At 36.6% G+C, this 144,179-nt stretch overlaps 4 protein-coding genes across 5 annotated transcripts; 1 reads left to right on the top strand and 3 right to left on the bottom strand.

Annotated features, from left to right (window-relative positions):
- Positions 1 to 12,162: 12,162 nt before the first annotated feature.
- Positions 12,163 to 14,846, bottom strand: LOC121318326. Its single transcript, XM_041254854.1, has 3 exons — positions 14,731 to 14,846; positions 13,321 to 13,974; positions 12,163 to 13,186 (listed from the first exon to the last, which is right to left on the bottom strand). The coding sequence occupies exons 2-3, from the start codon at positions 13,739 to 13,741 to the stop codon at positions 12,702 to 12,704; spliced, it is 906 nt and encodes a 301-aa protein (XP_041110788.1). The 5' UTR covers positions 13,742 to 13,974; positions 14,731 to 14,846; the 3' UTR covers positions 12,163 to 12,701.
- A 52-nt stretch (positions 14,847 to 14,898) lies between these two features.
- LOC121318328 (dihydrolipoyl dehydrogenase, mitochondrial-like) lies at positions 14,899 to 23,134 on the top strand. Of its 2 annotated transcripts, none has more exons than XM_041254856.1 (14): positions 14,899 to 15,019; positions 15,600 to 15,681; positions 15,904 to 15,983; positions 16,275 to 16,343; positions 16,460 to 16,529; positions 16,790 to 16,890; positions 17,293 to 17,436; positions 17,552 to 17,653; positions 20,022 to 20,212; positions 20,451 to 20,621; positions 20,928 to 21,117; positions 21,487 to 21,624; positions 21,817 to 21,906; positions 21,999 to 23,134. In XM_041254856.1, exons 1-14 carry the CDS (start codon positions 14,981 to 14,983, stop codon positions 22,062 to 22,064), a joined length of 1,533 nt encoding a protein of 510 aa, XP_041110790.1. In that variant the 5' UTR covers positions 14,899 to 14,980; the 3' UTR covers positions 22,065 to 23,134. The 2 variants fall into 2 exon arrangements, with proteins under 2 accessions (XP_041110790.1, XP_041110791.1); XM_041254857.1 differs by having other exon boundaries at positions 15,603 to 15,681.
- Positions 23,135 to 23,817: 683 nt separating this feature from the next.
- On the bottom strand, positions 23,818 to 49,587 carry LOC121318327 (laminin subunit beta-1-like). Its single transcript, XM_041254855.1, has 34 exons — positions 49,502 to 49,587; positions 49,319 to 49,406; positions 48,516 to 48,688; positions 47,366 to 47,504; positions 45,883 to 45,956; positions 45,110 to 45,298; positions 44,111 to 44,174; positions 43,084 to 43,286; positions 42,338 to 42,458; positions 42,056 to 42,244; positions 41,526 to 41,702; positions 41,178 to 41,290; positions 40,749 to 40,828; positions 40,496 to 40,631; positions 40,244 to 40,402; positions 40,033 to 40,160; positions 39,787 to 39,907; positions 39,425 to 39,626; positions 38,965 to 39,108; positions 38,502 to 38,733; positions 37,982 to 38,145; positions 35,788 to 36,012; positions 34,957 to 35,174; positions 34,593 to 34,689; positions 29,184 to 29,553; positions 28,831 to 29,015; positions 28,256 to 28,497; positions 27,544 to 27,747; positions 27,262 to 27,406; positions 26,229 to 26,436; positions 25,782 to 25,923; positions 25,272 to 25,448; positions 24,873 to 25,032; positions 23,818 to 24,424 (listed from the first exon to the last, which is right to left on the bottom strand). Exons 2-34 carry the CDS (start codon positions 49,347 to 49,349, stop codon positions 24,288 to 24,290), a joined length of 5,349 nt encoding a protein of 1,782 aa, XP_041110789.1. The 5' UTR covers positions 49,350 to 49,406; positions 49,502 to 49,587; the 3' UTR covers positions 23,818 to 24,287.
- Positions 49,588 to 71,262: 21,675 nt separating this feature from the next.
- LOC121319034 (mucin-19-like) lies at positions 71,263 to 110,544 on the bottom strand. The gene is made up of 47 exons (XM_041256261.1): positions 110,448 to 110,544; positions 110,078 to 110,107; positions 109,869 to 109,916; positions 105,857 to 106,060; positions 105,417 to 105,565; positions 103,579 to 103,630; positions 103,381 to 103,460; positions 102,963 to 103,155; positions 101,992 to 102,111; positions 101,595 to 101,715; positions 101,344 to 101,482; positions 100,744 to 100,836; positions 99,547 to 99,619; positions 99,297 to 99,434; positions 98,961 to 99,110; positions 98,538 to 98,626; positions 98,035 to 98,161; positions 97,546 to 97,786; positions 96,811 to 96,851; positions 96,217 to 96,302; positions 95,833 to 95,984; positions 95,607 to 95,745; positions 95,371 to 95,472; positions 95,101 to 95,283; positions 94,694 to 94,936; positions 94,050 to 94,206; positions 92,509 to 92,631; positions 91,440 to 91,581; positions 90,925 to 90,956; positions 89,776 to 89,848; positions 88,707 to 89,692; positions 88,091 to 88,138; positions 87,903 to 87,920; positions 82,772 to 83,374; positions 82,425 to 82,660; positions 81,611 to 81,797; positions 81,306 to 81,522; positions 79,818 to 79,996; positions 78,923 to 78,992; positions 77,843 to 77,952; positions 77,091 to 77,122; positions 76,542 to 76,701; positions 75,805 to 75,842; positions 74,669 to 74,776; positions 74,431 to 74,470; positions 72,047 to 72,155; positions 71,263 to 71,590 (listed from the first exon to the last, which is right to left on the bottom strand). The coding sequence occupies exons 1-47, from the start codon at positions 110,494 to 110,496 to the stop codon at positions 71,416 to 71,418; spliced, it is 6,885 nt and encodes a 2,294-aa protein (XP_041112195.1). The 5' UTR covers positions 110,497 to 110,544; the 3' UTR covers positions 71,263 to 71,415.
- Positions 110,545 to 144,179: the final 33,635 nt, after the last annotated feature.

Consider the following 144,179-nt stretch of genomic DNA (forward strand, 5'->3'; position numbering starts at 1 on the left):
CTTGGGCACAGTGTTGGCCCAGGAGTTCAACGGGGAGAAGCATCATATCAACTTTATGAGCCGAAAGCTCCTCCCTAGAGAACTAAACAATGCCACAGTCAAGAAGGAATGTCTGGGAATTAGATGGGCAGTTGAGGATTGTAGACCAATCCTCCCTCAGGTGGCTTTACAGCTAAAAAGACAGCAACCCGCAAATTAGCCGATGGTTCTTGACTTTCCAGCCCTGCTGCTTTGTCATCAATATGTCAATAATGGTGGGCTGGGATCAAGCTTGCAGTAGAATCAAGTGATAACCAAGAGACCTGTGGTGGCTGTGGAACCAGCTCTCCATGACATCAAGGAACTAATTGGGCAACAGGCAGCAAGTGCAGCTAGTTAGGGGTTAATCTTTGAAGATAATTAAGCCTAATCAGGCCAGATTTGCCCCACACCTGTAGAAACTAATTGCCTGGTTAGTTAGCTCCCTATAAAATACTCCCTATAAAATGACTCCAGTCATTCAGTTTGGTTCTCTAACCTGAAGGCCTGACTGTAGTTTTTCTATGCCCTGTCCTCTGTGTTTTCATCCTATGGGGAGACTGTGTGGATTCTTCAGCTCATCTGTGCTGGATCTACAGTCTCCTACCTATGGTTTGACACCATCATGACAATTTCATCATGTTTTCTTTATCCTGGAACTGTATGGGGCAGCCTACTGTGAACTGTATTTTGTGTACTGGAATATATATATATATATATATATATATATATATATATATATATATATATATATATATATATATATATATATATATATATATACCAGGTGATTAGAAAGGTTACCACATCAGTGATATTGTGAGTTGATGTGGTAAACTTACTTTGTAATCACCCTGTATATATACGAGGAGTACAGGAATCAGCAGTGTGCAAGCATATTTTGCACAAATGTATCCAGACAACAAAACTGGCAGTATAATAACATGAGACAACACTCCAAGGATCCCACAGATTATTAAGAGTATAGAGCTAGCTGCTACTTAGCATTAGCTTTAGTACCATGACAACAGATTCAATTAATTACAGTAAACCTTGCTGGTTACTTTCCATTTTTTGTAATGATACAATTTGAATATTAATTTAAACATCTATATCAACATTATACAGTTTTACAAAAAAAAAACAGTTTTACACTTTAGACTTTATAATAGAAACGGTTCCAGGATGAACTGAACTGTACAAATACAAGCTATCCCAGCCTTTTATACAATAAACAAATCATGTTCAGAAATAAATGACTTTGTATTCTGATTTTCTGATCTTAAATACAAGTAAATCCTATATTGTGTATACAGCTTATTAAATTATAAGCACATGAACTTGATGTTTTTTTTAATGTCTGCTAATTACTTTTTTTCACAAGTACCCTTGGTTACAATTAATACATATTTACTCTGATACTTAGGTAACCAGAATGCATTCAAGAAACTGTGAATTGATGTACCCAAGGCTGTATACTGTAACAATCCTCTATATTATATCCTTGTTGATTAACATTTTATATTACTTTAAGGCTTTTGTGAGATTACCCCTGCAACTGTAAAAAAAAAAAAAAATGAAACTGTCAGAAAAGTGGTAATTTTGGGAACCTGCTAGTTGCATTGCAGGTGTAACTTTACAATACATGATGACTTTGTTTTAGGTTATGAATAGTTCCTGTGTTCCTATTACTATGCTTTTCTAAGTATGTTTTAAGCAGTATCATCAATGTTAGTACAGAAAATATTACAATCTAATTAAAACATGCATATTGACTGTTTCTCTGTTTCTCATTAAGTTGAATTATATGGCGTAGAAGGTTGGAAGAGCTTACAATGCCTGTAAACTTGCATTTAGATTCACGATTCTGTCCACTGAATAGGTTTACTGTTTAATTTATGAGATGACCCTCATTAAGAGAAATGTAGCATTCAAGATTACGGTGAACGAAGCGCGGTGTAGCACATAAAAAATGTTCCTGTGTTGCTTAGCAACTGACAGAGTGTAGGCATATCACTGTGGTAGAGCTAACTGCTGCACATGGCTATAAAATTAACCTAAGTTGATCCCATTTATTACACAAGTTGCTGTTGATTCAAAAATACCTTAATTGTGGTAGTGCTTCCAAGTTGAAATCCTACAAATTGTGAAAGTGCAGAAACTCTTGATTCTCTTTCATTGTTAGAGCTGTCCCCAACCCCCTTCCCTGGACACACACAAACACATAAGAAAGTAACCAGCTTCTGTTGATTTAGTACACATATAATAAGAAGCCAAATAGTAACCTGATAGGCATGGCGCTCTGCAGTACATCAAAAATATTCAAGGAATTAAGAGAGATACACTTTCCTATTTATGTTGGTGCTTAATAAATCTGGATAAAAATTAGTGTTGTTATTAAAAGAAAACAACACCACCTTAGCAAAACATATATTATATGATCTGATTGCCAGTTGCAAAGCTATTCCTTCTCTGAAATTTCAGTAGTAGCGACCTGAAACAACTGCACAAAATGCCTTTTCTTTGAATGTCAAAACTAACAATAGAAATCGTAAATGCTTATATAATGGACTTACAAAAAATATGTACATTTTACAGCATTTCCTATCGCAAAGTTCCCGACTATATTAAACTGTATGGTAACAAAGAGTGAAATAACTTATTAAACTGCCATAAAAGTAACACCTTCACTGTGTTCACAACATTACACTTTTTTGTTTTTATAAAATACTGAAATATTTTTTACAGGGGGTATTTAATTAATTCTGCAATTGCTAATGACTGCAGCTAAATGTGCAAATATATTCAGCTTCTGAGTGTGAAGATCCAACAGCTATAGACCATGAACAATATTAGCTCCCTTCTCACATACTCTGTCTGGTCTGCTGAGAGCTGTCCATTGTAACCTCGTACAACAGTTTCTTTGGCATCTCTGTAGCTTAACACCAAAGGAGGCCTTGCTTCAATGGAGGTTTCTTAGGGGAAAAAGGGACATTTTGTGTGTGTCATAGAAGGGACAATCTAATCCTCTTTCCTGGTACATCTGCTCTGGCAGTTTTGCTCTACAAATCAAAAGGCATCTTATTAATTAAACCTCCTTTTCTTTCATTTTTATTCAGCTTGTGAAATGTGACCAGGGTTTATAAAAAAAAAAAAACCTCTAGCCCAGTTTGAGATGCAGCTATCCACCAGATGGATACAGGTACTTTGTTTTCAGTCTAGATAGGCATTCTCACACTGGCAAGCTGAACGCCTTTGGAAACAATCCTTAAATGTCTCACGTTACTGATATTTATTTATTTATTAATTAATATTAGTTTACAACAGATAATATTGAACTGTGTTGACATGATAGGCCATTAAAACCATTAATATTTTTTCAGGAAGTGATACTTGGCTGCTTCAGCCCTGGATTTCCTGTAGTATCTTTAACAATCTTGGTCTTCTATTTGATGAGCTAATCCTTGGCCTTAACTGGGATATGCATTAGTTCGCAGTGGGTGGGCGGATTTTGACAAGTGTCTGTATTGTATTTTTGTTTATGGTACAGATAATATCTAACTAGAATGTAGTTACTAAAAAATGAATTGTATGGTTTAACTGCTGACATGTAGGGTGCATAGTACATTTTACCATACAATAGTAATGATAATTACAGTACATCAGCTCAATTTATTATATAACCCAAGAAAAGACTGCTAGAGTGCGTATAAAAATCTATTTAACTTTCATAACATATTTAACTTTGATTCACAATTTATGTTTTAAATATACATTTTCTTATGTCTTGTTAGCTTTATCAGTGGCTACTTTTGTCATGAATATCTTTTTTTTTTGTTTGTTTAATTGTGGATTTGCATATTTTTCAAGCATCACACTGTAGTAAAGGACTGTCTACACTTCATCCTTCCTGGTACCATACCGTACATCAACTCCTGCGGTCAATTGCCATGGTCTGGCCACAGACTTATCAAAATTACTAGAGACAGCCATGACCCTAATACAAAACTGAGTGCCTACCACATTCGCTGTCACACAGCTTCATCCTTAACCCACAAACAGACAACCCAACTGCAACTGACTTGTTGAGAATTCCTCACCGTGTAACTGGAACAAGTGGTTACCCATCAAAGGAAGAACAAAAAAAGAAAGCTGATGTAGATGCTTTACATCCAATGAAGTAAAGAAGGCCAGATCACAAGAGACCACTGTTAATCCAGTTCTACCATTCAGAACACAGTAGAATATAATAACAAGAGCAGGTTATATAAAATATATAATACACTGACATTACATATTGTATTTTCCAACAATACATACAATTATTTAGCAGTCAAACTGTATGATTACACCGTGTAACAAATTTTTAATTTTTTTTTGTTCCTGGGTAGTAAGTGTTATTTCATAATTGCTTATGCCTCAAAAGTATAGAAAATGGCTATTATTCCCCACAAACTTTGCTTTTGTGACCAGGACAGTGATATTTCAAAATATCACAATTTCCAATGGGAAAACGGGCAAATGTGTGTCTTTTCGTTCACATAAAGTCAGAAAACAAAACAAATATGAATCCAAATTAACATGTATTTATACTAAAGTAATACAAAAATGACTACAAAAGATTTAGAAGTGAGTAGTTTTTCGAGATTTACGATTATACTGTATTTACAGTATAATATATATAGTCACAAAAGCAAAGTTTGTAGGGAATAACAGCCATTTTCTATACTTTTGAGGCATAAGCAATTAGGAAATAACACTTACTACCCAGGAACAAAAATTGTGTTACATAGTGTTATAAATCTTATGAAGACATATCAGTTGTAAGACACAATCCTTTATATGACTGTAACAGCTATGCAGAATCCATGATGAACTCAAAACACAATTCACACACCTCAATGGAGCATTTAATCAAGTTACGTTTACCCAGCACATTTTTGAACAAGGACAAATGAATGAAATAGAAAATGTCTATTCTTTGCTTTTCAGAGCCTGCTGTTAGCAGCCTTTTATTCTCTCAAAATCGACAGCATAAAGCTCGTCACAGGTGGAAAGACACCGAGTTTTGTGATCTTTTGATATTTCCAGTAAATTTACACAGCTTTGTTCTATGAACATGAAAGAAACGTCTGTACTGCAGCAGCACTTCTGTAAGTAGGTGAAAATTATTCTGCCAAGCAAGAGAAATAATGAATCATTACAATTACAGGCACAATATATCTGCTGGTTTACTAGTATGTGATTCAATTTTCTTGGAATTGGCTGCTCTGATTTGTAAATGTATTTTTGCATGTGGTAGAGCAAGTGGCTTCAACACATATTTGAGTGGGAAGATCAAGGGAGTTCAAATCCCTTGCTTTAGGTGACATTTACTAGTTCAAAAACTATCAAAGGGAAAAGTTTGTTTTTATTTATTATACAATATCTGGAAAGTAGGCCTCCCATCACATGGTTTTAAAACTGTGCAAATTCTAAATTCATGGATTTATAAAAATATTTTAAAAAATAAAAGCATTTTTTTAAAAAAGCAACAATATATTGCAACATAAGAAATCCAGATTCTGAAATCTAGCAGATACTTATGTATAAACTAATTTAAAGTATTTGTCTGTGAGTGTACTGTAAACATATCACAACATTCAATTATAGTATAAATTGCTGTATATATTAACCCATATAAAAGCTATTGCAATTATTTAAAAAATATAGAAATACATAAATCCTTTAATTTAATCCCTTAAAATCTAATAAATGAAAAACACTGATATTGAGTATCACATATCCTATGCCCTTTGCTCTCCTTAGTTTTGTCAGAATGGACGTACTTCTTGTATTGCTCTGAGCAAACTCTTAAACTCAGGAGAAATGTTTAAGGAGATGTTTTAAACTCCTGTAATTGGATTGTTCATGCACTAGGCTTACAATATGTCCAGATAACCTTTTAATAGTAAAAAAAAATCACACAGACTCATATAATTTGAAGTTTTAATAAATCAAAGCAGTATTCATACTCCTTCGGTTTATTAAATGCTTAATAATGGATCTAGTGGTTGCAAGCCACTCCCAGATAATAAGCAATCTGGGTGTTTCCAGTGCCTTTACAGGTTTAACAGCATTAATACTTCAATGCAGCAGTACAAGTATGGTTATCATATGCTTAGCCCTTAGGCTAGCCATAGAAAAAAGCTAAAACGCCCACCGCTAAATCCTAATATATCACTCTCCAAAGCTAAACTATAATTCCTATACCTTATAGCAATGATATAAATTCAAAATTATTCTTACCTTCCACTATATGGAAGTGTAGTTGTAGAATACAATGTTAAAACAAGAGCTGTATTCAAATGCAGACTTCTGAATACGAAACAGCAACCAGCTTTTTCAAAGATCCTCAGAGCATGGACCACACAACTGTAGTTAGCAAGTCGAGTGATCCTTGATTGGGGTTTTACCTGAGCTTTTATAGAATTTCTGTTCCATTTAAAACGCTAGAAGACTAAATTAAATTATTTGTTTTGTTTTACAACCCTTATCTTTTAAGTGAATAATATTTTTAAAAAGTACTGGTGACTCCTTTTCTAAAATGAATTGGACATGATCTCCTGTTCCTTGTGTTTAACCCCTCCTTCCTCTACAAATTAGGTGAACTGGAGTTTACAGGGTCCTTGCTACCAAGTACATAATGATATATGTGTATATGTGAGAGAAACTTTTCCTTAATACATAACACCAGCTGTTACAAATATTATATATATATATATATATATATATATATATATCTATATATATATATTAATATATATATATATAGAATATATGTGTGTGTGTGTGTGTGTGTGTGTGTGTGTGTATATATATATATATATATATATATATATATATATATATATATAGTAACACGGCAGGGAGGGGGTTAATATTCTCCCTGCCAAAAACATGCATATGCACAATTTTGTTTAATTGTTGGTTAATTGTTATTGCCAGTTGGCAGTTATTGTAAATTAGAGCCAACTGGCAGGTATAAATAGTCAGCAGACAGTCTACTCGAGGCTGCTAAGTAGAAGGGAGCACAAGGTGCGCTCTGCTCCCGAGCAATAGTATACATTGTAAGTTCTGCATTAACCTGTGTTGTTTATTTGTTTTATGCCCGGTAAACTGCTTAGCCGTCCTGTGAGCTAGTCAGGGAACTGCAGAATTGTTTAGTTAGAGCTCCAGAGGAGCTAAGTGTTAGGTGTAGGTTTTGTTTATTTTAGTAATTAAAAGTGCGCGTCAGCGCTATTTCTTTCAACCCTGTGTGCTGGTCATCATTAAACCCGAGCGAGCAGTGTGATGAGTCCGGCTGTTACTATATATATATGTAAAGTTTGAGAAAAAGGAAGACTGCTGTGTACCAAAATGAAGGTACTTAAAAAGATAGAATAATTGATTACTATAAGTCCTTCATTGGCTGAATACAAAAAAAACAGTACTTTAAAAAACTAGTAGTTTTCTAAAACAAAATTCCAGAATGTTGATGATGTTGATGATCTCAGAATGGAATTAAGATATACTCAACTACTAGAGTCTTACTTATATCTATTTCTATTATTTCATATATATATATATTATATATATATATATATATATATATAGTGGTGTGTGTGTGTGTGGTGTGATGTCAATATATTAAATCCAGTTTACACTTTATTGTCTCATATGCAAACTTAACAGTTCCTCTGATATAATAAAACATTTACACTTATATTCAGTTTGAATTATTCTAGAATACCTGTGTTTAGCTTAAAGACTACTTTCAGATCAAGCTTACTTCTTTTCTAAATAAGAAAATTGATCGTTGACACATTCATGAGCCAATTAAACTAGATGCTCATTTTCTGCCTTTTCAGTCTTCCTGTAACAAGACTTTTTTTTAATTCAGTAGAACCGTAAACAAACAAAAACAAATATTGTTTCTATTTATTAAAAACATATTATTTCCCTTCAGTTTTTCATTTATTAATTTTTTATATATATATATATATATATATATATATATATATATATATATATATATATATATATATATATATATTTGGAGATTGCTTAGTTACGGTAAAAGCAAATAGGTCTTTTTAGTTTAAAACATGTTATGTCTAGAAAGGGTTACTTTTTTCTTTTGCTATATGGCAATACCTAGGCTCTGTGTTCAGTTCCTTAAAAACTATGACTTCATTTTCAAGTAAATTAAATGGGATGCCTGCTGCGGCCAAGGTTGGGCGTGCGATAGCTCACATTAATGTAAACATAGGGGAGGCCCTATGTTTTAGGTCTGACCGGCTTCCAAGAGTGTATGCACTCTAATAACAAAGGCATAAACAAGCTGAACTCTAACTATTAATCTCATCTTTCAACAATAATTATTTTATTTGTATAAGTTTAACTGTAAATGATTGTACAACACATATGTCTAATTCTTATAATCCTTATAAATTGTAATTTTATTTTACTCTGTTGGTATACACAGAAGGCAGGAGATTAATTTTAATTAGGCAACTGGTTGGCAGCAAATGCAACCCTGAATATTAACTTAGGACTGCTATACTTTGATACAGACTAACATCCTCGTGCATTTACTGAAGTTATTATATTAAGTTTCTTATTTTGAAATCTCACTGTTCTATTTATTTAAATACTTTAGTTTTTTCTTACTGTAATACAACCACAGACATTTCTTAGTTTGATTGCTTCTGGCATATTAACTCTGTCCATAGAGGAAAAATATATACCTGAGGAAAAATATCTACAAGTTAAACCACTTTTGAGTACACACAGGCTGAAACCTTTTCACTATTTTTGTGACCTTTCAAACAAATCATTTGCACCTGAGCTGATTTAGGGCTACAGTAGCAAAGTAAAAAATAATTATGCAACTGAGATTAATCTGTTTTTCTCTGTAAATCTTACTTATTTATATTCTATATGCATTTTTAACTTTATCAATGTGGAGTAGTTTGTGTAGATTCTACATGTAAAGTCTAATTTTAAAGCATTGTGGAGTACGCTCAGGTGCCAACAAAATGTGAAAACTTTAGAGAAGGGGGGTGAATACTTCTGCAAACCACTGTATCTGAAGACCAATGTCTAGAACCAGATTTTCCTAGTACATGTCCATGTGGCTCACCTGGTAATGGAATGGCTGCGTGATGTGCAGAGTGTCACAGTCAGAGTGCAGTTTTGCATCCTGCCTGTGTGACAATGCCAGAGGGAGCGTTGCATTGACTCTGGCACAGAAGATTAGATTTACAAGATGTTTGATGGTAATTGGATAATTTTTCATATAATAACGTTATGAATCAGTCTGAGAGGTAAAGTACTTTGATGGACTAGTTCATTAATTAATGTGAAGTTCGAACATAGTTGGACCTAAGTGTTTTTTTTTAAGCTGTCACCAAGCCATCACTTTCAATTTACAAATACGGTGATGGCTTAATGGTAGCTTCAAACACTAAAACACTGCGATGTAATGTCATGAACACATCCATACTGAATTGCATTTAAAGCCACATTCATTCATAAAAATCTTTTTTTTTTTTTTTTAAATACATATTGTTAATTGTGTATTATGGTAAGCAGATAAGATGCAACCCTTTCCAATGCACTGTAAACTACACAATAACCATTCAGACAGTAGATGGAAATAGATCTGTAAAAATTGCCATACATACCAGCACATTTCGCTCTACAATATTATTAATGTTAGAAAAGAATGTACATACTGTATAAGTACATACAAGTCATGCAGTATGTCAATAACGAATCATTTTCATTATGTTAACTGCTGCTCGCATCCTAAATAATTCATGGAGCTGGCAAGAAGACAAAACACACTTCAAAATTACAACGCCCGTAAAGGTAACTGGAGAAGAGAGTAAGAAAAGTAAACTAAAACAAGCCGAGAAACCTCTGCCAGTGTCTTCATCAGTGGAACAGGAGAGTAGACATTCTCACAGCTTTATAGTATATGTGTTCACACTGCATTAATGGAAGAACATCATTAATATCATATATCTTAATAAAGGGCAAGCAACATCTTAGTATGTATTATGCGTAATATATATATTATATATTATATATATATATATAATATATATAGATATATATATATATATATATATATATATATACTATACATACCCACACATGCACAGAAGTACAGTACCAGTGTACTACATTTTCTCATTTTGATCAATAAAGTTGTTTGAAATCAAATAGTGTCCCCTAGTGGTAAAATAAAACAGTGCAACAACTACTGGAACTTCAAAGTCAAAATATGGACACATGCACAGTACAGCTTAATCAAACCAGCAGAAAAAAAGTGTCTAAATGCTGTGGATCTCAGAGCACACAAGTTATATGTACTCGAAACAAACTGCTGAAAACATATTACAGTGCCCCCCCCCCCCCCCCCCCCCCCACTGTAGCTGGGAGCCATAGTTAAGAGCGTGCTAATTGCGTTCCGCTTAATAACGGCACTACTAGTGTTAGTGTAATGGCATTATGGGGCAAATGGAAGCCATGACTGTACTGCCTTATAACTTGTTCCTTAGTATAAAGGGCCGCCATATAAAGGGGAGCACAGTATCTGTACCACTTACTTGATGTGTACCTGTGATATTAAAGATGTTAGAATAATGCACACTTTACTAAGAGTTCTTTTTGTTTGTTTTGATTAACTTTTTTTAGGAGGAAGAGTATGGTAAAAATGGTGTGCTCCTTGGCAAGTGTTTTAGACCCCAGCTATCATTTCAGACCGAACAAACATTTTTATAAAGCCCAATTCCTGGTATTCAATAAGCACTGTTTTGGTCTTACACAAGGCCATAAACTTGCAGTTCCAAGGAAGCAGAATTAAAAAATTATATCAATTCTGTGCTTCCATTGAGATAGTCAGTGCCTCAATATGCACTTTCTGTAGATCCTGTTAGTGAGCTCAGGCAGAAAATGACAGATTCGTTGCAGCGCTCCAAAGAAGTGAACAGCAATGACAGAAATCACAACACCATATGGACAGATTCCAATTATGGCAAAGGCAATGGGAGAAAGAAAAAATAAAAGCTCAGTGATTATCCTTAAGCTAATTTCAACATTATTCATTGTAATAACCAAGGTCCTGCCAAACTTGCATGTCAATTCTGATATTCCAGGTAGTTCCTCAAGAACTAGGACAATACAGTTATCTGGCACAAACAGCAGCTACTCCCTTAGAGTCCATACTGAGACTTGCACATGCGGATGTCACTGACAAGTTTTTCCAGGTCATGCCACCAGGGCTTCTTGACAGAAAATATAATGACCTCCTTACACAGCCCAAAGACCCTTTTTTCCCAGCACTTCTACAGTGCTGAATAGACTTCTTATCTTAACATGCATGGTTTGTCTTAATTGCAAACACTTCAAAAACTTAAAAGCAGAAGACAAGATATCAGTTTACATTCAATGATGAAAATGCAGCAGGCAATTTAGAAATAGCGGGTAATATATATATAACAAATGTGGCTACATCATAATGTAAATCTTTTAACACAGGTACACACAAAATGTTTTTATTGTTTTTGGACTTACAACTACAAATAAAACAGTGAAAAATGTTTCACAATACAGTGAAATAGAATAGTTTGAAGCACACTAACTATAGCTAACATTGTAACAGCTGATAGGAACTTTTTGTATTTCAATATATATATAATATAATATATAATATATGTTTTTTTTCGCATCTAAGTTCTTCCATTATTTCTATAAGTTTACACAGTACCAATGTGTATGAAATCTTACACTAGTTGTACTTGTATATATATTATATATATATAGATCTATATTATCATATATATATATATTATTATATATATATATAATAGTACTTCCGTCAGTGTGCGTCACCCGTCTCCCCTCGCCGCGGCGCGTCAGAAGATAAAATATTTTCAACTTTCGCCTGCCATGTTCGGTGTGAACAGTGGTCTGCAGCGACTGCAGAGCAAAGTGCAAGGAGGCGACATGCACGCCGCGTCCGGTTCTTTTTTGTGAACACCCCCTTGGGATAGGTTCAACAGTTTGCTCAAAACGTTACCGCTGGTGGCCAATTTTGGTTTGGCTCTATTTGGATGAAACCCATCTGCTACTCTTCATCTAGAGGCTTGGGTTAGGCCTATAAAGTAGCAGTACAAAATATCTGTTAGTTTTCCTTCCCAGTCATAGGTTCCATAAAATGACTTAATACAAAAACTAAACATATTTCATCAGTGGGTTTTTTTTTTTTTTTTTTTTTTTTTCAACATGCATAAAATCAAGGTCAATGGTCAAAACATAAAGGCATTCAAAAACTCAATTTTTATTATTAATTTGTTATACATTCAAACCCTTATGCTAGGATAAAAAACGAGTCTGTTCAGGCTAGAATTGGAGAGATATGTTACCTGCTAATAAATGAATCACATTCAAATTCTCCCTCTCAACGTCCTCAATTACCTTCTCCACCTCTTCGCCCACATGCACTACCACTTTTCATGTCATCTCAACAGATGTTTATTCTTAAATGCGAGACCTTGCTCTTGACTTATTCCATAAATCACCATTTTATCATTTCCTGCCGCAGATTCTTTTTGATATGTGGATAAACTTGCATGTTATGGTAGCTCAGTTCGCTATGTCTGAGTTGCTTTGTTTGTCGATATACTGCGTTTGTCCATGATATCTGCAATTCTGGTTAACTGGCAAGCTATTATTTCCAGATGTGCATTTTGTGCTGAGGAATGTACAGTTATGAGCTCTTTAACATCTTGTATTTCTTTAATTAAACCAGCCTGCATTGATGCAATTTTTTCAGTAGGATTTGATAATTGGTCTGATGTAATTTCCCCAAATGCTTCTAGATTTGGTTTATTTTCATGTGTAGACAGATCCCATTCAGAGCTCTCGGTCATTGACGTGGTTTGTTCCTGATTTAGCAGCTCATCATCCTCTTTGTCTTTTCTGGGCATTGTAGTCTCACTGTCAGTTTGTACATATTCAACATGTAAGTCTGTGGTGCAGGCTGCAAAAGATTCATTGCTGTCATCAGACTGGTTCTTAACTGTCTCTTCATTTTCACGCAAGGACAAGTGAGATGATGGAATAAATATTTTTTTTGCTGAAAGTCAGAATAATATTTGTTTAGTTATAACGAATCCTAATTAGAATGCACAGATAACTTCTACGTGTGCCAGAAGTTAGATCACAGTTGACTATAAAAAAAAAAAAAAAAAAAAAAAAAAAAAAAAGTACCTTTTTTAGGTTCAGCTACGCCTACCCCTCTGGAGATTTCTTCCCCACGGATATCAAAGGTTGAGCATATGGCTTTTTCAATAGAGGTTAATGGTGAGCAAGCAGCTTCTCCAGCATTTTTAAGTCTCAAGTTGAATGAAAAATGTTTATTTTTAATCGCTGTACGTATATCATACCAGCGTTTTTGGCACTCTCTACTTTGCCTTTTGTGAAACCCTAATGCAGAAACATCATTACTTATTTTCTGCCAGAGTTTTTTCTTTTTGGCTGCAGCACCATGGCCTGATTTAAACAATATTTGTTTGTATTGCAAACATAGTTGAATTAACAGATTGTTTTCTGTCTGTTTAAATCGAGGATTTTTAATCCTAGACTCCCTTTTACTGCCACATTCACCTTCAGAACTGCTTCCAGAGGCCATAACCAATTGCTACCTGCTAAACTAATTAACGTCACCAGCAGGTTATTTTAATGTATGTAAAGGCGCAATTGGATGTGTAGCATTCAGGTACTCTCAACTTTTTTTTTCTTTTATTAGATCAAAAGCAAATTTAACATTCCAACAACTAGCTAAAACATGTGATTACATAACTGTTTTTATGTTAGCAGTATTGCATTTTCACAATTCTGTGGGTGATGATATTATGTAGTTTCCTGTGAATGAAAAGGGGACAAGTTAAAAGTTATATTACTTCTAAAGTGTGGGTTTGGGTAAATTAGTTGTTCTAGTTTGACATAACAACAATTATTGGACTCTAGATCATCCCGCAAGGGGGAAAAATGGATAATCAAAATGGGCACCTGGTACTACTTCACAAACGTTCTCATTATGTGGGGTATCGGTTGCAAAGCTTTCATTTTCGCGTACGCATGACCTACCATGAAACCATTTTCTAAACCCTGATTCATTTCTATCTTGTTGTGTGAATAATCTAGTGCAACATATGCTTTAAATAAGACAGTAAGTGTGGGAATAAGCGCCATTCCAGATTTTACTATGACAAAGCATGTTTTCATAGGTTACAAATACACTTAAAAACAAACAAGTAGAAAAGCTTAGTAGTTTCACAGCATGTACTATGATACAATGGTTAAACAACTACAGCATGTACGTACTGCAATCATAATCACACCTATATTTATATTTCTCCCAGTGAACTTTTTCTTGATTTTGCAAAACTATTTAAACTGCCTATTATTATTGTGGGTGTAATGCACAGCATTAAGCATACCCTCTACAATGATGCAAAAACTGTACAGAGCTTTATGTATGACGAGTGTGAGACCTTTCTTGAAAAGCAAAGCAACAAAAAAACTGAACCTACTCTATTTGATACATGTACACACTCCGATATGTCACTGATAACTATATTGGTTTGCAGCAAATCACTTTTTAGTAAAGTACCCTACCTGAGTTCTGCAGTAGTGTATTTTAAGTCAGTCAAGGTGTAGTTTATATCAGTGATCAAAAACAAGAGGTACCAGCATTTCCTTGTCAGCAAATGTTTTCTGCTGTCAGATCGGACAGTCTGGCTACCCAATAAAAATGCGTCAAAAGTAGGCGACTGATTACAGTTCAGACGCAAGCGCAGTGTAGGGAGCCTTTGGCTGTTTTGGTAAGCTCTAGGTTACAGCGGTAAATACAGGACATACAGTCAAAATGCAGAGCTGGAACCGATTGTATTGCACGTTAGCTAAGGTAAAAATTAAAAGATTATAACATGTTGTGTTAATTCAGTGTGTAAACATTGTTTTGTGAACGCTCTAAAAACAACTTTTGAAGGTTGACAGGTATGAAACCGCTATACACAGGCCTAGTACTAGGACACTATCGCCTGGCATCAGTACGGCTCAGTTCAGTAACATTTGGTACTGTACTTATGTACTTATGTACTTACTGTTATGTTGTGTTGATGGCTGGTTTAACCTTGAAGTCGATGTATTTGAGAATATATACAGGCTCTCGGTCATAATGCCGTGTTACGATGTTGTCTACTGATGAACCTTTTTTCCTTTCCTATTATTGGCAAGTGTTAAACATTTTGTGAGTATGCCGAAAGCATGTGAAAGCAGTAGTTGTTCAGTGCACACAGCAATTGACAAGAAATGTGATTTAACACAGTCCATTGCACTGGAGAATATTACTTTGGTTGCTCCAGCCTCCCTAGACCCAAGCTCAGGGAAGCAGAATTCACAACTTGGGTAGGTTTGCTGATATCGATCTATGTGCTCTTTCATTAATGAGCTATGCATTTTTTTTTTTTAAATCCTAAATTCAGCAGGGCCATGTACACCATCTACCTCGCAGGCTCCAGGGAATCACAGCGGTGACACTGAGAACCTATGCAGACAAGACACCAAGTAAGTCACTGTTAATGTCCACCTGACTATTGTTGGGTTGAATTAGCTATTCTGATCAGATGATTAAAAATTCAGGTTAATCTGATATATTAATTTATCCCATCAAATGTTGCTACCAATTAAGGTAGAGAAACAGCTGTAAAGGGTATCTGTTTAATACTATTCAAATATGAATTCACTAAATAACAAAATTGAATAGGATTTTTTTTTCCTTCCATTTAGTTGATGCTGATGTCACTGTAATTGGCTCAGGGCCAGGAGGTTATGTGGCTGCCATTAAAGCTGCCCAGCTTGGTTTTAAGGTAGGCATAATAATATGAATAAGATTGCTGAAAGTCATATTCAAGGGTACAGAACAACCTGTAATGTTTAGAAGAAACACATTATCTTTGCAGTATCCTGTCTGTATGTCCGTTGATATGTCTTTCAACATAATCGTGAATGTTTTGATAATTTCTGTCTGGGGTCAGAAATGCGTGCATAACTGCCTTATTGTTGTATTTGTATACTCTTAGCCTCCTATAGACGCTTTTGTCTATAATCCGATAAAGTCTTGATACCTGGTTTTATATATATATTTTTTTTTTATCTAGACTGTGTGTGTGGAAAAGAATGAAACTTTGGGAGGAACATGCTTGAATGTTGGCTGCATCCCTTCAAAGGTAAAACATCATCATTGTGACAATCAGCCTTTTATCAGTGTCTTCATGTGCTATTTACAGATACCGGTTAAGGTAATGATGTAGAGTTTTTGTAAAAATCACTTTACATTTTTCAGGCTTTACTCAACAACTCTTATCTATATCACTTGGCACATGGAAAAGATTTTGCCAGCAGAGGTATTGAAAGTAAGTAATTTTATTTATTTAATTGAATTACTAATAGTCTCTAAGTTGACTTGGATAAAGGCGTCTGCTAAATAATAACATGATGATGATTGTTAAACACAGGGTTTTCAATAGCTATTTCAGACAATTGGTTATCCATTGCCCTGAGTCATTAAAAAAGACCACAAGATGACCAGACGACAAAAAAAAGCATGTTTCTCCCAGGGTTTATTGTCTTAAATAGAAAGTATTAAAGTAGTGTTCCCTTCTCTCTACCCCAGTAACAGGACTCCAGTTAAACCTGGAGAAGATGATGGAACAGAAGAGTGGGGCAGTCAAGGCCTTGACAGGTGGCATTGCTCATTTATTTAAACAGAACAAGGTGAGTTAAAGCTGTGATGGACCTATATAATTGCTTTAACCTTTTAAAATATGTGCTTGCAAATAATTCTAAATGTACCAAACGGGGGGGGGGGGATATACTCCCTGCTATTACTTTAGAGTAGATACTGCATTGATTCTTAGTTATCCTAGTATTGTATTTGCAACCCAAACACTGTGTTAGCACAGTCCTGTCAGCTGCTTTAGACAGACATCATAATGTATTTACCTGGTTTAAGGGTTGCAAACACACTATTTTTAGTATTAAACACTATAAAAAACATTAGTATTTAAACAACTATTAAAAACTCTATTAACAGTTATTGGTCTATAAAGACCTCTCAATTCTACCAATTTGTAGCCTTGTTTTGCTGAGTACTCTATCTGTGTTTAAAAAAAAAAGGTGACGCATGTTCCAGGATTAGGAAAGATTACTGGAAAGAACCAGGTTACAGCAACAGGCAGCGATGGCAGTGAGCAAGTTATCAACTCCAAGAACATCCTGATAGCTACTGGTTCAGAGGTTACACCCTTCCCTGGAATTCAGGTATTGCTGTTAGTTACACATATCAACACCACTTATCAATGTGGTATGTTTTGCTTTCTTTTCTTCTATTAAATTGTGAGCAGTGACTAACATGTTGAATCTCATATTTTGTTAGATAGATGAAGACACTGTTGTGTCTTCCACTGGTGCCCTGTCTTTGAAGAGTGTTCCTGAAAAGATGATTGTAATAGGTGCTGGAGTGATTGGTGTAGAACTGGTGAGAAACAATGGAACTTTATATCTGTGGTGGGGAGACTGGTTGTTTAGATACCCAATTAAGATAATTTAATGAGTGTAATGGTTTAATTCAGTTAGCACTCTTAGATAGAAATTTCTCCCAAATAAACTCTAGATCATGAGGAAAAAAATGTACAATAAACCACACGCAAGTGTTATATGTTTTATACATTTTATCAAAAGTGTGTAAAAAATAGGGTACAAAAATAGGAAGGAAGGTTAATATCAAAATAGCATAAATCAGCACATTAATCTCAGTAAGCAATAATGGTTAAGCTGTATCCACATTTGATACAAGCGAATAATTTAGATGTCACTGCAGTCAAATGGGAGTATCCACACCAGCAACATGCAACGTCGTTATGAGAAATTTGTGTCTCTAGAACCTGTTTCTATTTTTTTTTTCTTTTTTGGGCACACGACTAGAATGAAACTGACCAACCAGAAGCAGGTTAACAGCCTTGACACATGTCAAACACGTGCCTCAAAACATGTCACGCTTCAAAACAGAAAAGTTAATTTGAGGTGCAGCAATATCAATTATTCAACAACTACAAAGACATCCAGAAGAAAGACAATGCCTGGGTGGCTTGCAGGTGGTGCACTTAGCAGCAACAAGACATTTTCTTTCCGATTATGCAAGTTGCATAAAAATAGGTTAATAATAAGCAAAAATAAACTGGAGCATACATGCAGTCTACATATCTATCATGATAAATCTGCACTTTTGCTGGCTTTTTAAAATAACACAAAAAAGGTCTCGCATTCACACAACTTGAACATGTGATCTAATTTTAAGCTATGGTTTTTTGGTTTGTTTTTATGATAACGTTTTGTTCACTAAATTGTTCTGTGGTACAAATCCGTGACAAGAAAAAGGTCTTTACATACATAAAGTGACATTTTGTGGAGAGTCTCAAAAAAAACTGTACATTTATTACTAAGAACAATAAAACTGTTAGATAGGGATGTTCAATAACTCTGATCTTTATTTTACAACAGAGTTGTCGGAGGTCAGATGGTAACCTTTTATCAAAACAAGACCTTTTTGTAATGGGACAGCCCATCTCCAGTATGTCCAATAGGAATGCATGGATCGTTTCCAAGTCACGTGGATTGACATTCGCTGACTTTGCTCTCATCGCTCTGTCCAGTGTGGATGCAGCTTTAGACACAATCTCAGTCGGTGTAACTGTCAATTGCATTGTCCATTATTTGTGTATACTGTAATTAGATTAAGTCGGTAAATACAATATGAATATGCAAGCAGGATAATTGTTTGAGTAAGTATGAGTCAATAGATACATTAATATAAATTCAGTGAATTCTAATTTATAGGATATTAGGAAATTGTAATTAATTCTCAACCAATCTGTTAAAAATATATCCTTTAATTAGAATTATGGCACATATTTTAACGTGCATCATGTGTTCTCTATGGAAAATAAGATTCAGCATCCCTTGTTCAAGTAAATAATTGCCTTGCAATTATTCTAGCTGTAACTGTCTTTCGTGGAAGATTAAAACAAGCTTTTCATTTTGTAAGAAAATAAAATATAACGCACACCACTATTAACTTTTCTGCACCCCAAGTATAGTTTCTGTAAATCTTTCTATTCTTTAGTTTATTTGGGAATGCTCGATTTATTTTTTTTCGCAGAGTTAATACAGTGTTGATCATAGTCTTTAATCATTTAGTTTCCTAGGTGTTGTTCAGAGCTTGCAGTTTAAAAGGTTATACTGCCTTCCGTTTTCTGTAACATTTTTTATGTGGGTATTTGCTGGATGGTATTAGCAGCATTGCAGTTCAGTTGTTAATTCCTGCTCTCCATTTCTCTGACTCTGAATTCATGTTGTTTGCTAAGTGTTGGTTACAGATGTAATATGCAAGTTCCCTTTTTCTGCCTTTGCTTGCTAGATGTTGATAGCACACTCGCTCTTCTCTGACTGACTGTACAAACTCACTCTAAAGAGAGACAGCCTCTTGGTTGCCTTTTGAAGTTTTTCTAAACCTTACCATATCTCTCATTGCTCACAATAACTATATTTAATTAGTCGCAACACCTGGCACTTCCAGGGAGTCAAACTAGCTCGAGCCTGTGGGCCTTGCTTATCGGTGTAGCTATGGTTACCAAGCTAGGCTTACTCCCTTATTACAAATTTGCAGATTTAGCACAATTAAAAATAAGTTTAAAACAGAATAAAAGGCTACACTCCTTATCTTTCTGATTGTCCTAGAGACTAGGCCAGCTGCCTCCATACATACATGCTGAATCCTATTAGCCTGTTTTGTTCCTACATCTTTTATGGCAACGTTTTATTAACTTCCTGAATATGTTTGCCTGCAGGGCTCAGTGTGGCAGCGACTAGGCTCGACAGTAACGGCTGTCGAGTTCCTGGGCCACGTAGGTGGATTGGGCATTGACATGGAGATCTCAAAAAACTTCCAACGAATCCTGCAAAAACAGGGCCTCAAATTCAAACTGAGCACTAAGGTTACTGGGGCAACCAGGAGGCCAGATGGAAAGATCGATGTCTTGTAAGTCATTTACTTAGTGATACTTTAGTAGGCTTGTCTGTACAAATGTTTTAAGTCACTGAATGATATAAACAGAAGAGGACCCCTCCCTGCCAGTTTTATGTACTTTATAACAGTTGCTGAACCTTAGAGCACATCTGTTTCCGCTCCCCCGTAGAAGCCATGCTGTTAACTGAGCTAGACAACTAATCATTCATTTTTAATTTAAATTTTTTTTTTTTACCTTTCACTTGTTTAGAGTTGAAGCAGCTGCAGGTGGGAAGTCTGAAGTCCTCACTTGTGATGTGCTGTTGGTCTGCATCGGTCGTCGTCCTTTTACTCAAAGTCTTGGCTTGGAGAGCGTTGGTATTGAGCTGGATAATCGTGGCAGAATCCCAGTCAACAACAGATTCCAGACAAAGGTTCCAAGGTACCAAAACACCAAGTTTTGATATTTTGCAGGAGAGATAGAATAAGAAATCTGCTAAATAAGTGTATTGCAAGGGCACTCAGAAGGCATTCATGATGGTGTAATAAGAGCAAAGTACCTGTATAAAATGTAGTTTATAATACTATAGCTAAATGCAATTTGAAAAGCTTTTACAATGAGGAACCTACAAATAATTAAGCAGAAAATAGAGAAACTGACTTCTACAGTACATTTTAAAATAAAATAATGTGGCTCTTTAAATCATAAAGCAGTCGTGACTTAATAACAGTATGTCTTTCTTGGCAGTGTCTTTGCCATTGGGGATGTTGTTGCTGGCCCTATGCTGGCTCATAAGGCTGAAGATGAAGGTATTATCTGTGTAGAGGGAATGGCTGGAGGAGCCGTGCACATAGACTACAACTGTGTGCCGTCTGTTATCTACACTCATCCAGAGGTGGCTTGGGTTGGTAAAAACGAGGAGCAGCTGAAAGAAGAGGTGTGTGTCAACCATGAATTTACTTTGATCAACTGATTTGCTTTGCCATTAGTAAACAGTGTGTGTTTTTTTTTTTTTTTTTTTTTACTTAAAATCCAATAAAAGAAAACGAGGAGGGAGTGAACAAACATATCTTAAATTGAATTATATTGCAGGTGGGTTGGATGTTTGGAGTGTAGTAAAAAAAAAAAAAAAAAAAAAGAATGTGTGGACTACAGGTGTACCAAGAGGTCAGTGTTGAGTAAGTGATTTCATCCTTCACTGTTAAACACTTTAATAGTGCTGAATTTAGAAATACTAAAGGAGATTAAAATGTCATCCAGCAAGTGATATACATAAATAAAAATGTTGTGTTTTTATTTTACATAGGGTGTCCCCTATAAAATTGGCAAGTTCCCATTTGCTGCAAATAGCCGCGCTAAAACAAATGCAGACACAGATGGTTTGGTGAAGATCCTGAGTCACAAAGAAACGGACCGAATTCTGGGAGCACACATTCTTGGGACAGTAAGTGCAGCCTGTAGTTTATTTGGCACATGCATACTCATTGTGTGTGTCCTGCTCCCCCGAGACCTGCGTTATAGCAAGGGAGCACTGTACTTATAATGTCTAGCCACTAGATATTCTGGTACAATTAAGATGCATTATAAATACTTTTAGCCTTGAATATACATACAGCCAAATTCATATTTCTCTTAGGGTGCTGGTGAAATGATAAATGAAGCTACATTAGCAATGGAGTATGGAGCATCGTCTGAAGATGTAGCCAGAGTGTGTCATGCTCATCCAGTAAGTAAAACAGAATATATAAGATTTCAAATAATGTTCATGAATAAATGGGTTAATTCCAAAACATTTTCTACTTTTATTTCATATTTCAGACTGTTTCAGAAGCCTTCCGAGAAGCAAACTTGGCAGCATCGTTTGGCAAAGCCATCAATTTTTAATCTATACCTTTTACGTGTACAGACAACGCATTGCCTCCTGAACTGTTGGGGATTCTTGTAAACTGGTTCTCTTTTTGGAAACTGTACCATAATTCCCACTCAACAATAAAGAGGGAATGGGATATGATATTCTCATTTTAGTCATTCATAAAGGTCACCTGATCTGTCTCAAGTACATAGAACAATTATTTATATATTAATTGCAAGTTTGACTGTAAATGTTTGCCCCCTTGTCCAGTTATCCTAAATGACATTTTAGTTAGACTTAGTGCAGTACAAACAGAACCACCAGTGTTATTCAATTGTGTGTGTTCTCTTCCAAACCTGACCTGTGCATTCTTAAAACACTATTATTGTGCCTCTGAAAGTGACCCTGTGAGCGAGGCACATTCACAGTGGTATGTCTCAAAGGGTACTTACAAACTTTTAAGTTTGCTGTACATTTGCAATATTCTTTATGTACTATTTTAACAGTTGCCTGCTTAATCTGCTGTACTTCCAGTAAAACTAAACCTTCTAGTGAATATGCAGCCTCATGCAGCTGTTGAGTTTTAGTCTAGTAAAAACAGAAAATTGTATTTTCAAAGCAAGTTTTAATGGGGAGGAAGTTTGTCAGTTTGTAAAACTACCTTTTGGGAACATAAATCACATCAGACAGTAAATAAGCTTTTGATTTAGTTTTGTGCATCGTAAAGGAAGCAATTATTTACAGCTTGTGATTGTGGGACACAAAAAAACTAAAAAACATCTGGCAGTTACCCAGGTGTCTTATTTGAATTACAGTACCCAAGATGCAGTTTATACATTCATTTTCATCTGCTCCCTGCTTTCCAGATATATTTTGGTTAGTGTTGGGAGTAAGTACAGTGGTATTGGAGAATTGTAAGTAATAAACTGTGGCTTATTTAGTTTAATATGCATAACTGCTCAAGATCTAATAAATGTTTCTGCTGTCTAAATACAGTATGTTCTGTCTCTGTATATCTAAACTTGTGATGGTGAGCCTGTACTTCAAAACAACTTACAAATTAGGACAAAGCATTGCTTCAGAATAAAATTCTTAGGCACGATCTGTATTTTATTTAATTTTGTATCTATTAAATCACTATCCTGTAGTAGCCATGCTTTTTATAAGGCAGGAACTTAATTTTCAAGTTTTCTAAAATAAAGTTTAAAAAAAGCAAACCATTACTTGGTTATTACTGACAATTATTGACTGATTTAATGTAAAATAGGTATTCTCCTAATGAGGGGAGCTTAATGTACCTGTCAATCCATTATGCAAACTTCAGTCACTAAAATCTCAAACCACTGACTCTTACATATTCAGTGTTATGGCAACTCCTTGGGCAAATTCTAACATTACCCTTTACTTTGAACTATGACCCAAGGTGGCTGCCATATTGTGATCATATGACTTTTTTCCATATGACAAAGACCTAAAGCTTTGAGATATTTGCATAATACTTGTTACACACCTGTATTCTATGATTTTAAGGTCAGATTACATCGTGGGTATCGTCAACTGATTTATAAGGCTGCTGCCACAACTTCAAATTTGGGTACTGGGATGTTTTCTATGGATTGGGTTTTCCTTTCCCCATTCCATTGTCGGTGCTGTCAAATTACAACCTGCCACTTCAGTGATAAACTTGGTTGTCCAGAGATTTATGCCATAAAATTAGAGGATTTGAACAGGAACGGAAAACTAAAGTTGTTTTAACATGACACAAAGAGCTCTGAAGTGTGACTATTTTGTAATTTAAAAGTTTTATTTGAAAAAAACAAAAAAAAAAATTCATCCAGTGCATTTGCAAAATTGCTGTTCACATTAAAAGTAAATACGGAGACTGGATTTAACCTGCCTAATTTTCCACTTATATGGAAATAGTGGGGGACATTTTGTGCATTCTTTATTTGTGCATACTGTTCAAAAGTTTATTTTTTATTATGAATACAAAATGATTAAATAGAAAACCCAGCTATGGTCAATTTTCATTAAAAACTCCTTTAGTAATGACTGGACTCTTACAACATGTGTGTGCATGTTTCACAATACAATACATAGCATTTGGTTCCTTTGTACTGGTTTGTTTACAAACATTACTTGTCAAATATATTGTAAAATGCATTCTCTTTGGATTTTTTTTTTTAATTGCACATTTCATTAGTTAATGTTTTACTCTTATTATGTATATTATTCATGGAACAGCATCATGTCTGTTACAAGCAGGTGCTATAAACAGCAACTTTCTGGCTGATAATCTGCAAAAGTAAGCGTACTGCCTCCTCTAGCTCAACTAAAACCTTTGCTTTATCTTCTAAGGTTTTCTGGTTATCTTCGTATGTTTTCTCTAAATCTGAAAAACACAAAACAGTTAATTAATAAAAGTGTTGCCACATTACAAATATCAGCTGTGGGTTTTTTACAGCAACATTTTTATTTGATCACCTAAATACTACTTTTAAAGTGTTACAGATGATATCAAATTTAGTTTTCTGCACTGGTCCAGCAGGTGGCAGCGTGGTGTAGCGAGTTTTACATCCTGAAAAGACTAGAGTAAAAGTTTGCGATGTAATTGTTGTACAACCCAGAATCCTTGCAGCTGTTAATTGGGTAAAAACAGTCATAAAAAAAATACAACAAATGTATTTTGTCCAATTTCCTGCTCAGACACTGTATGCTAATGTTGTTTATGTTTAGCATATAGCAGCTGGCTGAGAACACATAAGCTAAATAAATGAACTTTAGCATTAAACAAAAGTGTGTGTGTCTCCTTATCCAACTGTTTAAGAGTTGTAGTTTACCTTTTAGCTCCTGAAGTCTGCCGCCAGCATGTGATAGCAGTTGTTTTGCTTCATTCTGTAGTGCCTCTGCCCTCTTCCTCGCATCAGCCACACCTTCTGATTTTTGGACTATTAGAACTTCCACAACATCATACTTGTTCTTCAGTTCATCATCCAATTCCTGGGAATTAAAACGTTCCTTGTGTCAGATACACATGCTACCAGTAGAGGTTACTCAAAGAAAAGGAATGTCAGTTGAATCAAAAGATGAACTGCACTAGTGAATCTCAGCTCATTTATTCTTCTATAAACAAATTACAGTAATCTGGTTTGTATACAGTCTGGAACTTCAATGCTTGATGACAAGGGCTGACATTTTTCCACAACAGTTTCTGGATTGTAAAGAATGTAAAAGCATACCCTTTTAGCTTCCTCTGCATCATGCTTAACTTTATCTGCCGATTTCTCAATCTCTTCAGCCATGTCTGTGTTGTCAGATGCCTTCTGTTTTAGATCACCAATATCCTTCTCCAGCTGAGCAAGTCTTTGGGTTGCATTGTTTAGTCTGCTCTCTGAAGCTGCAGTCTCTGATTCAATCTAGGATCAAAAGAACAATGTTGACTTTGTTAGAGTTTATTCAGTCACGCTTTTTTACAGTTATGTATGTATTCTTATCACTGTTAAGTCACTTCAGAAACAACATTTCAGTATTCACCACTACATTACAATATTTTAAAAGTTTGATTTTTTAAATGTACACCTATGACTTTAATTAGTTGCTCTAAATTCTTAAATATATACCTTACTCAGAGAAGAGGCTCATAAAAAAAGCTCAAACTAAAAGGCAGACAAGGGTACACACAGGCCATTGTATTTCAGGGTCTCACCCACCCTCTTTCTGCACCATTGCAGTCTGGACAGATGACTCACCGAGGTCAACAGGTCCTGAGTCCCTCTGATGTCAACATCAGCCTGCTTAATTGCTTTCTCTGCAGCATTCTGGGCTTTTTCAGCTTCTGAAAGGGCTTCCTTTACCATGTCAGCTGTATTCTTAAGATCTGTTGCTTCTTTACTGTAACAGACAGCCAGTTCAGATATGCTCGGTAATGATTCATGATTTAAATTAAAAAGCACGAGAAAAACACTTCGTCCACCATCCAAAATCATCAATGCTAAGAGCTTCAAAAGAATACACCTACTTCTGCTAAAATCTGTAAAGTACATGGTACAAAACAGCAATTTAATATAAATCCAAAAGTTACACTGTTCTCAATTTACAGGGGTTGAATTGAATTTTAATTTTTTTTTAAATGCACCAGACCAAAACAAAATTATTTTTGGAGCTGGAAATTCTGGTGTTGGGAGACTCTCACTCACCTTGCTTTTCTGGCTTCACCAAGCAGAGTCTCAGCTCTGTGAATATCTTCAGCACTCTGGTTCAAGATTATCTCCACATCAGACAAACTTTCCACTCGCTCCCGGATGTCATCAGTTAATTCTTGAAGCTGTTGCGGGGTTGTAGGCATCTGCATTTTCAACACTTCATTAGCAACAGCCTCAATGCTTTCGAGATCCGCACCATCCTCTGCAACATAAAATCAGATTCATTAACCAGGTGATGTCTACCAAACACCACACTGTAAATCTGTCATGGAATATATACTACATTACATATCATAACATTTGGCTTTTAAAGCTGGAGTGTAAACACAATAGGGCTATCAGTTAAGCCTACAAATAGCAATCGATTAATTGGGCAAACCACATCGAATCATTCAAATAAACAACAATGATTGTACTGCCCACATACATTTTCACATGTGCCCACATTATGTACAGGCTGTTTGCAACGAACACAAGCCTGTCGTCCTACTCTGGATTCAAGACGACATGCTTTTTTCTTTTGTTTACCTCAAATACAGAGGGGTGTACTAACAAAACTGATTCGCTGGTAGGATGGTACCTGCTTGTCTGGCAGAAATACTGTAAATAGCAAGGTGCAGTTTAGTTGATAAACTTACATAATGTTATTAACTATGCACAAAAATGAAATTATTGAAATCGATTATCCAGTATTTATATCAATGTATATAATGAGAAATGGAATTGATAGAAAAATCGATTTGCCATTTAATCGTAGCAGCCCTAAAACACAATATGCTACCAAGGGTGGCTGAGTACTGTATTTTACATATGATCAACCAAATGGGCATTGCAGGGTTTATGCTGTAACACTTCTACCTCAGAGCTTGGTCTACTAGGAGTACAAACAGGATAACTGTACTGTTCGGTGCAGGACATTTTCAGAACATTTTATGCTTGTGTGTCATCTAAAATTACTGCAAATGCATATGACTCATTTTAGCATACATTGCTTTCTGTTTGACCACTAAGCTTTGTTAATACATACGTGTCAAGAACTCGCGGATTTGCTTGATTAAATTTCTCAGGTCTTCGTTGCTTTTATCCACTTTCTGTTTGGTTGAGTTTGTTTTCTGGAGAACTCCCTGTGCATTTAGCTTGGCTTCATCAGCCTTCAGTTTCGCCTCAGAAACCTTCAATTACGAGAAAGATGTTAGAGATCTGTCAAAAGTAGCCAACAGTCATCTTTTATGGAAAAGCATTTTTCAACACATGAATTTCACATCTGGTTGCCCTCTCCTTTGAGGGCCACTTGTGATAAATGACATACTATTTTAGACAGTTGGTCCACCTCTGCCAGGGCATTGAGAATTTCTGTGTCAAAGTCCACAGCTTTCTTCCAAGCATTGTGAGACAAAGTAACAAGACCATCACAGCCCTCGCCTCCACATTTCTTGGTTCCATCTTCATCACGACAGCTTAAACCCCCACACTGTCCTTCAGTACAAGAGGCTCCAGAAGAACTTCCACAAGTCTAAGGCAAGGAAGATAAAGCCTTGCAGTTAGTATCAGATAAGGAGCGAGATGACTGTTAGAAAATGCCAGAAATAACTTCTCTTCTTATCATCAATATTGCACAATACAACACAACTGCTGTACTGACTACACACAAACACCATTCAAGACAGACTTTAAAACCAAGAACATGTCATGGACATATATTTTAACAGGTTCTTTCTCTATGTACCATACTGTTTAGAGTACTATTTAAGCCTACTGACTTGCAAGACATTGATGTGCCCCAGTTCATTCTTAAAGCAGTTCATCCAGTTCTAAAAACACGGTTTGGTGAAAGGTCTAGGGCTTCATAATAAAGCAGAGAACATACCACGCTCAAGTGTTACTTATACCTTTACAAATGTACAAGGTCTTTTTTAGCAAACAAGTGAGCAGCAGAGAACAGATCACACAAGGCTTAAAATGAAAATAGGCATCTCAATGACAACTGAGTAGTTAAAAAAAGGAATTCAAAAGTCATTTACCTTTTCATTGACTTCAGACAGGTCTAGGGTTTGCAGCTGAGCAGCAAGATCATCTAAATGTTTTGTATAATTCTCTTGGTTTTCCTCAAACTGGATACGAGACTCATTCATTAAGTCTTCCACTTGCTGGCGAATGGCAGAGGATTGTTCTACTGTGTTATCTGGGTCAGTAGTGGAAGTATTTACCCGTGATTCAGCGTCCATAGACTGCTGAAAATACTTGTTGACACTGTCTAAAGCGCCTAAAAAAAAAAATACAAAATGAAATGTACAGAAATGAAAAAAAAAATTGATAAAAGATTATTAATTCTTGAAAACCACGGCACATTAATAGATCATAGAAAGCTCTTAAACAAACCTGTTTTAAAATTAACCAATATCACATCTTACAGCTTTTATTATATATATCAAAGGCTAATACCAAAAGTCAAGATAGGACTATACTGAATAACATTGACCAACGTTACACGCTTAAATGAATGAAAGTCAGCTGTCTTGAACCTTCATTTTAGGTACTTATTCACATACTTTTAACATCCATAATATTCCATGTGTTCTTTAGGAGACACACTCACCTTGGACATCAGAATTCTTGACAAATTCCAGCTGCTCTGCCAAGTCATTAACCACTTTGTTCAAATTCTGAGATTCTTTCTGAAGGTCGTCTAGCTCAGTGTTTGCATTGCTGTTATTGGCTAATGTGGCAGCAAGTTCCAGTTCTACATTTTGTACATTTTTGTTAACCTCTGTGATCAGTTTCCTGTGAACACAAAAAAATAAACTTATTTAGTAATCATAATTCAAACTTGTTCCCATCCACAGCCGTATCAATCTCACCAACACAGAGAAAGAAAAAAAAAAAAGACCTGTATAATCTTTTTGCTGTATACAGTTAAAACGTAAATATTGATCACATTGATGTACTTACTCTGCCTCTTCCAGGAGATTCTGAATGTCACCGAGAGGCTGGGCGGCAGGATTCTGAGCTAGAAGACTTCTGATATCACTGGCCCTTTGCTCGATTGCATTTACTGTGTCTTGGTACGGTCCAGTAATGCCACTTGCTTTGATGGAGTTCACCTTCTTCACAAGGTTGCGAGTCTTATTGGTTAGGTCTCCAATAATAACATCCCACTCAGCAAAGCACTGATGGCATTGCACGCAGTCGGGGAAAACGCCAGAATAGCCTCTAGCGCATTTATCACAACGTGGACCTGCTATTCCTTCTTCGCAGATACAGTTCCCATCAGTGCGGTCACACTGGGGTGTCCGGATGCCACTGGGTTCACAGTCACAAGCTGTTTGAGGGGGTTAAACACAATACTTAAGATCAGATAGGCATCAGCGAAGTGTTGGATTTATTAATTATACTGTATTCTAAAACAATATACCCATTACTTTGCAGAATAATATACTGTATTTTACATGCAAATATGAGGTCACACATAGCATCTGTTTTTCAGACTGGGGCCCTTAGCTAGTTGATAATAGCAAATGTTAGATATATTTGGTGGAGCTTGTAGTTCCTTAGGAAAAACTGGGTTATGTTCAGTCAAAATTGGGTTCGGTGAAAATAAAACATACAAAATATTTATTTCAGGGCTCTTCAACTGCTGGCCCATGGGCCAGCGACAATCAGCAAAAATGAAAATAAATATAGAAAAGAAAAAACACTAACATCATAAATCAGTTTGCAATTAAGACGTGTGTCGTCTTGTTGTATACGGCAAAGCAGCGCATGCTTCACACCACCCCTTCCCAGTCATTAAGCCACAGCGACTCACGCAGTTCCACAGAGTTCTGCTTTGATTACTCTGTGGGCGAGTTTAGTTTTTTTTACTTGTGTTGCTATTATTGTGTTGCTTGTGTTATGCTATTATTTTTTTTTTCCATCTTATTTTGAAAGTGATATAAACATGGCTCCCACTACTCTATCTAGTAAGAGAAAACTTGATGGTGAACATCATAGATTCAGTGAGTGGACCAATAAATATTTATTTATTTTACAAACTGTATCGAACACAAAGCCAGTGTGTTTGATGTGCAATGAATGTGTGTCAGTAGTTAAGGAATACAATGTCAAAAGGCATTTTGAAACAAAATAAGGAGCTTTTGGAAATACGTATTTTGAGGGCTTAGCAGTTAGAAACTCAGAAGCAGAGGCGTTGATCTCTTCCTACCAACGTGTTTGTACAATTCCTGTGCATGTAGAATTTCTAATTAATTAAAAAGTATACAATACAAAGGAGATTAACAGTTTGGTCAGAAACATCAAATGTCATTATTTGGGAAATTAACCAAAAATGTAGAAACATGATTATACATCAATTTCCCATATGTTACTTTTAACCCATTCCTAATCTGTTTGTTTAAAAGTTTTCAATTCTGTCAGAGATGGAATAGAAGGAAAGACACAAGTTTTTGTTTTAAGCAACACACTCACATTGTGTGATGAAAGTTTTTTGGTTTGCATTTTTACAGTTTCAGTCACATCATTACCTTATTTATAACCAACTGTCGCACAGTTCTCGCTCTTAGACTATATATTAAAGTAGAACAGTTATACTATTAATATGTCAGATACATTTAAAAATGTTTGTAATGGTACTCTGTTAAATGTTCACACGCTTCTATTATTAAAGTACTATTCATATGGTAAAGTCTGTAAGTCTTGTTCAATATACTAACATTACATTATACAATATTTACTATATTGCTTAAAAATGTGCAGAATAAAATACTTTTGGCCCACCAACTCCTAACTTTTTTTTCCAATCTGGCCCCCTTAAACTAGTTGAAGAGCCTGGATGTATTTGAACAAAGTCAAAATTTGGGTTTAGGGAAAATGCAATGTAGAAGAAATGCATTTAAAAAAAGACTCAACAAACCAGGGAAGAAATTAGTCTAAAATTGTTTGTAATTCTATTGTTAGTGAAAATCTGTTGGGTATTTAAACAATGATGTCTGGATCAGCAGGTTATTAGTTTAATCTTGCCTGACATATTGCACCCATCAACTACCCAAAATACTATGTGTATGGAGGGAGAACTGTTTTAGCATTTTATCTTCAACACTTTTCCCTTTTGGGGAGACAGATTTTTTTCTTTCAATAAAAGGGAATTAGTTTAATTCACTTTGAGAAATCTATACAGTCACAGTATGTCAAACAGCTGCTGTATTGTGCAGTCATTGCATGGGAAGATGCCCAACTTATAAGGTCATTACATTTCTATTAAAGCATGGATGATTTCATTTCCATGCACTCGTTGGATCCAGCTAATCATCTGAGTTAATCAAGCTGTAGATAAATGCAGCTTTTTATTTATTTATTTTTTACAAAAGCCTATCAGCACTCCTTCACAACCTTTGTCCCTTCTGTAATGGCACGACCATTACACTATATTTCAAGTAACAAGGAGTAACAAAGGCCCACTTCAAAAATCTCTTACCCAAGGGTCAAAAGTTCTTCTTCCAAATGAGATGGAGGCTGGAACAGAGGAAACCACAGAATTCGAAAGATCTTGTTAAATTAAGGGGTTGGAGATAGAACAACAAAGGGGATCTGAACCACACAGAAGGCATTCCAAGTGTTCAAAGCCTTTCCAGACAATCTCACTTCGCTTTGACATTCCAGCCATTTAATACACAAACTTGTATCATACCCTGCTCATGAACAGTTTTCTATTGATGGATTCTAGGTTTAAGTATTATTATACAACCAAAAGATAGATAATCACTTCACTGATTAACATGCACAGATTAAATACATAGTATGCAACATTATAAAATCAAACTTTTTTCGTGCGAGTTTGATTTTAATATCCTCCAGCAAACTACCCTTTAAAGCTTTGTTTTGTATTGGCTTAATCCTACGCATTGCAGCCCACACAAAACATGCCATTATGTAAGCTGTGTGAATTGATCCTTTTTACTCCAATAATGGACAATCTAAAGCAAGTAGGAAATGCCAGCAAAATAATAATTCAATGAAAATGTCTGCATTCTTTAAATATTATAAAACGCTTGGGCACCCACACAGTAGTTTTACCAGTTTGCCAACTACATCTCTGTCCAGGCTGTAATGACAACAATTTTGGAATGGCAAAACTCAAAGTCTAGCATTACTCATGTTTGTCAACCATAACGTAGCATCTATATCAGAGCTAGCCCTGCTGGTTACAATGAATTGCATTACTGACACCCCAAATTGTTAATGTTTACTACTTCTGAATTAATCAACCTGTGGTTGAGGTGTGATTTGGCCCATGGGTTGATGTGTAAACATTGTTAGGCTTGTAAAAGTGATAGTTCAAGCCTGCAATGTCTTCATCCCTGCTGAGGCAGCCCCATGTACTGTACTGAACACTGACCAAGTGTACTGCATCCAAAAAGAATTTGAAGCTATGAGCCAATTCAGAATCCTTAATAACTCTATAACAAACCTAGACAAACATTTTGGCGAATGTACCTTCAGATGGGTGTCAAATGGTGACAGCATCTCCACGAAAACTTAACAACTTCTAATGTGTATTACCAAGTCAAGGAGTTGACTGGAATTCACCATGAAGCCAGTCTATTTAATGAGATTCATGCCTGACGTATGGGCCCCGTTCTTAAATCTCAGAACTGCTGCATTCTTGGAAACAAATTAAAAGGGCTACTTGACTGTTGCTACTTTGAGTCTATAGAAAACATGAATTACTGTTGACTGTTTGGCTTGGTTTAAAGTCTTTATTCTATGGGTTTTCAGATTTAGTGGAATTATTATTTTTACAAATCAAGAACCACAAACTTCAAGAATGTCTCTTCTCAAGCTGCCAAGGCACTTTGTCTGGGTAAAAAATATCAAAAACAAGATATGCAAAATTATATATACATATACTGCTAAATTCTTGATTCTGACCTTAAAATACATGGACAACTGCTGTAATAAAAGCAGTTACAATATAATAGCTACTTTCTAAGCAGCATTTCTTTCTTACTTTCTACACCCCCTTATCCACTACTGTTACCTTGAATGAAAGCCAAGAAGCCACCTCACACAGCTCTCTCATAAATCACAGCTGGGCCATTTCTACTTTTTACTACTTCCTCGCTCTAAACACATGCCTTAAACACAGCTTGCCCTTCATTCAGCAGTGCAAATTAAAGTGCTTCAGTCTTAGATAATTACTTAAATACCTTATACACTGTCTATGAACACCAAAGGTATCTATGCTAACATTAGGTGACATTTTTACTAACAAATTTTCTTCATCACTAAAAGGTTTGTAATATTGTATCACACTAAGCATTTTTAGCATTTGACCAGCACTTTAGTATCAGTTTAAACTTTTGTTTTCACAACTCAGTTACACAGTTTCATGTTAGACTACAGAAAAAAAGCTAAAGATGTTGGGACAAAAGGGCCCTTGTGTTAGCTGTTGAAAGTCTGTTTTCTTTTTAACATTACCCCTGTTTCCACATGACAGCAATCAAAGCATTGCTTTATAGTCACATCCACCCTTGGGTATAGACAGAGCTGGTCCAAGTTATTAGCAGAAACAGTCTTGTCAGCATCTGACCATATTTAGCCACGTGAAACACCAAGGTATGACATGTTTTACTGCACTGTAATTAAGCCACTTTCTCAGACACTTCACACTTCACTATAATTCTACATTTAGAATGCCGCTAATAAAAATGTAAACCTTAAATGGCTTCTAGATTAGATCAGGCTTTCCTTGTGTTTGTCAGATAAAAGCATATCTGGACACTCCACACATCAATACAACATTTCCTGTAACTTATATTGAGTCCCAAACATCTTTGTTGTTTAAAAAAGTAGAAAGGAAAGACATGGAAATTCTATTGTTGGTATGTTGCCAATAGTGAATGGTTTCAAGATACTACCCACCTTTTAATTTACAAAAGAAAAATTTAAAAAATTTAAAAAAACACACAAGACACTGTACAACACCCAAAAAACATCAAAGAACATGACAACATTCATTACATAAGATAATATTTTCAAAACTTGAGAGAATACGGAAGTTCTAATTCATGCTGATCCAAACAGATTTTAAACGTAAACACAAATTGAAAAAGTATTAAGATAGAAGTAAGATAATTAAAGCAAGTTATTTGTATCTAAGTAGCTTACTAATGATCACCTCGTTAGTCTCTCAGGACAATGGACACCTGCTTTAACCCTTTGTTATGACAGGAGATAGACCTGCTAAAATATACATTAGTGATTGTTAGTGCTACATTTTTCCATTGGGCCCCACTCAAACCCCAATAACAACAAACTAAAATGAGTTTGTCCCAACATTAATATGAACAGATAAATAATTACCTTTGCATTCCTCAGCAGGATCTCCCCAAAAAAGCTCCTGGCAGTTGTTGCAAGCACGACCTCCAAATCCAGGCTTGCATGCACACTGACCTGTTAACTGCAGAAAGTCAAACTCATAAGCCACTGACACTGACAAACTTTATACTGCTTTTGTACAGTTAATGAATTCTAACAAAAACTTAAACCCTTATAACACATAAACCTTTTAGAATATTTTAAAACATGCACTTTCCTGACTGATTGTGTGCTTGAACACACTTTGCCAACACGGTCTCCCATCGCCAGTAATTCTTATAAGTGTGGACATTCAATTCAATTACAGACAGAACCTGAAAAGAACAAAGAAAACTTTATCTGATGGTACCTCATTGCAAGATGATCCAAAGGAACGTGTTTCATCACAGTCACAATCCTCACACCCACTCCCACTGGCCAGATTCCAAGTGTCTGTAGCACATTGATCACAATTCTGTCCAATCACATTCGGGAGACACTGGCACTGACCATTGTTGAGGTCACAGTGGCACTCACTTGAAGAGGGGCAGGTATCATTCACTGTACCCAGGTAGTTACAAACACACTCTAATACAAGAAAAAGAGCACATAAGACAATGTTATCCAGTTCCTTGTATTTACAAATACCACACATATACGTAGCACAAGAAAAATGACCAGTGACACTTGCTAAATTTAAGTAAGAAAATATATTTTAAAACATTGGATGTTTCTTTCATTAACTGGATGGAAGTGAATACCACCACTGTTTCCACGTTTTTCATATTTATCTAAAACACAATTTTGCAAGTAAATTCTAAGAAAACCTTAAGCTGAAATGCTAACATATCATGGAAAGACATCAGTATGCAGGAAGCCCTTTCTTAAAGGAGGGCAAGTCTTCATTAAATATGTGGCACCATCTTGTCCCTTCCTGTCGTCTGTGAAAACAATGTACTTCAGACGGGTAAATGTAAACAAAGTCTGGTCCATGGGGGTGGGAGACACTTAAACACCCAGACAGCATAACATCTAATCTTCAGATAAAGGGGTGACCAAAAGCTAATCAAGGAAAACAAATCTATTTGCTGTGTTCCATCAATGCTGCCTTACATGTCAAGAAGCAATTCAAAATTCCCCTAACTACTATTGCCACAGATAATGCCTTTAGACCATTTTTACAAAAAAAGAAAATGCTTACTTCTGCAGCTTTGTGTCCGAGCATCTCCATAGTAGCCAAGCTTGCATTGCTCACAGCTTCCACCCTCAGTGTTGTAGAGGCATTTCAGACAAATTCCAGTGCGTACATCACAGGAACCCGAATCCAGCATGTCAATATTGTTGTTACATTGGCACGGCTGACACACTCCTCCTACTTCCTCTGGGTTCCCATAATAACCTGGAGCACAGTCATCACATCTGGCACCTAAAAAATACAAATTGACAAAGGTGAACTTTCTAGACCTATTTAAATAGTTTAACAGTTTCTGCAAAAATCAACTGCTACCAGTAGACCACTCTTGTGTTATAAAATTGTAGTACTCCTTAATGTTGTGATTTTCAAACAATCCTACATTAAGTATGGGGCACCAAGTGTTTAAAAAAAAAAGCACACAAATAAATTTTACTAGTACCCCCCCCCCCCAAATTTAAGTTAAATCACCCATTTGTTCCTAGATTCAAACAAAAAATTAAACAATTAAAATCTGGAAATAAATGCTTCAAACTCCACTTATTTATTTATTTTACACTTCGCGAGTCAACATTTAGTATACACGTTAAATCTGGGAATCTAAAAAATAAATCTTTATTTTACACTTGGCATCCAACAATCTAACAGATAAATCCAGAATATATGATCTTTCCGCATTTTAAAGTAAGTTCATTCTTTGTCATTAGCAATTCAATCTGGAAAAATAAATCTGGTTTTTGCAAACTAAATACTTTGCAAGCTAAATCTGAAGCTAACAGGCAAATCAGTCACAATCCATTTAAGCATTTGACAAAGGCATTCTATGCAATGAGGCGGCAGGGAAGCGGCGGACAGCAATGTTGACAATTGGGTGGCTTTTCCCTCTGTTTTGGAGAATGATGGTAGACGGGTTGTCTATTTGGGTGGTTTTAGCAAATTTATTAAATTTTGCATTTTTTTTATTTATTTTACATAAAGAAACTGTTTTGTCAAATAATTAGAACGAGGATCTCTGCCATGGTTCATACAACAGCACATCAAATCAGAATAAGACGCACACAGACACAGCTCCCTCCACCACTTAAATCATTTGCGTGTTAGCTTCAGATTTAGCTTGCAATATCATTTTTTGCAAAAAAATTCTCAGATTGAATTGCTAACAAAAGAATGAACTTACTTTAAAATGCTGAAAGATCGTGTACTTCAAACTTCTGTTAAGCTAAATGTTGGATGCCAAGTATAAAATAAAGATTTAGGTTCCATGTATTTTTTCACAGATTTATTTGTTAGATTCAGATTTAATATCTCAGCTAAATGTTGACTTGCAAAGAGTAAACAAATATATTTAAAGACTGAGTAATTTTTTTTCCCAGATTTAATTGTCACAATGACTTTAAATATTGAATTTGTGATATTTCTGAAAGTCCACATTTTAAAACATAAGTGTTTTTGTTAATATTTATGTATTAAGCTAAATCTGGGGGAAAAAAATACGTGACCAGGATTGAACCAGGTCCGACATTACAATTTTCCCTTTCCAGTCCGATGTTGGACCCTGTCCGACATCATCAAAAAGACGAAAAGCAACGGTCTCTAGTCGTTTTTTCTCTGGAAAATGCAGAGAAAACCTTTTAATGGCCTAGCGAGACCAATAGGAGCCAAATGAAGCAAAAAAAAAAAGGGGCATATTTGAGCACAGCACCACAGAGATAACACGGACATAAAGAAAGTAGACAGCTGCTTCTGCATCCAGTGCTCAAAGAATATCATGGACATTAAGAGCCTTTTGAGATGTTATAGTAATAAAATAATGACTTGCATTGCATTATTGAGGAGTTTGGTGATAAATCAAGTGACCAGGATAGGATTTAGCAGTATGCACGTCTATAAAGAGGTATGTGAAAAATACAGCAAACAAGGGGTGGGGCTTGGCAGGAGATACAGTACTGAGTGTACTTTCGCAATTCAGTGCCTTTCAAACCTGTTTTACTGTTTAAAAATCGTGTGTAAAATAAACAGCACGTGTGAAAATAAATTGTACCCGACGTGCCTGACAACCGCTGAAAAAATGGTCCGCTAAGGGTTAAGTTAAATCAGGAAAAAAAAAAACCTGGTAAAATATTTGTGATTTTATTTTTTTACACTTGGCGCCCCATATAAAAAAAAAATGCTATTGAGTGTGTTTGAATTCCCAGTGTATTACCTGCATATCCTTCGTTGCATGCACAAGAAACTTGGAGAGAATATTGGTTCTGGGAACAACTGCTAGCAAATTGGCGTCCACTGTTGGGGCCATCTGGACAAAGACAAGGCCGACAGTGATCACCCGACCCAAGAATTGGATCGCCATAGTAACCTGTTAAACACCTGTAAGACAGTGAGATTCAATATTAACAACATTCAGTATCAAACATGTAGAACCAAGAAGTAGATTCTTAGTTACTTAAACATAAGACGTTCTGAATTAATAACAGTATTCATAAATGTAGTAAGACTTAATTTTGTCCCAATTACACTACCTGAATGTACTTGAGTATATATATATATATATATATATATATAGCTATATATGATATATATATATAGATAATACAACACACACACACACACACACACACACACACATATATACATACATACACACACATATGTATTTTCTGTTAAACAAATTCAGTGCATTCTCTAATTGAGTAGTATGAATATAAACAATGTAAACTGAATACCTCTCACAGTTGCGGCCTGTGGTTTGATCCTTACAGCCCACACACTCTCCAGTCTGGGGGTCGCACTGGTCGGTATGTCCATTGCAATTGCAGGGACGACAGCTAGGAAATCCCCAGTATCCTGGCAGACACTTCTCACACTGACGTCCATAGGCTCCAGGGATACACTGGCACTGTCCAGTCTCAACATGGCAGAATGAATTATAAGAGCCCTGGGGGTTACATTCACAGGCTGCAAAGGAAAATCAAGTTATACAGAGTTTATATATGTATATATAATTACACTCACACTATACGAGAACAGCCTTTAGTTCCATTTGATTGGATCAGTAAAATCAATTTAAAAAAAAAAAATGTCTACTGCACATATTTAAATGTTTTTTTTTTTTTTTTTTTTGTTTTTTTTTTTTTTAAAGAAAAAAAAAGATACCAGGTTTCACATTTGAACTGAAAATATACTTACATCTACAGCCACTGGGTCCAAACAAGTAGGTCGCAGGAGCACATTTGTCACAGTTTCTCCCAACCACATTAGGCCTACACTGGCACTGCCCTCCACTGGGGTTGCACACTGTGCTAAGAGACCCTTGAGGATCACACTGACAGGCTACAAAGAGAAACAAAATTGATCTGCTTACATTTACAGTCAATGCATGATCAGTGTGTTACTTACAGCGTTTGGACAAAGCAAAACGGAGTGGCAAACAGCAACTAAGCACAGCGCAGGAAGATTCAGCCTGCCTTCTAAGCTCAGTCAACTTTAGCAAGCAATCAAACCCTCAACTTTGCTAACCAAATCCAGACACACAAACCACAACACTGTTTTAACTGTATATGGTTATTCGAACTAAACGTGTATTAGACCAATGGCTTTTAACCACAGAGGTTGTGCTATACAAACTAAAGCAAATCAATATACATACACAACGCTCCTTGATGAAGCAGTGCAGAAATACTAAAGATGATGTTTCTGCAGATGTCAGTCATTGGTGTTTCCACCACGCTTTGACTGTTTTCCAGGCAGCGGTATCTCTGGAAGGTTTCCCAAGCACTGTTTGTATCAACATCCTCCCTTGAACCACCGGTAAACATTTCTAACGTTTTGCAATGAGGCATGAGTACAATCTGCAAGACAATCAGAAAACACAATCTTCTTTACTAAACAGATCACAGATTGAGTTTTCTTTTTTTGCCCAGCCCAATTAATCCCAGCTAGTAATCCTGAAGCAGAAGAAATTCAGTACCAGTATATTATTTTTCGGCCCAGTAGTCTGCTGCAACTTACAGAATCAATCAACGTGTATGGGGATTGGACATCACTCAGATGGGAGTAAAGTGGCAGATGCAGGCGGACAGTATAATTCAGTCCCTGCTCAAAACACACAGGGCGTGGCAGGACTACATATCTAGAAAGGGGAAGAGAAAGTAACAGGTTATAATCATGCTAATTAAAGTGAACTAACAAGGAAGGGATGCATCACTATCTCCCAATAAGGTTATACAGTAATACTAGTGCATAGGTTTTACACACCTGGAACCTGGAGGCAGAGATACCACCTGGTTGTCATCATCAGGCACTGTATTCACACATCTGCTGCTGGTAGAAATGATGTCTGGGCGAATAACAGTTATTATGGCTTCTTCCCACTTATCTGGTAACTAAAACAGGTGTTACAAATAGAATCAAGTTTTGACAAGTTTGTACAGTATACATTTAAAAAGAAAAATCATAATAAAGTTACCTGAGGTTCATAGCGTATTAGAATATCATACTCCATTGAAGTGGGAATGTTGTCAATATAGAATTCCAGATAGGCTCCTTCTGGAACATTCACAAACCCGATTCCTGTCCAAGTTGGTGTCCGATCTTGAGGATATGTTCTCTGGACTACGCTCACTCCCTAAAAATATGGCATCAGATTAAATTGTTAAAAAGATATTCACAAGCACTGAAACTTGTTATAAATTATAATTAACTCTTTGAATTAACTTACTGGGCCAAAGTTGGCATCCTCTGCCTCGTACGTATAATGATCGAGCGCAATAAAGTAAAACCCAGATTCAACTTCAGTGCACTGGCGTCCGAACATATGTTCCCTACATTCACACTGTCCCGTTTCTGCAGAACAGCTAAAAGCAAGCAAAACAAGTTTAAGGAAAATGTAATGTAATAAAGTGTGGGATTCTAAAGTCAACAGCAGCTAAAAACAAAAATGGAAATGTGATGTTAATTAAATTTGTACTTACTTGTTGTTGAGTGCTCCACCATGGTCACAGTCACAAGACCTGCATCCATCCAGATCATTGCTCAGTCCCCAGTGTTGAGGCTGATGAACAAAAAGCCATTAATATTCTCCAAGACCTCATGACAGCAGTCATTTTTGCAGCTTTACAGAAATGTGTTGCTTTTATGCTCTTAATTGTGTGTGCAAACACGTTTACTACTGCAAAAAGTGGTTTACCAAATTGATATCGAAAGGCAACTTTGTGCTTCTAGAATTGCTATTATATTTCACTCTGCCAACCAATTTTATTACAATAAATCTGATTTATGTTTAAAGGGCAAAAAACATTAATACAGATTTGCAACTAGAGTTTCTACTCTGAACTACACAGGACAGAAAAAAAAAAATCCTGTCTGTCAGCATTCTACACAATTAAAAAAAGGTTCCCTACCAGACACTGTTCACAGTTCCTCCCAGTTACCAAGCGTTTGCAGTAACAGTTTCCTGTCTCTGCACTGCATGGATTTCCTCCAGGAAGCGTTCCCAAAGGATTGCATGTACAAGCTGGACAAATGAGAAAAAAAAATAATAATAATTTGCCGTCACACACTCAAGCAGGACTGTGCCACAAATACATTGCAGCATTCCATTATTTATGATAATAGTGGACATTTTAACTTTGGTTTCACAAAAACAGTGAATTAATTGAAAAAAAAAGAAAAATGTGTAATGATACAGAACACCCTCTAAAACCAAAATATATTACCAAAAAAGAAAAAGCCTTTAAAAATCTACTTACGCTGACACCCCAAGGGATCATCACTTAACCCATAGAACCCTTCTTTACATTGATCACAACGCTCGCCCTCAACATTTGGTTTGCAGCGGCATTGTCCCGCAATGAGACCAGTAGAGAAGTCAGTGTAGCGATCGCAGATTCCACCATTGTGGGAACCAACTGGGTCACAGTTACATTCTGGAGGATAAATGGAAAATATGTTTTTAAGAAGCATCTATTCTGTTTTTTTTTTTATGCCACTTAAACCTCACCAGTTAACAGCAACATATTAAAAAACATACATATAACAGGTAAAAATATACAGATCAACAGAAAACACAGAAGCAATCCCCTTTCCTCCTGTGGTTAAGGGTTTCTTTGAAATCTCCTCTATACTCAGAGATAGCACTTGAAAGTGCAGGTGCTACCCATCCCGTCACAGGCTTTTGAAACTGCTTACCTGACTCAGACAATGATCAAAGGGTAGACAGGCACAAACTCCACCCCTTATCTGACATCTTACATTTGAAGTGATGACACAGTAAACTTACGTTCACAGATGTTGGGGTCACGGATAGCTCTCTCTGGATGTTGGTAAAAGAAAGGCTTGCACTGTTCACAGCTGTGTCCCATAGTGTTGTGCTCACAACTGTCACATACCCCTCCGCTGACGTTTCCCGTGGACAAGTACACAGCCATATCAAAGTGACAGGTGAATGAGTGTTCATTGCAATTACATTCTGGAAAGAAGAACAAACTAAATGTTACTTTTCTAATCACATACACACAAAAAAAAAGTTAAAATCAATTCTAAATAAGCTGTACAAACTTACTTTTACAAGCATTGCTGTTGCGTCCCTCAGCTGGCCTCCAGGGTAGATCATGGTAGAAATCCTCACATTGCTCACAGTTCAAACCTTTGGTGTGGTGTCTGCACATGCAATGCCCGTGTACCTGGAAATAAAGCAACATTCAAGGAAACGTCTAATAAACATTTAGTTTTTTAAATGGAAAAAAAAGTAACTTCAGAATGTAAACAATTGAATTAAAAAAATAAATAAAAAATTGAACATTGAATGTCAAGCCAATACAGCTTCTGCACAACAGCTTTCTTACAACTATTGAAAAATCATTATTAAAGTTATGATGAAAAAAATAGTGATAACCTTTTGTAAATTACATTTTGGCCAGTACTGTATTCTGGAATAATATATGCTTCAGCTGCCGAGCAGAATGCAGTTTCCCGCCAAAAATGACAAGAGTCTATGTAAAACATTCAAACTCTCAAATGAAGGAAAAGCGCTTGAATGTTATCATCTGGATATAATTAGAACCCCGTCACAGAGTCCTGTCATAAGTACCTATATGATTCAGCACAGCTGAAAACATAAATACAATAATGAAGCCACATGTGTCTACATCACATCTGCCTTTAAAAGAATTAGTAGAGCACTCTAAAGCAGCAAATGAGCAATGGAACTTGTTCAGTTTCAACTGAATTGTGTGTGAAGAACATGAACCCTTTTAAATTGTACAATAATGCGAGTCAAATTTCAGAACATTAATTAATTCAACTTACCATTCCTTCAACATCTTCTCCAGTTCCATCTACAGGAGCACACTCACTTGCATGCCCATAACAGAAACAATTACCACGGACTACCATGTCATAGATGGCATAATAGTATTTTTCTTTGATTTCCATCCTTGAGTCCAGCAAGTTATCTCCCAGGGTGTGTAGTCTTGTAAGATTGATTCGCAGGTTAGTGATTTTTAACATATCTTAAATATTGAACAAAAAAAAAAAAAAGTTATATTCAGTAAACTATTATAAAATGTGTATTTTTATAATTGCAATATTCTTATTAAATAAAATAAGCTCAAGAGGTATATAAAGATTATTATTATATTTTCAACATTCATTCAAAAAAGTTTTACTGTACCAATTTCTTGGTTTGTTTGACGAAAGAAAACAGAGCAATCACTATATCTGCACCCACTGTTTAGATTTACATTACAAATAGGAATTTATGGTACAGTGTAATGCATCATCTGAGTGTAACTAAAATATTTATGTTGGGGGGGGGGGGGGGAGTCAAATCTGGAACTAATGGTGGAAGCTAACACAGAGATTCCCTCATTCCCACCACCACACAAGTCAGAAACATCCTACTACACGTTCTTCTCGTCAGTGAACCAAGACAAAACTACCATGAGAATTATGTCAGATGAAAGAATATTTATCCTAAATAGAATATATCTACAATCTTCTACTTTTTAAACATACTGTGTGCAGTATGACCTAAAATATATTGAAATTATTATTCTATCACAACCATGGATTGGATGAGGGGGGTTTTGTAAATGTTAAACTTATGTACAGCTGGATGATTTGAGTCAAACAGCAGTTCTGGAACTCTCGTCAATCAGAATTATTTCACAGAACTTTTTTTTTTTATTATTATTTTTTAATTACTCCATTTCAATTGATTTTAAGAAAGTGAAAACTACTGAATAGCTTGGTCTGTTTCCTCCTTCAATCTTTTTCCTATCATCAAATCAGCAATAATGTACACCAGATTAAAGAAAAGCAGCAGCAAACTTACTCTGGATACTGGGGCTGTAAGGGTCTTCAATTCTAAAAGCAGGATCCAAGACTCGAAAGATAACCTAGACAGGAGAAAATAAAAGTAACATTACAGACAAAAATATGCAGATGACTAAAATCCTGGCTTAAAATCTTCACCTTGCCAGATAAACTAAAGACAATTTCAGACAGAGGCGTGCCGAACTTAATTGAAATTAAGTACGCGTTAGAGCCGCACTTCATTAAATTCGAATACCCAATTTGTTTCACACTGGTGAAACGAAAGCATATTGCACGTATTCCAAAGACGTCTTAAATAAAATCGCACTGCAGATAAATTATGACATATTGTTATTATAAAGAAAAACTGCGTTACTTGAGAATAGTAGGCCTACACAGCACAGTTCGCTCGTGTCAAACAAATACAGCTAAACAAAATAATAATAATAATAATAATAATACTACTACTACATCTGAATTTAAAAAGTTTTCAGTCTTTAGAGACTGTTTTTACCCTTAAGATCATGATCAATCCACTGCACTACAATCTAGTCAAGGGGGTTTCTCTGTTTTCGGAAGCTCGACAAGCAGATTCCCCAGGCACGATTTGCAGCCAGTTAAGAAATAGAGCTTCATGCTGCTGCTGGGAGTTGGGCTATGATACATTTTTTTTCAGCTGCATTTCTATTAAGTCGAGTTACAAGAACACGAATCACAGCATCCCCATTTAGTTACAAAGCCTGTCACTGACAATTATTGAAATAGTCATTGTATTATTTCATTTCCATTTAGTTTTGTCCGAATGTATAAGAGAGTCAAAATAAATTGCTCAAATGAAACTAACAGAACTAACAGTGAAAGAGGAAGGTGTGCTAGCGTCAAAAGAGCATTGAGGCAAACAATTGTTTTAGGCGGCGCTCTACTCATGTACTTAATTGGGACAGTCAAAACGTTGTGCTTGAATTGAGTTTGGCATGCCTCTAGAGTATCTGTCTGAAACTGGCCTTATTCAACAAACCTCTCCTTCTGTAGATGGTTCGATGTCCGAATAGCGGGAGTCACAGATGACATCATTTACTTTCTTCATTGGCCCCACAGAAATACCGGGGAATGATGATTCGCAGTCATATGCATAATAACGGTACACCTGCCAGGCCCTCCCGAAATCAGAAGAGCGCTCAATCAACATGGCAGCTGGACGAAATGTCTAAGAAAATAAAAAAGTACAAGTAAACCAAGTATGTCTGTTACAGGCATGTTATATGTTTTAAAATACACGTTTAAGTAAGAATTATAAAACAGCTCAGTTAATCTGAATCCCCAGCTCCTCTCAAAAACCTCATCAAGTAGAAAATCCAGTCTAAACCACTGTTTTTAGAAAAAAAAAGACCACTTGCTGGATTAGTTTCATATGTTGTAAGTAACCTAACGATTCTGTGCGTTTCAAAATGTCAACAACAGGACAAAGTGGTTCATTCATTTTAACACAGTCTCCCATTCAATATTACACACAATCCATTGCTTTCATACCAGCACTCAACTCAAAAGCGTAAACTGGTTTATTACATTCCAACTTCACACTTACAGGCACATTGTAAAGCTAGGACCTGTCTTTTTAACTTGTCAGGAGGTGAATGAGAAACAGTTATATCTTTGAGATACAAATATTAAACCACACAGCTCCAAGAGCTTTTAAAAACAGAATACTTGTCTGAGTACTCGATGTTAAACTCCTACGAACATCTGGGACCCCAAGCAGAGGAATTGTGCCAAGAAAACCTCCTGAGATACCTTGAACGTCATAATGAGATGAGTGAAATGGAATTCCGCCTCCAGATCCAGCTGGATGGTAACATTTTCCAAACCTACAGGGACATGAAAACAAGCAGGGAAAACCATGAAGCAAACAGGAACATCTGTGTGCATTGTGGTCTTATCCAAGTAAAACCTCTGCCAAAGCTGGGGCCCTTTGGTTTGCAGCCCACAGCGCTCCCACAAAAGCAACTAAAATAGTGTCCCATATTAGTGGAGGGTGTGGGCTGTAAAACACTTTAAAACATTAATTAATAAAACTGTCAGTTTAAAAACCATGTGCACTGGCTGCACGGCTTACACAATACAAAGAACCCACACACGTGCTTCTTAATATTTCTGCGACCAGATGAACTTTACATTTTAAAATTAGGTAGTCTTAAGCAATACAATTCTAAAGTATACTCTCTGGGATATAAAACAGACAGTAGGAGGACATGAAGACACCCACACAGTGTGTTAGGTTCCAGTGTCCAACATTGCACATTGGGAATTCTGCCCTCTCTGCAGTCAGAGAAATAAAAAATAAAAAAAAATGGTTTGTAAAAAGATACTGGAACCTATTCATGACATTTTATCTTGTGAGTAAACTACATAATGTGATACACAGGGAACATTTCTAGTCTCTAGATTTGTGACTATTAAACAGCATTTAAATGTATCCCAAAAAAAGAATTTACATAAACAGCTTTGTGAATACAGCCTACTGAAGCTAACTGGAGACTTAACCTAGCTCTGCTTTGGACAACTGTCTCATTCTACAACAGTAGCTAAGGTTAAGTGGAATTGCAGAACTGCCATAAGCAACTTACAAAAGGCATACTACAAGTTACTGTATGAAAAGGAGAGCAGACTGTTACCACATATGTTTTTTATCAACAGCAGCTCCATTAGCTCCACAGACACACCCTTGCCTTATAAGTTAAATCCTCTATTTCAGTATGTCCAGGGCTACTGGATAATTACTGGGCATGCTCTGGTCCAGGCCCCATTCTAGCTTTTGCCAACTCCCCATTGTATGGCCCTGCAGGAGTTAGCAATCCCTTAATTCTCACTCCACTGGCTGTATTTAAATGTAAACTATGCCAAGGTTAAAATCTTTGTAGTAATGACTGCAAAATCACTTAAGGGAAACAAAAGAAACTACTAAAAGGAAGTTTGAACAGAAAAATCTCTGAACATTGCACTATTTACATTTTTTTCTTTAGCAACTAGGTGATCCCTTTCCTTCATTTGATGGACCGGTGAGACCCAGACAGCAGCCCAGGTCATTGTTTGTTGTTTTAAGTACAGTGCTAATTATCAAATGGATGGGTTTGTCTCATTCCACATTGCCTATGCATTACTTTTAAGTCAACCCCAACCCCCACTTAGTCAGCACGTATGTAATGATTAAAGGGTTAACTACCACCACCTTATTAAATAAATAGATGACCCACGAGAAGTTCACATGAGAACTCACCATTTTCAGACTGCCACCAGGTTTTTAAGCGGTTATGTGCAAATGTTGTTACAACGTTCTCAATGCCATGGCTGGTTGTGTGGTTTACATTCTCATCATACCGTTCCTTGGAATCACAAACAAAGCATTTCTTCTCTTCCTAAAGTTTGGGGGAAAAAACAGACTACTGGGTATTTTCAATGATTGAAAATGGCTTTAAACAAACCGAAATAAAAGTATGCATCTTATTATACCTGAGCCTGGTAAGTGTAATCAGAGATTCTTTTGGGGAAAAAAAAAAAAAACACAGTAGTAAAAAAAGAAAAAGTAAGACTAATGCTAAAATGCACGTGTCCATTTTGTTGATTAGATTAACCCACCAGGAAGTTGTCTAGACAGTATATTAAGGAGAGGAACAAGAAATACACAAATGTTGCCTTCTGATCTTCCCTGGGTCTCAATTATTAAAATAAGATACATTTGTTGTTTTAAAAAATAATTAAAAAAACATCACAAGAATTTTTTTTTAAACCCCTTGGTTATTTGGATCTCATCCCAAATCTTGACTAACTTTCTTGTAAACAAAGGTTAGTCATGGGAAACTAATAACTAAAATATATTATGCATTACAAAATATTTTGTATTTCATACCACATGATTTTGAAACACATCTAAAGATGCTCTAGGGGTGTGTGTGTGTGTGTGTGTGTGTGTGTGTGTGTGTGTGTATATATATATATATATATATATATATATATATATATATATATATATATATATATATATATATACCTTTTTATCTTTGCATATGAAATGTAGCTTCAACTTGAATATAAAAGCAAAGTTGACACAAACAAAAACATATGTAAACAGTTTTGTTCTTTGGAAAAAAAAAAATTAGGAGCTTTCTATCTTACATATATGTTTGAGAGAATGACCTAAACAAAGTATCTTAAACAGATAAAACAGTGATTGTTAAACTTTTTTCTATATCATTGACTTGCATCAAATACATATCAAGTGTGCAAGTCAATTAAGTTATGACATTATCCTCCTCATAATCCACAGTTGTTGTTTTTTTTTTTTTAACAATGGGAATTTCAGAAAACCGAGCTGTGTCTGGGATTGGTTGTATTGCAATGTTGCATCTAAGTCAATCTAAAGTGCATACCTGCAGATGGCTAACAATGCAAAAGGGTTCAGGTTTTAACAATCCACAGGTGGAGGTGGAAGAAAGCCGGTCCGCTCTTCCGATCAATAAGTCACCCGTGGCCGGGTAGCAACTTCCCTCCGCACAGCCGTAACTTAACTGGGGTCCCTGGGCAAGGGCGTGCACCCAGACAACTAAACAATGAAGAGAAACGTGAACAAGTCGAGCCCAGCTGAAAAAGACGGAACCCGCTTGCAGTATTTTGGACCCCAAGGTTTTGTAATTGCCTGCAGTAGAGAGGTTATGTGCGGTACTTTCCGACAGCTATGCCGTGACATACTACTCCAAATAAAAGCTAAACAACACTGTGTATTTTTGTAACACACACATATTATCTATCTATATATTTAATCCCATAAGGAAAAACAAAGCCCGTTACACTCCAACATTGCTTGTACTGGCTTTAATTAAAAACATATGACTGCATTTCCTTTGCACTCAGACCGGTTCAAAGCTAACAGGAAAAATATGCTTAGGCTCAAATTACAATGGGAATTTTGAAACAGACAAGAGATCGAAACATTTGATTGGAAATATGCACCAACCCAATATACGTCTGAAGTGTACAACTGCAGTAATTCACTGTCTGAAACTAAACCACTTACATATGATTCCTTTATATTTCTGAAATACAAAAAAAAATAATTTAAAATTACCCTGTTCTTTGTACTTTTTAACAGTATTACTTATTTGTATTGGCCACAGAACAGGGCACATTATCAAAAACACATTTAAACTGCATGTTATAAGTCACAAAAACTTACCTAGAATCGTAGCAACTTGGAGTATCCACATTTTCCTAGTCTTTTATAACATGGGTTTGACTTTTCTTTCTAAAAGCCCACAAATGTTCTAAGAAAAGTGAGAAACAAAAACAAATAAAACACAATACAATTTAAACCCGTATATGCAATGTGTAACAACTTAAACAAATATGTATGACGCACGCTTATCCAAAGCCCCTCACACTGCGCTTTGCTCTGCCGCCCTGCCCTTGTAATTCCAACACTTCTAATGGGACTTGTTCAACTCCAAACTGAGCGAAACTATAAGCGCATGCGCTTCCAAGCACCTTGTTAGAAAGTACAGTAGATACATACAAAAAAGAACGGTCTGCGGAGTAGTATGCATTAAAACCCTCTAGCATTTTTTTTTTTTTTTAGTGTTTTGTTCAGTTGATGTATACTTTACAGATTCTTACTATTGTAAGAAGCTTTCTACCAACATATACTGGTAAAAGCAAAACAAATTGTTATGTATTGTTAAAAGGCATGGAAGTATGTTAACTTCTTTTTTTTTGTTTGTTTGTTTTAAATAGTATAGCACAACAAATGAATTAGGCATAGTAAACTGCAAAATGACTATGTTGCATGCAATAGAAGCCCATATCTATGAAATGCCAATAGGCAATATCTATTTTAGACTACTGACTTCATTCCATTGTTACAGTACTGTAAATTGAATACACATTCATCAAGCGTTGTGTGTTACCTGGAATGCTGAGATCTCCTTGGGTCTCTAGTTTGCCTGTGTAACATAATCCAGTCCATCTGTATCATTTTAATATATCCATTTTTTCATTTAAGAATAAACAGTATTTCACTCACATAGAAATTAACTACAAACATATAAACTGCACATCATTTGTTAAATTTAAATACTGTAAAATTATGGATTTAAAAACATATCTACATGTAGAGAAAACATAGGACATAAAAAAAAAAAACTTTACAATGATGCGAAGATTGGACTATTTATTTGTATCACTAAAAAAAAAAATCACAAAACAAGCATGAAACAAACAAGCAAGAAACAACTAATGTGCAAGTAGTTCTTAAATTACCAAGTCTTCTCATTTTAAAAGAAAAAAAAAACTGGTGTTAACGTAGCACAGTAGTAAATGCTTTGTGAATACATCCCTTTGTGTTTAAAAAGATTGTCACAGTAATTGCATTGAACTGTGGTGATCACATATCTAGAAGCTGGAGAAGGAGGACCATTTAAAAAATAAATACATAAATAAACTTTGTCATTAAAAGGGTAAATACTGCATTATGACAAAAGATGACATCAGTCAATTCTAACTTAGAAACATGGCATTTGTAGTTTCAAAAGTGAAACTTGAGGGGAAATGTAGGATTTCTGCAGAAAGAAAACATGTTTAGGCTTTCTAGTCTTAAACATGTAATTATTTCAGTCTGTACCCTGTACCTTGCTTTGTGTTTGGGGTCTTCTAAAGTTCTGATGAAAGATAAGCCTTTTTGTTCACATGAATGGTCTCTCATGTTTAGGTCAGGGGGATGGGGAGTGGTATGCAAAGCAATCAACACAAGCTTGTTTCCTGATACAGTTCTTTTCAACCATGCCTTCAGGCTCTAGCCAGCCTTTGCTTCAGTTCTTCAATTTATTGCATGTGGCTTTTAATTTGGTAATCTGGTGAAAACGCCTGCTGTTTGTGTCAACAAAGTATGTTCTCCATTTCTAATAAAGGGGTTCTGAGACCCAACAAGCCATTCCTGTAAAAAAAAAAAGATCCAAAGCTAATACAACTTTCTACATTTTAGTGGGTGAGCATAAACATTGACACTGATATACCACAACCACTACCCAGTCAGGGTTCATACAGTAAGAGCTACTTCTGAGTAGCTCTTATTGAAAAAATGTGCCTGCAGAAGTGGGGTCATTACAGAAATTTTTTTACTTTGGTGAGTATCACAGAGAAAACAGAAATGCTCCTGTAGTATCAAAAAGTGTACGTCTGAGATATTAAATCCACTGGGAATCATTTCCAGTCTTCTTACAGCTCTTTTGTTACAGATTTTTTGTTTCAAATTCCGTGCAGTTTACATGTCAGAATCAAGGGAGCACCAGTTGATGCTCACCAGAGCGACTGGAGTTTGTAAAACTGTGCCAGCTGCAGATAGAAGGTTATTTAAGGTAAGGTATGTTGAGCAGTTCTTAGAAATCCAACTTGAATTCTAAAGCCCACAGATTCAGATCCTGTATACCGTAGCTTAAAGCATTTACTGAAATTTTACAAAATCAAAGCAACCACTCAGCAGTGAAATGGCAGCTTCTGTTATGCTTACACCATGTGCCACTGCCGGTGTCGACAAGGTTTTGTATTCATGGCAGATGCTGTATTTCACAGCAGTCCAAAAAGAAGTAATGGGTAAATTTCCCACAACACAAAAAATACTATATACCTATCCTGCGCATGAGGCTGCATATCTTCAACAATAATATCAATATATACAACTTGATTATGTTGTGTTTCTGGGAATGTCCATTTAAAAAGTGAAAATTTACCATAAAGAACATGAACACCTTTTTAAGTGATATGTTTTATCCATCTAAGGTTATAAACACATCTACATGTTTTATTTCTCTTTCAGACAAACTGTTTTACTTAAAAATATTTACTGTACAACAAAAAGACAGTATGAAAAGGGCAGTACATGATATCCGACCAAACATATATTGTGTGTACGAAAGAATCAAGGGGTTAAAAAACCCTGATATATCGAATCGTTCAAAATATAATTTGAAAAAAATGAAATTCAATAATAAATATGGAAAAAATTAGATGCAATGGTATATTTTGGCTTTGTCAGTCTCGTACCACTCTGGGCTCTATTCAATGGATCTTAACAGAGGTGCATATTCCACTTCCATTGAAAACAATAGAAGGGGACTTCATAAAAAAGAAGAAAAAACATCACTTTACTATGTGTTTGAGTCTCTATAAGTATATTTGTGTCTTTAAAAGTAAAAGTAAAATGGAAGATTTGGTTATAGTTTAATATTTAAATGATTGCTGTATTTAGATTCACCAATACATTCCCAAGTTCAGACCAATGGCCAATTTATAGCAATTGTCATGGTTTCCTCGATTTTCCAGTTTGGTTCTGCATCTAATCACATTACTCCCTTAACTGTGCACTGTATATTTCATTCCAACCCAGCTCTAAAACTGGCAGGTGTTGTATGCCACCCCTCGCTTAATAATTTAATTTCTGACACTTCTGACTCGATCCTCTAGTTCACCGATTTCTTTTTCTTTGTCTTCTTTACTCTTCAGTAGATCTTTGATTTTTTTTCCAGGTCTGAAATAAAAACAAACAGATGGCAAGAATCATTAATAGCCTCAGAAAGGACTGTCATTTATTCAAATCTAACTGTCTCACTGCCTCAGTTATTACTCAGCGTGATTATAAGTTAAAGCAAGTGTAATGCTTGAGGACAAGAAGACAGTCTTGAACTAGATCAACATAGACATTATTGATTTATGTTATCATACTCAGTTTACATAAAATATTGTTTTTTGCTTTTTCAATTAGTTTAGATCAGGTGTTAATCATTTTTAAAAGGAGAATATTGAAATTTAACTAATCAAAAACAAAAAATATCTGGAATACCATACCCATTATCTCTTTCATTTTTCCTCCTACATTTTTTACAAGTTCTTCAGTTTCTGTCTTAAACATTTTTGCTTTGTCTATAGATTCTTGCGATGCTCCTTGTCCTTTTTCCTTTTCTTTTAATTTCTGGAATTGATCTTTCACCTCCTTTAGGTCAATCTAAAATGGTCAGCTGCAAATTTACTTTCTCAGCTTCTGTAGCATTAGCAAGGGCTCCTTCTGCTGCTTCCTTTGCATCTTTAGCCTGCAATCTGTTTCAGATTTCTTCTTGAGAATTTTAATTTCCCTGTTCAGGTCATTAAGTCTGTTATTAAGTCCATATTGTTGTCTTCAATTCTATCTAACTTTTCTTTAGTCTGCTGGTGAAAACAACACACAGTAAATTATATGTTCTGATATATTGACACTAGTGATATGCCATTCTTAAAGCAATAACAAAGAACCCAATCGTACTTTTTTTTTTTTAATAGTTATTTAGAATGCTACTTAGAGTCTATCACAGATTTTGTTGTAGTGCAATATTTGAACCATTTATGAAAATACATAAAACTGCTTAAGCAATAACATCCAATGCAGTGGACACTCTTGGTAATACACTTGGAACCTGATTGCTTGAGATAATCTATGAGGATAAAATGTTTTAAACCTGATCACAGCCAGCTCAAAACAGTAATCTAAAGGCTGCTATAGTTGTTCCTAACAATTAACTTTGGTAACAGTTTTTGAAATGTCAGGGAAACTTTCCACTGGAACAAAAGCTTATTAAATCTTTCCTGTTACAATAACAATTCAGGTCCATATAAATGCAAATCAAAAATGTAATAATTACCTGATAAATATTGTCGTTGATTGCTTCAAAATTATCTTTTGTCTCATAGATGGATTTTTTCACTTTGTCTTGAACTTCTTTTGCTTTTTCTAAAGCATTCTTAGCTTCTGTGATATCCGTGGCCTTCGCTCTTTTCCTTAAAACAAAAAAGAATAAGACCACGACTTCTAATTCTAAACTTCTATGGGAATTTCAACTGCAGCAGATATTAGTTGTGTTTGTTTTTTTCAAAGAGCTGACTCTATACCTGCAGTGTGCGCTGATGTTTTGCTGATTTGCATCAAACCCGACAGTCATCTATGAAGTGCAAGTAGCGTCACATTATTTTTGTGTCTGTGTCTACTTTTGAGTTCAGGAGCTGCTCTTCAGTTCTAGTTGCTAGCAAGGTCTATGTAAGGTAGGCTTTGGAAGATCAAAGTGTTTTTTAAAAGCAAGAGTCGGTGCCATCTAGTGGTCTGCCACACTGGTTCAAGTTTTCTTTTGTTTAGGGTTACCAGATTTCCAGAGTGAAACGTCTGGGACATCTGGTAACCCTATTTTGTTTTACTGGCAACAGTGATCAAAATGGTGCTGGTGTGTGCTTAGATAAAGACTATATGGATGATTTAGCCTACATTACATATGTCTATAGCAAGCAACTGGAACTAAAGAGCAGTTCTTGAACTAATAGTCAAAGCACAATATTTGAGTCATTCTTAAAAGAACCCCTCAGAATAGTTACAGATATCACAAAAAAAGGCAACGGGACATGTGACAGAGATCAAATGATTCTTGGTGTTAGATCTCCCTCCCGACCTGTGTAAAGGGAACAGAGTATCCAGGACTGCTTGGCCCGACAGTTCATTCCCAGGGATCGGCAGAAGTCAGCCAGCTAGAAAGGGGATGGAGCTACGGTACACTAACCCATTGACCTGGATGGGAAACGGCATGGTATCTGTAGATTGGAGGAGCAGGTGCCCTCACTGACCAAGGGGTCATGGTTGACGGTACATAACGGGGACGTAATAATGCAATCTGTTGCTTGTAATGGTTACGCTATAATCGAAAGGACCTGAGCTTTGTTGCTACAGAACCGTGAGTGTTTTGTTTGTTTTGTCTGTCTGTCTCATCGCTGTTCATTGTTATTTGTTCACATAGACTAGACGGCTAACACAATCCGGAGCTGTCACCCAAGGCCAGCACTAAAACACGAACAACATTTTATCACTTGTTCACCAGTAATAGCACGTATTGTATTGCACTTCACCAAATGCACTAAGAGCACTCACTTTGGACTTGTGATTGTGTGTGTGTGTCTAATTGTGTGTTTTGTACTATGCTTATTATGTATGGGTCTGCAACCCTTTTTATTACGGTGCAATACACATGGTTGTGTATTTCAAATTCCTTATTGTTTACTGCCTGGTCATCAGACCACTGGAATATAATAATAAAATAACCCATTTCACCTTGTTCTTTGGATTACTGCACCAGCAACACACCTGCTATACACCTGTGCCACTAATGACCCCTTTGCCACAGGACATGAAAAAGAACTAAGAAAATCTTATTTGAGTCAACTTACTCTTAAATAATTTGATCCCAGTTATTAGAGTTTAAAACAACTTTCCCATAAAGCCAAGTGTATTATTAAGTATTTACCAAACTGGAACCACACATGTAAGCATCAGGTATCCGTAGTTAGTATAATATATATATATATATATATATATATATATATATATATATATATCTCCAGGGATATATATATATTAACCAGAGGTCCTGCAAAACTTTTGGTACGGTGCCATTATGCAGGTTTGCACTAGGATTGTTCTTATGTTGATAGCAAAAAATAAATAAATTAAAAAAATCACATCAAATCCCAGTTTAAAGAGGCACAAATGAATCACAGTTTACTTTACTTCTCACAGTCTAAATAATAAAAAAGTTGCACCTTCCGAACAATATGTAAAGGTTTACAATGGGGTGTTGAAAAGATTAGAGATCCAGACCTTTATTGTGTTTTGGGTATTTAAATTGACAGCTTTCAATTACCTTTTTTATAGTGGCCCTCAGTGTGTCAGCACTGTTTAGCTGAGCACAGCTCAATAACATTATTATACCATCATACATTTTAATATACTATATAGGTAGGCAGGACGCGACAGGAAAACTGTGGCAATATACAGAATTAAATAGCATAATCAAGTTCTATTCACTCAGCTTCCTCTGCTTGTTTCAACAGTTCCTTTACCTCACTGTTCTTATTATTGAGATATATATATACATATATATATATATATATATATATATATATATATATATATATATATATATATATATAGAGAGAGAGAGAGAGAGAGAGAGAGAGAGAGAGAGAGAGAGAGAGAGAGAGAGAGAGAGAGAGAGAGAGAGAGAGAGTTTTTTTTACAAGATCCACTTCAAATCTGGGAATATGTTTAGGCCTACCTATTTGAGATTATTATCTGCCTAAAAAAAAAAATACAAAAAGCCAAAATTATGTAAAAACAGGCTATTGTCTTGCCTTATTCAATGCTCCCCAGCACATTACTACATTTTTACTATCAGAACTAATGCAACCAGACAGAGCACATACAAATAAATCAACAGACAGTAAAAGAAAAACATGTAGGGACATGCCAGAATGAATCTGATCTCTACGCTCCACTGCAGGGCACCTACCTGCTAAAACGTCCTTTACAATCTTAATAAGAGCTTTTGTTTTTTCCTCTTCTTTTACATATTTGTCTTTATTCTTTGTTATCTTCTTGCTTAGTTATTACTGCATTTTCTATCTAAATAAATGATTCGTTTATTATACAGTCGATCAGATGGTTTGAAAATGCTTTGTCCCTCAGCTGTTTAAAAAACTGTGCAGATACATGTTGTTGCTGAAGAGAAATGACTATGAATTCATTGCAAAGCAATATGTACCCGGTACTAGAAATAAATACAAATGAAACACCTTCGAAATACAACTACCTTCTGTTGTCTAACCACCACTCTGGCAAGTGGTCAAGAAATAATAGTAGTTTAACATCCTATTATCTAGGAGTTTAAACTGCTAAGTGAGGCGATTGGAAAATATGCATGAACTAAAAATTTCCACTGACAATAAAACAGGGAACAAAAGTTTAAGAAAATAGTTTTTAAGCCTTGGTTATTACTTCATCTATGACCCCTGGTGGTTGAGATAGGATTTATACTTGGTTCCCTAACTGTTACATTTCATTGTTGTGTTTTTTTTGTTTTGTTTTGTTTTTTTCATAGCAGTTTACAAATTGGAAAACTTAAATACCAGCTAGTACATTTGGAGTTGGCCTCTGGAGTTTCTGAAAAAGTTCTGGCCACATTCATCACGTCACTTTCCTACAAATTCTGGTCTGCATTGACACTGTCCAGAAAACTGTACAACAAACAGAAAGACCATTTTTAAATACAGTAGACTGGATTGCTTTGCTTCTATGTGAGCTAATATAATTTCCTATTGAATCTACAAATTGGTTATAAATTACATAATTATTTATAAGACCAGCCGTATTCATAAAAGCTGCCACTTACTGTAAAATGTTTAGCAAATGTCAATATTCAAAGACATAATTAGCACTGTAACAGATTTTGAAGCATTAACAATTACAATGAAATACTTTAATACTGTATAATCTCCCTTAAACATATCTATTTAATAACATTGTATGTGTCATATTTCAGACAAATCAGGGCTAAATAATTTATTGAATTAATATTACATTTCAGTTTTGATTATATGGTATTTAAGCAATTCATGCATTTTTTTTACACTGTTAAGATACTTCTTTCAGTCTAATCCTGAGACCTGTAAAATATATAGAACATGAAAGACACAAATAGTTGCCTAACCTGATTGCACTGGTTGCTTAGACAGTTCCCAGGCACACAGTCACATGGTTGTCACCCTCTTCCACTGCCCATGTCCCAGTACCCAGGTGCACATTAAAACTTGTACCAACCACATTCGGTAAACAGGGACACTGGCCAGATGACTGGTCACAAAAACATGTTTTGTTACTTGGGCAACTGTTTCAGTCAGTGCCCACTGGATTGCAAACACATGCTTTAACAAACAAAAAAAGAGACAGTCAAACCCTTAGAACTTTTAACTAAAAGTATTTGAAGACAATGTCCCTGTGCAAGTAACTTCCTTCAGTGGGGTCCTTTTTACTGCAGGATAGCCATTCAGTAATACTGTGCAGGTAACTTTCTCAATATATTAAACTTCTGTGAATGTAAGAATACAATACATTACTTTTCTTCTGCAAAACCATCTTGCAAGCTGCATCGTGTCGCCCCACCAAAATATGTACATTTTCTTCAAGGGATGTTAATCGATCCCCAATAATGATAAAAATTCAGGAAGGAGACAATCACCAATGAAATGAAATTAAATGAATGATTTATTGAATTGACAGATAAACAATCAGAAATAAAACTACATTTCCAAAGGTTGAAAACAAAAACTTTAATACAAACTTCTCTCCCAACATCTCAGGCACAATCCTTTAGTATAATAGTTTATAAAACTTTATAAAACATTTACACATTCACACATTTAAACGCATGTGTTTGCTTCACCAACAACAATGATCAAACCTGATCAACCATGATTAGAAAACATCTGGTTTGCTTACTGTACATGTTTGGGTTAAAATATCACAAAGAAAAAAAAAAAAACTCTAATGGGTGATTTTCGAGGTTCCGTTACTTCAGGGAACATGAAACCAACCATTATAGACTCAATGTGAAATGTGAAAACTCATTTCTCAGATATACAGTAGAATAGAAACATATTTTGAGCTTGCATACCTATACAGTTCTGTTGGAGAGCTGATCCAAAATAGCCTGGCCTGCAGAATTCACAGATGGGTCCATCAGTGTTGTAGACATTTCAAGCATTCCCCTGTTAACCCTTCACAGGCACATGGTTCTGTCGGGTCTGTCTTTGTCTATTATATATAATGTCTCTAGTTAGTAAAATATGTTTCAAAACATAAACATATAGTCTATAACAAGCAATGAAAAGTAAAGTTTAAAATAGGACTGTGAAAAGGATGAAAATTCTAATCCCCACCTGCATAGCCTTCAGTACAGTTACAGACTTCTTGTAGGGCATTATGATCCTTGTTACAAGAATGAGCAAAGTAACAACCACTGGCATTAGTATCAGGGCAAAGGCAGGGTTCACAAGGTTCTCTAAAAGTGGGGTATCTGTGGTAACCTTCCAGACATCTAAAACAAATTTAGTAGTTAATATTTAGCTTATATCTGTCCCATACTGTACCGAAACAATTTGTACTATTGTAGCATAATGAAGTACCAGGTTTACCTTTCACAGCTGTTTCCATCTGAAAACCCTCTGCAATTGAGACATGCTCCAGTCGTAGGGTCACAGATCTCTGAGTTGCCACTGCAGTGGCATGGCTGGCATTGAGGGAAAGCAAAGTAACCTGGCTGGCACTGGCTACGCTGCCGTCCATAAATCTTTCTCTGACAGGGACACTGTCCATTCGCCTGGTCACACATTTCACTGACAGAGCCTTGAGGGTCACAGTCACAGGCTAGTGCAAAAAGGACAATGTTAGTACTGTTAGACTGAAGTAAAATGTTTAATTAAAATCATATTTTTCTTTAACAAGCTATTCAAAGATGATCGCTGAACATTAAATTATGCTAAATCTGATTTCTTGCAAATCAGATTTTTATGGTATTTGTAACTTTGTTTTCTACACAGAGACAAAAAATAAGCTTGGTTAAACTGAAAGTGTTACTTACGTGCATAGCTACTGGATCCAAACCTGAGGGATCTGGGAGCACATGTATCACAGCAGTGCCCAATCACATTGGGCTTGCATTGACACTGACCTCCAAACTTACTGCAAGAAGCGCTAACAGAGCCTTGAGCATTGCACTTGCAGGCTGATGTTGTGCAGTGAGGGAGCAGACCGTTTCCAAGGTTCAAGGAAGCAATATTGAGATTCTTGAGTTGAGTTTTTGATCCTACTAGAAGTAGTTCAGATTTGTTACTGTTGAGAAAATTGGCAGACATCCAGGCCTCGATGTCTTGTATGCAAGCAGAGAGCCGGACCATGGCAGAGGGGCTTCCAGGATCTAGTTTTAGGTAGAGCTGGGTGTCATCTGCATAGGAGTGAAAAATGAGGCTATGTGGCAATGAGGTAATCCAAGGGAAGCATGTAGATGTTGAAGAAAAGAGGCCCAAAAACAGACCCTTGAGGGACACTGCAAGTGACTGGGTTTGCATCAGCACTACTTCCATCATAGAAAACAGACTGCATGTGTCCAGATAAGTAAGAGGACAGCCAGGAGAGACAGGTTCCAGAGATCCCAGAATATTTCTGAAGGTGGTCAAGAAGAATGCTAAGATCTATGGTGTCAAAAGCAGCAGTTAGGTCCAGGAGGATAAGGACAGAGGGAGCAGCAGCATCAGCATTAAGCAGAAGATCATTTACAATCCAGAGTAGAATAGTTTCACAACTGTGATATGGCCGGAAGCCAGACTGCAGATTGTTATCTGTGAGATGTTTCATCAGCTGGCAAGGGCATTACTTGGGCAGTCTTGAAGGCAGCAAGAACCAGTCCTGAACAGACAGACAGACAGACAGACAGACACACACACACACATATACACATATATATATATATATATATATATATATATATATATATATATATATATATTCAGTTTATTGATGCAACACGGTCGACCAAGGATATGATAATGTGTTTCTTGCAAATACCTACACAAATTTATAAATGTAATCAAAAGCGAAGAACTGCATCAACATGCTTACTGAATCAATAAGAATGTGGGAGTCATAAATAATGTACGATAAAGCCAACTGAAAACAATGTCTACAAAGTACAAGTAATGTCCTTCACGGTCCAGGCACACAGGAGTATCCAAAATAGCAATCCTGCAAAGCAGTTGTTAATATTCTCATGATAAGGTCTAACAAATGACATGAAACATCTATTTGTAAACTAAATTGAAATGATCAAGACATCTATGTCAATAGGTTTTTTTTTTTTTTTTTTGTAATCTTGTAATGCAATTTATTTGTAGGTATTTATTTATTCCACAATACACTTTTTTGCATTATAGCAATGCAATGAGAGAAAACAAATACTGAATTATATTGTAAATTGTATATAATAGCACATCTGGATGGAATAACTATATATATATAATATATATATATATATATCATATATATATATATATATATATATATATATATATATATATATATATATATATATATATATATATATATGTTTAGTTTTCATGTGTACCAGTATAACTCATGTTTACAATATAGGAAACAACTAAAGATCCAAGATATAATGTTACAGTTGTGTAGTCCACTGGAATTATTAAAATGAATCCCATTACTTTTACAGCCATTATGCTTGATCTCTCAGCTGGCCTCCTGGGGGCATCATTGTAAAAGTCTTTGCATCTCTCACAGTTCAAACCATCAGTGGCAGACACACCTTCCATGGACCTGCAAAAAACAAGTAAAATTGCATTAAGTAGCAAATACGCTTTCCTTAAAAAAATCTGAACACAAGATGTATTTATGTAATTTGATACATTATATTAAATTTACCGTATTTGCTCGAGTGTAAATCAAGAAATGTAATCCCAAAACACAATCCTGAAGTTTGCGTCTGCAAAAGTCATGACCATTCTGAGTGGCAGGGTTTGGGATCCAGGGGAGCCATGTGTGTGAGGCAAGTTCACACACAGGACTTAGCAACGCACCTTCAGGTCTGCTGGGAGGGACTGCCTAGTTTTGAGGCTTGCTCACTGCCGCTTGTTTGTTATTTATCTTCATCAATAGTTTATACTAGCGCTTGAAAAGAATAAAAGTTTTTTTTTTTTTTTTTTTTTTTTTTTTTTTTTAAATCAGGTTAACTTATTTCAGAGAGAACAGGCTCGCTCTGTTTCACTGAGCATGCTTTTATGATTCACTGCATTGCCGTGCCTCTCCCTTGAGGCTTACATACATGAAGAATGAAGATTTTATTTGGACGCAAAAACTAAGAAGATGTCATTGCTACACTTCTCTCATATGGGTGAGATAAACACTAGTCATTCTTTCTTGCGGAACGGCTGGCTTGGATATTTAAATATGCATATTTTTTGCTACTGAGCTTGTAGCCCACGTATTGTATTTTTTTTGTCTTTACCCTAAATTGATTAATTTGAGCAATTAAGCATCTAATGAGTGCTTAATTGATCCAATTAAGTAATTTAGGGGACAGCTGGAACAAAAGCCAGGAGGACACCAGCCCTCTAGGACCAGGATTGGGCACCCCTGCTTTAAACAAACGGAACATTGAAACCTTGCTGTCAATCAATTCATGGGGCATGTCAGTCAAATGTACAATTTCAAGTTAATGTTATTCATTTGAATGAATTGTTTGTTGTGCTTGTTGCATTGAATTGCAGGTGCTTGCCTGTGCAAGAGCTGAGGGTTTTTTCTTTCTTTTTTTTTTGCAAGCTTGGTTTCATGTCCTTTTTGGAGTGCAAATAGTTTTTATTGTGTTAAGCAAATAGTGCAAAGTAGAAAAATAAGTGTAAAGTAAAAGTTTAGGTATACTTTTGTGTACTTAGCTTAGAGCTAGGTGGTATATCATTATTCCTGTCAACTATATGGTAATGTCATATGAATTGGCTGTACTCTTCTTTAGAACTCCTGTCAGCATTTAACCCAGATAGAATGGTGTCCGGATGGAATTCTGCTCTATCCATTCCTCCTCTGGCTGCAGATCTGAACATGTTCTATGTGCATCTGTACAATAAAACCTGGAGGTAAGATCTAAATATGCATCCTGTCATTTCGAAACACATTTGTATATTTGACTCAAAGTGTAAGCCAATGGTGGAGAGGTATTCACTGCCCTAGAAGAATTGATATGTTCCCCAACCTCTCAACAATGTCTACAGGGCTCAGAGAGGCTGAATGTCTGGCTTCCCACTCCTCTTCCCTGTAAATAATAAAAGCTGACTCCACAAGGTGTTCATCTTTGTAGGTATTATTGTGACATTGATGTGTACATGAAAGAGGACAATTAGAAAGAAATCCTTTTGCACAAGTCATTTCAGGGTGAATAGTTAATTGCATTGTGAGGTGTTCAAGCACTGATACATGTATTAGTTGCTGAATAACAGTTTCCGTCTGTATTCATATTTTGATGGAATTTAATGCACACAATTGCGGGGAACCTGTGGTATGACAGTATATGTTTCATAAAGCTATATCTTCTTAATTCTTGCTTAGGTCTTAATTCTTGCTTAGGTTTAAATACTGTTCTGATTTATTTTATTTTATTTATTTATTTATTTTTTACAAACAAGGGTTTTACAGTTCCAATCCTCCTGTAGTGGATGATGCTTTACTTAGAAGAACCATATGTGATCTTCATTCACATTGCATTTAATAAATGGTTGGTGTTGTGTCTGATAAATACACAAGATCCTATAATAACCAGTTATAGATTTTAACACATTTTGACATAATCAGTGCCCAATTACAACTGTAATCCTTTATATGATGTGCACAAAGGCACAAATACATTCTCCAGGGATTTACTGTACTAAATCTGAGAACATCCCTAGTACTTCTGTAGCCCAAAAAACCTTAAAACAACATAAATAATTCCGCAAATTCTGGACATAAATTTAACAAGGATGACAAGCTGGGCCTGGCTGCTGCAGGTTCGTGCAGGTAATGCAAGACGGGCCCACACAAATGGCAAATAAGCAATTGCCAAAGATTTTTTCATTAAAAAAACAAACATTTCCTGATTAATATATTTTACAAATAATATCAGAAAATTAAATGAAATGAATCAAGAGCACAGATCCATTCTTTTATTTTTGTGGCACAATTTACAAATTGATGTTTACTTCATATGAATTAAAAAGAAAATTGATTCTACAATTAACTATAATTGTGCTGTTGCATTTGTTTTAGTATAAGCCAAGTATCTTTGGTCTGGTGGAAAGGCTTTCCTAGGTTTCTAAAATGTGGAGTAAGATTATATTAGTGAAATAAAATTGTAAGTTGCCATAGAATAGTTCTGCATTACATACATACGTATATTTTTTTAATGAAAAGTAAATTATGAATGAGTCTTCTTCTGACATGGTTCACCCAGGTATTAAAATTGAAGAAGTTTGTCTGTAAGTTTTCAAAAGATCTTCACAGCATTTATCTAACTGCAAATTCAAAGAATCCACATGCAATAAATTGAGCATATATTTTTTCCGTGATTTATTGTATTACATAATATAATATATATATATATTAAAGCCCCCATAAATATTATATAATATATATTTATATATATATATATATATATATATATATATATATATATATATATATATATATATATATATATATATATTATAGGTAATATAAAGCCCATTATACCTGTAAAAATGACTTTTTTGTTAAAATAAATAGTAAAGGAATTTACCTGTTCTTGGCAGTGCTCTGTAAGGATATGAATCCCTGCAAAAATAGCTTTAGCATGTAAAGACCTGAGCTACTCTCAAATAATAATACAAAAAATGAAATATTTCCCTTTAGGCTGCAGGGTGTCAAAGATAGGTTTGCAAGAAACCTTGACAACTACATATGTGATTTATGAATTACTATTTGCTATTTGAATGCTACAAATATAAAGTTAGTGTATATAGGGGACTATATTGTATCTGTCTCCTGAACTGATTTAAGATGGCAAGGTGACATTACAGTACACATTTAAAATGCCTTGTATCACTATTCACATTTACAAAAGTAAAGGTGACACTGAACTATTGCATACCTCTCATTGTCACTGCTCTGTTTCTACCAGTGTTGTTAAACTTCAAAATGTTATTATGTTTCGGTAATTTTGGACATTCATGGTTTTGTGTCACACAGTATATAGTATACCAATTAAAGGTTCTACAGCACTTCTTTTTTTATCTCTTATTAGTGGCTGCAGCATTATATTTGCCCTGCTTCTCTTGTGTTATAGATATTTCATTCTTTGCTTGTTTATCAGACTTTCATTTAGGGTGTACAGATCCATTACACATTGGCAGCTTCCAAGCTGGTGGTCATTTAAAAATGAAACATCTGCCTTTTGAAATGGGCTTTAGTGATGATGCTGGAGAAGTTACGGAAATAAAATAATGAAAAGTTTGGCCACAATCATGATACTAATGTAGGTTAGCATGTTTACACGCATATCAAATATTAACAAGTACTACTATCTGTGGGACTGTGGTTGGAACACATCAAGTTGAATCAGTTTAAAGGTGTACACTTTTAGAAGGAAAGAAGAAACTGTTCTATATGTGTTGTTGTAATGTAAGTTTTTCCACGCTGCAGACACATTTGAAGAAACTCTATTCACTGGATAATTTTGATCTTTGACATCCATTACACAGCAGTTAGAGACAACCCAGGCTTCACTGGCAGCTTAATAAAACCTGCCTGGGTTTGTGTCTTAAATGTTTTCTTAATTGAACACTGTAGAGCATGCATTGGTTCAGATTGTTATGCAATAGCATCCTCATTTCCCCATTCAACCTTTCTTTCTAGTGTAAATTATAATTTAAATGAGCAAAAGATTCTCTAACACACATATCACAGACAAAGCAGCAGAGTAGCTTCTATCAATTGAGGAAAATTCAATTTATACAAAGGGTGTTATAGCTGTTGAATAAAAGATTTAAATATTGTTTTCTGTTGGTTTGACAATAACTTTTAAAATTAGCAACTGACAAATGTTCCTTCAAGACTTTATACCTTTCTTTATGTCATCTAGTGTTGTAATTATGGTATCACTGTTCGTGGTGCTTCAGTGTCATATTAATAAATTTTCAGGAATGGCAGCACCTGACCATTTTTGATCCCCACCGAACTCTCTCACGATGTGGGCTCTGGGATCCTACATTTTGCTGTAAGTCCAAAATAGTGATTGGAGTTATTGTGACAAAACAGCTCCAGACAGATGTTTCTAAACAATACCTTGAGTAGTTCATAAGTTTACACTAATAATTTTCCCTGATTGCTTCAGGGACCCCATTCAATTTATTATAAGGAGAGAAAAATAGCAATTGAATTCTGAACCCAGGCCATGTCATTGGATTGAATTTTGCAAAACTATCCCAAAGGTAATATTTTTTTCAGTTTAATTCTACATGGCAAGAACATTGCTTCACATTTAGTAAGCAATATGGAAGGTACTATACTAATACGATAATAAAGCAAAAGAAAAACCTACTGAATGAATTGAGTGATCAGTATCTGAGTTTCCTTCAAATGTTTAGAGAATGGACATGTATTAGTCTACCACAATACTTAACTTAAATATAATGTATCAAATCATTAGTGCAGAGGATTTTATTTATTTGGTGTGTGTGTTTCTCTCAGTTATTTAGTTGTGTGTTGCATTGTGAAGGACCTTTATCTTAGGTGACCTGCTTTCTTTGTAAGGTAGAAATGTACATGAAATTACATCACTAAATGACAATCAAAAATGTTGTAGTGGGCAGGAACATACCGTATAATGGGACATTTTGGCTAGTATTAAAGTCGGCAGATTTGCTACTTTGGGGGATTGTGACTTTTTTTTGAATTGCCGTTTTATACTTGCACGGTCACAAAGAAAAATGCAATGCATTTGCGTGTTAACTAAACCCTTGTAAAAAAAAAAAAAAAAAAAAAAAAAAAAAAAGAAAACCAACACGAAAAATGCTTAATATAACAGGCACAGTTTAGAGTGCCTCTGGGTTTCTGATCGCATCAGATAAATTCCAGATTTTTAAAATCCTTTGTAAATGTCTAATTTTTAATGTTTTTTAAGCAAATTGGCTTCCTCACTGCCATTCTTATTTCCATTTTGACATCTGACACATTATTTCCCTTGTCCAGCACTTCTTTCCCTGTTCTGCGTACCAGTCTGCCAGAGGTGTATGTACTGCATGAAACAAATGTGAAAGAATATCTACATGAATTTATCTTTTAAATCACTGACAATTTAACTGTAATACCGTCTGCAGTGAATGCACGTCTTGACCTTTAACTCGCAATTATTTCCTGCCCAACTCCTGTGATAATTCGGGTAACTGGGAAAACCATGGAAACACCTCCTTTTTCATCAACTCCAGTTGTCCATCAACTCAAGTTCTGGGAGAGTTCAGACCAATTCGAATGCACTTGAGTCAACTTGAGTTGGCTGTTCATGGAAACAAGGTATAAGTGGTTTTATGCTGGATACAGAAGGGTTTTAATAAAACTGGGCACAATGTTAGAACAGACCACTGTATTTGATGTTTTAACAAAACATAAGAGATTCAGAATCTGTAAATCTTAGCAGCAAATATGTGACTATATTTAACAAGGCTTTGGTGGCTTGATAAATTAACCTGACATTAAACAAAACAAATCTGATTATTTAGTGCTGTCTCTTGGAGATATAGTTTAAGTTAATTATTGTTAATTTAAACCGGTTCAAAGAGAGGCGGTCTTGTTGGGTTGGTATGGGTTTATATTACCTTGGTAGCCTCGTTCCATGTCAGAGGTGCTTTGCAATGAATAGTCAGGATGTGGACAAATACAGATATATGAATGCAAGTTGTAATTGGTGTCAGTACTTTTTCAATGGTAAAAAAAAAAAAAAAAAAAAAACAGCCTCGAAGAGAGTAGCCTATCTTATTTTCTCCAGGTGAAAAACTTGTTTGTATTGCTTATATGCTATATTGCCAGTAACCTCTCAATTACTCCCAGAACACTGAAGCAATTTTCTGTAGACTCCAATACTTAAGGCTGTGATCACAGACCTGGCTTTAAAATGGTTTCTTTATGCACGACTGGAATAGTGCTGGCACTTGTCACTGTTCTTATTGGACTGGTAAATGTTCTAAAGTTCTCTCCTATACCGGAAGAGAGCGCTGCAGCAGTTCCTCTACCGCTGGTCCAAAGGAATGGTCAGGGGAGATAGGGGCTGCTTCTGAAGGAAATCGCATCATGGTCCTTAGCAATGCTGACATCCAGTTCTGTAACATCCAGGGTGACCCCCGGTGCAGGCGGGGTCAGCTCTAGGGCCGGCGGGGTCATCTCCAGGGTCGGCATTATCGACTGGCAGGGGACGTTGTGCAGGACATGCAAGCGTGGAATTTAGCCATGCTTGATGTCTGCATGGCCCCCAAGGGTGTTGTTTAAACACCAGATGGTGTAGACCTGTGTACTGAAGCACTCAGGCACCAAGGGTCCTATGTCGGACCAGGTCTGACATTACAATTTTCCAGTCTGATGTCGGACCCTGACCCTGTCCGACATCATCAAAAAGACTTAAAGCACAGGTTTCTAGTCTTTTTTTCTCTGGAAAAAGCTGAGAAAATCTTTCAATAGTGAGACAGATAGGAGCCGAATGAAACCAAAAAAATAAAATAAAATCTGTATCTGATAGCCCCATGTACCACAGAGATGACATGGACATAAACAAAGGAGATAGCTGCTTCTGCATCCAGCGCTCAGAGAATATCACAGACATTTGCAGAGCTTTTTGAGATGTTATAGTAATAAAATAAGGACTTGGATCACATTATTGAAGAGTTTGGTGATAAAATGAGTGATCAGGAGAGGATTTATCAGTATGCAGGTCTATAAAGAGGTATGTGAAAAATACAGCGAACAAGGGGTGGGGCTTGGCTGGAGATGCAGTACCGAGCGTCCTTTTGCGATTCAGTGCCTTTTAAATATTTTTTACTATGAAAAAAAAAAATTTAAACAGCGCATGTAAAATAAACAGCACGTGTGAAAACGAACATGACCTGACACGCCTAACAAGCACTGAATAAATGGACCGCTAAGGATTAAAAATCCTTGAAAGAGTTTTCTTGTTTTATTTACTGGTGCTCTCTTTGTTTCAATTATCTATATCTACTGTTTTAAATTACTAATTTTCATTAGGCCGATTTTATGTTTGTGTCAATAAAATACAGTAGGGGCTACCTGCTGATGTTTGTTGCCATGCCGAAGAGGAGGCGAGAGCTGGAGTGTGATTGGTTAGAAAGACAAATTTACGGCCGACACACACACAGAAAAATAGGTCTATTTTTGACACAGTCGGTTTTACGCGACGCGTCCAGAGTAAATGCCTCCATAGGATGTATTGTATTAAAAAAAAAAAAAAAAAAAAGAATTTATGCCAGACTTTGATGCTTGAAGTGACGCGCTCAGTGTGAAAGGACCTTTAGACATACTGCAGGGATGGACAGGATCATTGGACAAGGTACCGACATTAGTTTATTAGGAATGCTGGATTCCGGAAACGATTTAATGGAGGTAGGAGTCAAGTGAAGAGTCTCTTGCATGAATGATGAAGGCTAGGATGCAATCTTGATTGAACAGAATATGCTTAATATGCATTTGAGCACAGAAGGTAGTAAATGTTGACCAGCTGGTAGAGTAAGATGATTTGGTGGCAGGGGCCAAAGCTGCAGCCATAGATTGTCAGCCGGATTGCAGAAGATTGGAGAACGTTGGGTTCAGTAGAGCAGAAGCAGTTGAATAGGGGTTTAGGCATTTTTTGAAAGTCTAAACGCTTGCTACAAAGCAAAAACACTAGACAGGGGAAGTGCGTAAGATTGTGCCTTTAAACAGAGAGTTAATAATGGTACACATTAATTAAACAGCCCCAACTCAAACCCCCTGAATCTTGCTCAAATGTTAACTTTAGATATTTCTGTCTTGATCTTGAAGAAAGTTTCTATGTCTTTTATACTTAAAATACTGCTATATGATTCGTTTTTTATCTTTTAATTGCCTCGTCCTTCATGTTATTTAATTGTATTCATAAAATAAAGTATATTTTATGTTGATATATATCAGTGTCTCTCTATTTTTCATTTGATTGAAAAGCACCCACAGTGGGAATAAGTGTTGTGATCATCTTATTGGCTGATAGGGCTTCACATCCTTGGTTGTTACAGTATGAAAAAAAAAATAACATAGCAGTGTAATATGTGAAAGCCTTGTAAAGCATAATGTATGGTTATGGTTAGTAGAGTTAGTAGAACAATAATAATAATAAAAAAAAAAACACACAGTGCTCAGTGTTAATATTAGAAAAGCAATTGAAATGGTAATGATACCTTGTAAAATTACCATGGCCATTTTTAAGGGCTTAAGGTTGTACTGTATTAGAAGTTTAAAGTGCTTATGTTTATTAAAAAAAAAAATAATAACTTACTCTGGAGTGATGTAACACAGACAAAAGAAACTTAAAGAATAAAATGTTCATGTGTATAATCCATATTACACAGATTTGCAAATACATATTGAAAAAAATGGGACAAATCAGAGGACGCATACTAGCTTAGTCTTGAACTTCACGGGACTAACATATTCTATTTAATGTGGATCCTTTTTGTGGCTGCATGGGTCTTGTTTAGTACGCTGCAATGTGCTAAACTTGATCTAGTTTAACTGATGATCACAATGATCTAATCAGCTTTGGGATTAGGAATGGGACTAAATTAGTTCAAGCAAGTGGATCAAACTTGCATAATCCTTGTTGGGCAAATCAAGTGGACAAAATTTGGTGTGCTGCCATTGACTAAATAAGTTTAAATGTTTTTCTTGTTTCTTTTTCTGGTATGGAATTGTCTGGATATGGATAGCTAGTTTGTAGTAATGATAGTACCAGTTTTGGCTGTTTTCAATTTTGTTAAATTAAAAACTTTTCCTTATGTTCCCTGGCTTACTTAGAGAATGTAAACCAGTAAGCATACTCCCAGAGCGAGAGAGGAGGAGGAGCTTCAGAGACAGAGAGGGAGGAGGATCTGCCGTCGCTCCCAGAGCCAGAGAGGGAGGAGGATGCCGACGCTCCCAGAGCACGAGGGGATGCGCGCCGCCGCTCCGCCACAGAAGGGAGCCGGGGCCGCCGCCGCGCATCGCAAGGAGGGAGCCGGGCCGCCGCCCCCAGAGCCAGAGAGGGAGGAGCCGCCGCCGCTCCCAGTCGCCAGAGAGGGGGAGGATCTGCGTCCGGTCCCAGCCGAGAGGGAGGAGGATCTGCAGAAACAATTGTTTGTAATTGTCAAAACAAGTCATTAACACTAAGAAAGTCAACAAAATCCAAAGTAAATTACAAACATACAAATTTTCCAATATGAAACTATAGTCTCATTCAGAAACTAACATGTGTAACATTAATAATTGTTTATTTCTGTATTATATTGTATATATTAAATGCAATTACAGAGAATGTATATTATAAAAACATAATCTTTTCTATCTGCTAAAAAGCCATACTTGTATATAGAATGCATATGCTGTCCCTTCACATGTATGTGTTGAATAAATAAGATAACACAGTAATCATGCATATATAGTAATATAAATGCAAGAAGTTTTATTGATTTCAATAGTTTAAAGCAAAACGAGGTGCACTAATAATACCATCACCAGAAAGAGTTTCATTGTAATTTAACTTCAACAGCTTGTTACTGGAAATACAATAAAAATACATATTGAATTGGAAATTATTTCCCAGGACAGTGCTCACAGTTACATTCTGTTATATAAGTGTACTCAAAAAGTGTGGTATTGGATCCAGAGCAGGCCAAAGTTGCATTTCTTTTTTCCTCAGTCTTGGGCTGGCAACACTTGCAAATCGTCATCATAGAACCGGAACGGGAATCAGTGTTTAAAAAGAAGCTAAAAAATAAAAACCCAAGTTAGCATCAAAGCTTTCTGTTAATAGTGCACCCACATCTGGCACATCCACATCTGGCCATGTAATGGAGCAGAGAAGACATGTTTCTATTTAGTAGTACTGTAAATGACATTGTTTTTGGTTGTGAGATGAGACACAAGACCAATTACAGATGATGATCTTCACAGTGCAAAACCCTGATATACAAAGCACAGAAAAAGATGTATGAAACAGTTTAGAAAAACAGTATTCAAATATATGCAAAAGGTTTAAATGAGTGTACCATCTTACACACAAATATGTTATAGGCAAACCTAATGTCATTTATTAAGACACAGTAGATTTGGTGAAAGTTGATTTTGGTCATATTTTAATGTATTAATTATGTAGGAGTTTTGAATACATTATGTTAAACAAGCTTGAACACTCTTGTTTTTGCAACATGGTCATTTACATACCTTGATCCAGATTGGCATTGGCCTTCACATTCAGTCACTGCCACAACTGCTGAACAATCTTCTATCTGTATAGTTCTATTAGAGGGCTTTGGTACACATGATTCTTTACCTAAAACAAGAACATTGATTATTTAAAATTGTGGGGTACAAACCTCTGAATTGACTTTTCTAAATATATTTTTAATGTAGTAACAAATTGTTTTAAATTGCATTATATAGAAAAGATACATGTTTAAATAATACCCTAGTCCTACAAGATGATTTTTTTCAGAGTGAGACAGTAACTCCAGGTTTCAAAACTAGCAGTCCAACTTGATAGGTTAGAAGGTTTGGCATTTCTGGCATTGCACTAAAATGGTTTCAGTCTTATCTTACTGGGTTTAAGAGGGGAGGGATCTGGACTGGATGTTGGGGGCATGTGTGAGATTGTAGGGAGTTCGGACACCCTGTGTATTCCCACACTGTCAGGCAATGTCTTGTTGGCAGGAGTCAGCTGTGAAGAAATCAGCTGATGCTCTGTCATTGTCTAGCGGGTGGGACTATACGGGGTGAATGACTAAATAAAAGGGCACTGTTTTGTATCCTTGCTGGCTCATACAGGAGGTATACTGGAGTGTGACTTCACGGTGGAATCCTGATACTCTGAAATGATACTCTGAAGTGAGACAGTGCGACAACTCTAGCTTAAGACACTATCTTGAATATTTAGCTTAGCGGGACTGAGCTGTCCCACACTGTATAAGAGACGATATTGAACACTGCCTGTTTCTCAGGGTTTCCACTGCTAGAGGGAGCAACGAGCCGCCATTAAAAACTTGCATACTTTATTTTGTGGTTTTTCCTTAAAGTGTTTTGTTTTCCTTTTTCCTTTTGGCTTTTACTTATTTTACCTGAATGTGTGAATTACGAAGACAGGGCACAATACCATTGCTGCTAGAGTGTCCCCGAACTGTCACAGAAGAACCTGCCAACTGAGCGTGGACTAATAAATCTGGGTGCCTGTGCCGGCATTTCTTATTTAAGCTTTGTGTCTGCCTTGTGTTTTCCCACACCCTTCCACACGTGGCGTTAACCTTTTGTCTCTCTCAGCGGTTTTAGTTCTGAGGTTGGGATGGTAACATCTGGTGTCCCACAAGGCTAAATTTTGGGCCCTCTACTATTTAGCATTTACATGTTTCCCCTTGGTCACAAACTAAGATTACATGACCAGAATTATCATTTTTATGCAGATGACACCCAAATTATTGTGCATACTGAATCTGATGTTGATGTTGCTGCCTCTGTGTTTGCTGATTGCATTTCTGATATTAAGAATTGGATGTCACAAAACTTTCTGCATTTTAACTGTGACAAGACAGAGGCTGGGTTGCTAGGCACTGCTCACCAGTTATGTAAAACCAGTGCTGTAAACTTGTTAGTTGATGGTACCATGCTTGAGTTTAGATCCAAAATGAGAAATTTGGGAGTTATTTTTGATCCTGGATTAACTTTTTGAACCTCATGTGCAATATACTGTTAAGGCATAATTTTTCTACCTTAGAAACTCGCTAGGGTGTGACCTCTGCTTTCTGCTTCTGTAGCTGAAAAGCTTGTTCATGCATTAGTTTTTTTCGAGGATTGATTATTGTAATGCTCTCCATGCAGGCGTCTCCAAAAGCACACGTCCAAATTACAACATGTTCAGAACTCAGCAGCTCGCATCCTGACAAGGTCACATGCAAGGGATCATATCACTCCTGTTCTAGAGGGCCTGCACTGGTTACCTGTCAGGTTTCGTGTTGATTTTAAAATTTTACTACTTACTTTTAAGGCTTTATATGGTTTGGCACCACAGTATTTATCTGATCTCTTATCAGTCTACATCCCTTCACGCAACCTTCACTCAACTGATCTTGGATTGTTGTGTGTTCCCTCTATTCACCTGCGTTCTATGGGCAACAGGGCTTTTTGTTGTTATGCCCCAAGACTTTGGAGCACCATTCCTAAAGAGATCAGGGATTCTTCCACTCTTAATGCTTTTAAATCTAGCTTAAAGACCTACTTTTATCGAAAGGCATTTTTATGAGTGTTTCTATTTTCTGTTTTGTTTGTTTGTAAAGCGCTTTGAGATGTTGCTTTTAAGGGCGCTATATAAAATAGTTTATTATTATTATTATTATTATTATTATTATTATTATTTATTATTATTATTATTATTATTATTATTATTATTGTTGTTGTTGTAAGGGTTTGTCAGCAGATAAGACTTGGCTGTTTTGTACACTGATGATGTTCCCTTTGGGAATCACAGACAGTTCACATACAGTACTCTGGTCTTTAGCTACTGACTATCACTCCTTTTTTCTTTATTGTTATGGTGTAATATGTGAGCTTTTTAAACTTACATGTGTAGCAGCACTTGTTGTCGTCCCACACTTTTTGGCTCTAAAGATTGAACACAAAACATGATTAATGAATAATTAATAAAGCAATGTTTAGAAACTATACAAACAGGTGTAGATTCGTAAGTAGTGTTGGCTTTCTTTCAAATTCCCTCATGACTAACAATGATTTCCCTCTTTTAAATATATTTTATATTTTATTCTTTCAGATTTAGGTATTATACAACTACAGAATACATACGTCAGGGCAGTTTTGTAGTGGGCACACTAGAATCTCCTCTTTAATGCCACTCTTGACACAGCTGTAAGAATGACATGGCTTTTTTGCATCAATCCATTTATCTCCAATCTGTATGAAGGAATCCAAACACAAACAACTCTTTCTCTTAATACTGAAAAGGTTATTTTATCAATTCATCATTTTAGTGGCCCAATTAACACTTTTAATACATACATGCATAAACACATACACACAGTTGTAGTCAAAAGTTTACATACCCCAATGGAAATTACAAATTTCTAGAAAAATCTCGAAAAAATTTTTTTTTTTAGGAAAACTCTTTTGTAGCAAAAATTACAGTATACAGTATTTACAGTATAATTGTAAATCTTGAAAAACTACTCACTTCTAAATCTTTTGTAGTCATTTTTGTATTACTTTAGTATAAATATATGTTCATTTGGATTCATATGTTGTTTTTTTCAAAAGCTCCCGTTTTCTCATTGGAAATAGTGATATTTCAAAATATCAGTGTCCTGGTCACAAAAGCAAAGTTTGTGGGGAATAATAGCCATTTTCTATACTTTTGAGGCATAAGCAATTAGGAAATAACACTTACTACCCAGGAACAAAAATTGTGTTACATAGTGTTCTCAATCATGTTTTGATCGGGACTTTGGCGAACCATTCTGAAGTAGATTTTGATGTGTGCTTTGGATTGTTGTTGTGTTGGAATGTCCAGTTGTGCTTTAAACCATGTTTTGTAGGGAAGGTTTCAGGTGACTGGCCAATATCTTTTGGTATGCTATGGAATCCATTTTATCAATGGATATATAGTATATATATATAGTCCTTACAAGTGTCTCGATTTGTTTAACAGGCTAATGTAAGTTGGTCATGCATACTGGTATGGTTTTCTAAATTACAATTTTCTATTACAAACCAAGCACCTTCTTTCTTAATAAATTCAATAAAATAATACATTTAAGAAATAATTGATTGGGAAAAATACCTTCTTGAAAGACCCATAGAAAAAGAGTATTACTCCAGTTCCAATTATCAGCCACATACCTTTTTAAGGACATTTAGCTTTTGGCAGTAGACCAAAAATAAAACAAATTAGAAAAAAAATAAAATAAAAGTACATTGTTGTTTACCTGATATGTTTTCCCTTCATGCTCACAGGTTATGTTGACTAGAAAACAAAACAATGTTTATTGTTTAAACAAATAAAGCCACAAAAAGGGAATCAACACTGTTATTAATACTACATTTGGTTACATTTCTTTTTTAAATATGTATTTGCATTAATTCCTATTTTTGACCTAGATTCTAAATATTAAAACACTAAATTTAAACATTAAAGGGAAGTATGTCCATAACACATTAAATAAAAATATGTCTGCATCATAGTTGCAGCTGCATAGCTCTTATTGTCATTATGTTTATGCTAATGAATGCAACTTTACATCACTTTGGAACAGTTTCAAACTTTATTAAAATATAAGGAATGCATAAACTTCATAATATTATTACATTGTGATTATCTGAGCCATTTTCTTATAAAAATTTAATAAAAAGACTACTACTTTTTTGCGTGACTGTATATGTATGTCTTGTTTCAACTTTTGATAGAGTTGTATGAGTTATTTAAGATGCTTTTACTATCTTCTTCTGACTGCTTTAAAACGGAACGCTATAATTTGAACCTCAGACCAAGGCGACCAAGTCAGTAACTACAATTCGAGTCAAAGAAGTCAACTCCAAAGGCTGAACACTAGAGGCAACTTCCCATCTACCTTTCCCAGGTTTAATTGCTCAAAACTAGCTGATTAGCAATTACTATATGTAATGTCAACTTTTTTGAACCTCATACGTAGTTTGAAATGCTTACCACAATGTGAAATTTCACAGGAATCAGTTGCATTGTTGAATACCAGAGTTTGATAATCCTCACAGGAGGGTATTATATGCTTTTCATTAACACATTCTTCCATCAGTGTGCTTTTGCTACATGTGCAAGTTTTGCAATTGTATTCCCATGTCTCTCCAATCTAAAAAGCAGCAATGCTGTAATTATTATTTATATTTACACATCAATATTTTTTATTTTATTTTTAAAATCCCTACATACCACAATAAAGTCAAAAACAAATATTGAAGTCAACCCTCCCAGTCCAGTTTTATTTCTCCTTTGTATTAGTGCTTGCACTATTAGATTTACCTGTGCTTGCCAGTGACTAAACTAAAACATGTTTAGTACAAACTTATTGAGAACAGGAATTGTTTTTTATCGATTCTTATGTTTTAACATTGTTACTATGACATTCCCAATCATGAACCCTCTTACAGGTCAGCAAAGGGCGCTTGTTCACTCTCTATTCTGACTTGGCTCTAGATTACAGAAGATCTATTAAGAACATATATATTTGTAAATACTGACCTCTTTGTGCTCTCCATTTGGTCCTTTGCAGTCTACAAAAAGGAAGAAAAGGTTTTTTTTTTTTTTTTTGATTATTTTTTTTATTGCCTCAACAAATGTCAGTTTTATCTCACATTTGTGTTTGCGTAATGGCCATTGACCTACACATTTCCAACAGAGCCAACAAGATTATTGTGAAATAAAACATATTCCACAATATAGCTAGAATCTAGAGCAGTGTTAGTCAGTTACTTGTAGCTGTAGGGTAACTCTTTGTATATCCTGTGTGATACTTAAAGGACTGATAAGAGGAACCCCCATTTTCACGTTTCTGTCCATTATAGTGTTGCACTCACAAGTGTTAATATTAGACAGCTTTGCTTTTCAGTTTAAATGTTGCTGCTTGCATTAACATCATCATATTCCACCCTTGTGCTTCTGGTTAATTTTACAGCACAAATATATTTATATAAATTGTTACTTTATATTATTATGAGCCAAATAAGTCATCTTCATTTTATGTGATTTTAAATTTAAGTTTCACATTTTGTGAATCTAATATCTGTTACCATTATTTTCCCCTTACCCCTTAATTTTATGATTGTACCACAGAAAACTAGCTGGATCCAGAGATGTTCAAATCTACATCTTGAACCTCTCTCACACACAATAACCATTCACAATGCCATACAGGTTAACATTTCCCTTAATGGTTTTTATTTGGAGGATGCACTTATGTATTCTGAGCACATGTACAGTATATGATTACTTACAGGTGCAGTTTCGAATACACTTATCACTGTTTTTATCTGCACGAATTAGCCCATCGGGGCAGAAGCATCCAGAAGTCATTTCTTCCAAGTCGTTTCCAGATTTACGTTCTCTGAAGAAACATTTTTAAATGAATTAGGAAACTTTAAAAACACAAGTTAACCAAATGTTCTCACTTAATTACCGAATCAGTTTTATTCCATTAGATGCAGCATCTTGTTTAATAGTTTGAGAAGACTGACATTTATCAAGGCCCAGGGTTCTACTGGTAGTTGTCCACAGTGTAGACAGCACTTGCTATAGCACCTTGTTTAAAAATATTCAGGCTCATCCTATGAACATTTTATAATAGCTATTGGATACAGTGGATGCTTAGTTTTAAATAAAAGTGCACCTTTGGTAAAAAGTCTAAAAAAGAGTGTGCAATGTAAAAACACATGGTGAAAGGTTGTTTACATTCTGTAGATGTAAAAAAAAAGTGGACAAACATTAGAACAATACTGTAATGATACCCTAGATTATAATGATACATACTTTTATATCAACTAGGTTTGAGAAGCAATGCATTTATATTTCCACACTGCTAACATGCCATCCTCCACTTTTAAGACATATAATGGTAATTTGTGAATTAGTTAAGTTAATTTTGTTCCATGTATAAGTGGGCTTGCATTTCACCCCCAGTGTTGAGGAAAAACACAATTTCAGACCTCAGTGCAACTTTTACTCAGGTACAAAAGAACATTTCTGAACGAGAGTAGGTCATTCAGTTCATCTACTGTAAGCTTGCCTGGTTCCTAGTAACTGATTAATTTCAAAGCTTTGTCAGAATGGGTCTTAAACGATCCAAGTGATTCTTCCTTAACATCATCCATTCCATACCCTCACCACTCTCTGTGTGATTGAGGGAGGGGGGAGGTTCTGCAACTCTATTGCGAGTTGCTTCTTGTTAGTGTCACAACTCTTTTGATTAACTGGCACATACTGCACAGAAAATACTGCAACCAGTATAAAACTATGTTCATTGTTATCTGATCCGTTGATTCTTTAAGCATGAAATACTACGTCACAATTATACTTACCCTGCCTGGCAGTAATCATCCATCCTTTTGCGACATGCACCATAAACCAATCCCTCAGAGCAGTTTTGGTCTGAAATAAAAAAAAAAACCTTACTCTTTAAAAATGACTTGCTTTTATGTTAAACATACATAAAACATAATTGTTTTATTTTATAGAACATTCTGGAATAGCTATGAAGGTCTTTCTCTACGGTCTATGACTTTGCACATTCACCAGTTGCTGTAAATAATAGGAATTTAAGTAGTGGCTTAACTTTTAAAATATACCGTAGTTCAGAATTATTGAGCTGGTTTCTGGTGCTGGAGGTGGGATGTTTGTTGCCTCTTTTATTTTTTTTTTGTATAACTTAAGACTGCTTATCGTTGCCTCTTCAAATATATGCCAATAATTTAAAGAGCAAAATCTCACAAGAGCAGTGATTCTCGAAAACATTATCCATTTCTGGGTATGATGACCAACTAGGGCTGGGGTATTTTTGAGATCCTTGTTTATTACTCTGCTTGGTAATTGTCCCCAACATTAGGCAAATGATTTCAATAAGCAATATTACCCACAAAAGTACTGCCCCCCCACCCCCACCCCCCCGATTTGTTACCCATTTACACACCCATTTAGAAAATTGTTTGAAACTTTTTTTTTTTATTATTGTAGGGCTTATAATACATAAAGCAATGTTAGAACTTTCTCCAGAAAAGAATTCAGAAGTAATTCATTAGAAAGACTAAAAGAGCAGGAATTACATAGATAATAATATATAATATACTAAAAACTAAAAAAGAAAACTGCACCAGGTGGAGTTAAGTGGTGAGGTAAGAGTGTAATACTCAAGATGATGCAGAATCTCTCTTTTTCTAAACAATGTCCCTTTACACGTAATTTTAAAACAAAACTTACCACATAATCCGTTTGTATATTTATTCCATTCCACACAGATCTTATTTTCCATACAATGCCCTGCAGCTCGTGCTATACTTGAACAGTCCAGTTTTGTATTGTTTAACAAACAGTGATCATATTGGCAGGCAGCTTCATAGTCTAAAAGATTTACTTTTTTTCGACATTCGTCAAAAATACTGAAATAAGGAAGATATTAAGAAACAGTTCATTTTCAATTTGTCAAGGGATATGGAACATTTGTTAAATTTCCCTGGTAAAACGCCAATTGTATACAATTGTACAGTGTGTCCGTAAGAAAGAGGAATGCCAACCTAATTCTCCCAGTGCACTGTAGGTAGTAAAGACAAATAATTTGCTTGCTAAAAAGTCTTCCATTGATATAGGTAGAAGTTTCTAGAACACTGCACCACTGTTCAACATTAAACCTGTAGCTGCACTGTTTTAATTATTCTTATTTAACTATACATTATAAAAAATATTTAATAGGTTACTGTAAGATACAAGCTGCTTCCAGCCCACTCAAGGTCACTCGTTGTCAGCCCTTATCTCTTGTGGGGTGGCAATATCAGCTTGTATCGAAACGCACTCTATATAATATTTTATAATGTAATATTCCTCTCATTGGTTTGCATCCTTGGGGATCCAGATACACCTTAAGAATGTAGCGCTGTTTTCTTTTGAGCATCTTCATGAGTGAAGCAGGCAAAGCACTCTATGATGCTCATGGAATATTCTATTTATATAACAGATATAATGTGTGGAAAATAAATGTTTAAACCTAAAAGAATGCATGCTCTTGGATTAGGATTTGAGATATATTTACTCAGAAGCATTAAATATGAAAAATGTATGTATATAATGCCTTAAACTTCACCCCATGGACCTTTTTGCAGGCTGAAGTGGCTATGGCATAATTGAAAATACAAGATCCTCACCAAGTGTGTCAGTCAAAAACGCCCAATTTATAGCATAACAATATATCCTGATCATCTCCCTAGTTTAGTTTAGATTAGCTATTTCACAGAACTCATTAAACTGTTTGTTATTCCTTAGGTCACAAGCATTTTGTTGGTGTGACACCTTATTTACACGGGAACCTTGATGTGTACAAGGTATTATGGGGAATCCTGCATACACTGTCAAAATTAATAGAATGTTCAGACAATGAAATAACTCACTGTGTTAGATTAGAAGGACCCCTGTGTGTGTGTGTGTGTGTGTGTGTGTGTGTGTGTGTGTGTGTGTGCATTTGTTTTATTATTGAAATATGTTTGCTATTCCTGAAACTGTTTTAGATTGTTGCTGACTTTGTACACATCTATTTTTTATTTATTTGTTTTGCTTGTATGTTGCATTGGTTTTAATTCTACTTCTGGAGTAAAGGTCAAAGGAAGCACACAAACTGTAACACTTCAAAAGAAACTTCAAATACCAACTAAAGGAAGCAAATTAGAAGCTGTGTTCGATGAAACTGAATTTACATACCTACTGCTTAGTAGCCAACAAAAAGTTGTATTAATTGTCGTTGGTTTTGAAGAGCATGGGGGTGGAGTGGGTGTGCTACAGGACACGTTTCTGGGGGCTGACTTGCAGTATGGTTTACTGGCATCGTCATATATCCAGTCATAGGCAGTCTTGTCACAGCAGGAATTTATTTCACTTATCCCATTCTTACGGATACATGATGCTCCACCACACACACCTTAATACAGGAGGGATAAACGTGATGTATATTTCATGGGATAAAATCAGTTAATGAAGTGTTAATTGTTAATATCATTTTTACATACCACACTGTCCTTGTGTATTGCTCTCAAAAATACTCATTGGAACTCTGATACTGATTTCATTGTAACGCGCTAGGGATACCCTAGTTTGAATTGCAGGAATAAAGACATTTACTGAAATCCCAGTTGACTCCAGCTGAATTCCATTATTTTCGTAGGGAAAACTCACTTCCTTATCGTTGAACTTGGACTAAAAAAATTAAAAAAAAGAATAATGTAAATGCTTAAAACTTTTTTTCTTGATTTTGAAGAACAGGACAAAATGATATATATATATATATATATATATATATATATATATATATATATATATATATATATATATATATATATAAATTATATAATTATATATATTATATATAATATATATATATATATATAATATATATGCTAGCTAATTATAAAGATACATATTTCTAATTGTACATACCTTTTTCAGTCAGACGAGTAGTAAGAAAGACAAAGAAAAAGAAAACCAAAAGTAGGTCAGATTACTTTACATTTTCTGCAGTTTGGGTTTTAATGATCACTACTGATCTTTGAGTTAATGCCTTGCGCTATGCCCAAAGAGGAATCAGCTTTAAATGCAAATTTTCAATTAAATGATATGCTTTCTAGTGGCATGGGGAAAAGAACATTAAAGCACAACATTAAATGGACATTAGAAGCTGATTTTGCATGTTCTTAATATAATTTTGAGGGGAAATCACTAGCCTCTGTGCTGTGTATTAATCGAGTCCTGGATTCAAATCCAGCTCAGGTTGCACCCGTCCACATAACAAAACCACCACATTAGTAATAAAATGGATTCACTTACCACAATTTTATAATTCACTATGCTGAGTGTCACAATACTGCTTTTATATTTTAATATAAGGCCTCTGGCACAAGATGCTTTGTAACCCGGAATACAGTTATAATTGTCAACTGCAACTGAAAAATTATATATTGGATATTTTTCTTCAACAAGGGTATAGGTGCAATTCTCCAAGAAGGTGTATGTTGTCCCACTAAAGGTTTTATAATGAGGATCTCCAAATACTTCACATTGACCTTAAAGATAAATAATAAAGTAAAGTAAGTGTCCTTTAAAGTGTTAATTATACAGAAATTACACTAATCAAAACTGAAGGCTATTAAATTTAGATTAAAGTTCATACTTACAGTCACAGTCCCATTTTGAACAACAGCCATCCTCGACCAGTCTAGGTGCTACACCATTTTGACACGTAGGTTTAGATTGTATAGGGCAGACACGGCTTTCTTTAATTTGCTTATACATGCATGTCTTGAGCAGACAACCTTCGTTCCACTCTCCACCACACTGCACAGTTCCATAGGGGCTATCACAAAAACATGATTTACTGGTGGCTGTTGTAGTTTCAGGGGTAGTTGTTGTGGTTTCGTGAGTGGTTGAGGTTTTGGGGGTAGTTGTAGTTTCAGGGGTAGTTGTTGTGGTTTCGTGAGTGGTTGTGCTTTTGGCGGTAGTTTTTATGGTAGAAGCACAACAAATTCGAATCTTATAATCCTCGCACAATCTGAATCCATTTAGCATCGAGGCTTGGTCGTCATTCATACAAATTAACCCTTTCTCTTTGTCACATATCACTTTTTGCGTAATATTATCAGTTTTTACAGAACGGCAGTCAATGTTTTCAATTCCATTACTGCATATGGATGTGTCTACGGTCTCATTATCCCCAGAATTTGTAAGAGTTGGTGTCATTCTGTTAATCCAGTTAGTCCATGTTCCAGAACAATTAGGTGCTGTAAAAAACAAACACACACACACAAAGGGAGGGTTTACTGTACTGTGAGACACTGAAAAAGAAAACGGCTGCCAATATATCCACTAATCTTTAATGATATGGCAGGACTTCAATTATTTAAAAAAAAAAAAAAAAACTATCACAATAATTATACCTTTCTGAAATTTAAGAACACTCTGTTTTATACCTTGCTTCTTATTTCAAACAATCCAGAACTAGGTGTTAAATTATGAGAAAATGAAACCTTACCACAGGTGTGCTGAAATAATGATATGCATGGGAGCAAAGAGGGTAGTGGAACAATTGATTGCCCCGCATATTAAACTATTTAAAAAAATAGATAAAATAAATAGCTGTTCACTGAATGGCTGAATTAGTCATATAGCTTTCATTCTTCTGTGAAACAAAACATACAGATGTAAATAAAATCACTGTCATTTGAGCTATTAATTTTGAAACATTGTTTCTTGTTTACATTCAGATTTTCATTCTACATTCTGGTTCTTGTAATTTACTGTCTATGAAAGCTGACAGCTAAGTTAAAAACGGTAGCATCAATAATAAAGGTTACTATATGTTAATCAGAAACAGTATTTACTAGGCTTCATTTAATGCACATTTAAGAGCACAAATCACAACTCTGCTCCTAGATTAAATACATAAATCCTATGCCAAAGCAATTGAAAATGAAGTAAATATAGGGCATTTTATTGTAGCCTAAATCACACACCACCTAGCTCAGAGGATAAAAATCAGATGACACAGATTAAAAAAAAAAACAACAAAAAAAAAAAACATTCTTTTTGGATGGGGTGGGGATATGCTATCTATCTATATTGTTTGGAATTTATTTTCTGTTTACATCTACTATTGTATGTATAGTATGTATGATTGCAGGCTATAAATAAATACACTTGAAGTGTATTTATTTGTAAATAAAAAAATAAAAAAAAACATAATCTGGTATTATTATAACGCTGTCAATAATAAATTAATCATGATTATAGCGGCAGTTTAAATAGTGTGTAAAGATTTTGTCTAATAGTTAACAATGTGGGACTGCCAGGTCTTGTTTTCAACATATTATCGGCACAGACATTATATACAAACCAATGCAATACCGTGTGTGTGTGAAGTTTAATAGAAAGAAAAACTATGCATGTCTCCAGTCACATCGCCTTAAGTTTTAGCCAAAACTGTAGATATGTATTAATGCCATAGCCTTATCTTTTCGCCTCTGTATCGTCGGCGTCTCAGAAGCGGTTTGTTAAATTTCTGTTTTAAGGTGAGTTATATATAGTCTTTCGTTAATTAAAACCCTCCTTTTCCAAGTGCTAATTAACTCCTGATAAATTATGACAACTAACACGGATTTGCTTTTAAATTCCCACGCAAAAAAAATAAATAAATAAAAATAAATAGTCGTAAAAAGCACTGCTCGTTAAGATATTAACATTATTTCGTAAATCAACATAATCTCGTAAATCACTTTAGGATGATTAGTTAATAACGAAATTATAACAACCACTTGAAAATGCCAAAATCAATGCTATATACCGATTTCTTGATAATACTGGAGTTTCCATTTATGACCTTTTGAAAATCTTGCTCCATTTCTCCTAATAACCCTGATTAAAATAAGTGAGGCTTTAATGGTAAGGCATTTATGTAAGCAATAAGGCACAACAGGTTGTGTGATATACTCTACTAGAAAACGATTGAGTGTGAACAACCAATCAGCTTCCAGATCTAGCGGGCTTCTATTTTGCACAGATGCCCGCTGGAATGTCGAAGAGCTTAACTGTGAATTACATTTTAAACCAATCATAATACCGGCTTTTCCCCTTAACATTTTAGTCTACAACTAATCTTATAACATAAAGAGCTAAATAAACTTTCTGACGCGGGTGTACAGACAATGGAAATCATGTCTGTGACAGGACACCGTAATGAAGGCTCAGTTCACAGCTACTGGACAGCAAACCAACAGGAAAGACACGATTGGTCCACAATTCTGTCATAAACTGGATCCAAACAACGCCCAGCCTCAAAACCAGCCAGTCAAACTGCCAACCCTGTTTCAGTTCTTTCCGCAACAGCCAATCCACTCCATGCATGAATGACGCCCCGCCTCCAACAACAAGTCCGATTCTGTACAACACAGACTATTCAACAATCCTACAGTTAGTTTATCTGGCAATGTCATAATAATAAAAACATTTGTTTTCTCTATGTGTATGTCGTTTTTCTATTCTAATTATGTTAGGGACTATTTTCATCAGCGGAAGGTTACCCGGAAAAATTCAGAAGTTCAAGGTAAATATAGGTTTTTAAGTTGTTTTTTGTTTTGTTTTTTTTTATAGAGAAAATAAATAAATCGTTGTTCCAATAGCGATAGAGCTCTCTCGATGCGGGCTCTACCGTGTTATAGATGAACTTGACATTCGTTAAGGTCATCCATCACACGGTTCGGGACGCATAACTCCAGTCGCGGTCATCTACCACACGTTACAGCCCGCATCGACGGGCTCTAGCGCTTAATTATAAACCTGCCAAGATGAGTAGAACCCGAATGCTGTCTTCCGATTGGTTGCTGTAGAGGGCATTAACTGCCAGGAAATGCCCTCAGAATGTCCACACAACCATCACCAATAAAGTGGAGTAAAGTACCAGTCTGCCAAAAGGCACATCTAGTAATATAACGGTCAGCTGTCAGAACCGCAACATAAAAATGTACTGGCTGCATTGTAAACAAAAACGAGTCTTCTATAAAGAAAAAAAAAAAAAATATGACTGTGCTCAATCTATCCAACAAATGAGAATGATCTTCAAATCTTTGCAATGTCTTAAGTCCTGCCATTATTGATAGCAGCACATTCAAAACCCGAAGCCTCAATGCTTTGCTGTACCCCCCAAAAATCTCAGCCCTGAACCTACCCGCTATGTTTCAAAAGTTCACTTTCACAGACCTGCAGTTCAACTTGAAATGAATACTTAAAAATAAAGAACTGTACAAAATAAATGTAATATTTAAATTACAAATGTAATTCCTTTTAGTAATACATTAATTTGTTTAATAATACTGTTAGTTATAGAATCAGTTTATTATATTTACCTATTTTAAAACAGTTACTGTTCTTTACTAATAGCAGACGAAACACAGCTGTATAAATGTTTTCCCTGTCTTAGGTAAATTAAAAACTAAACTGTGTTTAGATTTTTTTAATGTTTGATGTATTTGTTGAGAAAAAAAAAAAAAAAACAGTTTGCTTTGCTGTTCACAAGCGGGACAAGAGCACCGCAGGACACTGAGAAAGAAAGAAAAAAGGTTAGAAATCTTAATGTTGTTGTTAAAAGTTTAAACGGTTTCTAATCTCATTTTCCGTATAAAAACAGCACACCGTTTTAATTCGTACTGTGAAGGGTAATTGCTTCTCATCAAATTAATTCTCCAATTAACTGAATTAATCTTCCTCTCCTTTCTCAAATCCCCAAACCGCTGATTGAAAGAATCCATTCCCAACATAGGAGGCGTGTTGTAGGGAGCTGTCGTCACTGCCCTGTGACTTTTGCTAGTGCATTGCTTAAAAAAAAACGCTTCAGCAAGTAGATATTTAATTAGCATTGTGTTATTGTGGAATACGTGTATATATGACAACAGTATGATACTAATAATTTGTTTGTAATTGTTCTGTATATTTTAGTTTGTGATGTGGAGTACAAAAATAAAAGGAACAGTAATTCTAAGTGACAGTGCCTATGTATATTGCAGCTAAGGCATGCGCAGTTAGACTGTAAAAATGGGGAGCCAACGCTAGGACCGCGATATTTCTGAATCTGAAAATAACGTACGTGTGTGTGTGTGTGTGTGTGTGTGTGTGTGTGTGTGTGTGTGTGTGTGTGTGTGTGTGTGTGTGTGTGTGTGTGTGTGTGTGTGTGTGTGTGTGTGTGTGTGTGTGTGTGTGTGTGTGTATTGAAAATTTCAGCAGAGAAATAGTAATAATAATAAAAAATAATATAGCGTTTTATAATTTTTCTAAGTTCAATTTTCACTCTAGGTCCAAGTACCCGATGTACCAGGGATACAAATGAGTATTTTTTCTAATTAAGCCCATTATATTTCTTCTCTTTTTCCTTCTGTTTATGTGTTTATGAATTTATGAAAATCCAAATATGTTTCACCATTTTGTGGTTCTGGCATCAGTGCAAAAAAAACAAAACATACATAAAAAAAACATAAAAATAGTTAATGTATATTTAAGAATAATATGCACAAGGTTAAAATTACCTATTGTAAATTCCTAGAAATAATCATTTTTGCAAATGTTTTAAGCAAAAAAAAAAACTGTGATACAGTTAAGTTACAGAAAAGGTCATTTATACTTAACAGTGTCTAATTTATGACACTAAAATGATTTTATTCTCTTCTCAAAAAAATAGAGATAAGCTCCAAGTATACTCTTAAAAATGTTAGTTTGTTTTTATTATTTGTAAAGCAGACATGCATGAAAACATATTTACATTACCTGCAGGGACTGCAGATTCTGTTGTTTCAGAATAAAAAAAAAAAATTATAAAGATACAAATAATTGATTACTACCTCCATTCTTACACACTTTTTTGTCGGTTAAACTAGAAAAGAATAATTATTTGTACTCTTTTTTTAAATTTCCACTGTATGGGATTTATTCAACATTTTTATTTTAATAATTACCTGTATGTATGCTCACAGTTGGACTTGTAGTTGGTTTTGTAGTTGTTTCTGTACAAAGGATGGACATTGTATTAATACCAGTAATGAATCACATCAGCATAACAATACAAGCTGTAATGATAGAATTATAAATAAAACAGTTAATTGAAAAATCTAGCATTCAAGATTGTATCATTAGAAACTATAACTTATTAGGGCTTGACTTTTGCTTCTTTGGGTACATACTATGGCCCTAAACAATCAATAGAGTTGGGTTTTCTTTGTTTTTAAGAGCTTTTGTAAGAGCTGAAGGACACCTTGGGATTAGTCAACCAATTACATATTAGTATTCCGTAATTAATCAAATTAGGTGACTACTTAAAATTCACAAAATAAACTCTCACAAAAGAAATTTGCACACATGCCAGGTGTCACTGGTTGGGTTGTTCATTTCCAGCATAATTATGGATTTAATTTGATCCCATCCAAATCAGCTCTAGAAATACAATATTAATAAAGGGAGGATTTTAAGGTTGTGAGAGCTATTCACAAAAGTAGCACTGCTGAATCAGTATTACAAACCAATTTTCCAATAATATTCACAATTAACATAAAAAACATTACAAGTTTTAAATACCTGTTTCTGTAGTAGTTATCATGGGTGTGGTTGTTGTTTCTGTAGTAGTTGTCATGGGTGTGGTTGTTTCTGTAGTAGTTGTCGTGGGTGTGGTTGTTGTTTCTGTAGTAGTTGTCGTGGGTGTGGTTGTTGTTTCTGTAGTAGTTGTCGTGGGTGTGGTTGTTGTTTCTGTAGTAGTTGTCGTGGGTGTGGTTGTTGTTTCTGTAGTAGTTGTCGTGGGTGTGGTTGTTGTTTCTGTAGTAGTTGTCGTGGGTGTGGTTGTTGTTTCTGTAGTAGTTGTCGTGGGTGTGGTTGTTGTTTCTGTAGTAGTTGTCGTGGGTGTGGTTGTTGTTTCTGTAGTAGTTGTCGTGGGTGTGGTTGTTGTTTCTGTAGTAGTTGTCGTGGGTGTGGTTGTTGTTTCTGTAGTAGTTGTCGTGGGTGTGGTTGTTGTTTCTGTAGTAGTTGTCGTGGGTGTGGTTGTTGTTGTTGTAGTAGTTGTCGTGGGTGTGGTTGTGTTGTTGTTTCTGTAGTAGTTGTCGTGGGTGTGGTTGTTGTTTCTGTAGTAGTTGTCGTGGGTGTGGTTGTTGTTTCTGTAGTAGTTGTCGTGGGTGTGGTTGTTGTTGTTGTAGTAGTTGTCGTGGGTGTGGTTGTTGTTTCTGTAGTAGTTGTCGTGGGTGTTGTTGTTGTTTCTGTAGTAGTTGTCGTGGGTGTGGTTGTTGTTTCTGTAGTAGTTGTCGTGGGTGTGGTTGTTGTTTCTGTTTCTGTAATAGTTGTCGTGGGTGTGGTTGTTGTTTCTGTAGTAGTTGTCGTGGGTGTGGTTGTAGGTGTGGTTGTTGTTTCTGTAGTAGTTGTCGTGGGTGTGGTTGTTTCTGTAATAGTTGTCGTGGGTATGGTTGTTGTTTCTGTAGCAGTTGTCGTGGGTGTGGTTGTTGGTGTTTCTGTAGTAGTTGTTGTGGGTGTGGTTGTTGGTGTTTCTGTAGTAGTTGTCGTGGGTGTGGTTGTTGTTTCTGTAGTAGTTGTCGTGGGTGTGGTTGTTGTTGTTGTAGTAGTTGTCGTGGGTGTGGTTGTTGGTGTTGTAGTAGTTGTCGTGGGTGTGGTTGTTGTTGTTGTAGTAGTTGTCGTGGGTGTGGTTGTTGTTTCTGTACTAGTTGTCGTGGGTTTGCCTGTAAAGGTAAAGCAACAATTTCTTTTAAGCAACAGATTTGAATTAAGTACATACACATTTGCTGTGCACTAGAAAATACACTGAACTATGAGTAGTGTAAAGTAAAATAACTTTATATGCAGTGCACTATGTATTTTTACATTATGGTGCGTTGCTCAATAACAGTGCACTGCCAATTGGTGGCCTTTATTTTTTTAGGACTGCATCAGCTATCATGATATTTTTGTCTTCTTATTTCCTCCACTTAGCCACAAGCAAAACTGACTGATGGGTGCAAAGGTGATGATGTGACCAAAACGTATCAATTAAAAGTGCTATAAAAAATGTAGATTGTATCTCCTGGGTTCGCTAGGCAACACAGAACTGAATACAATCAACTGATGACCAGGATTTTGGTGGAAATACACTAAGATATTTTGTATTCATGCTAGATTTGCTCTAAATGTTTTACGGTAAGCATGTAAACACTGTTGCAAGGACTGTGGTTAAAACATTTTTTTTTTTTACTTAAATAGATAAACAAGTGTTGAGGCTGGCTTTGTTTAATTAGCATATTTAACATAATAGCAACTGAATGCATGGCTACCGTCATTTACAGGGGTTACAGTTTGGTTCAATGGCACCCCCACTATAAAAAATTGTTCCTGCACTACTGTCCTATGGTAGTCTTTACAGAAAGTGTCTTAGTGCTACAAAAGTTAATTGACAGACTTTTCAATTCAATTATAAGTAATTGCTTCTCATTCTGAAAGACTTTAATTTACACCTTGGAATAACAGGCTTTTAAAATTGTCCCCAAGGAGGATACCAGTAGTATATGATCTAGAACTTCAAAATGCTTTACCAGAATTCTAGTGGAAAACTAAAATAACACTTAAAATGTTCTTATAGTTTTACCTTGAATATCAGCGGTAACGTGCAAGTGTTTAATCGTTGTGAATTATGTTACTTCATCACAAACTAATCACGAACCACAAACCTCTGGAAGAGGAGGCCCTCACATATCAAACAGGATTACTTCCTTTATTCATGACATATTAAAGTGCATTACAATGAATAATGAAAAGTACTTACGTTCACACTGCAGACTGCCATTTGTGCATGCACTGAAAAACATGTAGACAAGTTTAGCATATATGTTGGGAAAGATGATTGTGCAATGCTAGTATTAATGTGATTAAAAAAACAAACAAACAAACATGTATCTCTAGTTGTATTTATTGCTATTTTCCAACAGATAATGCATGTGGGCTATCTTTGCAAGTGAGGAAAGGAAAAGCAGTCCTACATAATAGCTCTCCCAACAGCAGGGGGCTGAGAACTTTCCCCATTCAGTCACTGCATAGATTGTCTCGATGGTATTGATGGTGCACAAAACATGTTTGACATGATGGAGCCAGTGGATTGTTATATCCGTAAACACATCATTTATATAAAAGTCTGAGAGCAGTGCTGCTACTAAAAATAATTCAGCACAGCGGTTATTTAGCTATCAGTAAGATTATTATTATTATTATTATTATTATTATTATTATTATTATTATTATTATTATTATTATTATTATCATAATAGTATGTAAATAATTTACCAAGTTTGGTTGCAGTCATTTTGTATGGTTTCCCCTGGTTGAATTATTTGATTGTAAAGACAGGTACAGTCTTCTAAAGCAGAACACTGCATTGTGTTCTCATCAAGATAAGGTTTAGTGTCTGGGCACGTTGCATAGCAGCCTACATAAAACAGAAAATGAAAGGAGAAAATTGAAGCAGAATTAGCAAGACTGCAGCATCTGTGGCTGTACCACGTCATATCAGCATGGTTTAAAAATGATTAAGTGTCCAATCTTGTCTATTTAGCAGTTAACCAGGGTCGTTATTTGGCCACGAAATACATGACAATTGTTTTCCTTTTAATAGGCCATTGTTTGACAGCGCATGCCAAGAAAGCACACTGGTTACATTTTCTATACAGTACGTCTAGGCTGAATATTAAAAATGTATATATTTTTTTTAAAGGTTTATTTTTTTGTTTGAGCATTTCTCTGAATGAATAATCAGGGAGCATCAGCAAAAGATAAATGTGTTTCATTTTTAACTAGCCAAAGGAGCAAAGATACCTGTGTGTACCTGTATGAGTAGGTAGTACTGTGCAGTGAAGATGAGTGAATGATGCTCTACCAGCTACTTACATTATTTTCAAAATTTATACTAAAAGCAATGTTGATATTGAAAAAAAAAACAGGCATATTGAATTAAAAACTAGTATTAATTGTGGGGGTCATTTCTCTAAAACTCAAAAAAGCTTAATTTTATCGGGGGGGTTTTCTTCATTTTTTGAGAGTTTCTAGGCGTGTGCTTTATATCTCAAACAGGTTTGTATTTTTTTTTATTGTTGAAGTACTGGTATGCATGGCATGTTTCAAGATAACATACAGTATGAAACTAATGATGAGGTATCTTGTGTATGAACTATTATAAATAATATGCTGTATATATTTAAGACCAGAATATTCATGCTATATAGCACTAATGAGCCATGAAAGGTAGGTCATTTATTTTTGGAGAGCATGACAGTTCACATATTTGTCTCAGTATCAAATTAATTATAGTGCTACTAAATAATTCAGTACCAAGGTTGACCCATAACAATGAATTTACCTTCAAGCTTTGCAGAGAACTTAGAAGTCAAGTTATTACCACAGGTCTTTGTGGCAATCGTTCCACAAGGTTTGTAATGCCAACTGCATTTTCCTGGATCATTGTAATAGTCACAATATACAGCTGAAATGAGATCCGTACATTTAGTTATACAATTGTTTTCTTTCTGTAGCTTAATGAGGTGCAGATACACTACCAGCAAAATGTCGAGTGCCATTTTTTTGTCACTTTTTTTTAATTTAGGAGATGACTACTTGCTATTTTCTTTATCACTTGATAAGGTGTATGTAAATTAATCAGTTTAAATGTTACAAAATATATTTTTTTACAAAGAGCTACACAGTCACTATGTTGTACTTCTATTAAATACTACACAGGTACTGTAGAAGTATTTTCTTCCGCAGCATTTTTTAAAGCAAAAACCTCTTAATATGTTTATTTATTCACACTGTATTTAATTAGTAATAGAGTCAAAGTTGAAGTCGTAATCAGCAATGTAATAAAGATAACACAAATATCTTAATTGTTGACTTTGAATTTAACGTTGCTTCGTTATCAGTACGTTTTTTGCTGGGTTTTTTTTTTTTAAGTATCATTACAGATTCCAATAAAACAGTCAGCAACACAAACAGATGTCCTTGCATACATGCTTCAACTAACTTATGTGAGCAAGGATATCTTCCGTATCTTTCTGTACTGTCCCTAGTATAAACCCCTGTCTTGTCCTAAATATATACAATCTTTCAGTTATGGAGACTGATTTATTGTCTTCTACAGAATGCTATGTTTTAAAAAATAAAGACTTGCAATGGTTATTTACTCTTCCGATATTTATACATTCTTGGTAGCACTCATGGAACATGATTTATCTCTAAATAGGGTTAGTATTCATGCACTAAAGAAGGACAATTATACTGCATTTTTAGGGCAGACTCACATGTACTAAAACCCTTTTACAGGAATATTCATATACACAAGAATCATCATTGGTACAAACATTTACCACTACCCTCTGCAAAGAAATATAAATAAACCTATGTTGTACCACACCAGGCATCTATATAGCCCATAGTGTATCTAGTTCTTTGGCAATATACTCCATGATATTCACATTCATATTTGTAAATTTGTAAATTATAAGTTTAAACACTAATCCAGGACAAGCATAGTAAAAATATGTGATAAAAAATCTAAAAAAAAAAAAAAAAAGTTTTAATAGCCTTTGAAATATATTTTACTAATTGGAAATAAAGTGAATCAGGTAACAGTTGTGGTGTTGAATCGCTGCACAAATTTGCTGGTCGCATCGTGTCCGGTTTTTGGCGGCCATTGCTCCAAGTGTAGTTACATGTAAGTTAGTAATAACTAACAGATTCAAGGTGTTGCATTGTAATTACATCATTAAAACACAAGGTAATTTCCATGTTATTACAAACCCTTTTCCATGTAAAAAAATAAAAATTAATTGTTACTCATGCCCTTTAATCTAAATTTCTACCATAAAATGGAATGTATTTATTCTTATTAGTATTAATACATACGGCACAAATCTGGGGTCCGCCATTTTATACAAACATCAGCCTCACTGCAAGCCTCCGCATATGCAGCAACAGCTGTGCAAAATCCAAGGTATTGTCCCTCCATTTCACAGACACATGATTCTTTAACACAAACATCATAATATGGCTGAGGGTCCACCTAAATATTAAAAAATGCACAATGAAGATTAAAATATTATACACGCAAACACAAATAAACTATATTTGTATTATTGTTTTTATTAAGAATGTAACAATAAACACTTTGCTATATGCTATTTTAATTTATTTTTTATTTTTTTTTATTTTTGAACGAGAAAGCCCTTGTAAATGTATAAACAGTTTTAACTATTAAAATGCTAAACTAAACTAAATGTCTGAGTTGTTTATTTTAGGTTGTTTATTTTCATGTAAAGAGTGACCGACTAGCAAACAAAAATTTCATCAGGCCCCTCTATCGAGTGTTTATTTATTTATTTTAATTTTTTTATGTAAAGCTTTATTTACATAAAATACCAAAACTCAAAATGTGAAAGGAAAATTGCAGATACAAGGCTTTTACAAAACAGGTCTTGGGTTCAGAGCAAATGTTGGTTTGGAGAATACTCCAATTCCTGAGGAAAATGAGAATTGTACTAAATATTTACCTTCTTATGACATTCTTGAAAGATTTTGTCAGTAATGATCTTGCACCTTCTCTCTGCCCATGCACTACAGTACCACTGTTTCTCACAGGGGGATGTCTGGCTTAATGTATTGGCACAACTGGGATTGACTTTCCAACTGTTGCCAAATTCCAGTACTTTTGTAACTTCTGATTTTCCTCTGGTTATCATGTCATTTTTAGAGTCTCCATCATAATTTCCGCAGAGACCACAGAGACCTGTATTCTGCAAATAACAGAAACAAAAACATGTATCTACTGTTTTATGAATGTACACTGTATAATTTAAACATAAGATATTTTAATGTAAGGAAAAGAACAACTCTGATGGGGGAATGAAAAGCTCCTTTGGCAGTATTTAGAAAAAGTGAAATGTAAATTTACACTTACTTTCCATTTGGGGTCCAATACAATGGTTACTCTTGTGTGCTTGTCCCACAACAATGTAATGCCATTTTTCAGAGTGATAATTAGGTAGAGGCCCACTGTATGAACCGAGTAACTTGTCTCAGCCTCACATTTGTTTGATCTCTTTTCTACAATTTTCATATCTCGTAATTCTATTTCTTCATCCTGTATAATTGCAAATCATATTAGACGGCTGGTATAAAAATTAAAAATAATCTGAACTCAGATAAAAAATAGAGATTCCAACTATACCTGGTAGCTAATCTTAATAGCCCTTGAGCATGTAAGTGCTTCATCACAGCAGGGAACACTTTCTGCTGTTATTCGGAAAGTACCAGTCGAACCACAGTAGTCCTAAAACCGAACAAACTACATGGTCACATGGAAACCAAAGACAATACTTTTTAGACAAAATATTGTATTCTAGCAACAACAACAAATTATGAAGTTGGTAGCTGTGAATCTCTTAGAAATGTACATATCCTTACCTCTACAAGAGTATATTCACAATTCCCATCGTAGCTGTACCACTTTAAATCAAAGGTTTGAAAGTGTCCATCTCCATAAACTTGGCATTTTCCTTTGCATTCTTCTTCTGTACAATTCCACTTTCCCCTGATGCAAGTGCTGAACAAAAACAGATTTAGAAATATTACATATTTATATTTGTAGATATTATTTGATTCAAACTGCTTTAGACATGTTTCACCCTACCAATTGTTGCATCCGCTTGTGACAGTTTCCCCAGCAGAGTAGGTTTTGACCCCAAATAAGCATGTGCATTCTTCCTGACTAACACATTTGCCATTATGATCTTCATAATATCCATCTTGACAATAGCAGCCACTTTCACAGGTGTCACTGGCCTACAAAAAGGAGAACAATTTGTGTCTGATCTATCAAAAGGTACTATTATGCTGTAACTGTATATCAGTTAATCTGACATTTCCCTTACTTTATTTATTCCTGTGCTAAATGTTCAATTTCCTATTCCATGAATTTAAAATAACGCATTACTTACACAGCAATTTACTTAAATATGTTTAGCTCTTTAAACTTTTTTTTTTTTTTAATATAAACAATATAAATTGGACTTACTGGTAAATTTAGACTTCCACATGTTTTGACAGATGTTGGGCCTGAATATTGAGAACATCTGATATATTTCTTGCCCCCTGTGCAGTCTTAAAAAGATAAACAATGTAAAAGTTATAATCACACTAAAAATGATCTTCTGTAAATAACTGCCCATTCATGTTGTATGGGGAGTGGATGGCCTGACAAACTTGGGTCTATGACAATTTATCACCAACAATTTATCATCAACATTTCATCACCAGCGACAATTCATCACAGAGGGTACATTATCATATCACAGCTGTTTAAAATGCTACAGGTGAAAATGACCGGTGTGGCGCTAGTAACCCTAACCCTAATCTGTGAGTTATTGTCCATGATGAATTGTCGCGGGTGATGAATTGTTGGTGATGAAAAGTGTGTGACAAATTGATGGGATACCGACAAACTTACACCACTTTACATGAAAAGTACATCATTATTATACACCATATTTATTACATATTTGTATTAACTTATTTATATGATTGCAATAGCAGCTACACTTCACCAGTGTAACAGAGCTCAAAAATACAGACTTGAGTATTTTAATATGTTTCTTGTTATACAACGTACTTTTCAGTGGTTGGCAGTCAAGCTTTCCATTTTGGCAAACACTGAAAGAAAAAAAAAATGAAATCACAAACGTCTGTACTTTCTGTTTGGCCCATTATATTTACAAACTTATCACATACCACTACCACATGCATTACATTAGAACATTTGTTGGATGCTTTTGGAACTATTTTTACTCCAGTGGAAAATGTGCACATATTTTGTAAGCAAATGCAAACTGTGAAAGTTACAAAACCAATTCTATTTAGAATTGTTGATCTACAAAATTCCATTTTTGATATCAAGAAAAAAATACTGATATCAGTAATATAATTGCTGATATCAGAAATTGAGGATTAAATGTTAAAGAGGCTTGCCGTAGTAGCATGCTATGATCGCCACGCTATTAACAGACTTCTAAGTGCCTTGCCATTTGATGCATTGACCCATGGAACACTGTTAATCATACTAAACTAGCAATGCCCTACCCCATCTAGGCATTCCACTTGGACTGTGCATTTCCAAAATATAGAAAACTATAGTACAATTAGAAGTGCAATCTAGAAAATGAACATAGATGTCTGGGTTCCAAAAGTCATTGTAAACATACTAGCCATAGAGTGAGACAGACAGACAGAAAGAAAGACAGACATATAAAGAAACCTAACTCGTAGTAAACAGCTTAGGTAGAGGACTTGTATTAATGAGTAGGTAATATACTTTTTTGGTAACGTCTTCTTGTAGGAAGAAACTCACCAGGAATGTCCATCAATTTCATTTTGCCCCAGACTAACTGGAGTTTGACCATAATAGCACGGGCACTGAGATTCTGCTACACACATCCCATTGCTGTTCAAATGTTTTTCTAAGCAGCCACATCCCTCAACTGGGACATCTTCCACTTTACAGGCAAAGTCAGACCCTGATAGAGACTGACATGTACTATTGCAGGCCTTCATGTTGTATGAAAATTTCTGATTGTTAGAACATTCCACATCTGTTAAAAAAAGACAAACTGGATTTAGGACCAACTAACACATTAAACACATTTCAGTTTTCCAGTAAAATGACTGCTACTTCCACCTATGAAGCAGAATTCAAAGATTGACAACCATACTGCATGTCAAAACAAAGCTCTTAAGGTTTAACCTACAGTACCATTGCAAATTGTGTATTTGTACTTATATATATAAAAAATAAAAACAACTATACATTACAGTACCCACTCAAGAAAATGAAACTTACCACAATCGTCATTTCTCCAGTTTTCCACAATCAAACCTTTAGCAGCACAGGCCTTCGCATAATTACCCAGTGCTACACACACACATTCTGCAGGATTGGCACAGCATTTTGCACTACTTATACATTTCTGGGAAGAAAACAACAAACAAATGTTAATTTTAAAACAAAACTCATTCCCCTTTTTGTAAATGTTTGGTAAGTCTATTATGCTATAGCAATCTCAGGATTTCTGTACTGCATAAACAATGTTCACAGTTGCCATATATGACGGCCAAATCAGGCTTGACCATGTTAATTATTCATGGACGAACAAGCCTGTGAGCCTATTATTGTAATACACAGCTGTCAATTCTATACTTTTAACAACAATGAAACAGCAACTTCATTTCAAAAGAGTACACAACTAATTTACACATTACTACTGAACGTTGGTATTGTCTTTTTTTAGTACATTTGTAAATGGAAATTTGTTATTTATTATATCATACAATTATATCATTTACCTCAAGAAAAGATGCATGATCAACATGAGAATGGCAATTAGCAAATACAGGGTCATTCAGGTAGGCACATTTCTCTTTTCCATATTTTTCTGTAATAACATAAACATATTATATTTTTGAATCTGTCAGAACATCAAGAAAGAGAGACCCTTGAAACGGTTTACCATGCAGCAGCTAATCTGCACAGAATTTACAGTTTCCCATACTTTTCTCTACTCTGCATTAGTCAAGCCCAATTGCAATGCCAGGTGCATTTTAGATATAGCATCTGTCTTTTGAGTTCACCTCCAACTGCTCATATTACTTAAATCACTAAAAAACACAAGCAGAAATTTGACCAATGCCTGTTTTAATAGCAAAAAAAACAAACAAAAAAAATGAAAACAAAACAAGAAACCCCTGTTTTTGGAATGACATTCTTACCATTGTCTGTATTCATGCAGATGGGAGAGATCTCGGCACACTCTTGTGTCTGTCTCCTCCAGGATTTGGCAAAGGATTTGGAATCCTCCACAATTCCACTGCTTGCCATGAATTCATCATCAATTTTGTCATTGTAGTTGCCACACAACCCTAAAGATTACATGGACAGTAACAGTCAACATATGATTCTGTGAATTGGTGAATCAAGTAATTAATCATTTTCTTTGCACACGTGTGAAAATCAAGAGTACTTTTACATTGTGCATTTTAAATACAAGTTGAAGAGTGAAAATAACACAGATAAACTATAACAGGTAAACCACGCAGCAGTCCTACCTTTTGTAACCCCCTTTGCAATGACAGGTAATGTCACATACAGCTGCATAAAAGGACTCCTCTGAATTTGCATCTTCATACCAAACTTTGTCTGAACCTGAATGAACAATGAAGACTGCGGGAAAAATTTCACATTTTCTGGAAAAAAATAAAAAAATAAAAATAAAGGTATAAAATGCATTTTTTGTTTGTTTGTTTTGCAACTGCTTTAAAATAGTTTTTTTTTTTGTTTGTTTGTTTTTTTACTTACCTGAATTATACCTTTCAGAAGTGGTTTTATCATCAATGTAAATGTTGTCTTCAGTGAATGTGTAAGTGACTGTCTGTAAAATAAATAAATAAATACATTATATAAGCATGCAATTGCCTTTTTAATATATTCACATATACTTGTATTGTTAATCTTCCAGGTCATTAGTAAACAGTGGAATGAAACCAAACACACACCCCTCTAGTTTAAAGGGGCTCTTCAACTGAATGTTGACCAAGACTTCCTGTTGAAATGTTTGTCTAATTTAATACTACTTCTATTTGTACTACCACCAAATAAAATCAACTCATTACATCCATGATGAGCATGTCCAGATGATAAAAAGCAAAATCATCAGCAAATGTTATAAGGGGAGCTTATACTCAGTTTGAATATGGCATAAGGATTTGATGCTCAAATGAATCGATGGAATAATGTTGTATTAGCTAAGTGGAATCTGTTAGGTTTCATTTCCATTTGAATAATGACCTTCAAAACATGAATAATAATATTTTAAACCTCATAGTCCATCTCAGACAATCAGGTTCTGCATTTTGTGACTGTCCTTTTACATTTTAAAAACCATCCAGTCCATACTGTTGTTACCTGCGTCACTACATTATTAAAAACATTGAACAAAAATAAGAATATACAACTGATTTCAACAGAGCAAGCAAATTAACCTTTGACCTTTGACATGTAGGCTTGCTGAAATTATCAGAAACAATTTGGTTAAACAACTAAATAGTCACCGCTCCCATTCCCTCCCCAACAGAGAGATTCCACCTTATAATGTGACTTATATCACACAACACAAAATGGAAAGAGAAGTTTGTTCATCTGTGGTCACACAGGTCAACAATAAGTCTGAATGTGGATCTATGAAAATTCAGGAAAGGGATGGCAGTTTAAATTAATCAACAAAGCAGAAGAAGGGCTTCCTTGCAGTATAACATTTTCTAGTGGATATACAATTATTTTGTTTTCTCCAATTTGAGAAATTGCATGACATCCCGAATCCAGTGGACATGTGAGGGTCGGACAACCCACTTCCAATTAAATAAAATCAGGCATCTAACCAACAAAGTAGCAAAGGCCAAGGTGTCAGATTGCATTAACAATCTGACATTAATTGCCTTTCATTGCAAACACACAATTTAATTTAAAAATACACATATTCTCAATCTGAAAACTTACTTCGTTACCAGTGATTTCAAGTCCCACACTTGTCAGGCAAGTTGTTCTGCTGGCACACTTACTTTGCTGAATTATTAATTTCCAGTCATCCCCCTATAAATATATACAGAAATATTTAAAAAAATGTTTAATGGAAAACATTGACATTTTAAGTTATTCAGACGGTTGCTGAATTTGCATGGTATTTTTGCTGTTCAAATGAATACACTGTGTGAGATTACAGCACAAGGGGATTTTCACTCCTGAAGTCTCGTGAACACCTAGCACGGCTTTGGGATGTTTCCATTAAAAAAATTAAAAAAACATTTTTGGTCAATTTGCAAGGCTTTTTAGCGGAGAAGATGATTTACCCACCCTTTTAAGTTGTACCATGTTTCGGCCACATGCTTCCTATAGCATAAGGAATGTGGGTGATATGTGCGTGCTATATCACATTCTCACAACAATGGAAAGTGAATTTGGAGTTTCGAAACTGTGGAAACTATATGAATACTCTGATGTCACTGTTGGTAAAATTTCTTGCTTTCATTTGAACTCATGTTAAATATTATTTTTATAATGAAAATACACATGAAGTGTAAAACATGAAACATAAGTTACCATAGCAGCATAGTACTTGCAGTTTCCATACAGTGTGTACTCTTTGCCATCAAATGTATGGATGAAAGACCCCCCTTCAATTGTGCACATTGACAGGCAATCCTTTTTTTGACAATTCCATTCTCCACCTTCACAAGTGCTGATAAGAAAATGTTTCAAATATATTTAGGCAATGGAAGAAAGTATTATTATTATTATTATTATTATTATTATTATTATTATTATTATTATTAGGCATTAATTGGACTCACCATGATTCACACAATGCTGTACGTGTGCTATTTGGTTTATAAATCTGTCCATCAAATTTGCAGGGGCAATCTGTCTGTTTCACACAATTATTTTGTCCTAGGCGGTCATCAAGAATTTCACCTTTATGGGGAGAGTGAAACATGAGTTTAAAGATATGTAATGTATGTATTGTTTTAAGGAACAGTATACATTTATCTTCAATATGACTACTTACTGTATATGTAGCATAATTAACAAGTGATGTAAATAATATACATTTCAAAACTGTTTTTATGTAGTAAAAACATTTACAAATACTTAAACACTGTTCATAAGAGTAATATCTTTGTGGAGTTTTACTGAGAGTTAGTGGACACACTCTCCTGATTTAAACATTCCGAATATATATATATTTACCTTCTGGGCAAACGCAAGTGCTTGTTTTTGTATTATCGGAATATGTTGGATTTGAGCAAGTTTGGATGAAGGCTGGGCCATTATCTTTAAACTCCTGGTTTCCAGGGCAGCTGGGTGTAGCTTTATTATGAGAACAAAAATACTTATTACTATGACAGTTTATATCACACAGATATATACATCATTCAATAATTTTAATTGTGAGTTTATCATGTCTATATTCAATTTTGTATTTGATCCCTTTTATCTTTAAATGTGGCATAATCAATGTATGTTTCTTAAAAGTTTCAAATAGTAAACAGAATTTTACAATTAGATCCCTGTTCAAAACATGAAAGTCGGGTAACCAAAGATCTTTGTAAGTCGAGCCTCATACAATCACATGAGACTTTGAAGTAAAGTAGAAGAAATAGATTCATAAACGTGTGTGTGTGTGTGTGTGTGTGTGTGTGTGTGTGTGTATATATATATATATATATATATACACACAATGGGGGAGATTCCATCTGCGGTTATTTACACGTGAAGTGGCGATGCACATGCTCGTTTAGGAGAACTCGTTAGGATCAGGTTTGTGGCCGAAAATAACAGCCACAGAGAGGGATAGGGTAAATCTGATTTACTCGTGAGAGTGACATGGGAACTCGACACCCATTTTCACATGGAAAACCCGCATTTCATGTGAAAATGCCCACTGCTCCCAATCCAGACAGCCTTGGGATCATACTTGGAAGGTGTCTGGCACAGATCTCTATAATCCTACGTCTCTGCCGGTTTTCAACCAAGGTGATCTGCAATAGCTCATTATATACCTCCGGGTTAATTAATTTTTGTTAGGATTTCAATTCATGTAACTAGGTAGTTAATATTTATTTTCCATCTGTTATTAGTTTTTATTTTAAATCCTACTGATTTTTCCCTCAAACTTTATCCTAATACACTATAATGTATTGAAATCCACAATTACTTACAACAGTCCTCTCTCCAGCTGTAGATTCTATCTGTGACTGTGTCACAGTTACGAGTCATTTCTTCAAAAACAGGACACACACGTTCCTTTTTTTGTACGCCATTACAAAACTCCTTTTGGCAAGTGCTTATATAATCAAAGGTTAATGGTCCACTGCAAGACATTAAGTAACTTGATATGGTCATCTGGCAAGCCTAAAATAAAAAGAGTACACATGGTGCTTTATTTAGCTTAAAGAGAAATTGATTAAATATATTGCAAAACAAAAAAGGGCACATTTTATATTAGTTACGAGGATGTGTTTTATCTTATCTTAACTTCTCATATCTGGTATAACTAACTAACTGTGCTTCAAACAGTAAACATCTACCGCAGCTAGGTGAATTATTTTTCTTTGTACAGAATTAGTTGACACTTACAAGGAAGACACCTTCACATGTTGGTATGACATCTATGTCTTCACAGACTTCATTAGAAAATTTACTTTCTTGATTACTTGCTAAAAAGAACAACAACAATGGGTTAAGTGTATATTTATGTACTGTAATGATAAAGTTGTCAGAGAATATGCGCCCCCCCCCCCCCCCCCCCCCCCAGGCAAAATAAATAATTATTACCATCAGCACATAGACCATGTGATGTTTCTTGATAATCAGATTTAAGATTCATCTATTAGAAAAAAGGAAATAATAAAATATAATTTGGATTAAGCTGTTATGATATTATGAAAGCTCCTATAGCAAGACTCATTCATTGCTCTACAATACAAAACATACAGTACTGTGCAAAAGTTTTAGGCAGGTGTGAAAAAATGCTGTAAAGTAAGAATGCTTTCAAAAATAGACATAGTTTATATTTATCAATTAACAAAATGCAAAGTGAGTGAACAGAAGAAAAATCTACATCAAATCAATATATGGTGTGACCACCCTTTGCCTTCAAAACACCATCAATTCTTCTAGGTACACTTGCACACAGTTTTTGAAGGAACTCGGCAGGTAAGTTGGTCCAAACATCTTGGAGAACTAACCACAGTTCTTCTGTGGATTTAAGCAGCCTCAGCTTCTCTCTCCATGTAATCCCAGACAGACTCGATGATGTTAGGATCAGGGCTCTGTGGGGGCCATACCATCACTTCCAGGACTCCTTGTTATTCTTTACACTGAAGATAGTTCTTAATGACTTTCGCTGTATGTTTGGGGTAGTTGTCATGCTGCAGAATAAATTTGGGGCCAATCAGATGCCTCCCTGATGGTATTGCATGATGGATAAGTATCTGCCTGTACTTCTCAGCATCGAGTAGACCACTAATTCTGACCAAATCCCCAACTCCATTTGCCGAAATGCAGCCCCAAACCTGCAAGGAACCTCCACAATGCTTCACTGATGCCTGCAGACATTCATTTGTGTACCACTCTCCAGCCCTTCGGTGAACAAACTGCCTTCTGCTACAGCCAAATATTTCAAATTTTGACTCATCAGTCCAGAGCACCTGCTGCCATTTTTCTGCACCCCAGTTCCTGTGTTTTCGTGCATAGTTGAGTCGCTTGGCCTTGTTTCCACATCGGAGGTATGGCTTTTTGGCCGCAAGTCTTCCATGAAGGCCACTTCTGACTAGAATTCTCCGGACAGTAGATGGGTGTACCAGGGTCCCACTGATTTCTACCAATTCTCAGCTGATGGCACTGCTGGACATCTTCTGATTGCGAAGGTGTCTTTCATCTGGTGCAGTAAGTTTCCTTGGCCGACCACTGCGTCTACGGTCCTCAACGTTGCCCGTTTCTTTGTGCTTCTTTAAAAGAGCTTGGACAGCACATCTGGAAACCCCTGTCTGTCTTGAAATTTCTGCCTGGGAGAGACCTTGCTGATGCAGTATAACTACCTTGTGTCTTGTTGCTGTGCTCAGTCTTGCCATGGTGTATGACTTTTGACAGTAAACTGTCTTCAGCAATCTCACCTTGTTAGCTGAGTTTGGCTGTTTCTCACCCAGTTTTATTCCTCCTACACAGCTGTTTCTGTTTCAGTTAATGATAGTGTTTCAACCTACATATTGAATTGATGATCATTAGCACCTGTTTGGTATAATTGTATAATCATACACCTGACTATATGCCTACAAAATCCCTGACTTTGTGCCAGTGTACCTAAAAGAACTGATGCTGTTTTGAAGGCAAAGGGTGGTCACACCAATTTTATTGATTTGATGTAGATTTTTCTTCTGTTCACTCACTTTGCATTTTGTTAATTGATAAATATAAACTATGTCTATTTTTGAAAGCATTCTTACTTTACAGCATTTTTTCACACCTGCCTAAAACTTTTGCACAGTACTGTATATCTTTACTTTAAGTTAAAGCTTAAGGCCTGTGTCCACAGTACATCTTTTAGGATATATCCATAATACATATTCCATTAATAAACATCTGAATTAGAGTAGATAAAGTTTGACTCTTACCCAAAGTGCATCTACACCATTTCCCTGATTATTCCACAGCACTGAAAGGACTTCTCTCCTACTCCTCAGTCTGGTGTAAATGCCGTATTTATGGATATGAATAGATTTGTGATCAAATGGAATGGAAATCCTGTGAATTCCAAAGTAATGTAAATATCATAATGGCAATGCTGGAATACACACACACAGTAGAAGCACATTCAATTTATATTCAGAAGAGACACTGGACCAACAGCCTGGTTAGCATATTCCTATGGACTATTTTAATCAGAATGTATGTTATGTTTTTATTATTTATAAATATTATTTATATATAATATATATATATATATTATTATATTATATATATTATATATAATATATGTTATAACTATATTTCTGCGTATAAAATAAAGTGTATATGAATTTTATAAACTAACAAGGGTAGTTGTCTTATCAACATCCATTTTCCACAACAGTTTCAATATTGTCTACATTGATTTTAATTTTAGCCAGAAAACCATCTTTCCCTCGCTGTATTATTATTTGAAACTGAGCATCAGTCTCATCTGATTGGCTGAACACAAACGCACAAGTTGATCCCAAATAGCGAAAGTTGTTTTTGAAGGTCCTGAGTGATCCACTTCCAAATGTACTGCACACCACTGCAATCAGATTACAGTAAATACTGAATCAGTGTTTTTGGTAACACAACAATTAATGCCTATAATTCATTTTATAAAAAGTGTTTTTGATAACGTACAAATTAATACATATAATTCTGTAGTTTTACAAGCCATTTTGCTTTCCATTTTTTTTATTATAAACAAACACAAATATTATTAATATTTCTATTATGTCTCCAATTAGTCAGATTTCTATTGTTCAATATATATATGTAGAATATAAAACCTGACCTGTAAGGTGCTTTTCTGAAGAAAGCATATTGAAAATATCATTAAAAAGCAAGTGGCAGCAAACAGCTTGTCATTTGAAGCTATTTATTCTCTATAGCATTTTCATTAGATAAAACTATGTTAATATATATATATGTGTGTGTGTGTGTGTGTGTGTGTGTGTGTGTGTGTGTGTGTGTATATACACACACATGCTTGGTTTCCATGGAAAAAGAAAAATAAATCTCACCATTTTCTCACACTATTTTGATAGTACCTTTCGGGTAGTGTGGGTTTCCATTAAGTTTTCTTTTAGTCAGAGAAATTTTCCTTCCAAATGCAAATAACCTAATGAATATTAAAATACTGGAGGGTATAGTTAAATGTTTCTGTCTGAGTTCCAATTTGGTCTTGCATGACTAATGGATATCATACTGCTTTCGTAAACTGGGTTTCCACATAGTTTTTAGGTTGTGTTGAAGCATCACAAGTAACTATGCTTCATTTGGCCACCAAAACAATACAACAAAAAAAAACACAGAAAACAAAACAAAAAACAGACACAGCGTTACACTTTTTTTAAATCCATAAAGCGCTGTGTACTATTCTTATTATTTGCTAAACATTTTTGATGGCATATAGATTTATTATAAGCATATTATACATGTACATATATAATTTTCCTACAGGACCATGGTTTAAGCAATTCTGATCCTTATGGTAATCTAGGAACAGAGCTACAATACCAGCACTTTAGGTTACAAAAATGATATAAAAATGTTGCTGTCAAAATGTTTGGTACAGTACACTTTTTAAATACTAGTAGGTAATCTACAATAGACTGCCATACACTGTAAACCCCAAAGTCTAAATAAATTAAATCAAGTAACATTGACTTTAACAATCAAATTTTTTTTCATAACACTAATCCATTTTAAGTTAGTTGAACATTCAAATTTACTTTAGTTGTTCAAATGTAAATCAAATCAGGGAACTAGATTCCCAACAACCCTTGCGGGACTTGTACAATTTATTTTTGGAATGGTTTGTTTATTGTGTTGTTGTTTTGTGTGTGCGGTTGCACAAGTGTATTGTGTTTGCTCGTCTCTTGTGCCCTCCACTTGCTCCCTTACATGTGTTCTCCTTGTGTTGTGTGTTGCCACCCCCGTTCAGTGGTCAGTCTGCAGATGTGACCTCCCTCCCTTCTCTCTCTGTCTATCTCTCTGCATCTGCCTGGTTCCAGCACTTGTAAATGCTGCCATAAGCATATAAGCAGAAGTGCAGCACTGGCTGCTAATAGCTTGTTGATTGCACATTCTGTTACCTCAGCTAACTTTTTATTGTTTAAGTGAAATAAAAATGTTCAAACTAACTTGACTATGAAAGTAAAATGGATTAAGTTGCATGAATATACATGTTATGAGTTTAGTCCGCCCCAGAGAAAGTTGTAACAAAAATTAAATGAGTAGCTAAACTTAATTATATTAAGGCAGTAAGTCTACTATATTTTAATAAACTACATTTTAATAAACTTGACTTATCAGAGTTTATAGTGTACTCATCCACTTTTCCCCCCACATAATAATCTTAATAATAATAATAATAATAATAATAATAATAATAATAATAATAATAATAATAATAAATAATAATAATAATGACTGAATCTTAGGCTTAGGGCATTTCAAGGCTCCGAGGGTGGTCGACTTATAGCCGGAATATGGTTATATATATATATATATATATATATATATATATATATATATATATATAGTTTTGTTGTTATTGGAAATCTGTCTTGCTCAATAAATTAAGTTTTACTTCTTTAAGTTTTAAGCCTGGTGCAGTTGTTAGCCAGCAGAAATAATACAAGTCACCACTTGCTCTAGTTCCCAGCTATATTAAAGTTACAAAAATACTGAGTGGCTTAATCTGCTGAGGAACTTGTTGAACTGATATAGGCTACTGGTGCACTAGATACACAGTAACAAAACATACAACAACAAGGCTATATTGGCAAGAGGCTTGCACTGTCCCTCCAGAATTTGGATGCAGGTATTATTATTATTATTATATTATTATTATTATTATTATTATTATAAGAACACTATGTATTATCTATTGTCATTATGTATTATCATTCGTGGCTACCATAAGAATCAGTAGGAAATCTTGTATATACAGTATTATATATGTACATGTAGAATATGCATCTTAATATACATGCAGTCAAAAACTGTTTAGCAAATTATATATGGATAGCACAAGCACACTCATGGATTTTTTTTTTTTTTGGTATTTATATAAGGCTATGTCTGGGTTTCTGTTTTGTTTCCCCTGCTTTTTTAGTTTGTTTGTTTATTTATTTATTTATTTATTTGTTGGCCAAATGATCCAGGCTGTGCACTTGTGATTCTTCAACACAACCTAAAAGCTTCTTGTAAACCCAGTTTAAGGAAGCTGCATGATATCAGTTATTGCGCAAAGCCAAATTGGAATACTTGACAGGAATATTTAAATATACCCTCCCAAGAAAACTACATATGAACCCAAATTGCCTGAAATTTTCTACCCACAAAAGGTAAAGTTTCATACTTCAATCTTTCTTTCCTACTTTCACCTGAAGAAGAGACTTTTGAGGTCTTGAAACTTATGATTAATTTTTATTTTGTTAATCCAATAAAAGGTATTGCATCTCCTTCTCTTTGTCTACCAAAAAGGAGGGACTTATTTTTAATTTGCATGTAGACCAAGCCAGAGTTATGATTTAAACAAAACAAAAAAAAAAATACAGTATATAATTCAACTCATTGCTTTGATTGGACAAGTTGACTGTTGTTTAATGTGCCTCCTGCAACATTGGGGGAAGTATTATTAACAATTAATGTAGTTACTTTTCATATTGGTGCAAATCTTGAAATACTTTTATGATACGTTAAAATACTGAATACAATTACTGAACTAAGAAAAACAATCTTCCTTACCAAAATCACAATGTAAAAAGTATTTACTGTGAAAGTGAAATTGTTACATTTATGTTAAAAACTATTAATTGACAATTCATTCATGTATATCACTGTAAAAACAATTACATGACGAAAAGATCTGCCTTAAAGAGCACATAATGACCTTTTTTTTATTTTATTGTGTTACGTTTTCTCATGTGTTGCTACAACTGTTTAAGTAAGGTGTGTGTATTGGGTAAATTTTATTTTTTTTACATTTTGACCTTTTTTTTTAATTTTTAAATTGCACTCCCAGATTGAAGGTGGCTTCACATGTACCTGCATGGACGTCTCAGTACAGAACATGTGCAAAGTATGACACCATGTCTTGGATCCCAGCTAATGTGGCAGACAAGACAAAATGCTGAATAACATGTGCTATCCCAGGCAGTTACTTGATCATTTCCAGGTGTAAATATCCACAGTTTAACACGTAATGAAGGACATTCCTTTTTAGTAAGTCTTATGATGTACAGTTTACATCAATTTAAATGATGAAATCTCATGTTTTTGTAGTCCTTTGTATATTATGTATATCTGCATTTGTAAAAACAATTGGAACTTTTACATACCTGGTTTGACATTGTTAACAATCATGTTTCCAATACCCGTTGGAATGCCTGAAAATACAAGTATGAAATATAATACATCTATTTAATGAGAACTATAGTTGCAGTAGTCTATAATAAGACTTTTCAGGATAAACAGTAAATTTATTTTAATCTGGGATACACAATTCTCCTAAGACTAAAAAGAATCTGCAAGGTTTGCAATAACTTACCATCAGACCCACTGGTGCTTGTAATGACGCCTAGTAAAGAACAAGAAGCAAAAAGCATAGCATTGTATTATTATTATTATTATTATTGTTATTATTATTATATTGAGACTTACACATTAGTGTGTCCAAGGCTGATATGGAAGGCTACAAGACTGTCAAATAACCAAATATTATTCTACATTTTCTACTTAATCTTGCATTCAAGTGTAAGTGCTTAGCTGACTGGTACCTACAAAGATACAGTAACATTACATAACATTACAAAACATTAATAATAAGATGTGAGCTCAAGATATGTGAGAATGCATGTTTATCTTATACCTATCATACATTTTAAAAATGAATTCATTTTAATCTTAGGATGACCTACCTTTTAGTAGAGAAGATCCACACAGAAGAACTATCACTGCAAGATGCATGTTATTAGATGGTGACGAGCATCAGCAAATGCAGAGTGCAAAATTTCCTTGTTACGGTCTCTTATATTGCGTTTTCATACCGGCCACTTTGAATAGTATGAGGAAGTGAAGGCACAGTCACTACAGTATATAACCAGATAAAACTGATCCTATATCAGTGTTTTCAAACTGGTAAAATCTACACAACAATTGTCTTCCTTATGTTTTCAAAAACTAGTTTATTGATTTTACTTTGGGATATTTTCAAATGTGTTGTTTGCAACTATGTTATGATCATTTGAAAAACACACACACATACACACACATTCATATATCAGATTACATAACTAGTTTGACCCTTTTGAAATCTATGTGGTTAATCTGTTCTAAAGAGAACCAAGGTAGCAAGGTTTTGTAGCAGCAACGAAAGTAAGAATTTGAACTATTTAAAAAAATAGTTAAATTCAGATATGCTTGTCATTCACTATGTTGCTTGATGAGTTGTTTGAAATGTAGTTCAAGCCCACAAAATTATTGAAATAAAAAAAACCAATGCAAGTTATTTATAAAAATGAAAAAAAAAAGAAATGCAGAAAAGTAGCATGAAAAGTAGCACATATAAATTCACGCATTAGCAAATTCCTTGTGAAGAAGAAAACAATGGTTATTGGATTTAAGTTTCTGAATGGTGTTAAAAGTTAACTTGCATTGTACATGTGATTAATCCACAACATTAAACACTGACTGCATGTTTACAGACCGTGATTATCACTAGTCTTGGACTAGCTTACCTAAAGGCCAAAGGGTTATTTTCTTCAGTTTAATTAATACGGATCAGGAAATCCTGCATCTCGAGTTTTGCAGTATGACGTAGTATGTGTAGTTTTGTTTTTTGTTACTCATTTCATTTTTTACTGTAGTTTCCTTGTGTACAGTGGTGGCAAAAAGTTTTGCTTCATCCTATACAATTAACATGTTTGCTTCATAAAGTTGAATGAAACCTGTACTGAACGAGAAACTGACAAATTGAAAAATGTATCCACTTCAGTGGGTACCCGTTGTCCCCTCAGCCTCTCGGACTCATCCCTGCTGAAATGTAGCTGCCAATTGTGAATTAGCGAGGATAAACAAGTCATAAGTGCAGCCAGGATAGTTTGCATACACATTTGTGATGTAGTTGGCACTACACACACTTGCACATTGACAGAATAGGTCCCCTTAAGATTTATGTAGAGGTACCTATTCTGTGTTGGTATGTGTAGCTGCACATGTGGGCAGTCAATAACTCCCAGGACACCAGGAAGCCCATACCTCCCAAGAAAACCCTGCTTTGTATTTTGTTGCAGTTCGTGAGAGACAGGGAAATGGGCGAATTCTCCTGCCCGCTTTACTAAAGCTGAAGTTACATCTCGCACTGTACATGATACAGCTGACTGGCTCATGCCTGCAGTATAACCCACAGTAGAACGAGCCGTTAGCATAAAATGTTAGTGCAGCGGGTACCCTTAGTGCTATAGGCAAACAGTGTGCTCTCTGCATGTTCGGGTCAGCCTGAAGTAGTTGGCAGATCAGGGTTCTCCCCAGAATTCTGTATAGCCAGGTGGCAGCCCATTATAGGCAGGAGCACTTTTAACGGAAAAATAAACTTGCCTTACTTAAAATAATATAATACAACAAAGAATTTGTATAATGAGTTGTCTATCTTTGACTATATCTGGTTGTGCTTTTTAAGTTCTACATTTTCTTTTTCATTACAATTTTTTATTATGGTAAATTATGGTTCGATTGCATCGATTGCCGGCTTATTTTGACTCCCTGCATTCATTGTCACTATTTTTGCTTTGAAAATAATTGGTTATTTTTTTAGCAATCATTTAACGTTTTAACCTCTCAAAGTGCTTAACACAGAAAACCCGCCCCTTCAACTCTCTGATTGGTTAAATGTTGTGTTAAGATGTAACACATCCGTCATTTGGTTCCAAGATTTTTTTTTTTCACCCAGCAACGCGCAACTGATCTAGTCTTCTAGAAGCGAAATCAATCCTTATTGTTAAAGGCCTTGGAGGAACCCTGCAGATGTCAGGGATTGTTTGTCTGTTGAGGTGAAATTGCTGCATACACTGTGTGTCAGACAGACTCTGAAAAGAGAGATGCTTTCTAAATATTTGGGGATGTCTCCTCTACCTCCTGTCTGGTCATGTAGAAATCCAGTGTGCACTCCATATTTATTTTATTTCTCTCTCTCTCTCTCTCTCTCTCTCTCTCTCTCTCTCTCTCTCTCTCTCTCTCTCTCTCTCTCTTTTCTTCACCTGCTTCCCTGGTAGTTTCAGTGATATTTATAGTTGACCATGTAATTTGCTCACTGTTTAGACCTGTTTTTCACATGTCGATTGAAATGCAATCGCTAACATTGATGGATACATTTGTATGTAAATGAGGACACTCCCCTAAAGTTCAGCCCATGTCAAGCGCTAACACTGACTACCAAAGGACTTTTCCTACAACATCTGTGACTTATACAGCATTATTTTTAAGTCATTAAGTTATTGTTCTCTCAAGGTATTTTGTAATAAATCTATATAACCCTAACTTATCCTGGCTCATCACACAGGTCATTTATCTGTGTGACAGAAGTATGAGTTCTGGTGATGAATCTTCCTCACGACCTGTGAGGGCGCTAAAGAACGAGAGGAGAAGTATCTTGAAGGGCTGGTCTGACACCCTGGAGGAGGCGGTCAAATTGGCCGAAGATTTTGAGGACTCCCTGACGTCGGCCCGGGTCGGGATCCTGTCAGTCCCTGCCCTGCTCAGGAACCAACCTCTCCCTCCCTCTCCTCCAACACCACCACCATCACCCTCGTTCCCGGCACCCAGACCTCCCAGACCGCCGACCCCATTGGGCCCCCTTGCCTCCTCCCCATGGAGATCAAGGTTGGCCCCCAGCTGGGGTAGAGGTGTTGTCCCTGCCCTGTTGCCCTACCAGCAGCGGGACAGATATCTAACCTATGCCCCCTCTGTCCCCCCACTCTGTTTTAGGAGTAACCAGCCAGGCAATAGGGCCAGGTTATGCCCGCTGCCATGGAGTGTGATGTGGCTGCCTGCAACTGGACACCTGGAACTGGAAAGCAGGGGGAAAACTGTTGGGAGGGGTCCTGTCTGATTGACGTGGTTTTAGGAAATGTGAAAACCCAAGCGTTAGTGGACACAGGGTGTGAGCAAACCTTGATTAGGACAGCTCTCTTGGGCGGTGTGTCGTGGCGGCCATAAGGTCAGGTGGCCATCTCCTGTATCCATGGAGACACGGCGGCATACCCCACTCTAAAAGTATATTTATCGGTAGGACCGATAAATCACCTTGTAGTCGGTGTGGCGGAAAGGTTGCCACACCCAGTTATTCTGGGACGAGACTGGCCAAAATTCAAAGAATTAATGCAAATAATGACAGTCTCAGCCACACATGTAAATGTGGCAGAAAAAGAAAGGAACGGATTGGTGATATGTTTCCTTTTCATACTGAAATTTTTTCCCCTCTTTTCTGTCCTAGAAAAACAAATAAGGAGAGATGGACCGCGAAATGGGAGGGAGCGTCTTTGAGACAAGGCTAGGGTCTGGTGGGAGAGTGCTATAATGGTAACAAACGCCAGTCGAAGGGAGTGGGAACGCAGTGTGACCGAGAGAGCGAGGTTACTGGGCCGACTAGGGCAAAGGTTATTCCAGCCCCTCTCAATGTACCGGACCAGTGGTACTCAAGCGCGGACCTAGTGTGGGGCCAACAGAACGGCCCGTCACTGGTGCACACTTGGGGGCAGGTCCGGTCCATTGAAGGTAAGGATGTTGATGGCTCTGGGCCACTAGTTTATCCACATTTCAGTATAAAGTGGCAATTACTATATAGGGTAAACCTAGCCGCAGGCACAGGACAGCCTGTAACACAATTATTGGTTCCCCCGTCTTGTCGAACCGAGGTCATGAGGCTGGTGCATGATATCCCTTTTGCGGGGCACCTCGGAGGGGAGAAGACGAGGGAACAAATATTGGCTTGATTCTATTGGCTCGGTCTTCATACTGATGTGTCGAGTTATGTAGCCACATGCCCAGCCTGCCAGCGAGTAGCGCCGGGTCGAGTGCGCCCCGCCCCTTTGGTCCCACTGCCGATTATTTCCACTCCTTTCGAGCGCATTGCAATGGACATAATGGGCCCTTTGCTACCTTCTTACTCTGGGTATACGCATATATTTGTAGCGGTGGATTATGCAACGCGATACCTGGAGGCAGTTCCATTGAGGTCCACTAGTGCAGCTGCAATAGCCACCGAGTTAGCGCAGATTATGGCTAGAGTAGGGATCCCCAAGGAGATTTTGACTGATCACAGAACCAATTTTTTGTCCAATACGTTACAGCAGGTGTACAAAATATTAAAAATATGTCCCATCAGGACGTCCGTTTATCATCCACAATCGGACGGTTTGGTTGAACGCTTTAATCAGACCTTAAAGTCGATGCTGAGGCGATTCGTAACACAGGAGCAGAAACATTGGGCATCGCTTCTTCCCTACCTTCTTTTTGCGGTGAGAGAAGTGCCGCAGAGTTCAACGGGGTTCTCCCCCTTCGAGCTCCTGTACAGCAGGCAGCCTCGTGGCATCCTCGACCTGCTGAGGGAGGGGTGGGAGGAGCACAAAGGCTCATCTAAAAATGTAGTGAAGTATGTGCTCCTACTCAGAGATCGCCTGGATTTGGTCGGTCGTTTGGCCCAAGACAACCTCAGATCGGCTCAGCACCGACAACAGCAGCATTACAACAAAAATGCACGGATTTGAACCTTTCGACCAGGGGACAAGGTAATGCTGCTACTTCCCTCATCTGAATCGAAACTGTGTGCTAAATGGCAGGGGCCATATGAGGTGATTCGGGCTATAGGGAAAGTAAATTATGAATTGCCGAAATGAACGTGAAATTTATCATGTCAATTTGTTAAAGCCCTGGCAGGCAAGGGAGGTCTTATTTATAGCCCCAGGCAATATGGAGGATGATTTAGGTCCCTGTCCAGAGACCCCGAGCACAAGAGCGATTTCTATGGGGGAACAATTGGTTCCGGATCAGCAAAGAGAGCTGCGTAAGCTTATTGAGGAGTTCAGCGATGTTTTTTCTGACGTGCCCGGCAGAACAAACTTAGTTGAATATGATATTATCTCTCCACCAGGTGTCACAGCGCGAGAGAGACTGTACCGGATCCCGGAAAGTCGGCGAAGTGGCGTTCGCAAAGAGGTATGGGATATGCTCGAGCTTGGGGTGATTGAACCTTCCAGGAGCGAGTGGTGCAGTCCGATCGTCATAGTGGCTAAGAAAGACAGCTCCAACTGCTTCTGCGTGGATTTCAGAAAGGTCAACGCTATTGCTAAGTTCGATGCATATCCCATGCCTCGGGTCGACGAACTTTTAGACAGACTGGGAAAAGCGAGGTTTATTTCCACTCTGGACCTGACAAAGGGATACTGGCAAATCCCTTTAACCCGCAGCTCCAGAGAGAAAACCGCATTTTCAACACCAGAACGGCTGTTTCACTTTAAAACCATGCCATTTGGGCTACATGGTGCGCCCGCTGCCTTTCAGAGACTGATGGACCAGGTTTTACACCCACATCATGAATATGCAGCAGCGTATATTGATGACGTGGTGATATACAGCTCCACCTGGCGAGAGCATTTGGCTAGGGTTACAGCCATTCTTCAGTCTCTAAGGGCAGCCCGGCTGACAGCTAACTTGAGGAAATGTGCGTTTGCCAAAACAGAGACTCAATATTTGGGATTTTTAATGGGGAATGGAAGGGTGAGACCTGTAGTCACCAAAATCCAGGCTTTGGTCGATGCAGCGATCCCCAAAACCAAGACTCAGGTGAGGTCACTACTGGGCTTAGCCGGTTATTACCGCCGCTTCATCCCCGAGTACGCCACAGTGGTTAACTCGTTAGTCGACCTCACCAAAAAGAGTGCTCCAAATTTAATTATACACTTTGCCAGGCCCCCACTCTTATCACACCGGATTTTACCAAGAGATTCATCCTCCACACCGACGCATCGGATGTAGGTTTGGGTGCAGTCTTGGCCCAAAAAGTAGCTGGAGTAGAACACCCGATATTGTACCTGAGTAAAAAAATGTTACCTCAGGAACGCAACTACTCCGTAGTCGAAAAAGAATGTTTAGCCATTAAATGGGCTACTCACTCTTTACTATACTACCTGCTGGGACACTCATTTGATCTGGTCACAGACCACGCCCCACTCATGTGGTTAAGCACAATGAAGGACAGCAATGCCCGGATAACTCGGTGGTATCATTGCAGCCCTTCAAGTACCACATGGTACACCGTGCGGGGAAAGACCACCAAAATGCTGATTATTATTTCCGGGAGGGGGGAGTAATGGGGAAGGTAGATTTAGCAGAGTGTTCCTTCGGCTCCACTCTGAGTGGTGGGATATGTGACAGAAGTATGAATCCTGGTGATGAATCTTCCTCCCGACCTGTGAGGGCACTAAAGAACGAGAGGAGAAGTATCCGGAAGGGCTGGCCTGACAGTTCATATCCGGGTCAGGGAAGTGGGTCAGCCTGGATGGAAGCGAGACTCTGTTGTAAGACCGTATTGATTTGAAAGGAAAACGAGAGGCAGCTGCAAGTAATAAGGCAGCTGCAACCGTTTACCTAGATATCATGCGGGATTACATATAGGGGCCAGGGTAACGCTGATCTTTTCCTTCGTTTGGGTGGCATAGGGAGAGGGGGACTGAGAGAGGAGTGCTCAGAGTGTGTTGCGTGTTGTGTGTTGTCTTTGTTTGTTTGTGGTTGTCTGTCTTTTTCGCACCGCTGGACAGTTGACGCGCACCTCCGGAGCTATCGCCACGAGGGGCACTATCCGGAGCACCACTGCGCAGAGCACCTGCACGTTTGGATATTGCCCAGGACTGGTGACCGTGCCTTTGTTTGTGTTTGAGACTGTACTGTGTTCTTCACCATCCCCACGCTTTGCACATTGTTGTGTTCTGCCGGGGATTTATTATTTGGCGGTCGCCAGACCTGGAGACGGCACAAATAAACACTTGTTCGCTGAATCGCTGTTGTCTGTTCATCACTCCTGCGCCGCATCGCCGCTGCACCTGTTCCCCTTGCCAACCACTTTGCCACAATCTGTCATTAAAATATTTCTACATTATGTAACCCAGGATCCAAATGCCTTAACCTGGAAAAAAAGTCATAACGTTAACTTAACTAAATGTAGTCACACACAGAATTAGACTATTTAATAAAAATAACTGTGATTTATACTAACCTATTCAACTGTGCAACCATTGTTTTGCATTCTCTTGTGAGTAAGTCATTCAGTCATTAAAGTATGTTTTATTTCATTACCAAGAGGACAGTGGTTTAATGGGATTCATACAGCTTTAATTTAGCTTCGCAAAAGCTGTGAATTTGAATCTCCTATCTGTCTGATTTTAAAGCTCTTAGCAGCTTGTAACATTCAAGGCAAGTCTCTTGAAAAAATATATTTAAATCAAAATAATAAATTAAGATCTCCTATCATTTCTTTCTTAATTATTTTGTACAGTGAGTGTTTCCTTCTCGAACTTCACACAGGTACAAAAAGCAAAGATAATAATATAAACCCTACTTCTGTAACTACTCAATATAGCAGGTAGAACAAGTTCTGCCATAATCTGCCTTACCTTAGTCACATTGTCTGGCAACACCATTTGATTGTATTAAAAGGGATTGTATTCAATAAGTATTAACGTAGTATAACAAGTTTGAGCAGGAACTCTAAATTAAAACAAAAAGTCAAGTGTTGCATAGATACAATAGAAAATAAGTTAACACAAATACATAGAGTAATAAATCAAAACCAAAGAACATCCAACTTTTGTTGAATTTGATTGGTATTTAATTTTTTATTTTTATTTTTTAATTTCTGACTGGAATAAGACCTTATAGAAAACTTAACTTGACACATGAAGAACTAAAGAAACAGTTAAAAAAAAACAAACAAAAAAAGTATATCCAAACAAGGAATCAAGTGAGAAGCATATGGCTGTTCCTTGTTAAATTATTTTGTCATCACGGGATAAACAGAAATCAAATGATGCAAGTATGTATACCCTTTTCAACAGAATGAATACACATATGTAATGCTGCATTGAAATCACAGTCAGTGTTGTGCAAAATACATCACATTTAATCCTTGCAAGTTGTACCATGGGCTTTTGTGAAAAACACCCCATTAATACAGAATGTTCATCTATGTTTGAATTAGAGTACAGCATGAGAAGTGGAATAGAATAGAGATGCCCTGCTCCTGCCACTATATATATATAATATATTATATATATAGATATATATATATATATATATATGAATGAGAAAGCGATAGGTGAGCATTATAGTGTATTCAAAGCTATCAATTAATACAACAAAAGAAAAAAAAAATAAGTAAATCTGTCTAATTGTCTAAAATCAGTTTGATTAAAACTCAGAGTAGCTGCCTCTCTTTGTTGGTTATATGAATATGATCTGTGGTATCTAGTTCTGCCTTGAATAGATTGTGGCTAAGCCCCTTGACACATTCAGAAAATTGATGGTTAAACAAAACCAGCACAAGAATATAGAAAGCATGATCAAGAACTTGTAAATCCATCTGCAGTATATAGCAAGTGCTAGACAAGCATCTAAATCAGCCCTTCCCAGAGTGATAAGCCACCCTACAATGTTTCATCAGAAACTCCCTTGTCCACTCCATGCACATTAATTTAGTTTTCCTTTGGCATATATCCTGGATATATTAATATACTGCATTTAAAAAATATAAGGAATGTTTTTAAATCCTTTTATTTTTTTAAAATCTCTTCTATATATAGTTTATATATATATATATATATATATATATATATATATATATATATATATATATATATATATATATATATTTTTTTTTTTTTTTAAGTTACGTTCAAAATATCTATTTGTGTACAATCGATAAATCCAGTAACCTAGGTGTGGTTTAAGGTGCATACACCAGTCCCTTATATTTTAATCATTTTATTACGCCATGTTTTTCATGGTTCAACCATGAACTATTGTCATTTTAAACCCTGATTTATTGGATCACACTTTGTATACTGTATGATACCACAGCTTCTTACATTTCAGACTAATCACTGTAGTCATGGAATTTTAGAAACAGGTTTTGAGCCACAGGCAATTCAACCAGAGTCCACAGAATATCCATATAATATAAGCCTGTGACTGGAACAGTGTTTATTTCTCTTTGTTTGGGTTTTGTAGGCATTTCTTTGAAATGTACCTCTGGATAGTAATGCCAGTAAAATAACTGCCCGTGCTAAAGCTCCTTTGTTTGACATTTGTTTGACACCCCGTTACCAGAAAACAAGATTTAAGAATAGTTTCCTAATGTGGCAACTGAGAACTGTACAAATGACACTGGGGAAAAAAACATTGGTGATGATAAAATAAAAATAACAACCCAACCACCTTCACTGGAATTCTTCACCTACAAAACAAATACAAAACACTGTAAAATGATATCCTTGTAAAGTTATTAGATAAGATAAGATTTATGTGGTATGTTTTTGCATTAGACAATGCATGTGTGTAGAGGGCATAATATACTGTATAAGGAGAATGATCTCTAATTGAATGATTTGTAAACTTGCATCATTACTATAGGTTTAAACAAATGTGCCAGTGAAACAGTACATTTTTACTGGACAATACCTGTTAAGGAACTGTGTTGCACATTATCATCCCACATTACACAATGGACCCCATTTACAAAGCTAGGGAATGTTGTGTTGTTATTTAAGGCTTAAATAGGCATGTTGTGGTGTTATATAGTGTCTATTTATTTTAAAAAGACATCTAAGGACAGTATATCTGACTTGCAACATCTGATTTGCAACGTAGTTAATACGTTGTCTGTTGCTTTGGATCTTACATAAATATTGTTCGACTTTATGGTGCTCTATCTTACTCCTTATGGAATTCAGTTGGTCTGTTTTGATGGTGAAATACACACAAAATTACAATTTTATATATATTTAAATATTGCCCAAAGGTGTCCGTCCCGCGTCGCCCCCCCGCCTCTCCCCCATTTGAAATTTGTTCCCACATCTCTGGCTGTCACACAGAGCATTACAGTTATGTGCTGCTTCTCATTTGCAGTTGTGATTACTCACACCTGTTTTTCTCCATTTTTGTGGACTGTGGTATTGCTTGGCAAGTAGAAAAATATGGGGGTCTGTTTAGAACTGAGTCTAATAACGAAACTGTAAAAGCTTCTCTTCTAATTCCTCAGGAAGCTAATGAAGCTTTAGACAGGGGGGATCCTGTCATTGGTTCAGCTGAAGGCTTGGCTGTGGCCGAGCTGATCGGGAGGTCATGATTGGCTGGGGGGAATGCCTTCATCTATTTAAGAACGCAGCAGCACCAGTTCAATGCTACTGCACCACAGACATAGCTATACAGACAGGCGCTGAGCAAAAGCTTGCTTTGTAAACATTGAGGAGAAGAGTGTCCACCACACAAGAGAACTACTATGGAAACCTTCAACTGCCAGTCAGTCACGTTGCTGTTTGTGTACTCGGGTAGTCGCATCTTTTGTTGGCAATTTTAAGATGCAGGCCACTTTTGAGAAGAAAAAAATGATTTAAAAAGTGCGTCTTAAATTCGAAGGAATACAGTGGAGAGAGTCAGGATGCTTTATAGTGTTGTAATAAGACAATCAATATGGAATACAATATTATTGTTTCTTTATTTGCATTAGTGCAGTATTGGGACAGTTTTTTAAAAAAGTGGACATTTTATTATTTTTAAATAATTTAGGGGCCATGTCTGACAAGCTCAAGAGACTGAAAAAGGAAAATTTACAGAAAACAAAACAATTGTAACAGCCTAATACAGTGGGAGGACACTCAGCGAAGGCAGTAAATGTAAAGTTTCAATTAATGTATACCTAGTGTTCTGCATTTTTGTTTTTTATTTTGAAAAATATTTCCTGGGAATTTTTGGGGGTTTATTTACCAAACTCAGGTTAAAATCAGTGTAAAAAAACCAAACAATTTAATTTGGTTAAAAAAAACAAAAAAAACATACCCGTGTTACTACAGTGTTCGTTCTGTGACACATAGAAAATACTGGAGTTTTCCCTGTGTTGCCCCGCAAATAATAATCCTGTTTTTATTGTACACCCACACAAAAAACAAAACACACAAGTCTGTTAGTGCGTGAATTAGTGCTAGTGGTGCAAATACAGTTTTATTTGTGTCAAAGGTGCAGTGTTGTCCGGTTTCGTGCTGCCCCTGGCGAAAGCTCCAGAACTGTGTTAACTGTCTGGTAACCTGCAAGACAAGATGAGACAAACAAACAAAAAGACAACACTTGCTTTAACTCACTACAAACCAATGCAAAAGAACAGATTACGATTCTCCGTCCCCCTTATATTCTGTCATATCTTGATAAACGAATGCAGCTGCCTTTACAATCTGCGGCTTCTACACTGTTTCCATTCCAGGTCAATACGTTCATGCAACAGAGTCTTGCCTTTTACAGTATACATTACTTGGGATCACTATCCCCTAAACTAACCTACTTATGAGCCGTTATTCATATATTACTTGGGAACACTATCCCCTAAACTAACCTACTTACGAGCCAGTATTCATACGACGACTCCTGCTGCTTCATACAGCCTCGGCTGGGCATTGCCTTCACAAGCACCGCTTGCAGTTTCAGGGTTGTGTAGCTGTCATTCCTGCAGAGTGGATACTCTCCTCCTGAGTATATGCAGCTCCCCTCTGTAGCAAGGCGTTGCAGTCTCCCGGAGTCATCTCCTCCGGATGTTTTCAAGCTGACGGACACTTGGTCAAGACCCGCCCACCTGCTGATTGAGGACTGGCACAGCCAATCCCCTCAACCAAGCCTAGCAGGCAGTAAGTCTCAATCGAGTGCCCATCTGTAAAGAATAATTTAATCACACAAATCAACTTCAAAAAGACACAAAATAAACCCATTTCTACATACAGATTATACCAACACTAATTCCCCACCTGTCCAGGGCAATCGCCCTGCCAGAGTGCCCTTGGTGCTTCCGTGCTTAGGTGCCCTCGGTGCCTTAGAGCCTTGGTGCTTCGGCGACCTTGGTGCTTAAATGCTCCCTGCATCAGTGCCCTTTGTGCCTCCGTATTTTGATGCCCTCAGTGCTCCAGAGCCCTGCTGACTCGGTGCTTCGGCACCCTCAGTGCTTGGACGCTCTGTACTTTGGTGACCTCAGGGCCTTAGTGCTTCGGTGCTCAGGTGCCCTTAGTGCTCAGACACTGTGCATCGGTGCTTGGCCCTAGCATGTCAAGATGTCGAAATTCTACCCTTGCACTTCCTGTGGAGGGGATGCTTCCCCCACAGGACAAACACCTTCTTTGTGTCAGCTGCCTCGGTATGCAGCACATCTCGTCCACCTTAGATGTTTTGCTCAATCTGCGCAGCGATCCAGCCACAGACAAGGAGCAGTAAGCAGGCGAGACACATGAAAGAGGCTAAGAACATCTCTAAACTGAAAAGCCAGATGGCTCAGGTTTTGGAGTACCTGGTCAGGCAGCAGGGCTCTTGTTACGCCTCCGGCACCTGCCCTGGAACTGACCCTGTCCTCACCATGAGTGGGGAGGAACAGGAGGAGATTTCAATTGTGCCATCCTAGGATGGTGACTCTTTCCCACAGGAGTCTGAGGTCCAAGAATTGAGACGAGCCAGGAGACAGGAGACGGGCCCCGGCTCTGAGCTTACCTCAGAGACTGGCACTACCTCTCCCTTGAGCTCAGTTCAGGCGCTTATGGAGCAAGATCCTGCAATGCTCCCACCGAGAGAGAGAGGTGTCTCGACAAGTAGCTGTGATGCTCGCTTCCCATGTTGGAGAGGATGAAACACTGGCAGTGTCACAGACAGTTCCCATCACCACTGCACCGCGTGGCGACCTGAGACATCACCGGACATGGGGCCTCAACACAACAGCACCCCAGGAAGTAGTTCTATTGCCGCCCTAACCAGTCTCCAAGACAGGCTTAACTACAGCCTCAGCAGCCCCAGTAGGGCACCTGAAGGCTTGTGGCCTCAGACGCGCCCCTTCTCACAACACCAGCTGCAATACTAGCGCCCATGCACCTCAGAATGTTGGGTGCTCGCCACCATACACACCGATTACACACTGCAGTTTCGCACGGGCCCTCCTCCCTTTCAAGGGATCACGGTTACATCCGTGAACAACCCTCTCCAGGTTTTGGTCCTCAGGCAAGAAGTAAAAACATTACTTCAAAAACAAGCCATTTGTCTCGTATAACCCACCTCTCAAGACGAGTGGTTCTACTCAAGGTTCTTTCCTCCAAAAAGGGATGGTGGCCTTCGCCGTTTCTAGACCTGAGACACCTCAACAGGTTCTTGAGGGAGAGGAGATTCCAAATGGTTACACATCGCCACATCCTCCAATCTGTCCAGCCGGACTACTGGTTTACCACTGTGGACTTAAATGACATGTATTTTCACGTCCTTATTCATCCAGCCCAAAGGAAATACCTCCGCTTCGCTTTTCAGGGAAGCATCTTCAAGTTTTCCGTGCTACCATTCGGCCTTTCCTTAGCACCCCTCATGTTATCAAAGCAGCTGCAAGGAATCCTGGTGTTTAATTACCTGGACAATTGGTTGATTTGTTCCCAGTCACAAGAAGGAGCAGTGGCCCACGCGGCGATAGTGAAGGAGCATCTGGAGTCTCACCCTCAACGATGCCAAAAGCCAATTAATACCGGTGCAGAGTACAGTTTACTTAGGTCCCTTACAATGGGAGCATACCAGTCAGATGACCACAGCTTCATCAGCTATCCATCAAGCGTGGCTCAAATGTGACAAACACTGTTGACTGACCTTGTCTCGCATATGCAGGGAAGCCCTGCGCTGGTGGAGGCAAGCCGCCTAGACGCGTCCAACTCAGGTTTCAGTGCAGTCTGGGCAGGCAGATGAGTCCGCGGGTCATGGTCGGGTTGCTGGACATCTCTGTCACTAGTAGCATATGTAAATCGCCAAGGAGGACTTTGGTCCCCAGGGTTACACCGCATAGCCTTTCGTTCTCCCTGCACTGCTGTGGCGGTCCGCTAGGCGTCGACGTCCTAGCTCCCAGCCTTCCCGTAGAAGAGCCAGAGAGAGAAGGTGACAGTTCTCCTTGTGGCCCCCAAATGGCCAGCTGCTGCAAGGACAGCCCTGGGAGATCCTCTGGCACCCAGAACCGGGCAGACTCTAACTGTGGGTCTGGCCCCTGAACAGGACCAACTGTCCGCGTTAGGGCTCTCAGATGCAGTTGTCAGTACACTGAAGAATGCTAGGGCCCTCTCCACAAGTTGTACCCCTAAAAGTGGAGGTATTTCCAAAATTAGTGTATGGCCACAGGTCATGACCCCATTTATTCCCCTATAGCAATCATTTTACAGTTTCTGCAAGACTTCCTAGAGAGATCCCCCCTCTGCATCTGCAAAGCCTTTCTATTAGCCATCACCTATGCTAATCTTGTGACAGTCCCTAAAATTAGTTTGAACTCTGTCCAGGACATTTAGTTATAATTACCCTCGTCTTTCGAACATGCTGCCGATTTATATCAGTAATGCTAGCACAATTGATTCTTTTAAATCTTGTTTGAAAATGTATTTGTTTGGGTCTGTTTATTTGTAGCTGGATTATATATTCGACAGAAAAACTCCAGCATTTGCAATTACCTTGTTTAAACCAACTACTAAATCACAATGGAGTCAGTTTATTACTCACCTTAATGCATTTCAAATTATACTGCATATTTTCTGATCAATTTCCTTTAAAAGGGTATCCTTTACAGATCTTTTTCACTGCCGTTTAAAAACAAAGTATTCTCCTTTATTACTAACTTAATTGTTTAAATAAAACAAAGCATTCATCGAGTAACGGTTATATTCTCCTAAATTGTAAATACTATTAAGTATTATAGGTTTGCTCCATAATGCAGCTATGATTAACTTTCTATGCAAATGCTGACTGCTGCCACAGGAAATGAATTATGGTATGCTAAGAGGGGTCAAAACAGGAGTGCGAAAAAAAAGCTCCAAAGAAATGAACGTGTTACTCATCAAAGACAGCTACGATTAATTGACAGCCCGAATATATAATATAATGTAGACCCCTATTAGACACAAACTACCTTTTTTTAAAATTAAATCTGCATTTTAATATTTACAAATTTGTCCAAAAGATGCAGTCTAAAATATATAGCTTCCTTACTTTTAACTTTTGTAACTGAGATTTAAGACTTTTTAGTAAATGTTTTTTGTACTTTTATATTCATGCTGAACAACAAAAAAAAGGTTAAATAAAGTTCCTAGTGTTTTCCAGAGTAAGACTGCGGCTCGGGAGTGTAACTTTTTTTTTTTTTTAAATCCGTTTTGAACTGAACCCAACACGGAACTCATACTGGACTATTGCCAACTATGCTGTATTTTTGGTATGTTATTTTTGTTCTCTTTACCAGACTGATTATATCTTTGTTTTCTGCAAATCAGTATGAGGGGGGGAAAAGTTAAAAATAGTGGCTAGGTTACGCAGTGGGATAATCTGTTTATGTCAGAAATATTTTGACTGCCACATTTTGCATTGGTTTATTTACTCTGTTTGCTTCCCTCTTTGAAACAAAAGTGTCGTTTACCATCAGTATTTTAAAATTGACGGATTATAACGATGGGCAGCAACCTGAATAATATATATATATATATATATATATATATAGATATATCTATATCTATATATATATATATATATATATATATATATATATATATATATATATATATATATATATATATATATATATATATATATATATATATATATATATATATATAATCTGAAACAATAACACATTAGAAATGTGACAAAACACCAAGTTATAGAAAGTGCCCAGCCATTTAAAGTAGAGATATAAAAAGCACAAGTCATGTCAGATACAAATAGAAAATTCATAAGTTATGAGCCCTCTTTTAAGAGACTGTCTTGTGTTAAGAGACCACTATTAGACTGTGCCCTGAGTGGTCTCTTAATTTTTGTTATAACAATATCTCTATGTAAGGGTGTTTAATACAGGTTTGAGTCCATTGCTGGTAAAAGAATTGTGGTCGCTGGTCGCATTAGACAGTTGGTCACTTCATACAGTTAAATAAAAGCACAAATATCACTGGGAGGAATTTAAAGTGGTCACTTGGACCAGGTGGTCGCTAAATAAAGGTGGTCGCATGAGCAGGTTTGACGTCAAACCTGTATTAAGAGACCACTCAAGGGACAGTCTAATAGCAGTCTCAACAGGTGGTCTCTTAAAAGAGGGCCCATAACTTTTGAATTTTCTATTTGTATCTAACATGATTTCCTGTAATTACACTATGTAACACAATTTTTGTTCCTGGGTAGTAAGTGTTATTTCCTAATTGCTTATGCCTCAAAAGTATAGAAAATGGCTATTATTCCCCACAAACTTTGCTTTTGTGACCAGGACAGTGATATTTTGAAATTTACCTATTTCCAATGAGAAAACGGGTGAATTTGTGTCTTTTCGTTCACATAAAGTCAGAAGAAAACAACATATGAATCCAAATTAACATGTATTTATACTAAAGTAATACAAAAATGACTACAAAAGATTTAGAAGTGAGTAGTTTTTCGAGATTTACGATTATACTGTAAATCACTTTCACAAATCAGCCCCCAAATGTAGTCTCCCATCATGTTCTCGTTATACTGTTCATATCCTGATGGAAGCGCTCGCCTTGCTCCTCCGAGTACGCTCCCATGTTCTCCTTGAATTTATGAAGATGAGCATCAAGGATATGGACTTAGAGGGACATCCTACAGCCCATTGTGCCGTAGTTCTTCACCAGAGTTTCAACCAGCTCCACATAGTTTTCGGCCTTGTGATTGCCCAGGAAGCCCCGAACCACTGCGACAAAGCTGTTCCAACCCATTTTCTCCTTACTAGTGAGCTTCTTGGGGAATTCATTGCACTCCAGGATCTTCTTTATCTGTGGTCCGACGAAGACTCCGGCTTTGACCTTTGCCTCAGACAGCTTAGGGAAGAAGTCTTGAAGGTACTTGAAGGCTGCCGACTCCTTATCTAGAGCTCTGACAAATTGTTTCATAAGGCCCAATTTGATGTGCAGTGGTGGCATCAGCACCTTCCGGGGGTCCACCAGGTTCCTCCCCACAGAGAACTCGATCCGCTGTGGCCAGTCCCGCCTGTGGTAGTGCTCCTTGGTGTCCCTGCTGTCCCAAAGGCAAAGATAGCAGGGAAACTTGGTAAAACCGCCTTGGAGACCCATCAGGAATGCCACCATTTTGAAGTCTCCTATGACCTCCCAGAAAAATGCAGATATGTATCCACTTAGGCAGCTGGAACTAAACTGAACTGGTGGGCTTAAGGCCCCTGTATTTATATTACTATTTATATTACTGGAAAGTTCTAAAAAGTTATAGAAGTTACTCTAAGCACTGAATCTATCTGGAATGTTCTAGAAAATAGGTAAATTTCAAAATATCACTGTCCTGGTCACAAAAGCAAAGTTTGTGGGGAATAATAGCCATTTTCTATACTTTTGAGATATAAGCAATTAGGAAATAACACTTACTACCCAGGAACAAAAAAAAAAAAAAAAAAATGGTTACACGGTGGTATGTACGTCTTACATACACTGTAAAAGCCAGAAGATGTAATATGAACAAAAGGAAGTATGTAATTTCATAACGTTCATTTAGGTAATGCATTTACAAAACAAATTATGTTGTGAATGTAGTGAATCCTTGCCTTCTCAGGTTACACAAAATGTTTTAAATCCTTTATAAATTTCAATGCATGTGTTTGCCTTTCAGGTACGTGTTGATTTACTGCATCCTGAAACACCAGCATAAACAAAAGATCTTTTTTGATTACTGCGCACATATACGTTTCATATTCTTATAATTATGGCTTGAATTTTTTGGTGTTTAGTTTCCTTTTAACGGTTTGCTTTAAGTCTTAAGCTGCTACATCCTAATTATGATAACATTCTATTAAATTAGCGGAAACTCCTTAGTTCTCAGGCAAGTGCGAGAACGAAATGCAAGTTAAAGTAGCATCTGGGAATGTGATTAATGTCATTGCTTGCTCTTGTGTTTGAATAATGAAGGTGAAACAGAATCAGTAAGTCAATCAGACATCAAGGTAAAAAGAAGCAACATTTTTTTGGAATTAACAGGTTAATTAAGATTTGGAGTTGGCTCAAAACACGGTCACGTGAACAAAAATAAAAACCTAAAACCTCAAGCCCTAGTTATTTCCATTGCAAAATGTTGTATCTGTCTCTTTCTAGTGTCGAATTTTCTGGCCTCTACTGTCTTTCCAAGTTTAATAACTTAAATTCTGTCATCTAGGGAGGACCCTTTGTTTCCCCACATTTTCTCTCTTCCTTTACAAGAGAGGAAGCTGCTGTTTTATTGATTACGGATCAAATAAAATGGCTACCGTATTCCTTTGAATTTAGGACGTACCATTTAAAACTGTATTTTTCTTATAACAATAACCCTGTGTAAGGGTGCTTAATACAGGGTTGAGTCCATTGCTGGCTAAGAGAACTGTGGCGCAGAGGATGGGAAGGAAAAGGACAAACAAATAAAAAGGCAAACTTAGGCTTTAGGTTTTAGATATAGCTTCAGTAAAGAGGAGTGAGTCTTGATGTTGCTCTCGATGTTTTTTTTTTTTTTTTTTTTTAATTAGGATTGATATTTTAAAAGCAAGTTAATTTCATGACTTATGTGAAATGACATGTTACAGCAGGGATAGTCAATAGGCGGACCGCGGTCTGAATCCGGACCGCTAGAACATAAGAACATAAGAACATAAGAAAGTTTACAAACAAGAGGAGGCCATTCGGCCCATCTTGCTCGTTTGGTTGTTGGTAGCTTATGGATCCCAGAATCTCATCAAGCAGCTTCTTGAAGGATCCCAGGGTGTCAGATTCAACAACATTACTAGGAAGTTGATTCCAGACCCTCACGATTCTCTGTGTAAAAAAGTGCCTCCTATTTTCTGTTCTGAATGCCCCTTTATCTAATCTCCATTTGTGAACCCTGGCCCTTGTTTCTTTTTTCAGGATGAAAAAGTCCCTTGGGTTGACATTGTCAATACCTTTTAGAATTTTGAATGCTTGAATTAGGTCACCGCGTAGTCTTCTTTGTTCAAACTGAACAGATTCAATTCTTTTAGCCTGTCTGCATATGACATGCCTTTTAAGCCCGGAATAATTCTGGTCGCTCTTCTTTGCACTCTTTCTAGAGCAGCAATATCTTTTTTAAAGCGAGGTGACCAGAACTGAACACAATATTCAAGATGAGGTCTTACTAGTGCATTGTACAGTTTTAACATTACTTCCTTTGATTTAAATTCAACACTTTTCACAATGTATCCGAGCATCTTGTTAGCCTTTTTTATAGCTTCCTCACATTGTCTAGATGAAGACATTTCTGAGTCAACAAAAACTCCTAGGTCTTTTTTTCATAGATTCCTTCTCCAATTTCAGTATCTCCCATATGATATTTATAATGTACATTTTTTTTTCATTTGGACTGGACTGCCAAGTCATAGGCCAATCGGTTTTTACTTGCATTCCCTTTGGAAATGCTATGATTTTTGTTTGCTTTTTTTAGACAACATGGCTCTTATGACAGTGGTGCGTGAGGGTACAGTAGGTGTCACTGTGATAGTAAGTAGCAGATGCAGTGAACTGCAGGAACGAAACAAAATGTACAGCAGCCGTATTAAAAGCTAAAATAAAGTGAAACTGCGTGTGTTGCCCGCTGTCGCCTCTTTTGCAAGCGTCCATCTTTTCCATCTAATAATTGACATTAGAGGGGGTTTTTTTTGTTTTGTTTTGTTTTTTTAATACACTATTTAGATACAATTGTCATAACATATGGTTTGAGTTTAGAAAAACCGCACTTCACAAAGACAAAGAAAACAAAGCAACAAGTACCAGTACTACAAAGCCCATTTCTGTTAAGTGGGGTTTCCAATCCGATTAACAATATTTTCGATAAAACATAATATAATGTTTTATTTATTTTTTTAAACACGCACAAATCAACGTGTATTCGTCTTATTCCGTATCATACTACTGACTCTGGGAAAGCACACAATATTTAAGCGACGTGTGTGGGTAGTCGTTCTCCAACATGAACATTATTTATATTGGATCGACCTCGGTTCCTGCAGGCAGGGATTCTCACAAGCGGAGGTTGTGAGAACCCAGGACCTCCCGCTCTGAAGCATAGGGTCGATACTGTACAAAAGGAACCGAGATCGTTACAATATTATTATTGGTGTTCTCTTTTGACTGATATGTCTTTGCCCCTCTACTCTTATTGCGCTCACCTGTATCTCAAGCATCTTGAAGTCCTACCAGTTCTTCCACTCAAGTTACTGTGAGTATTAGCCGATTCCACTGAATGTAAAAGTGCTATATCTTTTTATAATTTCTAAAGGTTTTTTTATTTTTATTTGCATTCACTTGAAAGAGAAATCGGTCATTGTTTTTGTTTTGTGCTTCCCTTTTGTTTGCTGCAATAAGCCTTGTTTTTGCAACAGTGAAACACAATGTTTGGCTCTGCTAACACAGACACATATGAAAATACATTAGTTATACACAATTCTGTAGCTTTAGTAGAGAAAGAACTCCTGCAGAAACAAGTCAGGAAAAAAAAAGGCAGGCTCATTAAAAAGGCAGGCTCGTTTTGATACCAAAAAGCAAATAACTCCTATAAACCAAATGAAGGACCAGTATGTGTAATAATTCTATGTGTGCAGTTAGTTATGTGTTTGTTTGTGGGTATGGGATTAGGGGTCAGAGTTAATGTGCTCTGGGCCTTCACCTTGCTGCAACTAAGAATTTTGGACCGTCACACAAAATAATTGACTACTCCTGTGTTACAGGATTTATACTTTGTATATAATAGGTGTTATATAATGCTAGATGGTTGGAGAAGACATCTCTGGAGGACTTCAAAGCAACTTCAATCAGACCAAGGAAGGGATTCAGTTGGTTTTTTTTTGCTGTTTTTTTTTTTCACTGTTTTTTTATGTTTTGTTTCTTCTTGTGGGGCGGGAGAGGAGACTCGTATCAGAAATTAGTTATAACGAGGTGTTACAAAGACGGCTGCAGTGGGTGACATTAGACCAGGAACCAGGAACCAGGAACCAGGAAATAAACAATAGAGCGGTGGAGTTTGGTGAAGCTGAGCGATTTGTGTTGCTCAGCGTTTAATAAAGAAACAGAAAATAAAAGGTTGTAAAGACAAAACACACAGGACATGGCACTTTCGCCAAAATAAAGAGACAAACAAAAACGAACTACACAGACAAACACGGTGAGCTGAAATGTAACTATTATTATTATTATTATTATTATTATTATTATTATTATTATTATTATTATTATTATTATTATTATTATTATTATTATTATCACCGTGTAACATTTTTTTTGTTTGTTTTGTTCCTGGGTAGTAAGTGTTATTTCCTAATTGCTTATTTACAGTATAATCGTAAATCTCGAACAACTACTCACTTCTAAATCTTTTGTAGTCATTTTTGTATTACTTTAGTATAAATACATGTTAATTTGGATTCATATGTTGTTTTTTTCTGACTTTATGTGAATGAAAAGACACACATTTGCCTGTTTTCCCATTGGAAATAGTGATATTTTGAAATATCACTGTCCTGGTCACAAAAGCAAAGTTTGTGGGGAATAATAGCCATTTTCTATACTTTTGAGGCATAAGCAATTAGGAAATAACACTTACTACCCAGGAACAAAAATTCTGTTACATAGTGTTATTATTATTATTATTATTATTATAATCTTCGTCTCCAATCCCGTTCTCCAATCACCGAACACACAAACCCGAGTGAGTAAAAACATGCTGCTTTTATGCAGCTGTACCGAGACTCAATTGTTAATCAATCGTTCAATTGGAGTCTCGGTACAACTGCACATGAATTAATAAAAGTGCAAATCCCTGTGCTCACATATTACATTTTATCTGCACGTGAAGTGCTGTGCAATCCTTGTGCCTAAATACAAATATACATTTTAAACACCTGTGTTACACAGACCCATTTATATGCTGTGTACCAATGACTATACACCAACACTAACTCACCACACGTAACATACAACACAAATAAATAGCCCAGGTGTGGGGCACTTTGCCACAGGAGTGCACACCAGACATGTACAGGCAACGTAAAAGTCAATTTCTAAAATCTAAATGTCACTACAGTTATTTTAATTTACAATGTCATTGGAATTGTAAATATCCGTCAACTTTCCATGCTGCAAAGAATATCACAGACATTTGCAGAGCTTTTTGTGATGTTATAGTAATAAAATAATGACTTGGATCGCATTATTGAGGAGTTTGGTGATAAAACGAGTGATCAGGAGAGGATTTATCAGTATGCACGACTATGAAGAGGTATGTGAAAAATACAGTGAACACAGGGTGGGGCTTGGGTGGAGATGCAGTGCTGATGTCATTTTGCATTTCAATGCCCTTAAACCTGTTTTACTCAAAAAAATATATATGTTTTAAACAGCGCGTGTGAAAATAAATTGGACCTGATGTGCCTGACAGGTGCTGAATAAATGGACTGCAAAGGGTTAAAGACTTTTATATAAAACTGTACACATCTGATGGACAGCTAGACGAAGTAAATGCTAGTGTTTTTTGGGAAATCTAAACCTACCACAACTAAATTATGAGGATAGGGAATGGATTGATAGCTCAGTAAGACTTAATGGAAGCTATAACACAATTGCCATCAGGTAAAACACCTGGATTGGATGGAATACCCAATGAATTTTATAAAAAGTTTAAAATTGTATTAGGTCCAGAATTACTTGAAACATACAATGCTGCAATCAGCACAGTGGAACTCCCCCCCATCTACAGTGCCTTGAAAAAGTATTTCCCCCCTGTCTGATTTTCTGCATTTTTGCACATTTTTCACATTGAATTTGGTCAGATCTTTTTGTGGGTTGTAGTAGTATATAGAGGGGGTCAATTAGGGTCAGCTGTTTGAATAGTTTGATTAACAATCAGGCCTGATTTGGGCCAGCCCTGCCCAATATAACTCTGACCAACTTTGGCCCTTACCATCAGAGTGAATTGTCAGCACACAGGTTCTAGAGGCACATCATGCCATGATCAAAACAAATTCCTGAAGACCTCCGGAAAAAAAAGTTGTTGATGCCTATCAGTCTGAAAAGGGTTGCAAAGCCATTTCTAAGGCTCAGGGGCTCCATCAGACCACAGTCAGCCATATTGTCCAAATAGAGAAAGTTTGGGACAGTAGTGAATCTTCCCAGGAGTGGCTGTCCTGCCAAAATCTCTCCAAGAGCAAAGCGTAAAATTGTCCAGGAAATCACAAAGAACCCTAGAACAACATTCATGGATCTACAGACCTCTCGCCTCAGCTAAGGTCAGTGTTCATGACTCCACCATCAGAAAGACACTGGGCAAAAATTGGATTTATGGCAGAGTAGCAAGGCAGAAACAACTGCTCACTAAGAAGAACATGAATGCTCGTCTCAAGTTTGCCAAAAAGCATCCTCGAGTTCTGGAACAATGTTCTATGGACAGATGAGTCAAAATGGAACTTTTTGACTATCATTAGGCGATAACCAAACACTGCATTCCACAGTAAGAACCTCATACCAACGGTCAAGCATGAGTAGTGTCATGATTTGGGGAAGTTTTGGACCTGGACAACTTGCAATCATTAAAGGAACCATGAATTATGCTCTTTATCAGAGAATTCTACAGGAGAATGTCAGGCCATCCGTCCATGAGCTGAAGCTGAAGCGCAGCTGGGTCATGCAGCAAGACAATGATCCAAAACACACAAGCAAGTCTACATCAGAATGGTTGAAGACCAAGAAATTTAAAGTTTTGGAATGGCCTAGTCAAAGTCCAGACCTAAACCCCATTGAGATGTTGTGGCAGGACTTGAAACAAGCAGTTTATGCTTAGAAACCCACAAATGTTGAAGCAGTTCTGCATGAAGGAGTGGGCCAAAATTCCTCCACGGTGCTGTAAGAGACTGATCAAAAACTACAGGAAGTGTTTGGTTGCAGTTATTGCTGCTAAAGGTGGCGTAACCAGTTATTGAGTCTAAGGGGACGATTACTTTTTCATACATTGGCATTGGGTGTTGCATAACTTTAATAAATAAATGAAATAAGTATCAATTTTGTGTTGTGTTTACTTAGGGTGCCTTTTATCTAATATTAGATTTTGGTTGAAGATCTGATAACATTCAGTGTCAGAAATATGCAAAAATGCAGAAAATCAGATGGGGCAAATACTTTTTCATGGTATGAATGATGCTGTAACAGGAGTGTACTGTTACGGTGTTGGTATCCACTGAGAAACATAAGAGATACAGAGGGTTTTGTATTTGAAACGTCGTTCAGGCATCCAGGTTTTATTTATTTAAAGTTGTAGTGTTGATGGCTAAGAAGTAAAAAGTGGCCAAGTTCAGGCCATGCGCTACTCCCGCTACACAGGGAGGTTCCGCACCAGGAACCTTCTTCCTAACATAAACTAAATAAACTAGGATTAAAAATCCCCTAAAATAATCCTTACCATAAAGTGCTTTACCTCCAGGCTCAGCAGACGAAGCACCAAACACACACACACCACACCTAGAAGAATAAAGAAAATGGCTTTTCAGCCTCTTTTTAAATGCAGGTGAGCAGTTAATTGATTGTCAATTGTTCAATTGCCCTTGGCCACCTGCTGCACATTCCTTTTAATTAGGACCATTCCTTTTAAATCCCTCTGCCTCTCCCCCCTCCCCCTCCCATTCTTTAACCTCCCGCACTTTCACTGGTGCCCTCTGGAACTCGCTCTTCTGCTGACAAAGTTGATTTCATCTCTGCCTTTGCCTCCCATCTCTCTCGATTTCCTTGCTCTGAAACCTGGCTCTCTCCTGATAACACTGCAACTCCTGCTGCCCTGTTCTCTCTCCACATCCTGTCCCATACTCCATGTCTCACTGGATGGGAAGGTGAGACTGGTCTTCTCCTCTCTCCCTCCTTACTCTTTTCTGTCCCCTCTTACTTCTCCTCACTGTTGACATCCGTAAATTTCACGCTGTCCAACTAACCTCTTCCTGTCAACTCCTGCTAATTGCACTATGACCTCCCCCTGGACCTCTCACTCACTTTCTCGATGAACTTGATTATCTCCTCTCCTCCCTCTCCTCTCTGTGTACCCCAACTGTCCTGTTAGGTGATTTCAATATCCATCCTCCCTCTGCCGGATTCCTTCCTCTCCTTCAACTTCTCTATCTCTCTCTCAATCCCCTCCTTCCCACAAAGCTGGCCATCAACTGGACCTCCCCTTCTCCAGGGCCTGCTGCCACTCCAACCTCTCTGTCACCCCTCTGGACCTCTCTGATCACTATTTAATCTCTTTTTCTCTGTCTCCCTACTCCACCTACCCCCACTGTCACCTCCTGCCGTAACCTCCGCTCTCTCTCCCCATGTCCTTTCCTCCACAGCACTCTCTAGCCTCCCTCTTATCGACTCCTTCTCCCAACTCTCTGTCAACTCTGCTACCTCCACCCTCTTCTCCTCCCTCGACTTCCCTCATCTCCCAACCTGTCCACCCCTCCCCTCCCGAAACCTGGCTCTCCTCTGTGCTCTGCTCAGCAAGAACCAAACTGCGCTCTGCTAAAAAAAATGGAAGAGAACCAAACTCTCTGCTGCCCTAGACCTCTACCTCTCCCTCCTCTCCTCCTTATCCTCTCTCCTCTGCTAAACGCTCCTATTTCCAAACTATTATCTAATCCTCCACTATCATCCCTGGAAACTATTCTCTACCTTCTCCTCCCTCCTCAACCCTCCTCCTTCTTCTCCCTCCTCTATCTCCTCTGACGACTTTCTTCTCCTCTAAAATCTCTGATATCCGCAAACTCTTTAACGCCTGTCACTGACCCCCAACCACCCCCCACCACCCCGAGGTTGGGCTTGCTCCAACCCGAACACCTGGATCTTCTCCCCACTCACCTCTTTCAAGCTGCTGCCCCTGCTGTACTCTCCTTCATCTCCTCCCTTCTCAACACCTCTCTCCTCTCTGACTTCAAACCAGCCTCTATCAACCCCCTCCTCAAAAAATCAACCCCACCTCCCTCCAGAACTAACATACTGTCTCCCTCTTACCCTTTCTCTCTAAAACCCTTGAGCGAGTAGTACACAGCCAGCTCTCTGCTTTCCTGTCTAACCACTTTCTGCTTGTCCTTCTCCAATCTGGTCTCCGCTCTGCTCACTCCACTGAAACTGCTCTCCTGTCTGTCACTAACTTGCTAAACTCTGCCCCTGCTGCCTTCCTAATTCTATTGTCAAGATATCAAATCGTACTTTGTTTTGTATTTGCTTTTTTCAGGACTGAAGTCATTGTATTTCGTATCTTGCTCTTAATTGTACTGTAATTATTGATATGTATTTTTTGTATACAACTATAAGTTGCCCTGGGTAAGGGCATCTGTTAAGAAATTAATAATAATAATAATAATAATAAATAATAATAATAATAATAATAATAATAATAACTTAAATTCATAAAGCCGACAAAGATCATCAGGAATGTGGCAGCCACAGGCCGGTATCCTTGCTCAATAATGAAGGAAACGTTTTAGCAAAATTAATCAGGATCAATCAGGTTATTAAAAAAAAAACGTATTTCCTGACCAGTTGGATTTGTTAAGGGTAGAACATCCTCGGATAACTTGCTACATATTATTTGGAAAGCTAAGGAGGTTGATACTCCAGTGGCAGCCCTATCATTAGGCAATTGACAGGGTAGAATGGGGTTACCTCTGCTATACTTTGGAGAAATTTGGATATAGGTCTATTTTTCAGAAACTAATAAAGGTAATTTTATAGCAAACCCACAGCTGAGGTAATTACAAAATGGCCTACGGTCACACTCCTTTTAACTTAGCAGAGGCACAAGACAAGGGTGCACCCTGTCCCCACTATTGTTTATCCTAGCTTCGGAACCATTGGCAGGGTTCATAAATCTATACAACTCACTCACTACTCTGTGTTTCATTTCCTGGTTCTGACATCACCACCACTACAGCCAGCCAGTCACAGTCACATACTAAGGATTACATGGCCTGAGTTATCACTTTTATGCAGATGACAACCAAATTTATGTGCATACTAAATCTGATGTTGATGTTGCTGCCTCTGTGTTTGCTGATTGCATTTCTGATATTAAGAATTGGATGTCACAAAACTTTCTGCATTTTAACTGTGACAAGACAGAGGTTATGTTGCTAGGCACTGCCCACCAGTTACGTATAACCAGTGCTGTAAACTTGTCAGTTGATGGTACCATGCTTGAGTTTAGATCCAAAATGAGAAATTCGGGAGTTATTTTTGATCCTGGATTAACTTTTTTGAACCTCATGTGCAGTATACTGTTAAGGCATCATTTTTCCACCTTAGAAACATTGCTAGGCTGTGACCTCTGCTTTCTGCTTCTGTAGCTGAAAAACTTGTTCATGCATTAGTTTTTTTCGAGGATTGATTATTGTAACGTTCTCCATGCAGGCGTCTCCAAAAGCACACGTCCAAATTACAACATGTTCAGAACTCAGCAGCTCGCATCCTGACAAGGTCACATGCAAGGGATCATATCACTCCTGTTCTAGAGGCCCTGCAATGGTTACCTGTCAGGTTTCGTGTTGATTTTAAAATTGTACTACTTACTTTTAAGGCTTTACATGGTTTTGGCACCACAGTATTTATCTGATCTCTTACACCCCTTCATGCAACATTCACTCAACTGATCTTGGATTGTTATGTGTTCCCTCTATTCACCTACGTTCTATGGGCAACAGGGCTTTGTTGTTATGGCCCAAAACTTTGGAGCACCATTCTTAAAGAGATCAGGGATTCTTCCACTCTTAATGCTTTTAAATCTAGCTTAAAGACCTATTTTTATAGAAAGGCATTTTTATGACTGTTTCTATTTTCTGTTTTGTTTGTTTGTAAAGCACTTTGAAATGATGGGACAGTTCGGTAGAAAATATGCTTTATCCAATGTGAGATGCTAGGTTAAAACTGATGCAGTTTTAAGATACTTAATAGAATTACTGGACTCTTGCTAAAATGAATAGGCTGGGATTTAAAGATTGTAAGGTATGTTGAAAGTGCCTGGAGGAAACTGGTGACATTGTGTTTTGGGGGTGTGGTAAATTAAAACATTTCTGGCAGGAGGTTATGCTACAAATTGGGGGGGAAGTCATTTCAACTAAAATACAACTGATCCTGGCATTATGCCTTTAAAATAAGAATAACACAGGTGACAGTTTAAATGGATAAACAGCCAAGAGAATTATCCTGGAAGGACATTGGAAGGATAAAGATCCTTCCACACAGAGTGCCACAAGGCCCTTGCCGAAACTGCTTCTTATGAAAGGCTAATATACAAGGTCAATGATACGATTAAACACTTTGAGGAGGTATGGCGCCCATTTCTCAGCATGATTAACAGTTGACGCATACTGTATTGAGGGCTAAATGTGAATTGAACAGTCTGGTAGGGTGGGAAAGGGGAACTACAAATCACAATTTAAATGTATTTGACAATAAAATATACATATACACATAGAGAAAAGAAGGAAGGAAGAATGAATGTATTTTTTTCTATGTTACTTTTTTTGGCTAACAAGAAATGTAATAGTGTTGTGCATATACTGTATTATTGTGCATAAAATGCTCAATATAAATCACGATTATAAATAAAAAAAAAAAAAACACGAAAAAGAATAATCATGATTTAAAATAATACAAATTACTCCTAAAAGTTTTGGTTAAAATACAAGCCACTTACCAATTTGTGCTGTTGTCATGCTTATGATAGTCACTTAATCTGTTGATTACTTGGAATGGTTGATGCGTAGACAGATCTATGAATATTATAAGTCCACCCTATGTACCGATCCATAGAGTGGTATTCTGCTGAAGCAGCAATGCCTTCAATCTTGCAAAATGCAGGTCTTCAGATGTCAGTTTCTTATTTCTTTTCTTTGCTTCATGTCTGTGCACATCAATTAATTATATATAAATAAATATATTAACACACACACTGTACTTGAAACATTTCTAATAAAAACCCTGATTAGCTCTGGGTAACATTGAATGCAAAATGCACTAATCAGCCTTCCGTATCTGGTATTTTACTGTATATTATATTTAAAAGCATAGGAGTTGTACTATAATGTTATAACTTTAGAAGTATTTGATTTGGAAAGTTAAAATGTGATCATCACTTCATTGTGTTTCTAAAAGTAGAGGTGTGGCAAAATGCCCTCCCCTGTGTGTATTTTGTGTTATCTGTAGTGTGTTAATGTTGGTGTATAGTCATTGGTACACGGGATATAAATGGGTCTGTGTAACACGAGTGTTTAAAATGTATATTTGTATTTAGGCATGAGGATTGCACAGCACTTCACTTGCAAGTAAAAAGTAATAATATGTGAGAATGGGGAATTGCACAATTTATTAATTCACGTGCAGTTGTACCAAGACTTCAATTGAATGAGTGATTAGCAATCGAGTCTTTGTACAGCTGCATAAAAGCTGCATGTTTTTACCCGCTCTGGGTTGGGTGTTTGGTGAGTGGAGAACGGGATAGGAGACGGAGGTAATAATTGTGATCATAATAATAGAAGTAAAATATCTGCTCACCGTGTTTTGTTTCGTGTTAGTCCGTTTTGTTTGTCTCTTTGTTTTGGCCGCCAGTGCCATGTCCTGTTTTATTTTGTATTAATAAACTTTTCAGCAGCGCATCCATTTATCATTTTATCTCTGTACTGTGTGTACTTCTGGTCTGATGTCTCCACTACAGCCGTCTTTGTGACAAGTGGTGTCCTGCGTGGGATAAACAGCACCTCCAAGCTTCAGACCAGAAGAGGTGTTTTTGTGCAAATAAATAAATAAATAAATAAATAAATGGAAGGCTGTAGCTGGAGAGATGGCTGCCAAGATTTGGAGGACCTCCTCGGTGGTCTAGAGGACCAAGGCTGGTGCCTTGCATGTGGGGAGTTCGGGCACCCGGTGGTGCGCTGCCTCTACCAAGAGGGAGAGGAGGAACTGGCCCAGGAGAGGAAGATGAGGAGGAGGCAGAGTAGGGGAAAGGGGAAGAGGAAGGCAGAGCGTCCACCACCCAAGTCTCCACCAGCGGAGGAAGAATGCCTTCTGGTTTTGCCTCCAGAGGGAGAGGAGCCATCTCCAGTGCCAGAGGGAGAGGTCCCACCACTGTCTCCAGAGCAGGAGGGAGAGCCGCACCAGTCCCCTGCAAGTGAGGGAGAGCCGCACCAGTCCCCTGTAACAGCGACAGCGAGTGGAAACGACAGCGAGTGGGAGAAGTACAGGCGTGGAAAAGTACAGAGCAGTTTAGAAGCAGTTTGAAAGCAGGTTGACAGCTGCAGAAGAAACTAAACCTCAAAAAAAAAACCTCAACATGGTCTTCAAGCCAGTAATCTGTGACACCTGCTTGATGTGGGAAATCCGAGAAAACCCAGCGGAGCTAAACCAAGTATGCGTAAAGTGCCGCGCGATCCAGGAGTTGCATAAACTAGTAAGTATGCTAGAAATGGAGCTGGAAGAAGTGAGACAGCAACAGGATCTTGAGGAACTGGCACACCCACAATTCATGGAAGTCTGCATCACCCCTAACAGAATGAAAGCCACCAGGGAGATAGAAGGTCAGAACAGCTGGGTTCAGGTAGGCAGAAGCAGGGAAAAAAAGAAACTTCCTGAAACACAACCACCAGAAATCAAAACAACCAACAGATTTGAGTCACTTCAGAATTTTGATGAGCAGAACCAACAACAAGAGAATGAAAGGAACAACATCCAGGACCCTATTGACAGTGGTGACCAGACAGCAAAAAGAAGGGAGGTCATGATTGTCGGGGACTCCATATTGAGAAACACAGCAAGTTCAATTCGCAGTTTGGACCCCCTTACTACAACAGTGTGCTGCCTTCCAGGAGCCTCTGTCAAGCACATCACTGAGAACGTGGACAGGCTCCTAGAATGAACAGGAGATGACCCGGTAGTAGTCATCCACATCGGTACAAACAGCATTAGAAGAGACAGACCAAAATCCCTGCAAAACAAATTCAGAGAGCTAGGAAGGAAATTAAAAGAGAAAACCAAAACTGTGGTATTTTCTGGTATACTACCGGCACCTTGCAAAGGACCATATGGACAGCTGGAAATAATTAATCAAAACGCATGGCTGAAGACGTGGTGCACACGGGAAGGCTTCACCTATCTTGATCATTGGACCACATTCTACAACGAGGACTATCTGTATAGACGGGACGGACTGCACTTAAATAACAAGGGAACCAGTCTACTTGGAGAAAAAATCCTCGAGCAGGTTCAGAAGCATTTAAACTAGAAAGGAAGGGGGGAGAAATCAACAAAAAAACAGAAGGGAGACCACATCAAAACAAGAACAACAACTCAGGTAAGACAACCATTAAATGTATTTATCTAAATGCTAGAAGTATCAGAAACAAAATTCTAGAACTTGAAGCTACTGCACTAACAAGTAACTATGATGTGATAGGTGTTACTGAAAGTTGGTTGTCTGAGAGTGATGGGGACGAATATAATATTTGTGGGTATACACTGTATAGGAAAGACAGGCAGGACAGAAGAGGAGGAGGGGTAGCGCTGTACATAAGAAACAGTCTTGAAGCCCAGGTGTTAAACCTGGACAAAGAAAATAAAGCCGAATCAATATGGGTCAGAATAACGGACAAAAATTCAAATGGCATAATAATAGGAGCATGCTATAGACCACCAGATTCAGACGGTGAGCAAAATAATCGGTTATACAATGACACTAGAAATGCGTGTAGCAAAGGAGAAGCCATACTAATGGGGGATTTCAACTTCCCCCATATAAAATGGGAAAACCCGGTGGGTAGCACGAAGGATGAAATAGAAATGGTGGAAATGACAAATGACTGCTTCCTAACACAATTTGTCAAGGCACCGACTAGAGGGGAGGCATGCCTTGATTTAGTCTTTTCAAATAACGAAGATAGAATAACTAAAACAGAGGTCAGAGAACCACTGGCAAACTCAGACCACAACATGGTCTCATTTGAAGTGTTTTTTAAAACCCCTAAAGTAAAGACTAAAGCTAAGGTTTACAATTTTAGAAAAGCAAACTATGAAGGTATGAAACAGAGACTAACAGAAGTAGATTGGAGTAAAATAGAGAAAACACCCACAGAAGAAGGATGGTTGTTATTCAAAAATGTAGTACTAGACGCACAAAACAATTACATCCCTAAAGTAGACAAATCTAAATGTAAAACTAAATTGCCAAAATGGTTTAATAGATCAATTAAAAAAAATATTCAGCAAAAAAAGGCACTTTACAGAGCATTAAAAAAGGACCAAAAAGAAAGTACGCAGAAAGAGTACACAGAACTGCAAACGCAAGTCAAAAAGGAAGTTAGAAAGGCCAAGAGAGAAATAGAAATGAACATTGCTAAGGGAGCTAAAACCAATTCCAAAATGTTTTTCAAATATTACAACAGCAAGAGAACATTCAAGGAGGAGATTAAATGTTTAAGAGATACAAATGGCAAAATGGTAGATGAAGAAAAAAAAATAGCAAATATATTAAATGATTACTTTTCACAAGTTTTTACAAAAGAAGATACTGACAACATGCCCCACATGTCATCCAGTTCCTATCCAGTTTTAAATAACTTTAGCATAACTGAGGCAGAAGTGTTAAAGGGACTAGGAGCTCTTAAAATAAACAAATCCCCTGGGCCGGATGAGATCCTCCCAGTAGTACTCAAAGAAATGAAAGAAGTAATTTACAAACCGCTAACCAAGATCATGCAGCAGTCTCTTGACACAGGGGTGGTACCGACAGACTGGAAAATTGCAAACGTAATACCGATCCACAAAAAGGGAAACAAAACTGAACCAGGTAACTACAGACCAGTAAGCCTGACTTCTATTATATGCAAACTGATGGAAACTATAATAAGATCCAAAATGGAAAATTACCTATATGGTAACAGGGTCCTGGGAGACAGTCAACATGGTTTTAGGAAAGGGAGATCGTGTCTAACTAACTTGCTTAATTTTTTTGAGGATGCAACATCGATAATGGATAATTGCAAAGCATATGACATGGTTTATTTAGATTTCCAGAAAGCTTTTGACAAAGTCACTCATAAAAGATTAATTCTCAAACTAAACGCAGTTGGGATTCAAGGAAACACATGTACATGGATTAGGCAGTGGTTAACATGTAGCAAACAGAAAGTACTGATTAGAGGAGAAACCTCAGAATGGAGTGTGGTAATCAGTGGTGTACCACAGGGATCAGTATTAGGTCCTCTGCTATTCCTAATCTACATTAATGATTTAGATTCTGGTATAGTAAGCAAACTTGTTAAATTTGCAGATGACACAAAAGTAGGAGGAGTGGCAAACATT

The sequence above is a fragment of the Polyodon spathula genome, chromosome 7, assembly GCF_017654505.1.
Source record: "Polyodon spathula isolate WHYD16114869_AA chromosome 7, ASM1765450v1, whole genome shotgun sequence".
NCBI classification, from domain to species: domain Eukaryota; kingdom Metazoa; phylum Chordata; class Actinopteri; order Acipenseriformes; family Polyodontidae; genus Polyodon; species Polyodon spathula.

Excerpts from the sequence above, each read along its gene's own strand:
- LOC121318328 (XM_041254856.1), top strand. The coding sequence starts at position 14,981 with ATGCAGAGCTGGAACCGATTGTATTGCACGTTAGCTAAG. Across the intron at positions 15,020-15,599 it reads TGTATTGCACGTTAGCTAAG|CAGGGCCATGTACACCATCT; the intron begins GTAAAAATTAAA and ends TCCTAAATTCAG. Across the intron at positions 15,984-16,274 it reads CTGCCCAGCTTGGTTTTAAG|ACTGTGTGTGTGGAAAAGAA; the intron begins GTAGGCATAATA and ends TTTTTTATCTAG.
- LOC121318327 (XM_041254855.1), bottom strand. The coding sequence starts at position 49,349 with ATGTGGATACTCCAAGTTGCTACGATTCTAG. Across the intron at positions 39,627-39,786 it reads CATACACGTTGATTGATTCT|ATTGTACTCATGCCTCATTG; the intron begins GTAAGTTGCAGC and ends ATTGTCTTGCAG. Across the intron at positions 38,146-38,501 it reads ACAGGCCGCAACTGTGAGAG|GTGTTTAACAGGTTACTATG; the intron begins GTATTCAGTTTA and ends ACTGTCTTACAG.
- LOC121318326 (XM_041254854.1), bottom strand. The coding sequence starts at position 13,741 with ATGGCCTCTGGAAGCAGTTCTGAAGGTGAATGTGGCAGTAAAAGGGAG. Across the intron at positions 13,187-13,320 it reads CGTAGCTGAACCTAAAAAAG|CAAAAAAAATATTTATTCCA; the intron begins GTACTTTTTTTT and ends TCTGACTTTCAG.
- LOC121319034 (XM_041256261.1), bottom strand. The coding sequence starts at position 110,496 with ATGCATCTTGCAGTGATAGTTCTTCTGTGTGGATCTTCTCTACTAAAA. Across the intron at positions 95,284-95,370 it reads CTATTAAGATTAGCTACCAG|GATGAAGAAATAGAATTACG; the intron begins GTATAGTTGGAA and ends GCAATTATACAG. Across the intron at positions 91,582-92,508 it reads GTTCTCTGCAAAGCTTGAAG|GCTGCTATGCAACGTGCCCA; the intron begins GTAAATTCATTG and ends TGTTTTATGTAG.